General features: G+C 54.5%; 4 protein-coding genes across 14 annotated transcripts; 2 read left to right on the forward strand and 2 right to left on the reverse strand.

Annotated features, from left to right (window-relative positions):
- The first annotated feature begins 244 nt into the window (after positions 1 to 244).
- ANKS3 (ankyrin repeat and sterile alpha motif domain containing 3) lies at positions 245 to 40,272 on the forward strand. 3 transcript variants are annotated; one of them, XM_080829745.1, is made up of 17 exons: positions 245 to 402; positions 3,493 to 3,664; positions 6,017 to 6,215; positions 6,414 to 6,535; positions 7,711 to 7,792; positions 27,058 to 27,193; positions 31,763 to 31,918; positions 33,580 to 33,717; positions 34,066 to 34,175; positions 34,440 to 34,616; positions 36,846 to 36,970; positions 37,458 to 37,599; positions 38,049 to 38,221; positions 38,588 to 38,676; positions 39,149 to 39,232; positions 39,442 to 39,533; positions 39,607 to 39,969. In XM_080829745.1, the coding sequence occupies exons 2-16, from the start codon at positions 3,495 to 3,497 to the stop codon at positions 39,519 to 39,521; spliced, it is 1,983 nt and encodes a 660-aa protein (XP_080685871.1). In that variant the 5' UTR covers positions 245 to 402; positions 3,493 to 3,494; the 3' UTR covers positions 39,522 to 39,533; positions 39,607 to 39,969. The 3 variants fall into 3 exon arrangements, with proteins under 3 accessions (XP_080685871.1, XP_080685870.1, XP_080685869.1); XM_080829743.1 differs by having other exon boundaries at positions 270 to 402; positions 39,627 to 39,969; XM_080829744.1 differs by lacking the exon at positions 39,442 to 39,533 and having other exon boundaries at positions 259 to 402; positions 39,627 to 40,272.
- NUDT16L1 (nudix hydrolase 16 like 1) lies at positions 40,252 to 43,259 on the reverse strand. 3 transcript variants are annotated; one of them, XR_013968374.1, is made up of 4 exons: positions 42,679 to 42,972; positions 42,268 to 42,598; positions 41,412 to 41,634; positions 40,252 to 40,547 (listed from the first exon to the last, which is right to left on the reverse strand). XR_013968374.1 is itself a non-coding variant. In XM_080829752.1 (4 exons), the coding sequence occupies exons 1-3, from the start codon at positions 42,826 to 42,828 to the stop codon at positions 41,413 to 41,415; spliced, it is 633 nt and encodes a 210-aa protein (XP_080685878.1). In that variant the 5' UTR covers positions 42,829 to 43,259; the 3' UTR covers positions 40,252 to 40,547; position 41,412. The 3 variants fall into 3 exon arrangements, 2 of the variants coding, with proteins under 2 accessions (XP_080685878.1, XP_080685879.1); XM_080829752.1 differs by having other exon boundaries at positions 42,338 to 42,598; positions 42,679 to 43,259; XM_080829753.1 differs by having other exon boundaries at positions 42,338 to 42,592; positions 42,679 to 42,962.
- Positions 43,260 to 43,703: 444 nt separating this feature from the next.
- Positions 43,704 to 98,971, reverse strand: MGRN1 (mahogunin ring finger 1). 7 transcript variants are annotated; one of them, XR_013968373.1, is made up of 19 exons: positions 98,708 to 98,918; positions 77,452 to 77,570; positions 75,954 to 76,042; positions 75,217 to 75,363; positions 72,618 to 72,735; positions 66,099 to 66,165; positions 65,398 to 65,447; positions 63,190 to 63,237; positions 62,486 to 62,554; positions 60,528 to 60,687; positions 58,771 to 58,880; positions 56,504 to 56,569; positions 54,670 to 54,896; positions 53,080 to 53,197; positions 52,816 to 52,861; positions 51,388 to 51,486; positions 45,228 to 45,369; positions 44,028 to 44,142; positions 43,704 to 43,841 (listed from the first exon to the last, which is right to left on the reverse strand). XR_013968373.1 is itself a non-coding variant. In XM_080829746.1 (18 exons), the coding sequence occupies exons 1-17, from the start codon at positions 98,793 to 98,795 to the stop codon at positions 45,275 to 45,277; spliced, it is 1,716 nt and encodes a 571-aa protein (XP_080685872.1). In that variant the 5' UTR covers positions 98,796 to 98,918; the 3' UTR covers positions 44,014 to 44,142; positions 45,228 to 45,274. The 7 variants fall into 7 exon arrangements, 5 of the variants coding, with proteins under 5 accessions (XP_080685872.1, XP_080685874.1, XP_080685873.1 ...); XR_013968372.1 differs by lacking the exon at positions 56,504 to 56,569; XM_080829746.1 differs by lacking the exon at positions 43,704 to 43,841 and having other exon boundaries at positions 44,014 to 44,142.
- A 4,744-nt stretch (positions 98,972 to 103,715) lies between these two features.
- UBALD1 (UBA like domain containing 1) lies at positions 103,716 to 109,679 on the forward strand. The gene is made up of 3 exons (XM_080830690.1): positions 103,716 to 104,578; positions 108,176 to 108,235; positions 108,583 to 109,679. Exons 1-3 carry the CDS (start codon positions 104,309 to 104,311, stop codon positions 108,934 to 108,936), a joined length of 684 nt encoding a protein of 227 aa, XP_080686816.1. The 5' UTR covers positions 103,716 to 104,308; the 3' UTR covers positions 108,937 to 109,679.
- The last annotated feature ends 5,903 nt before the right edge of the window (positions 109,680 to 115,582 follow it).

Genomic DNA, 115,582 nt, shown 5'->3' on the forward strand with positions numbered 1-115,582 from the left:
ACCCCCTGTTCCTCTTTCGGGACTTGGCGCGTCCTGCCTCTCTTGAAGCAGGATTGGTTCTCCCGGCCAGGGAAGGGGCGGGGCAGGGCGAACTCCCCCTGTTCATTGGCTGCCATGGACGTCACCCAGCGAGCCGGGCGAGCTGACCGGAAGGTTCGGGTGCGGGAGGGACGAATTGCACGGCGGCCCCGGGAGCTGCCCCGGAGTCCCGCGAGCGTCCCGGCGTGCTCCGCGCTTCCCGCAACTACTTCCGGGGCGGGAGCGGGGCGGTGGGGTCCGGGCGGTGTGGCGGCGATCCGCGCGGAGGGTACCCGGGCGTGCCTGGTGACGAGCGGACCGGCCTGAGGGCGTGCGGCGGCAAAGACGGCGGCGGCGGCGGCTGCTGCCCGGGGCCCAGCGCAGGTAGGCTCCTTGGCGGCCCGGCCCCCGGTGTGGTGCCGGCACCTGCAAGCCCGCCTGCGGGGCCCGGCGCCGGGCGACCCGGCCCTGCTGCTTGCCCGCCGCGTGAGTTTCTGACTGCGTTACCCCTTATGCAGCCGCGCGGCGGGGACTGCAGAGCCACGTGCCGTGTAGGGTTACCGGGAGGAGGCGTCAAGGGACGTCAGTGCAGTCGGGGCTCGGGGTGCTCCCGCAGGACCCTCCCCAGGGCCTGAGAACCAGGGTGGGTACCCCGGTCCCCGCGAAGGGCACACGCGCCGGGACGAGACTTCTTCCCTGTAGGCGTGGAGGCCTACCACCAGCGTCCTTTTTTAGTTAAGGTTTTTGGCCACCGAGCAAGTACACGTATATTTGGATGAGCATAATCGTTTTATTCATAACAAATACCCCGTCATTGTAGAGTTTGTGGCATGTGGTGGGGTGATAGAGGCAGTAGCGGTAGCTTTGTGTTCCCTTGGCATCCGAGTTCCCCCTCTCTAGGCCCCTTGAGCGGGTCTGGGTGTGATTGCCACCCTGCAGGGTGTCAGCTGTGTGAGCCTCCCTCCAGTGATGGGAGAGACCACGTGGGCTCCACTCCAGAGAAGGCATTTGGAGTAGAAGAGACACACCTGTTGGAGGCTTGAGGGTTGTATTGAAAGGCCCTGAAGGGGCACTCCGCGTTTTTGTGTTCTTATCCGGTATCTTTCGGCCACGACTGTTCAGGGTGAGGTTTCTCACCTGCCAAGTGAGAAAACTGGTTGAGCTCCGGCTCTGCGGGTGTGAGGAGGTGGTGGTGGTACCAGACAGCAGGGCTTTGCTGTGAACTCCGATACCTACAGCCCCCCTCACATGTGCACATAGTCTGGCCAAATTGGTGGCTTGTTGCTTGTTTGGGTATCTCAGCTTGTTACCTGGAGCTTAGAAGCATTCCTCAGTAGAGACTGAGGTCCTAGAGGCACCTGTGAATTGCTGGGGCACCTCTAGGCCATCTGAATGGACCCAACCTTTGTTGTCTCCCTTTTCTATACTTGTTTCCTTGTTCTCTCCCACTCATTGTATAGTAGGAGACAGATGTTACTCTTGAACCTCAAGGTCCTAATAGGAAGTATTGATTTGGTTAGGATTCCCAGGATAAGGGACTGTCATAATCACAGACTTTTCATCCTGGTGGTGTTGCATCTCTGGGAAAGTTCCCTCACCCCACCAATTTACCAGTCTATGACCCCCCCCTCCCATCCCCGCCCACCATCTTTCCCACTTTCAAGGAATTAATAGTTGGATTCCTACTCAGTTAATGTTTGCTGAACACCAGTCACATCCTAGTTTCTGTGCTGGGACTTTCAAGATTTGTTTAAAAATTTTTTTTCTGACAGGTTTTATTTATTTGAGAGAGAGCATGTGAGAGAAAGGGATCACGAGTGGCAGGGGAGTGGGGAATGTAGAGGGAGACGCAGACTCCGCACCAAGCAGAGAGCCCGATGTGGGGCTCAATCCCAGGACCCTGGGATCATGACCTGAGCTGAATCGACTGAGCCACCCAGGCGCCATATTTGTTTTAAAAAAATTTTTTTAAAGATTATATTTATCTATTTGACAGAGAGAGAGACAGCGAGAAAAGGAACATAAGCCAGGAGGGAAGAAGAGGGAGAAGCAGGCTTCCTCCAAGCAGGGAGCCTGATGTGGGGCTCGATCCCAGAACCCTGGGATCATGACCAGAGCCGAAGGCAGACCCTTAACCACTGAGCCACCCAGGTGCCCTTGTTTAAAATTTTTATACAGTAAATTCACTCATTTGGTGTTTGGGTCTGTGAGTTTTGATTAATGTATAGAGTCAACATACCCACCAATCAAGATACAGAACAGATACATTACCCCCAAATTCCTTCTTGCTCTCCCTTCATGGTTCCCCTATTCCTAGTCCCTAGTACCACTGATCTCTCCTCCAGCCCTTCAGTTTTGTTTTTTCTAAAATGTCATATGAGTGGGATCATACAGTAGGTAGCCTTTGAGTCTGGCTTCTGTTGGCACAGTTGTTTGAGATCCATTCATATATTGTGCATATCAGCTGTTCCTTCTGCTTATTACTAGCATTCCATCATATGCTGTTCTACCATTTGTTTGTCCATTCTTCCATGTGTTTTCACAGCAGCCCTTTGAGCTATGTCCCCATTAGACAACAAGGAACTGGGGACTAGAGGTGTTAAGTAGCAGAGCTAAATTCTGATCTAACTCCAAGTCCAGGGCTCTTTGTCACCACACCCAAGATGTGATTTGGTCCAGTGACTCAATTAGCATTTCTTGACTGCCCATCCAAGAGGTTGTTGGGCTTTCTGAGTTGCTGGAGAATTCCCTTTGCAGAACTGGGGCCTGAGGGTTGATGAAGGGACGTATTCACCGCAGCATGTGACTCACCATATATGCTCTTCTTTTTCTGTCTCGTGACAAGCTCACCAGGATTAGCAGGATGGAGATGCCCAAGCCCATGAAGTCTTTAATGAAATTTTCCTTTTTTCCTTTTTTTTTAAGAATTTATTTACTTGGGGCGCCTGGGTGGCTCAGTGGGTTAAGCGTCTGCCTTCGGCTCCGGTCATGATCCCAGCATCCTGGGATCGAGCCCCACATCGGGCTCTCTGCTCAGCGGGGAGCCTGCTTCCTCCTCTCTCTCTGCCTGCCTCTCTGCCTACTTATGATCTGTCTGTCAAATAAGTAAATAAAAAATTTAAAAAAAAAATTAAAAAAAAAAAAAAAAGAATTTATTTACTTATTTGACCGAACACAAACAGGGGGAATGGCAGAGGAAGAGGGAGAAGCAGGCCCCCCACTGAGCAAGGAGCCCGAGCAGGGCTCCATCCCAGGACCCTGGGATCATGACCCGAACCAAAGGCTGACGCCCAACCGACTGAGCCACCCAGGCGCCCTAATGAAACTTTTCTAAGTCTGTCCCAGGAGTTGATTGCATTGAGTCTGCTAGAGTAGTGCCATAGCTGCTCACTGCAGGTAGGAGTGCGACCATCCTGTTTCAGTCGCTGGAACAACCAGGAAGGAAAGACCTGACCCCTGGATCTCCCTCTGTAGTGATGTCGGAGCTCAGCGACGAAGCCAGTGAGCCGGAGCTCCTGAACCGCAGCTTGTCCATGTGGCATGGGCTGGGTGCTCAGGTCGGCCGGGAGGAGCTGGCCGTCCCCTTGGATCTTCACACAGCTGCTTCCATCGGCCAGTACGAAGTGGTGAAGGAATGCGTGCAGCGGTAAGCGATCTTGGGAAATGTTTCTTCTACCCAGATTTTGAGTAGTGTCTCTGTGGCTTCAGATCCCAGGCGGAGCTGTCAGTAAGCTCATGGGGCCCCCACGGTCGTAGATGTTCCATGCACACAGATCAATCCCTGCGCCTCTCAGTAATGATTTATGCTGGACACTAATAACGAAGTCAGTTTGTATTCCTCGGAAGAAAGAGAGGGTTTAAACGGCATAGGCTTAGGAAACACTTCAGGTTTTCTTTGGAGTCATTTTATGTTTTTTATGAATTGCAGAAATGTTCAAGCAAAACAAAAATAAAGTTAGAAAATGATGCCCTGGGGCCTTGTTGCCCCAGAAGGTTCATTTTTACGTCTTTTGCCTTCCTGTCCCTTCAAGCTTTTGCCATAGAGGAGGACAAGGTAGGGGGTTTATCTTCCTCTCTGGGGATTGCCCCCTGCAGTCTTATACAAATGTTAGTGTGGTTTTTGGAGGAGGATTCATCTCCTCCCCTCCACCCCCTTACCTACCTACCTCCTTGTTGCAGTTTTTCATTGACAACTTGGAGAAACAACCTGTGTCCATACCCTTATGTGCCTTTTTCAGTTCCTGGGGAGCCAAAGCAAAGCCTCGTGTAAGCCCCAGGTTTGGTTCCCAAGTCATAGCCATCACTTGTAACCAATCGAGTACAAGTGCAGGCCTGTGGTAAGGGACAATCTGTTGTACTCCTGTACCAGGTGGCCTTATAAATGTGCATCTGGGTATACAGGCAGCGCATTCCTTCATAGGGTCGCTGAGATCCCAGTCACAACGGCTTCTTTGGCATTCTTGGGCTTTTAAGCCTTAGGGTGTGCTGTTTAAGTGCACAGTCCCAAATGGCTCCACAGGGGAGAGGGGAAGTGTTTGTGCTCTGATTGGGATTGTGGCCCTAGCTGACACCAAAGCTCGCCCACGGTAAGCATAGACCAGGAGCGTGAAGGCAGAGGAGGCCTCCGAGGGAGGATTGAGCCCAACTAGACATGTCAGAGCCTCAGAGATGCTCTGCCAAGGGCAAGTTCTTTTCCACGTGGAGCTGAGCACTCCCTCAGTGAATGGCGTGTGGCCAGGATGAACTGATCTCTGTGTGCTCTCCCAGCCAGTGGCCGCCACTGCATTCCTGGGACCAGGACCTTCTGGAACGGCTGCATGGTCATCCCCGAGACAGTAGAAAATGCTAGTGAATGGAAAATAATTGTCTGGTGTGGCTTCCTGTGTGCGTACCTCTGAGAGGCATAGACTGTGGATCGATTGTCCGTTCTCACTACTGGAGGCAGGGATTGTGTGAGAGGAGAGGCCATTGGGCGTGAACTCTTTTTTTTTTTTTTTTTTCTTTTTTGCCCATTTATTTGACAGACAGAGATCACAAGTAGGCAGCGAGGCAGGCAGAGGTGGGGGGAGCAGGCTCTCTGCTGAGCAGAGAGCCCGATGCGGGGCTCGATCCCAGGACCCTGGGATCACGACCTGAGCTGAAGGCAGAGGCTTTAACCCACTGAGCCACCCAGCTGCCCAGGGCGTGAACTCTTCAGGCTGTCCTGGAAGTGGATGTGATTTCCATCCCCCAGCCCCAGACTCTGGACTGGGAAGCCCATGGTTTTTTTTTTCTATGGCAAATGCTTTTCCAGAATTTTGATGGAAATCAATAAGAAAGATAGGATTCTCTGGTCAGTGATTTTTAAAGAATGTTTCTGTAGGATGGGGTGACAAGCGAGAAATTGTCCATTCTCTGAGTCCCTTCCCCTTTCCCTGTCCACCCAGCCCCACACTAACAGATTCTGGTCTGTTGGTAGAAGGCAGTCAAGGCTCCAGGTCACAGTTCCTTGATTCTGGCACTCCTGACAGTCCGGCCAGATTATTCTCCACTGGGGACCCATGCATGTAGGGTAACCAGTTAGCCACGTCCCTGGCCTCCATCCCATAGATGCCAGTAGCTTTTCCTTCCCCAGTTGTGACAGCCAGTAATGTCTTCAGACTTTGCCAAAAATCACCCCTAGTTGAGAACTTTGCCAAAAATCACCCCTAGTTGAGAACCATCTGTGTAGCTGGGGGTAGGACAGAAGAGTTGCTGGCCTTGGGGTGGGGCAGGGGGCAATGAGATCGTGCAGTCGGAGGAGGAAGATGGCTCTGAGGACTTTGCAGAGGCGGCTGTACAGCGAACCGAATGGTTTCCCCACCTGCCTCCCCTACCCCCGGACGTCCAGGGTGGCAGGTAACCTCTGCTTCCTGGCTGTAGTTCCCGCTCTTTGTCTTGGCCCGGCCTCGCTGCCAGCTTTGGTAAACCTCACATGTGAGATGGCTGGACGTGGCTGGCATCTCTTGCGTTTGTTTAGGAGAGAGTTAGATTTGAATAAGAAGAATGGTGGTGGCTGGACCCCGCTGATGTATGCCTCCTACATCGGACACGATACCATCGTGCACCTGCTGCTCGAGGCGGGGGTGAGCGTGAACGTGCCGACCCCAGAAGGGCAGACTCCGCTGATGCTGGCTTCCAGCTGTGGCAACGAGAGCATCGCCTACTTTCTCCTCCAGGTGAGCGACGAGGGGACTCAGGCCCAGAAACGCGAGGGGCTCCCGGCCGCTCTGGCAGAGACGTGAGCCGCTGCAGACCATGGCGTACGTGTGCTTGCTCTCGTAGCCACTTGGATTCTTGCACTGCGACGGCCTGGAGCACGCCCGCCCCACACAGAGGAGCTGAGGCTGTAACGAGCGTTCTGTGTTCTCTTGAAGCAAGGTGCCGAGCTGGAAATGAAGGACATTCAAGGCTGGACTGCCCTCTTCCACTGCACCAGCGCTGGGCACCAGCAGATGGTCAAGTTCCTTTTGGACAGTGGAGCGAATGCCAACGTGAGGTGATTACCAGGTCTTTAGCGGTCGCTCTGACTCTGAGGAGGGCAGCTGGGGAGGCAGCCACGGGCCAGAGTGCGGGGTAGCCCCTTCCTTGGGCAGAGGGGACAGGCCCGCCCAGGTGTGGGAAGCTTCCTGCATCGTCAGGGGACACTGGGTGCAGCACTTTCAGTGCCCTGAGCCTCATTTGCTTTATCTGAGAACTGGGGACAGCAATACCTATGTCACGGAGGAATTGTTCCAGGAATTACCAGTTTGTCATATACCAGGGGCCTGGCGTAGCGAACAGCACTTGATTGACACTAAATGCTAATTCCTTTTTCCTTCTTGTCTTTTGTCTATATCCGGTAAGGGGATGCTTGAAAGCAGTGTTCAGTTTTATAAGCTGGAAGCGATGTTGTCTAAAGCATGTCATGACAGTTATCCCCTTTCAACGCAGCACGTACCAACTCAGCTTCTAGCTGGCACGGTGCGTGCCCCTGGCTGCAGTCGCCCCCTGTAAGACGCACCAGAGTTTCACATGCCACTGAGAAAGAAATGCCACTGATTAAAATGCCACTTGCCTATTGATTTTAAGATAAATTCTGACCTCAGAGATGTTAAAATGTGAAAATGCTGTGTTTTGGAATGGGTTTTAGCTTGGTTCCTGTCTTCTAGACCAGCGTGAGAGAAGCCAGGGTCAGGAGGCATCTGTAGACAGCGCTGAGCGAATCGGAACCAAGCACAAAAATAAGCATCAGATCCTAGGCAAAGTAAGGACAAAGTAGATGACTAGTCCTGGAGCTTTCGGGAGGGTTCCTAGAGAATGCTGAGCTCAAAAGATCGGATCTGGTTAGGTGGACGGGTGACGCTGGCTTTCTGTGCACAGTGAAAGCTGCTTTTTGCTTGTAATTAAAATGGAGATTTAAGAGACGGCCAGTGGGAGCAGCTTGGAGGGAGTGAAGCACGGGAGACAGACGGTGTTGAGGAAGAAAGACGAGAGCTGGTGGTAGAAACAGATTTACGAGGCTCAGGTGTCGATAGGAACTTTTCTTTTGTCTCCCTGTTCGTTCTGGGGGGAGGGAGACCTCGATGCTTAGGGACGGGTGATGGGCCAGCTTGGGTTTGTCTGCGGCAGGAAAGCTTCTGCCTGGCTGAACTCCTCTCCGCTAATCATCTGGCCGTGGCCTCTGTCTTGCAGGGAGCCCGTGTATGGATTTACTCCTTTGATGGAAGCAGCTGCCGCTGGCCATGAGATTATTGTGCAGTATTTTCTCAATCATGTAAGTGACCCTTTTATTAACGTACAGTTGAGTTACAGCAGGTGAGGAGTCCTGTCCCTAAAGTATGAGCTGTAACAATTTTCTGCTGCACCGAAGTAGCGGTTCTTTGCTTATTCAGTACATTTTTATTGTATCTACTGATGCCAAGTGTTGAGCAGTGCTCGGGGGTACAGCGGTGAGTGAAAAAGATTATCTATTCCTTAATAATTTTGAAAATGCTATTATTTGAGAAGTATGGGAAATATATTTTATTTATTTATTTTTTTTAATTTTATTTATTTATTTATTTGTTAGAGAGAGAGAGTGAGCGAGCACAGGCAGAGTGGTAGGCAGAGGCAGAGGGAGAAGCAGGCTCCCCGCCGAGCAAGGAGCCCGATGTGGGACTTTTTTTTTTTTTTTTTTAAGATTTTTTTTTTTTATTTATTTATTTGACAGACAGAGATCACAAGTAGGCAGAAAGGCAGGCAGAGAGAGGAGGAAGCAGGCTCTCTGCCGAGCAGAGAGCCCGATGTGGGACTCGATCCCAGGACTCTGGGATCATGACCTGAGCTGAAAGCAGAGGCTTTAACCCACTGAGCCACCCAGGTTCCCCCGATGTGGGACTTGATCCCAGTACGCTGGGATCATGACCTGAGCCGAAGGCAGCCGCTCAACCAACTGAGCCACCCAGGCGTCCCGGGAAATATATTTTAAAAAACAGGTAACACTTATGATCCCATCACTTAAACATGGAGAGTAAGAATGCTAAGATCTTCCTCCCTTTTCAACCACCCATGGTTCCTCCCCAAGATGCCCATTTGGTTTGGTAAAGAGACGGCGGGGCACTTCTCTACTTAGGAAGGCCTGTGTCTAGACAGGTGTGCACACATTGCTTTTTGTTTTGAACAGAGTAGGATTCTACTGTGTGTTGATAGCTTTTAGGAAATTGCTTAATATGCCATAGACATTTTTTTCCTTGTATTCCATGTATAATCTGAGCCATCATTAATTTAGTTCCTTATTCGTCGAAATTTAAGTTTGTGACATTTTACAGTTACGAACAGTGCTCCAGGAGCTCTCTCCGTACAGGCAGCTTCAGCCTAGATGCAGGTCCACCGCGTTTCTGTAGGAGAGATTGCTGGTGTTCACATGAGACGTTTATTAGGTCCTAATAGACCATTTAAACGTGGGCAAGGGATATGAATAGACATTGCTCCACAAATGATTTATAGATGGCCGGTAAGCACGTGAACAAACGCTTGACATCATTAGTCATCTGGGAAGTGCAGATCAAAAGTGCAGGGGCGTCTGTAATATACGAAGACGGTAACAAGAGTCGAGGAAGATGTGGGGACATTGGAACCTCGCACATGGCTGGTGGGAAGGCGAAATGACGCAGCCTCTCTGGAAGACAGTCTGGCAGGGCCTCACAGTTTTAAACATAAAGCTACTGTCTAACCCCGCCGTTCTCCTAGGTATAAACCCAAGGGAACTGAAAATAGGTCCACACAAATGTCCATAGCAGTGTTATTCGTAGTAGCCCAAAGGTGGAGGTCCACGTGTCCGTCAGCTGGTAGATGGAGAAGGAAGAGGTCCCTCCGCACGCGGGAGTATCACGTGGCTGGAGAAAGGAGTGATGTTCTGACCCTCACAATATAGATGAGCCTTGAAAATGTTACCCTCGGTGGGAGGATGCGGACATCGGCGACCACGTAGTGTATGGTTCGTTGTTTTTGTTTTTGTTTTTTGAAGATTTTCTTTATTCATTTGACAGAGATCACAAGTAGGCAGAACAGCAGGCAGAAAGAGAGGAGGAAGCAGGCTCCCCGCTGAGCAGAGAGCGTGGTGCGGGGGTCGATCTCAGTATCCTGGGATCACGACCTGAGCCGAAGGCAGAGGCTTTAACCCACTGAGCCACCCAGGCGCCCCTTGTTTTGTTTTTTTAAAGATTTTGTTTGTCAGAGAGCACACAAGCAGAGGGAGGGGCAGAGGGAGAAGCAGGCTCCCCGCTGAGCAGGGAGCCTGATGCAGGGCTCGATCCCAGGACACTGGGATCATGACCTGAGCCAAAGGCAGAGTCTTCACCAACTGAGCCACCCAGGCATCCCATGTATGATTTTTTTTTTTTTTTTTTAAGATTTTATTTGTTTGACAGAGAAAGAGTAGGCGGAGAGGCAAGTGGAGAGAGAGGAGGAAGCAGGCTCCCTGCTGAGCAGAGAGCCTGACACGGGTCTTGATCCCAGGACCCTGGGATCATGACCTGAGCCTAAGGCAGAGGCTTTAACCCACTGAGCCACCCAGGCCCCCCATGTATGATTCTTTTTATACGAAGTATCCTGACTAAGCAAATTTGTAGAGATAGAAAGCAGAGTAATGCTGATCTAGTAATGCCGGCCGCAGAGGGTGAGTTGGGAGGGTGGGATGGGAAGGGATGGTGAGAGATGGAAGTACTGGGGAGAGGGTGGTGGTGAAGGGGTACAGGATTTCTTTTTAGAGTGAGGAGAATGTTCTGAAATTCATTGTGGTGATGGTTGCATGGCAGTGAATTATCTACTGTGAGTGGGTGAATTGCATGGTATGTGAATTTTATCTTAATAAAGTCATTAAGGGGCACCTGGGTGGCTCAGTGGGTTAAAGCCTCTGCCTTCGGCTCGGGTCATGATCTCAGGGTCCTGGGATCGAGCCCTGAATCTGGCTCTCTGCTCAGCAGGGAGCCTGCTTCCTCCTCTCTCTCTCTCTGCCTGCCTCTCTGCCTACTTGTGATCTCTGTCTGCCAAATAAATAAAATCTTAAAAAAAAATCTTAAAAAAAATAAAGTCATTAAAGAGTGCAGCAGGGTTGAAATACGAAGTCCTAGCAGGTTCCCACCGCGAAGGTTGTCTCTTTGGCCTCCCCCTCCAGTAATGTGTGAAGGTGCCCACTTTTTCGTGTCTTCACCAAGCCCTGGAAGTTGCTCATCTTACGTTTTTGCCAGTGTGGTGGGAGAAAAGTAACATCTGTTTTGTTTTATACTTATCAGTGAGGTTGAACATTTAAAAATGCATTTATTGGCCATTTATATTTATGATTTGTCTCTTTTTGGGGGTCCACTTTATTGGATAGTTTAGCATAATAAAATGTTAACATGCTATCTTTCTTTAAAAAAAGAATCCAAATGCCCCCCAAGGGTGCCCGAGTGGCTCAGTCAGTGAATTGTCTGACTTGTGGTTTTGCTCTGGTCACGATCTCCGGGTCGGGTCGAGCCCTGAGTCAGCTGGAGCATGGAGCTTGAGGTTCTCTCTCTCCCTCTCCCTCTCCCCTTGCCCCCATCCTGCGCTCACACAGACTTCAGAAAAAAGGAAAACGAAGGACTTGGGAACGGTACCCTCATGGGGTAAAACTAGACATGAGACTGAGGGGGTGCGGGAGCCTGCCCGCCCGCTTTGCCTGGCTCTCCTGGTCTCCCCGCCATGGCTGCCCCTCAGCGCGCTCGCTCTTCCTTGCTCTCTCCCTTTCTCTCTCTTTCTTTCCCCCTCTCCCTCCCTGGCTCCCTCCATTCATTCACTTATTTATTTATTTCCCTTCCTTCTCTCTCTCTTTCGGAGATCGTTCTGTGTTCGTGTATCGTAATCTCTCTTCTGTCTCTTTTCTTCATGACGGCGCAACACTTCCTTGGAGGGATGAATCAGAGGTTGTTTGACAGTGGTCCCTAGATGGAAGTAAGTCGTTGCCAGCCACTGGCTGTCACATTCAGTGTGGAGACTTCCTGCACACACATCTCTGCACACGCGTGTGACCACATCTGTCCAGTTCAGTACCCAAGGTAGAATTTTCCATGGAATGTAAGTACGGTCTTAACACAGGATTGTCCGCTTGTCATCTGAAGAGCAAATTGTACCAACTTACACTCCTTCCACAGCAGCAAGAATTATGAATTTTAAATTTGAAGTACTTTGAACTTACGGAAAAGTACAGATGATAATACTAATTCCACACACGTGACCCCAAAGTGAGCCCTAAACAGATGTTGCTCTGCAGCTTTCCTGCCCCTGGTTTTCTGCTTTCGCCACACACCGTGTCCTTAAGGAGGGCACAGGTTGTTCGGTGGTTCAATGTAAAGATTTATGTAGTAACGTGTCAGACCATGTGTGTCCTTCAGCATCGTGCTGGCATGGGGGGGCCTGGTTCACTCTTTTTTTTTTTTAAGATTTTATTTATTTATTTGACAGAGATCACAAGCAGGCAGAGAGGCAGGCAGAGAGAGAGAGGGAGATGCAGGCTCCCCGCGGAGCAGAGAGCCTGATGCGGGGCTCGATCCCAGGACCCTGGGATCATGACCTGAGCCAAAGGCAGAGGCTTTAACCCACTGAGCCACCCAGGTGCCCCCCAGTGCACTCATTTTGACAGCTCTGTGGGTATTGGACGGCTGAGTCTTTGACCTTCATCCATTCCTCTTTTAGTGGACATTTCAGTTGTGTCTACTTCGTTGTTCCTGACAGGGCTGCAGTTCCCATTTCGTACCTGTCTTTTCAAGCATGTGGGAAGGGATTTCAAAGAAATCAGGATGTATTCTTCAAATTAGAAGTTTCGGTGTGTAGGCTGAGTGAGTCTGCACTAGAGAGTAGTAACTGACTTTCCTCCACGGTCAGCCTGATTTATGTCCTGATACTGTTTCGGAGTTCTCGTCTCCTACACCCGCAGGAACGCTTGGTACCTGGTATCACATGAGGTGTCTCCTGTTGATTTTTGCCTTTCTCTGATGTCGGTGAGGTTCAGCATCTTTTTTTCTTCTTTTTTAAATTAACATATAATGTATTATTTGCCCCAGGGGTACAGGTCTATGAATCATCAGGCTCACACATTTCACAGCACTCACCATAGCACATACCCTCCCCAATGTCCGTCACCCAGCCATCCTCTCCCTGCCCCCCCACCCCCCAGCAGCCCTCAGTTTATTTTGTGAGATTAAGAATCTCTTGTGGTTTGTCTCCCTCCTGATACCATCTTGTCTCATTTTTTCCCTCCTGACACCCCATGACCTCCCACTGCCTCTCAATTTTCCTCATATCAGCGAGACCATTTGATAATTGTCTTTCTCTGATTGACTTATTTCACTTAACATAATACCCTCTAGTTCCGTCCATGTTGTTGCAAATCGCAAGATTTTGTAGTTTGGTTTTTTTTTGATGACTGCATAGTATTCTGTTTTGTATATATATACCACATCTTCTCTATCCATTCATCTGTTGATGGACATCTAGGTTCTCTCCATAGTTTGGCTATTGTGGACATTGCTGCTATAAACATTCGGGTGCATGTGCCCCTTCTAATCACTACATTTGTATCTTTAGGGTAAATACCCAGTAGTGCGATTGCTGGGACATAGGGTAGCTCTATTTTCAACTTTTTGAGGAACCTCCATGCTGTTTTCCACAGTGACTGCACTGGACTGGATTCCTACCAACAGTGTAGGAGGGTTCCCCTTTCTCTGCATCCTTGGCAACACCTGTCATTTCCTGACTGGTTAATTTTAGCCATTCTGACTGATGTGAGGTGGCATCTCACTGTGGTTTTGATTTGTATTTCCCTGATGCTGAGTGATGTGGAGCACTTTATCATGTGTCTCTTGGCCATCTGGATGTCTTCTTTGCCGAAATGTCTGTTCATTTTTTTGGCCATTTCTTTTCTTTCTTTCTTTCTTTCTTTCTTTTTTTTTTTAAGATTTTGTTTATTTGACAGAGATCATAAGTAGGCAGAGGCAGGCAGAGAGAGAGAGGGGGAAGCAGGCTCCCCGCTGAGCAGAGAGCCTGATGTGGGGATCGATCCCAGGACCCTGAGATCATGACCTGAGCCAAAGGCAGAGGCTTAACCCACTGAGCCACCCAGGTGCCCCTATTGGCCATTTCTTGATTGGATTAATTGTTCTTTAGTTGTTGAGTTTGATAAAGTTCTTTATAGATTTTGGATACTAGCCCTTTATCTGATATGTCATTTGTGAATGTCTTCTCCCATTCTGTCAGTTGTCTTTTGGTTTTGTTGACTGTTTCCTTTGCTGTGTGAAACCTTTTGATCTTGATGAAGTCCCAGTAGTTGATTTTTGCCCTTGCTTCTGTTGCCTTTGGTGATTTTTCTAGGAGGAAATTGCTGTGGCTGAGGTCAAAGAGGTTGCTACCTATGTTCTTGTCAAGGATTTGGGTGGATTCCTGTCTCACATCGAGATCTTTCATCCATTTTGAGTCTATTTTTGTGTGTGGTGTAAGGAAATGGTCCAGTTTCATTCTTCTGGATGTGGCTGTCCAATTTTCCCAACACCCTTTGCTGAAGAGACTTTTTTCCATTGGACATTCTTTCCTGCTTTGTTGAAGATTAGTGGACCATAGAGTTGAGGGTCCATTTCTGGGCTCTCAGTTCTGTTCCATTGATCTATGTGTCTGTTTTTGTGCCAGTACCATACTGTCTTGATGATTATGGCTTTGTAATAGAACTTGTAGTCTGGAATTGTGATGCCACCAACTTTGGTTTTCTTTTTCAATATTCCTCTGGCTATTCAGGGTCTTTTCTGGTTCCATATAAATTTCAGGGTTACTTGTTACATTTCTTTGAAAAAAATAGATGTGTGGGTTTTTTTTTAAGATTTTGTTTATTTATTTGACAGAGAGAGAGATCACAAGTAGGCAGAGAGGCAGGCAGAGAGAGAGGAAGGGAAGCAGGCTCCCTGCTGAGCAGAGAGCCTGATGCGGGGCTCGATCCCAGGACCCTGGGATCATGACCTGAGCTGAAAGCAGAGGCTTAACCCACTGAGCTACCCAGGTGCCCCCAAATTGATGGTATTTTGATAGGGATTGCATTAAATGTATATATTACTTTAGGTAGCATAGACATTTTCACAATATTCTTCCAATCCATGAGCATGGAATATTTTTCCATTTCTTTGCGTCTTCCTCGATTTTTTTCGTGAGTACTTTATAGTTTTCTAAGTAGAGAGTCTTTGCCTCTTTGGTTAGGTTTATTCCTAGGTATCTTATAATTTTGGGTGCAATTGTAAATGGGATCGACTCCTTAATTTCTCTTTCCTCTGTCTTGCTATTGGTATATAGAAATGCACCTGGTTTCTGTGCATGGATTTTATATCCGGACACTTTACTGAATTCCTGTATGAGTTTAGCAGTTTTGGGGTGGAGTCTTTTGGGTTTTCCACATAAAGTATCATATCATCTGCAAAGAGTGAGAGTTTGACTTCTTTGCCGATTAGGATGCCTTTAATTTCTTTTTGTTGTCTGATTGCTGAGGCTAGGACTTCTAGTACAGTGTTGAATAGCAGTGGTGATAGTGGACATCCCTGCCGTGTTCCTGATCTTTGGGGGAAAAGCTGTCAGTTTTTCCCCATTGAGAATGATGTTCGCTGTGTGTTTTGCAGAGATGGCTTTGATGATATTGAGGTATGTACCCTCTATGCCTACACTGTGAAGAGTTTTGATCAAGAAAGGATGCTGTACTTTGTCAAATGCTTTTTCAGCATCTATTGAGAGTATCATATAGTTCTTATTCTTTCTTTTATTAATGTATTGTATCACACTTTGATTGATTTGTGGATGTAGAATCTACCTTGCAGCCCAGGAATAAATCCCACTTGGTTGTGGTGAATAATCCTTTTAATGTACTGTTGGATCGTATTGGCTATTTTGGTGAGACTTTTTGCATCCATATTCATGAAGGATATCGGTCTGTAATTCTCCTTTTTGATGGATTCTTTGTCTTGTTTTGGGATCAAGGTACAGCTGGCCTCATAAAATGAGTTTGGAAGTTTTCCTTACATTTCTATATCTTGAAACAGTTTCAGGAGAACAGGTATTAGTTCTTCTTTAAATGTTTGGTAGAATTCCCCTGGGAAGCTGTCTGGCCCTGGGCTCTTGTTTGTTGGGAGATTTTTGATGACTGCGTCAATCTCCTTACTGGTTATGGGTGTGTTCAGGTTTTCTGTTTCTTCCTGGTTCAGTTTTGGTAGTTTATATGTCTCTAGGAATGCATCCATTTCTTCCAGATTGTCAAATTTGCTGGTGTATAGTTGCTCATAATATGTACTTATAATTGTTTGTATTTCTTTGGTGTTGGTTGTGATCTCTCTTTCATTCATGATTTTATTAATTTGGGTCCTTTCTCTTTTGTTTTGGATAAGTCTGGCCAGGGGTTTCTCAATCATATTCTTTCAAAGAACCTGCTCCTAGTTTTGTTGATTTGTTCTACTGTTCTTTTGGTTTCTATTTTTTTTTTTTATTTCTGCTCTGATCTTTATTATTACTCTTCTCCTGCTGGGGTTAGGCTTTCTTTGCTGTTCTTTCTCCAGCTCCTTTAGGTGTAGGGTTAGGTTGTGTACTTGACACCTTTCTTATTTCTTGAGAAAGGCTTGTGTTGCTGTTTACTTTCCTCTCAGGACCACCTTTGCTGTGTCCCAAAGATTTTGAGCAATTGTGTTTTCATTTTCATTTGTTTCCATGAATTTTTTCAATTCTTCTTTAATTTCCTGGTTGACCCATTCATTCTTTAGCCTACATGTATTCAAGTTCTTTCAAGTTCTTTCCAACTTTCCTCTTGTGATTGAGTTCTAGCTTCAGACCATTGTGGTCTGGAAATATGCAGGGAATGATCCCAGTCTTTTGGTACTGGTTGAGACCTGACTTGTGACCCAGGATGTGATCTGTTCTGGAGAATATTCCATGTGCACTAGAGAAGAATGTGTATTCTGTCGTTTTGGGATGGAGTGTTCTAAATATATCGGTGATGTCTGTCCGGTCCAGTGTATCATTTAAAGCCTTTATTTCCTTGTTGATCTTTTGCTTAGATGATGTGTCCATTTCAATAAGGGGGGTGTTAAAGTCACCTACTATTATTGTATTATTGTTGATGTGTTTCTTTGATTTTGTTATTAGTTGGTTTATATAGTTGGCTGCTTCCATGTTAGGGGCATAAATACTTAAAATCATTAGATCTTCTTGTTGGACAGACCCTTTAAGTATGATATAGTGTCCTTCTTCATTTCTTATTATAATCTTTAGCTTAAAATCTAATTTATCTGATATAAGGATTGCCACCCCAGCTTTCTTTTGATGTCCATTAGCATGGCAATTTGTTTTCCACCCCCTCACTTTAAATCTGGAGGTGTCTTTGGGTCTAAAATGAGTTTCTCATAGACAGCATATCGATGGGTCTTTTTTTTTTTTTTTTTTAAGATTTTACTTATTTATTTGACAGAGATCACAAGTAGACAGGCAGAGAGAGTGGGGGGAGTAGGCTCCCTGCTGAACAGAGAGCCCGATGCAGGGCTCGATCCCAGGACCCTGAGATCATGACCCGAGCCGAAGGCAGAGGCTTAACCCACTGAGCCACCCAGGTACCCCTGGGTCTGTTTTTTTAATCCATTCTGATACCCTGTATCTTTTGATTGGGGCATTTAGCCCATTTACATTCAGGGTAACTTGAAAGTTATGAATTCAGTGCCATTATGGCCTATAAGGTGACTGGTCCTGTATATTGTCTCTGTTCCTTTCTGGTCTGTTTCTTTTAGGCTTTCTCTTTGCTTAGAGGACCCCTTTCAATATTTCCAGGAGGGCTTGTTTGGTGTTTGCAAATTCTTTTAATTTTTATTTGTCCTGGAAGCTTTTTATCTTTCCTTCTATTTTCATTAACAGCCTAGCTGGATATAGTATCCCTGGCTGCATAATTTTCTCATTTAGTGCTCTGAATATATCATGCCAGTCTTTTCTGGCTTTCAGGTCTCTGTGGATAGGTCTGCTGCCAATCTAATATTTCTACTGTTGTATGTTACAGACCTCTTGTCCCGCGCTGCTTTCAGGATTTTCTCTTTGTCAATGAGACTTGTAAGTTTTACTGTTACATGATGGGGTGTAGACCTCTTTTTATTGGTTTTGAGGGGGGTCTCTGTGCCTCTTGGATTTTTTTCTGTACTTACTTAATGGTTATAATATTTATTTATTAACATCTTATTTTTATTTTTATTATTTTCAGTGTTCCAAGATTCATTGTTTTTGCACCATACCCAGTGCTCCATGCACTGTGTTTCCTCCTTAATGCCCACCATCAGGCTCACCCATCCCATCACCCTCCTCCCTTCCAAAACCCTCAGTTTGTTTCTCAGAGTCCACAGTCTCTCATGTTTCATCTCCCCCTCCTGATTTCCCCCAGTACACTTTTCCTTTCCTTCTCTTAATGTCCTCCATGTTATTCCTTATGCTCCACAAATAAGTGAAACCATATGATAGTTGACTTTCTGTGCTTGACTTATTTCACTCAGCATAATCTCCTCCAGTTCCATCCATGTTGAAAAAAAGTTGGGTATTCAGTGCCTCTTGGATTTTGGTGCTTGTTCCCTTTGCCAGATTAGGGAAATTCTCTGCTATAATTTTGCTCCAGTATACCTTCTACCCCGCCCCCCCACTTTTTCTTCTTCTGGGATCCCAATTACTCTGATACTGTTTTGTCTTGTGGTATTACTTATCTCTCAAATTCTCCCCTCGTGGTCCAGTAGTAGTTTGTCTCTCTGTTGCTCAGCTTCTTTATTCTCCATCATTTGGTCTTCCATATCGCCCATTCTCTCTTCTGCATCATTTATCCTAGCAGTAAGAGCCTCCATTCTTGATTGCACCCCATTAATAGCTTTTTTGATTTCAGCTTGGTTAGATTTTAGTTCTTTCATTTCTCCAGAATGGGATTCTCAGGACACCTAGGTGGCTCAGTCAGTTAAGTGTCTGCTTTCTGCTCAGGTCATGATCCCAGGGTTCTGGAATCAAGTCCTGCATCAGTCTCCTTGCTCAGCGGGGAGCCTGCTTCTCCCTCTGCTTGCCTCTCCCTCTGCCTGCTGCCCCCGTCCCCCCACTTGTGCTCTCTCTCTGACAAATAAGTAAATTAAAAAAAAAAAAAAAAGGAATGGGATTCTCTAATACCTTCCATGCTTTTTTCAAACCCAGCTAGCATCTTGATAATCGTCATTCTGAACTCTAGTTCTGACATATTATTAATGTCTTTTTTGATTAGGTCCCTCGCCATTGGTACTGCCTTTTATTCTTTTCTTTTCTTTTTTTTTTGTGGCAAGTTTTTCTGCCTTTGTCATTTTATCCAGATAATAGATGAATGAGGGGCACCTGGGTGGGTCAGTGGGCTAAAGCCTCTGCCTTCAGCTCAGGTCATGATCTCAGGGTCCTGATATCGAGCCCCGCATTAGGCTCTCTGCTCAGCAGGGAGCCTGCTTCCCCCCGCCCCCCGTGCCTCCTCTCTGCCTACTTGTCATCTCTGTCTGTCAAATGAATAAATAAAATCTTTTAAAAAAATAGATGAATGAGAGAACAAAATGCTAAAAGGGTAGAAATGACCCCAGAAAAATATACACTAATGAAATCAGAAGAGATCTGAAACCAGGGGGAGAAGAACATGGGGGGAATATATATATATATAAAACTGATGAATGGAAGACAGCCACACACTTGATTTTGGGTATATTTTGGTCTGTTAGAAGAAACTACCTCCCAAAATTTTAAAGAAAGAAAATCTTATATCTATATCTATCTATCTATATCTATATCTATCTATCTATATAGAAAACTAAGGGTAAACATGATGAAGGGATGGAATATGACAGTAAAGATGAAAATTTTAAAAGATTCTAAAAATGGAATTGATAAGAAGTTGGCTGAAAAAAGAAAAAAAAAAGGAAAGAATGTGATCAGGCTGGAGACTAGAGCAAAGCCATGTGCTAGATTTAGGGTACATTTTGTTGTATTGTGTCCCAAATTTTTAAGGAAGAAAAAACCCTATATGTATACAAAAAATAATGTTAAATACAATGAAGGGATAAAATATGACTTTAACAATGAAAATAAAAAAGATTTTTAAAAAGGTATTGATAAGATAAAATAGTTTTTAAAAAGTTAAAATAGGAAAGAGGAAATTTTTTTAAAAATAGATTAAGAAAAAATAAAATTTAAAAATAAAATTTAAAAAATTTAACCTTGAGGGACGCCTGGTTGGCTCAGTTGGTTGGGCCGCTGCCTTCGGCTCAGGTCATGATCCCAGGGTTCTGGGATCAAGTCCCACATCGTACTCCTTGCTCAGCAGGAAGCCTGCTTCTCTCGGTGCTTCTGCCTGCCTCTCTGCTTGCTTGTGTGTACTCTCTCTCTGACAAATAAATAAGTAAAATCTTAAAAAAAAAAAAATTTAACCTTGAGAGACTAAAGGATCATTGAAAGAAAGCCATGAAGTTTGTATGTTGCTATCCCCTATCTCTGGAGTTCCGTAGCTCTCACTGATCAGTGAACTTGGTCTTGGCTGGATGGTCTTGCTAATCTTCTGGAGGAGGAGCCCGTGGGAGTGATTCTCAGATGTCTTTGCCCGAGGCGGAATTGCACCGCCCTTGCCAGCTACCAGGCTAAGTCATCTGCTGGGTTCCCTCTCGGGAGCTTTTGTTCCCTGAACACTTTCCGTAGAGCTCCGGAGGCCGGGAATGAGGATGGCGGCCGCCCAGTCTCTGGCGGGGAGGAGCTGAGAGCTCAGGGTCCCGCTCCTCCGACTGGCCTCGGAGAAAACCCGTCAGTCCCTCCCGTCTCCCTGGTCTCTGGCCGCGCTCCGAGCTCACCCGGCCTGTGACGGAGCGTTTCTCTCTCGCGCGCGCGGCCCCCTTTGGAGTCTCCAAACCCACCAGAGTCGTGCAGCGCGCTCCTGCGCCGCTTCTCCCAGAGGAGGAAGGAGGGGGTCTCTCCGGAGCTGCCACTAGTGGGGTCCCTGCTCGAAGAGCAGTGGCCCGACTGTGCCACGGATCATGGTTTGCGGTAACCCCGAGCCTAGAGCCCACCCCTCCGTCTCTTCAGCCGGCTTCCCCGCTGCATACCTGGGAGCGCTGCCGCACTCAGGCACCCCTGGTGTTTTTTGTGTCCCCGTGGGTCCCGAGACCACACTCTCCCCTCAAGGGCCCCACCCCCCGCCTAGCCTCTGGAGCGACGTCCCTCCGTGGAGCCAACTTCTGAAAGCTCCAGTTTTGTGCTCCGCTGCTCTCTCCCTTGCCGGGAGCCGGCCCCTGCCCCTGCGGTTTATCTTCCGGTAGCTCCGGGTTCCCTTCTCCGCACGTGCTGCCTTCTGGAAAGGGGTCGATTTTGCGTTCCTGGGATTGCCGCTCTTCTCTTCTATTCCTGTTGAGTTTGTAGATGTTCAGAATGGTTTCACAGCTGTCTCCGTGAACTCCTCGGACCTGATATTTCAGTCTCCTCCTCCCCGGCCATCTTGCTCCTCTGAGCATCTTTTCATATATTTACCAGCCATTTGCGCTTCTTTGCTGCAGATAATTATTCTTTGAAGTAATTCCACGTACACGGACTAGACACCCTTACGTCCTAGCATAGGGTCAAGAATAGGTGGACAAGAGCCCAAACCTGTAAAATACATAACCTCTGCTTCTGAGGTTAGAATTTTATGTTTATTTATTTTAAAATTTTTTATTTAAATTCAGTTAGGCAACATATAGTACATCATTAGTGTCATATGTAACGTTCAGTGATTTATCAGTTGTATTTAACACCCAGTGCTCCTCACATCTCCTGTGACCTAGTATGTACGTAATTTTTATTTTTTTATTTTTATTTTTTTCGTAATTTTTATGTTAAGATTTATTTATTTTAAGAGAGAGACCATGGGTGGGAGGGGTAGAGGGAGAAAATCTCAAGTAGATTTCACTGAGCATAGAGCCCTGAGATTATGACCTGAGCCTATATCAAGAGTCATATGCTTAACCAATTGAGCCTCCCCAGGTGCCCCTAGGATTTGATTTTAATGTAGAACTAGAAGTCACGAGAGACATTTACATAATTTTTAAAGTGGAGAACATACTGGAAAATTAGATTTTATTTTTTCTTAGGTTGTTTTTTTTTTAAGATTTTATTTATTTATTTGACAGAGATTATAAGTAGGCAGAGAGGCAGGCAGAGAGAGAGGAGGAAGCAGGCTCCCTGCTGAGCAGAGAGCCCGATGCGGGGCTCGATCCCAGGACCCTGGGATCATGCCCTGAGCTGAAGGCAGAGGCTTTAACCCACTGAGCCACCCAGGCGCCCCGGAAAATCAGATTTTAGATAATTTATCTACCATGCAGATTGTGCCCTCATTTGGTACCTTTACTCTCCAGCTGGGAATGATTGTGTGTTGTGGGGAGCATGTACTTAGGGGAAATAAATTATATTTGATTTCTTTCAGAAATTTTTAAAATTTTAAAATTCTGAAATGATTTCAGACTTAAATGTCAAAATAATACAAAGAATTTGCATACTTTCACCTGATTGCCCAAATAATATTTCATGTCATTTTCTCTATTAGTCTCTTTATATACATAGTTTTTTGGGGACCATTGGATAATATGTTGGTGGCATAATGTAATGCCCTTTTCCTCCTAAATACTTTATTTAGTACTTATTTCCTAAATACGGTTTTGTCTTCATGATCACATACAGTGATCAAATTCAGGAAATTAACTGTGAGATCTCCCCTATTACTAATCAGGAGAAGAAGGTGTTGGGCAGTTTGCCATGATTGCTTTGGGGGGTGGGGCGGGTGGCGTGGGGCTGGCAGGCCACATTCTCCCAGTGCTGGGGAGGCCGTGTGGCTACCCCTGCACAGATTCTCCTCTGCTCCTCTTCTCCTGCAGATTTCCTCCTCTCAGTCAGGGTTAGACTTGAGGGAGCCCGAGGCCCGGGCCCACCAGTCTCCCGAGCTGGGCCTCCAGAGCCAGGCCCCATCCCTGGAGACCGACAGTTGCCAGCGGCTGGGCTCCCCGTGCTCGGCACGGGCGGGAGAGGGCTGGGAGCTGCCTCCCTTGCAGCCCGTTCCCTTCCTCCTGGCGGGGCCAGGCCCTGGCAGCTCATGGAAACTGGATGATCTGGGCGTGATTAGGCCTCTTAGTGGGGAGCTGAGCTGATGGCCCGGCCTCCATGTGACACGTGTGCCTGCCATCCTCTTGGGCCACCATTTCCAAAGCTTTGATTATGCTCTCCTTCAGAATGCGTTTTGATCATGTATGTCTCTAGGAATATGTATGTACATCATAAAATAGGAAGGAAACCCCCCAAAATGTAAAGGATAAACAGAAATTCTAGGATTTTCTTCCTTCACTTCGGAGACCTTATTCTTGGTTCTATTTTCTTCCTCATTTACTCCCTAAGGAACATTATTACTGCTTTTTTCCCCCTTTAACGGTAATCTGAGGTTGAAGACTTCTGGGCTTAAAACATAATAGTTAAAACCCTACAGTAAAGATGGTGTTGTTTGTTCTGCTTGAAACCTTTGGGTACTATCAACTGAAGCTAGAAATCTGCCCCCCCGCTGCCCCCTGCCCGGTGTTACCGAGCTCTAACTGCGGACATCCCTGTTGGAGGGTACGTGGCGCACTGCAGCGGGTTGTGAAGTGTTGACCATATTACTTTGGTGAGTGTCTGTCGTCTCATGTAGACACAGACGGAGGTCGTTTCCCTGTGATGAGAACTCGGGATTTACTCTCCAAACAACTTCCATAATTATCGTGTGGCCACGCTCGCTGCAGTCATCGTGTTGTATCTTACAGCTGGAAGTTTGTGCCTTTTGACTGCTTTCAGTTTCCCCTTCCAGACCCCTCTAAAAGTGACCTTTGAAGGCTGAAGGTTTCAGAGCTGATTTCTAACCAGAGCTCTTCAAAATGGGGAATTATAGAAAGTAGAACTCAGTTAAGGTCTTGCAAAGATGCAGTTTTTTTCCTACTAGAGCACACGTGATAATCACCTTCTATCCTAGCCTCCGCCAAGACTGTCAGTTGATCATAGGTTTCCAAATAGGGGAAAAGTGTGCCTAGGTAAATGTTTATTATACAGTGATCTGTATCTGCTATAAAAGAATCAGAAAGTACAGTGAAGCCACAAGAAAGCCAGAACTACTCCTAATCCCATCACCTAGAGACAGCACAGTTAACACCTTGTCGGGTATCCGCCTGGGTTTTTTTTTTTAAAGATTTTTATTTATTTATTTGACAGACAGAGATCACAAGTAGGCAGAGAGGCAGGCAGAGAGAGAGGAGAAAGCAGGCCCTCCACGGAGCAGAGAGCCCGATGCGGGGCTCGATCCCAGGACCCTGGGTTCATGACCCGAGCCGAAGGCAGAGGCTTTAACCCACTGAGCCACCCAGGCGCCCCTCTGCCTGGGTTTTTAACGGATATTTTAAGTCTGAGTGGAGTCCCGTTATACAGAATGTTTTGTGTGATGCTTTCTTTCCTCTTAATGATGTCCTGTGCACCCCGTTCACATTAGTAAACGCCCTTGGCTGGACCTGTCCCAGAGGAGGGGGTCGCGTTCCACTCTACAGATGTGGTCCGTCCTATTTCGCCAATTCCTGATTTTATGCTCTTCCTGATTCTCACCGTACTAAACGCTGCTGGGAAAATCCTAAACATTAGTGTATGTAGTGTTTACACTAGGTTAACTCTCTAGGAGCGGAACGGCTGGGTCAGTGGGTACGTGCACGTTTACGGTTTTCCGGTTTGCCCTCCAGAGCAGTGGGCTTCGGTGGTCCTGCCCTCAGACCCCACACTGCCTGGTTGAAGCTTCTAAAATGTTTATTGTCTTTTCCACTTTCAAAGTAAGTGTGCTCATTGTGAATTTAGAGAATACAGAAGATTAGGAAGATGGGGAAAATCCCCCATCCTACTGCTTAGAAATAATAGTTTGGGCACGCTTTCTTCTAGTGTTAGACACACTTTGTCTTGTTTTGCTGCTCTTGTAAGATCTGCACTGTTTTGTATCATGGTCTTTTTTTCGTATCTTTTATTTTTAAAATACTTTTTCCAGTTTTCCTGAGATACAGTCCGCATTTAACATTGTATAATTTTAAGGTGCACAACATGATTTGAATTTAGTATACATTATGAAATGAATACCGCAGTAAGTTTACTGAACATCTGTCACCTCTCATAGTTAGAAATTTTTTCCTTTTTAAACAGTGATTTAATAACTTCCTTGTGCCTTACCATGAACCTATAAAAGTGTATCAACTAGTAAGCTCTGAAGAATATTTAAAATATAAAACCTCTCTTAAATCCTCAGTAATAACAGTATTATGGGGAAATCCTCCTATAACTTACGAATGTGTACAGGCACACTTCATCTTCTCGTGCTTCACTTTATCACATTCACAGATACTGCATTTTTTTACAGATGGAAGGTTTGTGGAGACCTTGTGTTGAATAGGTCTGTGGGTGCCGTTTTCCCAACACCTTTCACTCACTTTGCGTCTCTGTGTCACATTTTGGTAATTCTTGCAATAGTTCAAACTTTTCCATTATTATCAATTTTTTAAAAAGATTTTATTTATTTGAGAAGGAGCAGAGAGAGTACCTGAGTTGGGGGGAGGGGCAGAGGAAGAGGAAGATACAGAAGCAGGCTCCCTGCTGAGCAGAGAGCCCAACCCAGCTCAATTGCTGGGATCCCGGGATCATGACCCGAGCTAAGGCAGGCCCTTAACCCACTGAGCCACCCAGGACCCCTGTTGTCATACTTGTTATGGTGATCTGTGATCAGTGATTATGACTTACTGAGAAGTCAGATGATAGCATTTTTTAGCAGTAAAGTTTATCTTCAAGTACGCGCTACGTTGAAATGGGGCTTGAACTCGTGACCCTGAGTTCATGCTCTGCTGAATGAGCCATCCAGGTGCCCCCATAGAGTATTTTATTTCTTTAAGATATACTCATTGTTTTTTCAGTTGTAATGCTGTGGCACACTTAATAAACCACGGTATAGTGTAATATAACTATATGCACTGGGAGACCAAAGAACTTCATTTTTCATTTGCCTGTGTTACTGTTGCAGGGGGTCTGGAGCTCAACCTGCAGTATCCCAGGCCTGTCCAGGGCATGTTGTTTTCATGATTTAAAAACACATGTGAAGGGGCACCTGGGTGGCTCAGTGGGTTAAGCCTCTGCCTTCAGCTCGGGTCATGATCTCAGGGTTCTGGGATCGAGCCCCACATCGGGCTCTCTGTTCAGCGGGGAGCCTGCTTCCCCCTCTCTCTGCCTGTCTCTCTGTCTACTTGTGATCTCTGTCTAATAAATAAATAAAATCTTTAAAATATGAATAAAATAAAATCTTTGAGATGCAGCAAAAGTGGTCCTAAGAGGGAAGTTTATGTGAGTAAAACAGCACAGACTTATTTCCACGGCGGTCGGAGAAGCCTGCCTCAGTCTCTCTGACCCGGTGCTTGATCGTATCGGTCCGCCTTAAGTAACCATTCATGCATTAGTAGGTGCGGTAGTTTCCTGTGGCTGCTTTTAACAATTTACCGTAAAGTTGGTGGGCTTAAAACACTCAAATTTATTTTCCCACAGTTCTGGATGCGAGAAGACCAGAACCAAGGCACCAGCAGGGCCACACTCCCTCGAGAGGCTTTGGGAGGAATATGTGCATTTGGCTTCTGCTATTTCTTGGCTTGTAGACGCATCACTCCAGCCTCTGCTTCTGTCTTTTCATTCTGTTCCCCCCATATGTCCACGTCATCTGCTGTCCCTCAAAAGACACTTTATACCTCATGTGTCATAAAGACATACGGTCCTTTCAAAAACTTGGTTATACCAGTTACTTGTAAGCACCAGCATTTATGGCAATGACGTGGCGGCCTCGCCCCCAGTTACGGTCTCCGGGTTCTCTACCGAACACCTGTGTCACTGAAGCAGTCTCTGTTCTTTGGGGTTATTTCCTCAGGAGAGAATCAGAAGTGGAATTACTGTGCGGAAGATGCTAAGTACAGTTTCGGGCTTTGGATAAAAATGACCGGACTCTTCTTAGAAGGGTGCTGCTCTCGCTGTGGTCAGGATGTTGAAAGGCTGCTTCTCTCGTGTGGAGACGTGAGGCGGGCGGGCCTCCCCAGGTGCGAAGGGTGAAGGCTGGGCTGTGGCCCTAGCGGGCTGCAGCGCGCCCTTCCCCGCCTGGAGCCCGGACCACCTCTCCCTCGAGGATCTGCCTGCGGGGCAGGGGGGGCGGAGAGCTGTGCAGCCACCAGATGGCTGGATTGCCACCACCAGGGCCCCCTCCGGCGCCCCCACCTCGTCCTAAAGGACAGTGAAGGCCCTCATAGGCCTTCCTCTGGCGCAGACGGGGGGCCGCCAAGGGCCCGGGTGCCGACCTTTCCTGCGGTGAGCAGCCCGCGCACGTCTTAGGTGGGGTCCAGAGCCCGCACGTAGGGAAGGAGAGTGCTTTGCAGGGGAGGGTCCTAGGTCCTGAACTTCTGTGAACTTTCACAGGGCGTGAGAGTGGACACAAGAGACCACAGTGGGGCCACAGCCCGGATGCTGGCCAAGCAGTACGGACACATGAAGATCGTGGGGCTGATAGACGCTCACTCGCCTGCTCTGCCCAAGAACGTCTATCGGAGCCCAGGTACGTGCTGCGGCGCCGCCGGGTCCCCTGCTGAGTTCTGCTGGGAGAGGACACCCCTGCCAGCGCCCACCCGCCCCTGAGATTTGGCTCCCGCAGCCTTGCCGAGACACCCTGCCTCCCCCGTGACTCCACTGTGCCGTGGAGGCGGAGGCGTGCCGGTCTGATAGGAGAGGCCCGGTAGCGCGGAGTGGCGCCAGGCCGCGGGTGCCCAGCGTGCGGGCGGCGCTCCGGGAGGCGCCGACACCCGCTGTTCCTTGACTTGGCTTGTGCTGCTCATCACCACACGAGGTATTTTAACTTTGTACAGTCAGATTCATCAGTCTTTTATTGCTTTTCGATTTGGGCCAGTCACAGAAGATCTTTCCATTTCCTGGTTGTCCAAGAATTCGCTCGTTTTTTTCCGGTTCTTACCTGGTTTCGTTTTTGACGTTTAGCTCTCGGACCCTGTGTGCTTTCTTGTCATGCGTGGCGCGAGTGTGGTGTTCTGATGGCTTCCCCGTTGTCCTGGCTTCATTCAACTGTGTAACAGTCCCGTCTCTGACCTCGTGATCCGAGAGGCTTTGTCATGGACTGAGTTTCCGTCTGTGCCCAGGTCTGCTTCTGGGCTTGCTTTGCTGTTCTCCGGGTCTGTCCACACACCAGACCCACACGGCTGACCCCTCGCAGCTTTTTGTAGAACATTGGACTGTCTCTGGCCGGCCAGTCCCCCTACAGCTTTCCCTTTCCAGTGTTCCCTAGTACCGCTCGTGTATTTTTCTGTGTCAACTTGAACATCAACTTGTCTAGCTGCTTAGGAACGGCGTGTTGTTGAGACTGGGGCAGATTTGCAAATCAACGACCCGTTTATGATTCTGAGCCGTCCTCTGTAACAGCAAGGGATGTCTTTAGTTCAAGTGTACTTTTTTGTCTATAGGAGGGTTAAAAATTTTCCTCCTAGACATTGTGCGTGTAACTTTTCTTCTTCCTAAGTGTCTTTCTTTGTTGCTGTTTTAAATGGGGTTTCACTGCCTTCTCATCCTCCGCCTGCCTGTTGTCTGTGAGTACGAAGGCTGTTGGCGTCTGCGTGCCAGTTGCATATTCTGTTCTGCTGAATTCTGTCATGGCTTGAATTTATTGATTTTCCAGGCTTTTCCAGGTATGCTGCCATACAGTCTGCCCACAGAGATAGATTCACTGCTTCTTTCTGATTTGTGTACCTCTGATTTCTTTCATTTAGTTGCATGGGCCAGGATTCTCTTAAGTGGTTGAATGTGTGGGAACAGTGGGAATTCACCTGGTCCTGACCTTAGCGGAAATGCCACCGTAGGTGAGATGCTGGCTTGGAGGGTAAGGTGTGCGTGTATTCTCTCGTGTTAAGAAAGTATCTGACGTTTTCTGTATTCCTGTTTTTTACAGGAATAAGTGTAGAATTTTGTCAAAGGCTGTTTCAGCATCTATGAAGAAGATTGTTAATTTTCTCTTTAGATCTACTAGTAGAGTATATCAGTGAATTTCCTAATAATGAACCAAGCTTACATTGTTCGTTTAAATCCCACGTGGTATATTATTTTCTTAATGTGATGTTGGATTATTTGCCAGTATTTTACTTCGTGTTTCTGTATGGCTATTCAGTTATAAATGATACTGGTTTGTGATTCTGTTTTATCGGGTGTAGGCATCAGTATACCTCATACAGAGAATTTGAGTTTTCCTTCCTTTTTTGTGCTCCGGAACGATTTATGCAGCATAGGTGCCCTGTGGTTTTTGAAGGTTTGGCAGGAATCTCTGTGAAACCATCTGGATCTGGTCTTTCTTTGTGGTAAGTTTTTCTGTTTCTTATGTAGAAATTGGTCTGCTTAAGCCTTCTCACTTCCCAGGGACCAGGTTTGGTAAACTGCATTTTCCTAGGAAATCCCTTCTTCTGGGATTTCAAACTTCAGCTCGTATAGAGGTCTGCAAAACCATTCTCGTCTCCTAAAAAGTTCCAGTGGTTATTTTCCTGTGTCATTTCTGTTTTACCTGCCTCCTGACTCAATCCTTTCTCTCCTCTTTCTTGTTCAGTCTTTGGTGGTTTTCTTACTTTCCTGCAGTACTGCTTTTCCACTCAAATAAAATATTTTTTAAAGAGAGATTTATTTATTTGACAGAGAGACAGCAAGGAGGTAACACAAGCAGGAGGAATGGGAGAGCAGGCTCCCACTGAGCAGGGAGCCCAATGTGGGGTTGATCCCAGAACCCTGGGATCATGACCTGAGCCAAAGGCTTAACGAATGAGCCACCCAGGCACCCCTCCACTCAAATTTCTTCTGCTTTGGGCACCTCGTGACTAAGATTTTATTTTTTTTAATAGATTTTATTCATTTATTTGACAGATCACAAGTAGGCAGAGAGGCAAGTAGAGAGCTGGGGCGGGGGGCACAGGAAGCAGGCTCCCTGCTGAGCAGAGCGCCTGATGCGGGGCTCGATCTCAGGACTCTGAGATCATGACCTGAGCTGAAGGCAGAGGCTTAACCCACTGAGCCACCCAGGCACCCCGAGTCTTCATTTTAAAAATCTGACCTTTCTTTTGCCTTTTTTTTTTTTTTTTTTAAAGATTCTGTTTTTAAGTCCTCTCTGAGCCCAACACAGGGCTCGAACTCACAACCCTGAGGTCAGGAGTCGCCCACTCCACTGACTGAGCCAGCCAGGTGCCCAGTTGGCCTTCGTTTTCTACCTCTTTCCTGAGTTCCAGCTCCCTTTCTCACCGTCGTGAGTGCGTGTCTGTCTCTTTTTGTTCTCCGCTGTGGATTTCTGAATCAGGACGCTTTTTCCACTCTTCCGTGCTTGTTTAAGATGTGCCCACGCGGGGTATCACGCTCGCTTTCTTCTCCCTCCTCGGTGGTGGTGGTTCGCAGGGAGGCGGGTCCTCACTCCCTGCGGTGTTTGGTCCCCGGTTCCTGTGTCCTCCCTGGAGATGGCTGGAGGGGGACACGGTGAGGCCAAGCCTGATGTGTCTGTCCTTGATATGGTTTTGTCTCGCCTGATCCTGGAGGTCCCCCGCTTGCTTTTCCGGTTCGCTGCTCGGTTTCCACGAGGGTCTGCCGGGAGTGGGGCTGTTCCGCCCCGTGTCCCACGCGCATCTTCAGGTTGCTGCTCTGGGGTTGTGCTTCCCTCTGCCGGGACGCTTTTTCTGCCACAGAATGGACTTTTTCCGGGGGCAACACTGGCACGTCTTTTCCCTCGTCTCGCTTCGAGTGTGGCTTTACTCTAGACCTGCCTGCTCTTCTCGGAGACAGGACGTGTGTGAGCAGGAGTCTCTCTTCGCGTCTCCACGGGAGCGCCGGTGGTGCGCTCTGTCGCCCCACTTCTGGGGCAGCGGTGGGATTCGTGCGGCTGTGTCTGTTGTCCTCACTCACTCGTCAGGTGCGAGAGGGTGCGCTGGGAGGTTCGGATTCGCGGAGCCGCCTTTGCCTTAGTTACCCCTTTTACTCTTGACGAGTCCGCCGTCTTCTGCCCGGGCGGGAGCACAGTTTCCTCCCGGCGGCGTAGATCCTGGAGCGCGTGGGAGCGAGCTGGGTGGGGAGGGGAGGGTCACCGGCCTGGCGTCACTGGCCACGTTTGGAACCTGCCTCAGTAACGCCCTCACTCGCCAGGTGGTCACTGACCTGGGCTGTCACGCCAGTGCGCCGCTCCCCCGCCGCGGCCTGGCTCCCTTCCTGCCTCGGGATCGCCGGTGGTGGGCGCCCGCTCACGGGGGGGCAGTGGATGAAGGGCTCCTTCGGCGTCTGAGCCCCAGTGTACCAGCCCGAGAGTGAGGGCTCACCAGATGCGAGCTTTACACAAATCTGGTCGTGAGTGCTCCCTTCCAGGTGTGATGAAATAAAGAAAACTGTGAAAAGCTCTAAGTGGTAGGCCAAGCCCTTCCGCTGTGATGGGCGGCATGTGGGGTGCTTCCCCGGCCCCGGCACGTGCCCCCGGTTTCCCAGGACGTGCAGGGGGAGAACGTGCAGTTGTTAGGAAGTCATGACTGATATCCTCTAGGTCTATGACCAGACAGATCTTTTTTTTTTTTTTTTTTTTTTTAAAGATTTTTATTTATTTATTTGACAGACAGAAATCACAAGTAGGCAGAGAAAGGAGGAAGCAGGCTCCCCGCTGAGCAGAGAGCCCGACACGGGGCTCGATCCCAGGACCCTGAGATCATGACCCGAGCCAAAGGCAGAGGCTTTAACCCACTGAGCCACCCAGGCGCCCCTATGACCAGACAGATCTTATTTACCATCTCAACTTGGAACGAAATTTAGTTCTGGTTTTTAAAAGTGCATACTTGTTATACAAAATTCTGGAATCCAGAGAGCAGAGTCAGAATTAAGACTCCCCCATCGTGACAGACTTTCTCAGTTGAGACTCCTGCTTAGCGAGCTTGCTTCCTCCCCAATTGCCCCGAGGCCCTCTGAACGGTGGACGGGCCCACTGTGGCACTGCTTTCTAGTGATGTCCTGGGAAACAGTTTTTTCTGCATTATGACGATTTTATTCCCACGTACTATGAGGATTACTAAATTCGTCCACCACTGAACAAAACGTCCTAATTCTGGTGTTTGACCTGCAGACAAATTTGAAGACCTAAGCTCTTCGGATGAATCCTGCCCCGTTCCCCAGAGACGGCCCTGTCGGAAGAAGGGCCTCAGCATCCATGAGGGGCCTCGAGCCTTGGCCAGGATCACAGCCATTGGACTTGGGGGCAAGATGCAGCAGCCTCGCCGTGGTGAGTGCTCCCACCTCCTGCTGGCTCCTCTGCGGTGCATCCTGAGAGGCCAGCTTGACGCGACCGAGCAGTTCTCGGCCCTCGGAATGTAGGCCCTGGGGGCTGCAGCTCACAGATCAGAACCGATTACAGGGATAGGAAGACACTGGTCACTGGCTAGCTTCTGGGTTCATCCTTTGATTTTCCTTTCCAGGGGTTACATTACAAATAGAACTTTCTCTCCAGCAGGGAAATACAGCGAAGCTGGGGTTTCCTTTATCATGCGGTAGGTCAGCTAGTGCAGAGAAAACGCTGAAGTCTGGACTCGCTGCCCTTCACCAGGGGAGCTGGCTGTGTTTCTGGGCAGGCTGTTTCTCCTCGCACTAGACTGGAGCGGTTTGGGGCGGTACACTTAGTGGGCTAGTAATGAGTTTTCTCTCCTTTGTCGGCAGCGCCTCATGGGGAGCGCAGCGCTCTTGGGGGCACAGGGGCGTTGACACTCGCTGCGGCCTGACCAAGTGATCAGTCTTAGGTGTGAGTTACATCTTCTTCGATGTCTGTCACCCAGCAGTAGCCAGGCCAGTCCTGCTGGTCTGACAAACTGGGTGGATGGGCCCATTTTGTGAGCAGGTGCCCCCAGGCTTAGAAACCGACTTTCCCAGTCACAGGAGACCTTGCTTCGGTCAAGAATATACAAGACTCCGTTGCCTCCCATGACCTTTAGCGCTGGGTTGAGAGCTCTAGGCCCACCTTTTCCCATCAGCCACAGAGGGGTGTGCTGACTGGGCCACTGGAGAAGCTGCCCCCAGCCGTGGTCAGGCCGCTGCAGGGTGGCCGCCTGCCTCCTCCCCCATGGCGCACGCTTGTGAGCACATAGCTCCGGTGTATTTGGCTGGGTGCTTCTGTAGTGCGGAGCCCATGCTGCCTGGCCCACCCGAGGTATGGCCGAAGCCCATTTATACACACCTTTTTATGCACCCAGAGGCAGAAAAACATTTATCTAAGAAAGATGCTCATTGTTCCTTAGTTGTGCTATTTCCTTACACCTTGTGATATTTAAATTCTCTGAATGTGCGTGTATTCTCTTTGCCAGTGATCAGAAAACATTCTCGTGCAGGCAGATGCGTCCAGAGGTCACGTAAACTTGGTGTTACTGCTGTCTGTCTTCAGCGGGGGGCCTCCGCCTCCCTGCTCGGCCGATCTCTTTGGCTGGGGCTGACTCACCCGACGAGCAGCGCCCCTAGATGTCTGTGTTGAAAAGTCGCAGGGAGCGTGAAGGCTGGTGTGTGTGAGATTTCGTTCCCAGCTGTGAGGAATACTTAGTGTCTGGTTTGCCTTCGGCTCAGGAACCTGTAAGCACAGCTCACTGTTTCCTGCTCTGTCCACTTGGAAAGGCAGCACAGGGGGTGATGGAGGGGGCGCCAGGTCGGATTGGGCCCGACCACGTGTCCTTGCCCTTGCCCGGACAGACTGGTCCCCAGGCCCCTGAGAGTCTCTCCTCACCTGCAGAGCGCGCCGCGGGGTGCCGACGGGGGAACGGCCATTCAAACGGAACTGTCTTTCTGCTTGCCTGAATCCCGGGCCTCCCTCCTGCTGAAGTTCCTCTGCGGAGGCTGAATTTGTTAGGAGGAGGTCGTCTCTTTTGTGCTCATGTGGGTTTACATGCCCCCTTCTGTCCACAGAGCAGGTGCCTCTGCCGGGCTACGTCACCTTCAACAGCAGCGACGAGAACCCGCTGGCGGCGGGAGGCCTCTGCTACAGGGACGTCACCTCCCCGATCAATGACCGGGACGTGGAGAGTAGCAGCAGCAGCAGTCGGGGTGAGTGCGCCCGGCCCCACCCGGCTGGGGGCTCTGCTGGAGCGGCAGCTCCCGGGCACGGCCCGCCACCCCCCAACGGGGACACGGGCTGTGGCGGCCCAGCCAGTAGAGAGCAGGGGGCGAAGGATCCCGCAGGGCTGGGCCGGGCCGCCCAAGATGGGTGCTTGCATTGATCAGCGAACGGAACGGGCCGAACTCCTGTGCACGTGTTAGGGCGGGAGGGCTCGAGCCGGGCCTCGGAGAACAGGGAGCTGTGTGAGGAGCTGATGGAGGCAGGGGGTGCAGGGCCCTGGGGAGTCCTCTCGGGGGAGCCCTGTGGTCAGCTGCCCTCGTCTTCCCTGTTGTCAGAAGAGCGCGCCCTCTGTGCCAGCCTGGGGGCCGGGCGGCGCAGCAGCAGCAGCGAGGGCCTGACCAGAGCCCCCGGAGTCAGCAGCGAGGCGTCGCTGGAGAGCAACGAGGTGAAGCTTTTCTTCATCTCCCACCTCCCTCCTCTTTCTTGGTGTCCTGGGGGCTGCCCCCTTGGAGAGGGCAAGTCTGGTGACAAGGACCTCGTGCGAGGCAGACACACAGCGTCCTGGGCCGCCCTCTGTGTAAGGCGCCCCGCAGGTCACCAGGGAAGCCTCTCTGTGGCTGGTGGGTGTGGGCGGCCGAGGGCAGAGTGGTTGCAGCTGCGTTAGCTGTGAGCCCCGTAGTGTTCACTTTAAGCACGCTTCTCGCCACAGGATTCGGATCATGCCTGTCAGAGTTCGGTTCGCAAGCAAACTAAAAGCTACATGAAGACCAAGAATCGTCACAGCAACAGTGCCGGCCAGTGGCCTCCCGGCACCAGCACTCCCGGGGCTGCCTCTTCCCCAGGATCCGTGCCCCAGACGGAGAGGTGCCCCCATTCAGGACCTCAGGTAAGGGCCGCGGGGACACCGGCAGTTAGACGTCGGGTGCTTCGTGGGCTCCGTGAGGCCCGCACTGAACACGTACGACAGGCAGGCGCTGGTGAGAGCGGAGCGTGCCCACGGTCCCCCCGGATCGTCTGGAGCTCGTCAGGCGGAGACGGCTCCTGAGGGCTCCAGGTGCCGGCTGCAGGGTTTCTGTCCCGTCCCTTTCCGTAGGAAGACTCTCCCCTTGCTTTCCATACGTGACTTAGCCTCCCTGAGCCTGGGCAGGAGAAAAACAGGACCAGTTGTACAGAGGTGTGTGCAGAAGTCAGGGACAGGGTGCGTACGAAGCAGACATAAAGTGGCGCTGAAGGAAAACGGCCACCTCTGCCTTCCTCGTCGTGGGTCCCTCTGGCCACCCGGCTTCTTAGGGCTCTGGGTACGCCACAGCAGCTCACCTCCCTGTTTGCCACGTTCTCCTGCCCTCTGTGGGCATAAGTGGTACAAAGGTGAGAGACAGAAGTACATATTCGCCATTTATTAGAGTCACAGCTCTGCTGTCCACTGGAAACCGCCGTTTCGCCGGCTTCTCTGTGCGGCTCCTCCGGGGAGCTCTCTCGAGGGCCGTGTTTCCAGGCTCAGTGAACAGCTACATCTTTCAATTCCTTAAATACATGTTGATGGGAGGGGGGGGTGGTGGTGAGATCTTAAGGCTGTTTGAGAAAGTAGGTTAGGGAAAATGGCAGAGTAACGACCTTTGAAAGTTGGCTCCTCCATCAAAGGCAATAAACTGGCAGAAGTAGTCAGAATAACTTCTCAAAACTCTGTGAATCACCCAGAAGCTTGGAGCAACTTGGAAATGTTGATTCAAGAGAAGCGGCTGACCTGCCTGCACCCCACACTGCCACCGCAGGGCTGGGGTCACTGTGACGGCCACGCCAGGGGCTCCCCAGGGTTTCTTTCTCAAAGAGTGAGCATTATCGGATGCGTGGGACGACTCCCTAGCTTACAGAACTGTATCTGACTTCACTGACACCTCGTCTACCCAGTGTAGCAGAAGCCCTCTCCTCGCAGAAAGTGTGCTGAAAATAATTACAGGCACGTGTTTTAACTTTGCAGCTGCCTGAGGTGCTGGATAATAGTTGGGGCAAAGAAGATTAATCACAAAGCTGAAAAGGAAAGGTAGGGAATGAGATGTCCACAGGAGCTCTGTAGAGCTCTGACAGAGTCCTAGGGATCTGGGAGGCCACAGACGTGCTCAGGGATGTGCTCCATGTATGGCCAGGAAAGACGTGAGAACGCATCTGATGGCCGGAAGGGAAGACGAGGGGAGGACTGTCATCTGCCCGGCTGGGTGTCGAAGCTGTGTTCCAAGCCTACAGAGCTACGCAGCAAAGGGGTAGACTGATTCGTCTCTGGTGTTTAAGAAAATCTGTCCAGTCCTTAGCTGGCTGACCTTAGCTGACCACTACACTAGCCAAGGAGAGACTTCTGTGGCCACATGAGAGAAGGAGCACAGACTTTACAGAAAAGGCACTAAACAATGTCTGCACCAAGCAGCAGCAACGGACTGTGGAGAGGGAGGAGAATTTTGTCTCCAGAGCCTCCACAGGAAGACAGCCAGTGCAGGGAGGGGGGCTGTGTGAGCCTTAAGTGGGTTGAACTCCGATCCACAGCTAGACCTTAAGTAATGAAACTGTCCAGAAACAAAAGGAGAATTTTGAAGGGAACAAGAGAGAAGTGAGTCTCTTACACAAAAGGAATTCTCCTAAGATTACCCACTAATTTCCCATCAGAAACCAGGGGACCTAGAAGACATCTGCTGACCTAGTCAAAGTAATAAGAAAAAAACAAAACCAAAACCAAAAAACTCAAGCAGAAATGCTATATCCAAGCAAAAACTATCCTTCACAAGCGAAGGAGAAATTAAGACAGTCGCACAGTCACAGGGAAACAGACTAAGAGTTTGTTGCTACTGGACCCCCCTCCAAGCAACACTAAGGCTGTCCAGGCCAAGGCGGTCTGGACAGCCTACTCTGCCTGATGGCACTGGGGGGGGTGGGGGGTGGGGGGCTGGAGCTCTCGGCGAGGCAGCACCATCCCACTGGGGAACTTGGGGGGACTGACGGACTTACACCCATGTCAGGAAGGCACGCCTGCCAGGAAGGGCTCTGCACTGCAGCAGTGCCTTAGTCGGTCCCCAAGTCTCGGGGCCCCCACCGTCCTCTGACCCGCCCTGGCTCCTTTGCCCTCCAGGACCTCGCCACGCTGCTGGAGCAGATCGGGTGTCGGAAGTACCTGCAGGTGTTCGAGGAGCAGGACGTGGACCTCCGCATCTTCCTGACCCTCACGGAGAGCGACCTGAAGGAAATCGGCATCACGTGAGTGCAGAGGGGCCCTTCGTGGCCAGGGACCCCTCGTTTCCCCCAGCCCGAAGGGGCTAGCTTAGCTCCCAGCGTCCCAGCGTTGGGGTGGAACGAGCCGCCCTGTCTGGGAGTCTGCTCGCTCCTGCAGCCGGCCAGCCTCTCCGGCCCCCAGGCTGGCCCGCTGACGCTGCTGTGGTAAGGGCATCCGGACTTCTGCTGTCCACTTCTGAGAGCTTCCCAAGTTGGTGGGAGACCATGCACGGCCTGGCCCCAGCTGGCCTGAGCTCCCCGTTGAGTGAAAGCAGCCGGGCAGGGGAGGCCAGCCCCAACTGGGGTCACTTCGGAGAACCCTTTGTTTCTGTCATCTGTCCCAGGATCCTGGGGGCCACTCTCCCCCTTCAAAGCTGGGACCTTTCCTAGGGGACCGTCTTGGTGGAAGGACGGTCCATGGCACCCCTGTGCGCACCGCAGATCTGTACACCTCTCTCCTTCACCCCTGCAGCTTGTTTGGGCCGAAGAGGAAGATGACCTCTGCCATCGCCCGCTGGCACAGCAGCGCCCGCCCCCCCAGCGATGCCCTGGAGCTGGCCTATGCCGACCGGCTCGAGGCGGAGATGCAGGAGCTCGCCATCCAGCTGCACAAAGTAGGTGGTGAGCAGGGGAGGGGCCGGGCAGACGCACCTGCAGAGAAGGACGCAGAGTGGAGAGCCGGCAGTGGGGCCGCTTGCCCAGGGTCAGCGGGGAGCAGCAGCCGGGACAGGCAGTGGGACAGTAAGGGCAGAAAGCATTACTGCTCCTGTGCCAAAGAGGAGACCCAGGGGCCGGAGCTCAGAGGGACACAGAAGATAAAGGGGGAGGGCAGAGGCTGAGCAGCTGGCGCGGACACCACAGCCCTTGAGGGAAGGGACCCAAAGCAGAGGCTCCATCTGGACACGGGCATCCCCTTCCTCCAGCCCAGGAGAGCGGCAGTTGAGCACCAATGGAGACGGCAGAAAGAAAACCGGGGTTGGGGGGGGGACCCAGCCCAAGTGGCCCCGGCCTCGAATCCCCCTGGCTCGCTCAGCCACCCCGCGTCCCGCCTCTCCCGCCGCAGCGCTGCGAGGAGGTGGAGGCCATGCGGGGCCAGGTGTCGCAGGAGCAGGAGCTGCGCGCCGTGGTGGAGAGCTGCCTCCTGGAGCAGGACGGTGCCCGGGAGGACGTGCGCGCCCAGCTGCGGGAGACCTGGGCCCTCGCCCGGGACGCCACGCTCGTCCTGGAGCAGCTGCGGTGAGTGGGTATCTGAGCGGTCCCCAGGCCCAGGCTGGCCCCTGAGTCACCGATGGCTGCAGATTCTTCAACCAAGGGCTTGATTTTAGGGTCTCTTGGGATCACGCAATGCCCTCCTTCGTGTTGTTCTGGCTTTGCCTTTCTGCAGGGCAGACCCAGGCAGCACATAGGGCCCCGAGAGCCTGCACTCAGTGTGCAACTCATCCTCCGCCTGTGTCTCAGGCCTTGGGAGCCTGCCACGAAGGCAGAGCCCCACCTGACAGGGAGATGGGCCGGGGGGGGGGGGGTATCTGTCACTCCCTGGGGCCAGGCGAGGCACTACCGCCAGGCCTCTCCCTCACCAGCACCTGGTCTTGTGTCTGACAGAGCCTGTCAAGCGGAGCTGTCAGCCAGAGTGAAGCAGGAGGTGTCCACCCGAGGGTCCCCCACGGGCAGAGCCCTCCTCCCCACAGCTGGTAAGAAGAGTGTCCGGCCCCGGATCACACAGATGGTGCCCTAGGCCCAGTGTTAACCACCTGTTCCAGCAGTGATCACACTCACCGCTGCCCTCCTCCGTACATCCCAGGCTCCAGAGTGAGGGCCCCGTTTCTCCCCGATTTCCTCCCCCTGGTGGGAGGCAAAGCCCTTGGGCTCTGGCTGGCTGTGTTATCCAGGATCTCAGGTGACTTCTGCAGCCTACAGCTGGGGCTACCCCAGGACAAAACCTCACTGTAGGCCAGGGACCCTCATGCTTTCATTCCTGGGGCAGGGCCCGGACTGAGCATTAGTGCTTTGAAGAAACAGTGGGAGAATACATTTTGGTGTAACAAGGCGGTCATGGAGAAAACCGACAGCTGAGTGGGTCCCCTGGTCGCAGCAGCTCAGGACAGAGGCAAGACCTGCGGTGACCACACCGACCCTAGGCCTACCTGGCTCTCTGTTCTACAGATTCCAGTGGCTGGCAGGCCTCGCTGCAGACTCTGAGCCTCCCTGAGCTGTCAGGAGCCCTGGAGGATCGAGTCCAGGAAATGGGTGAGTCTCTGGGAAGGCAGCCAGTGGCCTCACCCACACCAGGAGCCAAAAGTGGGTGAATAGGGAGAGCCCTGTCTGGTCAGCTCCAACCCCTGGGTCAGCCCTGCCCTAGCCTACTATCCCTCACGGTCACGCAGTCCTAGGCAACCCCCCACCACGCCCCTTCTTCTCACACTTGCAAAGCAGTAACTAACTGCTCCCATCCTCAGGGCGAGTGCTATGCTCAGTGACCCAGAGCTTGGAGAAGCTGCAAGTGCTGAACGGGAAGGAGAACTGGCGGGAGCCTTAGCTGGGAGGGACGGTGAGTGTCCGTCCTGCCAGGCCCCGGGCTGCGAGAGCAGGGCACACCGGGCAGCGGTGAGCTCCCCCTTCAGTCTTCCCTTTCCCTTCTCAGAATCTGACGTTGGGTGACTGATCCACCCTGAAGCTGTGTGCCTGGAAGACAGGAGTGCGGACAGCGAGCGGCTGTGGCGGGCCGGGCCCCAGCGGGCCGGAGGATCCGGCCTCCCGAGCAGCCAGCAGAAGCAGCACAGGGCTGGGGCCGGTGCGAGGAGTGAGGCCCCCACAGAAGCAGGACGAGGGCCTGTAGGCCAGAACGTGGGGGTGAGGCCCAGAGCAGGCAGGGCCACGGTGGGAGAGAGCGGATCCCCGTACACCACAGGTGCCCCATGGAGAGGACCAGGCACCTGGACAGCGTATGTCATTTGCTGGAAAATAAAATGTAAGCTCTGATGGTGAGTGAGGGGCTCCGTCCTGGTCACGCCACACACACTGCTGGCTGACAGACTTGAGGCCAGGGGCAAGCCAGGCTCAGACCCCGACTTCAGTAACCCCCTGGGACCCAAGCCCCCTCTGTCAGGACAGAGACCACCATGTGCAGAGCAGGGCGGACCAGCTGACCCCCTCCTGCTCTGTCGGTGCCCTGTAGCTAGGGCTGCCCTTGCTCCCAGCCCCATCGAGTCCACAAAAGCGATCTGCAGAGGGACGCGCACTCCCAAGCCCCAAGGAAGTAAGAGAGGAACGAGGTACATGTATTTTATTTACAGAATGAAGTGCCTTTGCTCCCACGTGCTGGCCACTTCATCGAGGCCCTAAGGCGGAACAGGCGCCCAGGCTGGGCCGGAGCACAGCTTTCCTTACCAGGCCAAGCAGGTGCTGTGGAAACTTTGTTAGCTTCACGGAGGAGTCCTTCCGGACATAGGGCCATAGGAGACTGCCAGTGGTGACCTTCGTGTCTGTGGTGGCTCTGCGGTTGTCATTCTGCACACCTGGCCAGTGCTTCCATACCATGTCCTGGAGCTGCCTGCAGCCTGTGCTGGGAATGGAGAAAGGGAGGCTTGCAAAGCAGAGAGCAGTGAGCCGAGCTCAGATGCAGCCAGAAGCCCTGGACCAGGCGCCGGGCCTGTAGAGGCCTGAAGGCGGCAGGCAGTCTACAGCAGCCACACAGGAAGTGGACGGCACCTCCACCTGAGACTGGAGGTCCGTGTCAGCTCCGCGCTGAATGGAGCCCGGCACTCTTGTGCCCGGCTCCCAGCCTTAAGTCCCCGGGTAGTGGAAGAAGGGACCCTCCCGTGCACCCAGCCTCGGGCCTGTGGCCAGGACCACAGAACACACACAGCAGCCTAGAACAGCCTTTCCTGTCCCTTCTCTCTCAACAGGTCCAGCTCCAGCTGGGCCTCATGGCCCCAGCTAACCTTGGGGACCAAGCCCCAGTGGGGTAAAGGGCTTTCAAGCCTCACTCCCAGTTCATATGCCATAGAAAAAATGAACCAAGTAAAGCTAACCATCACCAAAATGAACAGTCCCACATTCTGAGCTGAGCCAGCTCTTCCCTCAGCCCTGGGGCTGGCTGGTGACCGGACTCAAAGCATGCTCCACAAGAATAAACCGGCTTCTCGATGGTCTCTGTGCCTCTACGTACCCATCTGGATAAATGGGTGATACCTCCACCAACCTCTCACGTGGAGAGTCTAAGCCTTGGGTGGGGTAGGAGAAAACGTCCTAAGCCTGGAAAGCCAGGCCACCTATAGACCAGGGTGGGCTCCCAGGAACCTGGCTGCCACCCAGTAGCTGCTCCAGGGAGTGGAGAGGAGTTGGGAACACACAGGAGGAGGCCTTCTCCTAGGAGTTCAGGGCACACAAGGAGGGGAGGGCAAGAGACGCGCGGCATAAACTCAACCTCAGGAGGAAGATGGGAGGAGCTTCTCCAGGGCTTTCTTCTGCTTCTCAGTGGCAGCTGCCAAAGCCTCAGCCAGCTTCTCTTCCGGCATCATGTTGAGCACCTTGAGCGCAAAGAGCAGCTGGTACTTGGCGGTGCTGGTAAAGGCATTGCTCAGGAAGTTGGGAAAGCCACCGACTCGGTCCTTTTGGGTGTAAAGTGGGACTCGCACAAGCCCCAGCACCTGCAGAGAGGAGATCAGAGTGAGACCAGGCCCCCACACCAATGGTGCGGCCCTAGCAGGAGGAGTCTGTGAGCGGCTAGGCCAGGGGAAGGCAGCCAGGTTGCGAAGGCTGTAATGGGGGACCCAAGCAGGGTCTGGTGAGGCGGAAGCCAGCGGTATCTTTGGAGCAGTGCAGCCCCTCAACTCCCCAGGCAACTTTCAAAGCTGACCCCATGCACCCCTGACCACTCTGCACTCTCAAGTCCCAGCTCCCATCTGCTGGCAGGAAGCCCCCCAGTTCATACCCCATGCTCCCTCTTCCCAAACATCCCAAGTATAACTCCCACCTCCTCCAGACGAGAAAACCCATAGCCCGTAGGAGCCTTCATCACCCAAACCATGAGATCCCAGTCCATGAACCAGCCCTAGTTTCCCCCCTCCCCAGAAGGCACCACCCATCCCGTCCCCCCACCGATCCCACTTCCCACTCCCAGGATTGGCAATGGCAGGCAGCAAGGCAGATGGAACACAGCCCCGAGGGAACGCCATTCCCAGAGCCCCCACCCCTCCCCCCACACCCTCTCCCCTCCCCAATGCTGGAAACAGCGACACCCCACCCAGCCCAGCCAGGGGACCCTCAGGGGGACGTGTTACCCATCGGTGCCTTCCATGGGGCCAGAGCCAAACCCCGGGGCGGGGGGCGGGGCCCGGGCGGCGGCCCCACCTCCAGGCCGTGATCGCGCGAATGCACCGCGCTGATTTCCACGGCGTGCAGCTGCTCCAGCGTCAGCTGCCGTGCGTACAGGTGCGCCACGACGCGGTGCGGGCCCTCGGTCAGGTGCGAGCTCAGGTAGTCGGCCTCCGTGAGGCGCAGGCAGCCCAGGCCCAGGCCCAGCACCCGGTTCAGACCGTCCTCCAGAGACCAAAAGCGCCGGTCCACGAAGCCCCCGGGAAAACCCAGCAGCCCGTCGAAGCGCATCTGCATCTGCAAGGGAGTGCCGGGTCACGGGCGCGGGGTGCGAGCGGCGCGCCGTCGCCCGCCCGCCCGCCCACCCGCGTCCTCACCAGCACGGAGAAGCGCATAGGGATGCGGCCGAAGAGCTGCCCGGGGTTGGCGGCGTACAGCATGGCGTGGCACGAGTGGCTCCAGCCCGGCCCCAGGCGCATAGCCTCCACCCGGCTGATCTGCTTCAGCTCCGGGACCGCCGCCGACATCTTGACACTGCCCCGCCTCGGCCGCGGCGCTGCTCCTTAAGTGCATGCGCGGGCCCACCCCCGCCGGGCCCGACCAATCCGCAGGCAGTCCCGCCCCCGGGCCCGCCCCTCCGCCAATTGCCGACGCCCATCGGGGCCGAGCCCTTCCCGGCGCTCCGACGCGTCGTTGAGGCGCGGAAGGGGCGTGTGCAAAGAGAGGGGCTGCGCGCGCCCCTGCCCACGGCCCTCGAGACCCAAGACGCCCAGGAGGCACCGCGCCCGCCGAGCTCTCCCGAGATGGGGCCTCGGGGGCCCTCGGGCTGGCGCTGCTTGCGGTCTGGGGCTCCCACTGCCTGCCATGAGTCCCATGTCCCATGCCTTTCCCCAGCGCCTCCCTGGCAGCGCCGCCCCGAAGGCTTCACACTAGCAGCCCCCCCCACCCCGCCTCCCCCCGATTGGAAGGCACGACCCTTCCCTGCTCCCTGCTCGGGTGCCTGCCAAGCACTCCCCTCCAAGGTCACTGCCGATCTGCCAGACCCCAAAGAGCAAAGAAAACACGGCGCGACTGAGCTCCAGCTACCCCCACAGTCCGCGTCCACGCACAGTGAGACCCAGCCTGCTGGGGGAGGAAGTACCTTAAATCTGCGCCTAGCATCCCCTATCCTCCCGGTCAGACACCATATGCCAGGCTCGGCTGGAGCAAATGGGGTGTCCCCCATTTTCCAGGGAGAAACTTGAGAGAGGAACAGGACTTGCCTTAAGAGCACTCAGCAGTTGGTGCTGGAGCCAGGATCCCGCCCTAGATTTCCACCTTGTCTCCTCCCCAGTGTCCACAACAGAAAACCTCCCAACTTTCACAGAGGAGGAGAGCCAGAAGTACGTAATTACCAGGGTCTGCTGGAGAAGTAAGTCGCCGGGGCTCGAGAATACCAGAAGCAGCGTCCAAGAGAGCACACTGGGGCTCCTCCGAATCCTGCAGCGGGGCCACTCACTCCACTCCCAAACTCCATTCTGCCACGGCCGGCATGGATTTGCTGAGTGAAGGAACCACCACCTGCACTCACGGGACGGGCGCCCCAGCGAGAGCCTCAGAGAATCGCGTCCAACAAGCCAGGGCAAGTGCTGGGGCGAAGGCTGCCCTAAGCAGGGCTGGGGGGGCAGGAGAAGAGAGCAGGGCAGAGGGGTGGGCAAGGGGTTGGAATGACCCACGAGACACTCACTGACACAGTGAGTCCGTGCTGGTACTCTGTCAGAAATGGGAAACAAGGATCCAAAGAGGCAGGCCCTCTCCCTAGCCGCGTCCCGGGGTCAGGATTCAGAAGGGGCAACCAGAGCCTGCAGGGAGAAGCCAGATTCCAAGGCAAGTAACCATGTCTGAAGAGATGTCAGCAAGGGCGAGCGCCCATCCCAACACAACCACGTTTCCAGGTCACAGGCGGCCGCTTCATGCCCCAAACCGCGGGCTGGGGGACAGGGGCACAGAGGAAAGGTACCCCACACCCCAAAGCCCTGCCTGACACAAGATGTTAACACAATTCCTGGTCCATTGGCGGAAGTATGGATCCAGCGCTGCCCATGCAGGAAACCGGTTTATCCGACATGGAGCACCATTCTCCCCACCCTGGGACCACGCCAGGCCCAAACACGACGGAGCCACTGCAGGGCTGAGGACAGCAGGCCTGCCTCCGGGCATGGGTGAGCCAGCTGAGAACGCTGGTCTCCCCATTAAGCCCCTGAGTCACAGGGGACCTGAAGAGGCAGCATGGGGGCAGTGCTGCCTGGGAGCTCTGGGCACTCGAGCCTTTCCCTGCTGGGAGGCCGCTGGCTGGGCAGGGAGGCCGGCCACCAAACCTCGCCCTCTAATCCACTGCACGCCAACAGCTGGAGAGAGTGGCTTCCCTGTGTCAAAACCTCTGACTGTTCTCAGAATAGAACTGTCCTTCCGAGGTCCTGCGGCATCTGCACCCCGACACTCCTTGATCCTGACGCTCCAGCAACCAGAGCCACTGGGTCTTGTTCCCGCTCAGTGGTTGTACTACGCTCACTGTGGCCTTGGGGCCTTTCTGGGCACCCGAGGGGCTCGGCGGAAACACCTCTCAGAGAAGCCCTCCTCCACCACAGGTTAACTCAAGTACCCCGTGGAGCTCCAGCTTGTCGCCCGCCGACTCCTCCCACAGCCATCACACCTGGGAAGATTTGGATCCCTTGCACAGTGTCTCTGGACCTAGAACACAAACTCCCGGGGGCCTGACCCATGCCGGTTTGGGGCATGGTAGGAGCTCAGGAAATATCTGTGAAGACGGGGATGGCTCTGCTGCCCGAAGACGAGCCCCAACCCCAGAGTCCGCGTCACTCCAACCCAGAATCAGCACAGGGCCGACCTCAGCTGTAATAAACAGCAGGTCACGCGTTTCACATACCAGCTCATGCCCCGTCGTCCTCTTGGAAGTCACGTGTCACTGACATCTCACACACGGCGTGCTCGTGCTGCAGTGCGGGCGCCTAGAGCCGCCAGGAGCCGCTCAGCCGTCCTGCCTCCAGACCAGGAAACAGCCGAGGTCCCTCAGGGCAATGTGCAGAGGAAGGAGCGGACAAGATATTGCTGCATGATTTTATTACTATAAATATACAGTAAAAACGAACAAAAACTAGCCAATCAGAGTACATCAAATGATAGCACATTAAGTCCAAGACAGGCCAGTCTGCATCCTGGCCTTCAAACAGAGTACTGGCACCAATACCAACGGTTAGAGGCCAGGGCTGGCGGGTCAGGAGCAGGAAGGGGCGGGCGGGAGGGAGGGAGGCAGCCAGGCTGCGTGTGCACGTCTGCACCTCTCGGGGTGCGCGCGGCCATGAGCACACGGCGGGCAGCAGGGGAGGGCGGGGAGCCAGGGAGTCTGGAGGCGGGGGGAAGCCGGCCTGAGCATGTCTGAGAGCTGTGTCTAGGGCAGCACTCTGCTCACAGGCTCAAATGGAGAGATGAGTCCCCTACGGCTAGTTTCTCTCCTGAGCACCCTGCCGACCGAGCCACAGGGAGAGTGCTGGGGTGGGGGCCAGGGCTTTGCACACACAGGCCGGCTGGGCCACAGGGCTCCGTGGACCACTGCCGGCTGCCCCAGAACCATCCTTCCTTCCCAGGGCAGCTCCTCAGGAAGCGGGCCGCTCTGCACCCCTCACCCCAGACCAGGAAAGTCTTCCCACCTCAGGGACCTGCACAGACCCAACCACCTGGAAGGTCCCTGCTGGGGCAGCTGTCACCTGGGACACCAGGGCTGGATGCCCCCTTTGCCTTTGTTGCCCAGAAAGTTTTACTTTAAAAAAAAAAAAAAAAAAGGCAAGGTCACCTCAGACAGGATCTGCCACGTGCATCCCCCAGGCCGGTCCACTACAGGGACCCCAGATAGAACAAGTCAAAGAAAAACTAAGGGACTCTTCGGTGGTCAAGAGGGAGCAGGAAAGCCACTCAGATCCCTCCCTGGGGCAAGTGGACAGCAGCCCCACGAACCCAGCAGAAAGGCCCTCACCTGCAGGTACCTGCCACACGAGCAAAGCCACTTCAGAAAAGGCGCACGGGGCCAAGAGGGGCCACCAGTCAGACCCAGCCCCCAGGCCCCAAGGGCTGAGTGGGCCCGAGTGGGTGGGGGTAGCTATGGGAGGCAGCCTTGCCCCCCAGGACTGGAGCAGGAAGGGGAAGAAGGGGAAGAAGCAGCAGAGGGCACGGAACAGCAACAGCCAGGCTGCCAAGGACACAGGCGCAGGGGGGCAGGGGACAGGCACTGTTTCCTTCATTGACCATGACTCAGATCCCACTTCCTTTCCGCCTCGGCCAACAAGACCCTTAGGACATCTCCTGTGAAGACACCGCCTCACCCACCAATACACTTTTCTTCAGAGAATTTGTGCTGAGTTCTTGGGATGTCAAGTCCCCAGTAGTTAGGATGATGGGAGAAGCTGGTCCAGGCTGCATGTGGGTGGTCAGGCCCCAGTCCCAGCCACTCAGCCAATGGGGCGTTTGGGGGAAACCTCAGAGCCCAGAACAGAAAGCTGCTGTCCTTCATCTTGTACCATTGACAAATACATCGACTGTAGAAAAAGGAATTTGTCAGAGGAGACAGTCCACTGTGCTCTTCAATCAAGGGTTGTGTGGCCCCTCAGAGCCAGCGGCCACGCAGAGCGTGCAAGACGGGAGAGGCCAGGGGTCACGCGGAATCTGGTGGCCCCCCGGCAAAGTCTGGGGAGCTAAGGGCTCCATGCTGCCAGCCTGGCCAGGCTCTCAAAGTGGGGTCAGCTCAGTGGCCCCAGGGTCAGGCCGGGGTGGGCCAGCGGTACGGAGGCTGTGGGGCGTCTCCATGGAGGTGGACCATCCTGCGGGCAGGAGCAGAGGGAGAAGTGGTCATGGGTGGCCCAGTCACCCACTCAGCCATCGGGCTCAGCTTCCACCAACCACGAGCCCCCCCAGAGGGCAGGGCCACCCAGCACCCCTACGCTGTGTGTCTGTGGCAGGACCACAGAGAGACCTAGAACTCCAGCCTCAGGAGAGTAAGGGGGGGCCTGTCTCTCCTGGAGCAGAACCCAGGCAACACCATCTGATGCCCCAAACGGAATGCAACGGGTGCCATGGGCTCCTGCCCCCGGGGCCTCCTCCCGCACCTGGCCCCTGCTTCCTGGGATCTGACCAGCCGCCATCCTTCACTACTGAATTAGACCGGGACTCGGTCAAGCCCAGGCAGAGGAGAGTGCACTTGGACCTGGAGACACCTCTGTGCTCAGAGCAGCCCCCCGAGCCCCACCCTGCCTTCTTCAGAGGCCTCCTGATGCCGTGAGGGACTCTGTCCCTGGACGGAGGGTGCCCCCCGGTGACACAAGCCCATAGCGGCAAGTGACCGGCACAACTACCAGAGCTACAGAGGGACAGCTGCCGGCCGCCCGCCCACTGAATACGGGCTCCACGGGGACAGCCCTCAAATCACAGACCAAGGAGTGCGTCTGCCCCATCACCTATGACACAGACCCTGAGGTGGAGAACTGATTTCTTAGGAACTGTGGCTTCGTGTGGGGCGTCAGCTCTGCCATGCAGCCTGCAGGCAAAATACAGTTCTCTGGAGCTCAGCCTGACCTCTGTGCATTTTCTACTTCTGGAAGTTTCACCTAGATCACAGCACTCAACATCCACTGACACGGAGACCAGGGCCGACTTTATAAAAGTGCTGGGCCTGACTTCGATAGAGACGAAGATTTGTCAGAAGAAACATTCAAGCAGAACAAGAAAGGTTCGTGCGAGGACATAAATGCAGGTGTCAGAATGAGCGGACAGACATGGAAGCTCGGGACAGCTGGCCGGGAGGAAGGCCGTGCACTAGCCCGGGCCGCATCTCCCCGCAGAGGCTGCTGGGCCCTCACTGCCAGGATGGGCCGGGGGCCCTGCTGGAGCGCTCCACCCCACACACGTCTGGGAAAGCTCAGGCCACTGAAGGCACCGGCTTCTCCACCACCAGACTTCCCAGAACCACCACTGTCACGCGAAGGAGGGGAAGAAGGCCCTAAACGCAGGCGCCTGCTCGGCCGGCGCTCCGCGTGACCTTCCGTGAAGCAGTCGTTTGGCAAGGTCACCAGGTAGAGGGCATTTCCCAATCAGGGCAGAGGTCAACCTCCCATGGCTTCCTACTACACGGATTTCAGCCATGTGCTGGTATTCCAGAAAGTTCCACAGGTAGGCTGGGGGACAGGTTAGTCAGCAGCAACGGGGGTGTCTCAGGAAGGTCTAATTCACCATTCCTGGGACCCTAAAGGCTAACAAAGCCTGCCTGGGCCACCTAGTCCAAACAGAAAGAGCTCTGGCTCCAAAAGTCAGCCAATGTCATACCCCTAGGAGCAAAGATATAGCACGTTTGGGGAGTTCCGGATTCAGAATTTAAGACCCCAGGGAAGACACGGACGTGGAAGAGGCCCAGAAAAGGGCAAGGCACCCACAGGGAGGGAGCAGGAGAGGGAGAGGTAGCTGGGGAGGTCCTCAGTCCAGCACCATCTAGGATGCCCCTCAGAGCCACCCCGCAACACGGATGCAGGCGATCACGTACCAGCTTACTCCTCTATACCAACAGAGCAGGAGTCGGGCCCCAGGGCTGTGCAGAGGAGGAGAGAGATGGAAGCTCAGTTAGCAAAGCACGGACAGACCCACACATGCCGCAGCGGACGCACTGCTTTAAGACAAGACTGCCTGGGGGGGACGCATGGGACTAAAGGCCCCCAGACTCACGCGCTGAAACAAAGGAGAACAGAGTACGGGCCACAGCCCAATGCAGAGGGACTCAGGCCAGGGAAGTGCGCACAGGGCAGAGGTGGGGGCAGGTGGGTTTCACCTTGAGGAAGGGAGACCCCGGGGGGCCCCCCCGTCCCACAGGACCGCCCACGTCTAGCTTTCCCACACGGCTCTGCCCAGCCTCCTCATCATCCCCCATCAACACTGAGAACACGAAGGTTCGCTACACTGTGCCTGTCCCTCCAGGGGACAGCTGTGCAGCTGCCATAAAGAACAAAGACACCCGTGTACACGTCCCCGTTCTCGAACACACCCCGATGTGGAAGACGTTTAGCATTCTTTGCTAAGCTAGACGCCGTAGCAGAATAGAACGTGCTGGCTCAGGAATCAAGGAAGACAGGTACACGTATGCTTACGACGGTATGCACGTCTGCGAGGCCCCCTGCCCAGCGCCCAGGTACCATCAGCAATGCCCGTGGGGAGCAGCCCCTTGACGCACACGGCGGTGCCCAGGGCACAGCACGCAGTGTGCACAAGCCGGGGGGTAGGGGGTGTGGGCCCCAGAGTCGCAGCATCACCCTCCCCGTGGGCTCCAGTGGGCCCACAGCTCTGTGGCTGGATTCCGGCTTCTGCTGCCCCAAACACAGATTTCAGCCTCTCCGTTAGCCCCTCCACAGCTGGCCTGCCCGCCCCCACCCCACCCGTGGAGCTGAAGGAGGCACATCACTGGCCTGGGGTTGGGGGGTGAGAGAGGCAGAGAGCCTGGTGTCCCCTGTTCTGACCTCCAGACACCGCGGGGCAGGGGCTGGCACTGCTGGGTGCGCTCAAGGTATCCCTTCAACCACAGAATCACAATTCTTGCTTGTGCTTCTAGGAAGTCCCTCTCTGGGCTCTCCCCATTCCCCCCAAGCTTATAATTATATGGAAATCACTGAAGTTCCTTGAAAGAACTTACTGGAATTTTCTGTTGCTCTGTGGGACGCTGGTCCTAAACATGGCCTTCACCCATGGGTTTCTCTTGGGGGAGGCCCGTAAGTACTGATGGCACTTACTGCCCTCGCTACCCCTGATGACCGTGCCACCCCCTGGGCTAACCGGACCCCCTGTCTGCATGGCCCACTGCTTATTGGATGCTGCGGCAGGCGGCACAAGACACCTTCAAATCAAAGCACATCACAGCCAGGCCCGCTGCACGGATCACCGAGAACTAGGGCAGGCGGGGGGGGGGGGGGGGGCAGGCAAAGGTGCTTCCTAGACACGTGGCACCAGCCAGACTTCGAGGGCATGATGGCTATTTATCTTGATTTTAGACCCTCAGATGGTGTCTTAACAGGCAGCAGGCACAAGTCTCTGAGGGCCCCGACTCCTGTCCCCCATCTTTAGAGCCCGAGACTTAAAGCTGAGGCTCTTGACCCACAGGAACAAAGAAGAGAGGAGTTGGGGGCAGCCAGCAGGGGGGCAGAAGCCTTTGAAAAAGGGGGACAGAGGGGCTCCTGGGTGGCTCAGTGGGTTAAAGCCTCTGTCTTCGGCTCAGGTCATGGTCTCAGGGTCCTGGGATCGAGTCTCACATCGGGCTCTCTGCTCAGCAGGGAGCCTGCTTCCCCCTCTCTCTCTCTGCCTGCCTCTCTGCCTACTTGTGACCTGTCTGTCAAGTAAATAAATAAATAAATCTTTAAAAAGCGGGGGGGGGGGGGCAGAGAAGCAAGGCCCTTCCCCCACTGCCCTTGGGCCTTGAAGGTGCCCCGCACCCCACCTGGCCTCCCAGCCCCGGCTTGCAATGTGCGGCTTCACCTGGGCCCCGTCAACCCCTCAGGCAGGAGGCAGAGGACTGGTGGCCTGTGTCAGGCCTGGCGCATGCAGGTGGCTTTGTGTGTGTAGCTCCCTGGGGCCGAGGCCCTGCTGTCGGGGTACCCGGACAGGGCCTGCTGGGCCCACGGGTGAAGTAAGAGTGGAAGATAGCAGCGGGGCTAGATCTGCCTTCCAGGCCCCAAGCAAGAGGCGGATGGAAAGAAGGACAAGCAGTCCTTCCGGCCTCCCTGACGCTGAAGTGGCTCTGGGTGCGAAGGGGCCTCACGCACAGGCCATGCCCCAGACAGCAAGTGGCTGGGGGTGACTGTGTGGCCAGGGCCTGGCTGTGCTTTGGGGTCAAAGGGAGGAGTGTGGGTAGAGCCACGGAGAGAGACCTGGACTCCTGACAAGCCAGCCCCTCCATGACTAGTCCAGCCAGACCCCCAGCTCCACGAGGACAGTCACTGCACACTCCATGTGGACGGACGATGACAGTATACCCACCCCCCAGCCCAACTGCCCAGTGCGGTTACCTGGCAGGTAGACATCGGCGGGCAGGCGGGACTGGCTATGGCTGCAGGCCTCAGGGCTGCCGTCCTGTAGGACGTTCTCGAAGGATGGCACTCGGCTCCCTGCAGAGGACAGGGCAGGTCAGAGGACCATAGGCAGAAGGTGGTCATTGACCCTCTGGTCAGGATCCCCAATAGCCTGTCTTCCCTCCCTGAGGACTCTGCAGCAGCTACGGGCCAGACCCTACCCCGACTCCCTCCTCTGCACTCAGGGCCTGAGAGGCCACGGTTTGCTCTTCGTTACTACTCTTCTCTCCCTACCCTGCTTCATAACGGAAACACTACATACTCCTGTTTACAAAAACAAGAAGGTAATAGATTGAACGTCTCCTGCTTCTCCTTCCACCTGGGCCAAGCGCCCTGCAGTGGGGAGCTAGTGTGGCCCGCATGCAGACAGGAGCAGCAGGTCCCCTCCGGCAGAAGGGGGGGGCCCGGGCCCTGGGACGGGCACACGCTCTGCCCAGGAAGGAAGGAATGGCAGGAGAGGGTCGGGCCCATTCTGAGGTAGGGAGCCTGCTCCTGGGAGGGACACGGGTCACTGCAGCACGATGCTGGCTGGGGAGCCTGCTGGTAAGGAGGGGGCCACAGCAACAGGGTGGCTGCAGGTTACTCCAGGGTCTCTACCATGCCAGCCAGCCAGCCACGGCTACTTTCTGCCTGTCACCTCCCAATTAAATGGCTGGGAGGGGGGGTGCCAGGGTGGCTAAGCCATAAAGCGTTTGCCTTCGGCTCAGGTCATGATCCGGGGGTCCTGGGACGGAGCCCCACATCGGGCTCCCTGCTCTGTGGGGAGCCTGCTTCTCCCTCTGCCCCTCCCTCTGCTTGCGCTCTCTCTGTCAAATAAATAAATGAATAAAATCTTTTTAAAAAAATGGCTGTGAGCCTCCTGCCACGCCCCCCAAGCCAGCAGAGGGAGGCCGGGGAGGCACCCCATTATATACCACAACCACCAGGAGGTCAGGGCCTGTTAGTGGCAGGTAGGACTCGAGCCCCAGCAGGCGCTCTGTGCTAACCCCCCGCCCCGACTCCAGACAGGTGCAAGGCAGACCCAGGGACACGCAGAGAAGGGGCCTGGCTAAGCTGTGCACCTGCACCCGGCGGTCCAGGCCACAGCCCAGGAGGGACCCTGAGTCTCTCCAGGTGCCAGAGGGGCAGCCCGTACGGGACACACACGAGCAGCTGGCTGCCTGCAGAATGACGGCCACAGCAAAGCGCTGGCTGGGCGTGAAGGAAAACCAGGCCGGCCGGGGCTTGTGCGCAGGGAGAGCTTGCAGTAAGGAGCGCGGGACGCCCAGGAGGGAGCCGGCCTGCGCTCCCCAGAACCGCAGCAAGAGCCGCCCGGGAGGCCTCCCTATAGCGAGGCCGCACACGCTCCTCGGGCAGAGGGCTTACCCTGCTTCAGGGCCGCTGCCTCGTCCACCTCCTCCGTGACAAAGCTCTAGGAGACAAGGACAAAGAGCATCTGCAGCTCTGGGGCCGCCAGCCCGGGACTCCCCACGCAGCCCCCCGCCCCGAAACGAGGTGCACCCCCCAGATGAGGAAACCAGCTGAGGCTGGCCCATGAGCAAGCGGTGGAGGGGAACTGGAGCACACTTCCCCCCAGGTCTGGAGTCCACCCCCACAGGCATTGGAGACAGGGTGACAGAAGGGGCTCACCTCGGGGGAGCTGCTGAGCGCCAGCCCCGCCCCACTCAGCGGGGGAGGGGCGTCCGAGTCCTGGGACAGCTTCTCCTCATCCTCTTCGTGGATGGGGGACGACGGGGACCGCAGGGTGCTGGGGACACAGAAGACGGGAGTGGAGGACGTGCGGAGGATAAACACCAGCCCACCACGGCCAACAGCACCCGTGGGTGAGACTGCACACCCAGAGGGCCCGGGGGAGGCGTGTGTGCCAGTAGAGACGGCGGCCGGACAGTCTCGGAGGCACAGGCCTGACCCCGGCTCTGTGGTTCCAGGGGCAGGAGAGCATCACAGCGGTAAAGCCCTGGAGCAGGGGGCAGGGGACGGGGACAAGAGAAACCCCTCGCTTCTTTCTGGATCTGGAGGGGCCCGGCCACGTGTGCAAGCCGCTGCGGCGTGGGGGTTTTACAGAACTTCCCCCTTTTCTTAAGAAAACAGCACCCGTGAAGAAACCAAGGGTATCATGCAGAGCAAGTAAGTCCAGCAGAGAAAAACAATTATTACTCGATCTCACTTCTATGTGGAATTTAAGAAACAAAACAGAGGATCATAGGGGAAGGGAGAAAAAAATAAGATAAAATCAGGGAAACAAACCATGTGACTCTTAATCATGGAACAAAGCGGAGGCTGCTGGAGGGGAGGTGGGTCGGGGTGGGGCAACTGGGGGCCGGGCAGGAAGGCGGGCATGTGACGGAATGAGCGCTGGGTGCTGTATGCAACTGATGAGCCACTGAACCCTTCCTCTGAAACTAACTTGAATTTGTTAAAAAATAAACACACGTGTGAGAAGAGGGAGCACGTGTCTCGCATCTGTCCAGCAGAAGCGTGACCAGGCAACGTGTCTCGCATCTGTCCAGCAGAAGCGTGACCAGACTCTCTGCTTGGTGGGCATAACAAGGGTGACAACATGCTCCTGGTTTCGTGGTGGCCCAGGTTTGGTGCCATAGCTGTTCACCCAGCAGGACGTGCCCATGCGACAGCCCCCAGGACGTCCTGGGACCCTGAGACTCAGGGGGTCTCATTGTGTCCCCTGTGGCCTGGGACAGGGAAGGAAGCTGGCCACTCGTGGCCTCTCCCAGGGCATCTTTCCAGCTGCTGTGCTCTGTGTCCTTTGCTATAACCGACCTTAGCTGTAACCTAACCTGCTACTGGTTCCGGGAGTCATTCCGGTGAATCACCCAACAAAACATTCTAAAACTAATGCCGCAAATACACCGGCTTTGTACTTCTTTGTTTTTTTAGTATTATATTTATTTAGAGTGAGGGAGCGTGCATGTGAGCAGGGGAAGAGCGACAGAGAATCTCAAGCAGACTCCCCACGGAGCGTGGAGCCCGATCCCGGGATCCCGGCATCCCAGGATCCCGGCATCCCAGGGTCCCGGCATTCTGGGATCCCAGGATCGTGACCTGAGCTGAAATCAGATCATGAACAAACCCAGCCACCCAGGTGGCCCCCTGCTTTGCACTTCTTACATGATACCACATGCTTCCCCGACCCTCGCCCCAGAGCAGACGTGTGGGTTCCCACGTACCATCCCCTAGAGGGAATCCCGGCACCAGCCTCACCTGTCAGGGGATTTGCTCCTTGGCTTGCCTTTCTGGTGGCTGCTTTCCAGGATCCGATCCATCCCCGCAAGTGGACAACTGGCCTGGGACAGGCCATCTGAGACGCCTGAGTAGGTGATCTCTTCATAAAGGGGGGCTGAAGGGATGGCCGGGGAGATGGCCCGTAGGCCGTTGAGCGCCTCAAGTAGGGAGATGGGCTCATAGCCAGGTGGGATGCTGTCAGAGCTCTGTGGGGACAAGAGTGGGTGAGGGACGGGCTGGCCACGCTCCCTGTCCGCTGCCCTGGGCCACAAAGCCCTAGACGCTGGCCTTGTGCCCCAGGGACACGCTACTCCCCCGAACCTGCCTTCGGACCATCTCCTGTCCACTCCACCTTCCAGGGACCTAAATCCCCCTCCCTCAGAGGGGCGCCCAGAACTCCAGAGCACCTCCCCAGGGCTCCCTCAGCCGTCAGCTGTAGCACGCAGCCTGGGATGCCCGAATGGCCCAATCTGCCGCAGATGGAGGAAGAGAGGCCACCTAGAAGAGCCCCCCCACCCCTGGTCTCGGCCAGCCCCCACCTGGCTTTCTGTTCCTGCCTGGCATGGGTGGAGAATGAGGGGTCAGAGAGAGAAAGGAGGCTCAGGAGCAGGTGGAGAGCAAAGCCATGCCAAAGGTGGGAGAGGCCAGTAGAGCCGCGTGTATTCTAGACCAGGGAGGGCCTGGCCCCGCAGGGAGCTTTGCCCAACACAGGCATCTGGCCCAACTCGAGATCCTCTGTGTGCCTGGAATAAGCATCCACTGAGAGGGACACGTGTTCCAGATGGTTCTAATGGGCACCCCTGGTTCAGAACCAGTCTTCCCCCCTTGCTGGGAGTGGAGCAAATCAATAGCCTGAGTCTTGCTTTCGGGTTAGTGTGGGGAGACGCCCAGCTGCCGGGAGATGTTAGGCCCCCAGGCCGTTGTGCAGGTTGGACAGCCACCTGCCTCGCTCTCACTACACAAGGCAAAGGGCAAATGCCCAGCAGTGCTCCCAGGGTGAAGCCCCCGCCTGCATGACCGCTCTGCTGGGAGGACGGGAGGGCAGCCTTCCAGGGTGGCGATGGGACCAGGGAAGGCAGAGGAGCCAGGGTAAGGGTTCCCTGCCCTCAGCGAGCACCTCCTGGGTCCCCTGGTCACCTGGGCCCATGGAGCCTTGCATCTGCTCCCAACGCGCCTTCCACTTAAAGGCCAGTAATACTATGAACCTCCTCATCCTCCAAACTGGAAAAACCTCCATCTCGGGGCTGGGCTTCCAGGGACTTCCACCGAAGTTCTGCCAAGGGACCACGAGGGTCAGCAGAGGCCCAGGTAGAGGCCCCCGCCTGCTCCCTGAGATGCAGGGAAAATGCCAGAAAACCACGTCCTTGGCCCAAAGAGCTAACATCCAAGGGGGAAAGAGCAGGGGATGCGGGACGACAAGCAAGCGCGAGGAAGACGGTTTGCAAAAACTAGCAGCAAGGGAGTTCCACCTCCAACATCATTCCACTGCCAGCAAGAAAAAAAAGGGAAACGAGGCCACTGGGGACCACGGGCAGAAGCAGAGCTGGCGAGAAGGGGCGGCCCGAGGCCGGCGCTGTTGCCGCCTGGCAGCGGGGATCAGAGACACTGGCTTTTTGCCGACAGACCTGGAGCTTTGCTTGTTCCACAAAACTCCCTTCCAGGGCAGGGACGCCGGGACTGGGGAGAGTGGATTTGACAGATTAAATTAACCAAACACGTTAGCCTGGGGTGAAAATGACTTCCCACAGTTGTCATTGGTTGAAATCATTAGGGCACGGGGCAAAGATGTGGCCATAGGGCCAAACACACTTACTGTTTCCCTTTTAGGTTTCTTGCTGGCCAGTGAGGCGGGGTGCGCCTTTGATTTTTTAAAGGGACACTGTCAAGATAAAAATCATACGTTTTACGACTGCCACCCCCCAAACGGCGCTGGAGCTGGCGGGCTGGGGGCCTCCCAGGTTTACTGGCCTCTAGGGGTGCCGTGAGCCTGTGCTTGGCAAGTGTAACCTGCACGTGAAGTCCGGGGACCTGGCCAAGTGCAAATTCTGCAGGGCCTGGGCCCAGACATCAATGTAACTCCCCAATTCTGCCGCCGGTTGAGCCCGTCCCTATCTCATTGCCCACTCATGGCCTGGGTCACCCCAAGAAGAAGGTCCTGGCCAACATACGCATGAGGCTGGCCAGGCGTTCCCCACGGTGGGCCCAGCTGAGCAGGGGAAAGGGACACCGCCCCCATCCCTCTAGGAGGCTCAGCACTGCCTCGTGAACTTATCACCAATGCCAACTAGAAGCGGCCGGGAAGAAAAACCAGCCCCAAATCACCCCCACTCCTCAAGGATCTATCTTAATGGTGTCACTGAAGAAAATCTGGGTTCTCTGTGGAACCACGTGGAAACCGCTCATACCGGGAATGTGGCAGAGCACAGGAGCCCATTCATTCAGCTACCTTAACCCTCTGCAGGGGAAGGCACAGGCCCTCTAGGACATGTGAAGCATACAACCCAAACCCGTCTGCCCAGCAGTGTGAGCAGCATCTCAGCTGTCTCAGGATAAGAGGGGTAAATGTGGGAAGGTCAGGCCGGATGCTCAGACTCCAGGGCAGGGCCTGGGAGCGAGGAGCACACACAAGCAGTAAGAAAACCCACCACCCATCCCTGAGCTCCCATCCCGCAGAACAATGACTCCAATCCCACGAACAAATCACATCTTAGGGCCACTCCTCTCTCCACTAAAACCACGTTGCTGGAAAAAATATTCAGTGTTTGTAAATCCAGCCAAACACCAAATCCACCGGAGGGCTGTTTCGGAAGGAGGAAGCCCTGATACCAACAGGGACCCAGCAGGCAAAACACACAGTCTGGCTGGCCAGGAAGAGTGGGGGTGACGGGGACCCCACCTCCGAGGCGGCCTTGCGTCTGCTCCAGGTGCGCGACCACAGCTTCAAATTTCAAAAGAGAAGCCAAAAATCTGAGTCCTAAGGAAACGTCCAGACTTGTAAACACTGGCTCAATATTCGGAATCACCACAGAGGCCAAACACATCACCCCCTGGCCCAGCGCAGAAGGCCACCTCGTGGATGCAAGAACCCAGGGTGTGGGTCCTTCTCCTCTAAGAATCACTGAGTCCAACAATGGACCCACTGGCTGCAAACAGTTGGGGCCGGCTGGGGCCCAGGAGCTCCAGACCTGGGGCTGCCCCTGCCTGTCCCACCCGCCCACTCCAGCCTCCCCATCCTGCCCCATCTCAGTCTCGTCGTGTCTCTCTGCCAATGTCTCAGTACTTACTTTTCTACTCTCATCCATGTCTGGGTCTCTCTCCATGTCTCTGTGACTCTGTGTCTCTGCCCATCTCTCTCCATGTCTGTCTCTGTCTCTGCTATGGTTCTGGGTCTCTTCATCTCTCTCTGTCTGCCCGTCTCTTGAGCCAGAAAGCCATCTCTCTCCCCAAAGCCCGAGTCCGTCTTCCCTCACGTGCCTACAAGCTCTACCTCACAGTTTCCCAGGAAGCAAGTGAAGTGGGTGGCTGTCAAGGTGCTCCCTGCCCCCGTGTCCAGGCTGGGCACCACCTCTCAGTGGGCAGAGTGGGGGGGGGGGGACATGTGACAGGCATCCGCTGGGCGGGACCTCACCTCCTGGAACCCACACAGTGGCCCTGGCTATCTGGCAGGTTGAACGATGGTGATGGATATTCAAATTCGAGGCAGGGATGCATGCCATCAGATGGCTCTTGTTCTCAGTGAAACTACAACACTCTCGAGACCTGGGGCTCACTGGGCCCAGCCTGGGTCACCCCTTCAACCTCACCACCACCTCTGGGGACCAAGGCTGGCCCATCAGGCAGATGAGGATGGAGAGAGCCAGCAGGCAGGGAGAGGCAGACAGTCTGGCCCTGCCTTTCCTTTCAGCCCCCGACCAGGGCCTCACAACATGGCCCCACTGGGAACCCGAAGCCGCCGTAACACGAAGGTAAGCCCTGAGGGCATCCAGACACCTGATGGGCTCTGCAAGTGGGCAGGGGCTTCCTCCAGACACCCTCCTCTCTGCCCCACAGCCCCCCAACACAGAGGAAAAAGGCACTTACTGAATGCTCATCGTGGTCCATGCTCTGGGCCAGAACAGGGCTGAAGGAAACGGGGGACAGGGCTCCTGGCTTCTTCCTCACCGCCCGGATCTGCAAAAGGGCCCGGAAGGCTGTGGCAGAGGAAAGGGCTCACATCAGGCAAAGGGCAGCCGGTTCCAGCACCACTGAGCCCCTCCAGGCTCCAGGGACATTGGCCACCTCCCCCTCCCCATCGGAGGTCCTAGAATAAGTTACTCCAAATCAGAGGCAAACAGAGTCACACAAGAACGCCCAGAAGGGAGACAGGTGAGGTTCAGGCGGAGCTTCTGGGGCAGTGGGCAGGGTGTCACCAGCCTCCCACAGGCCAAACCCCGGACCACACACACGATGGTGCGTCTGTGTCACACCTGGCGACCAGCTAAAAGCACCAGTGCACCCTGGACACTGGCCAGTCTCTTCCTGGAAATCATACCAAGGGCAGGCAGACGGACGTATGTGAATGCCCCTGACAGAACGATCTCTACAGAGGAAAACCAGCAGCAGCGACTGGGAAAGTTAGGGTGCAGGCTGCTGGCCGTCCTGGACCCTCAGCTGCCCTAACAAGAGGGTAGCGCTGATGAAAGTGCAGGTCGCGCACACCGCCAACAGCCGCACACCGTACCAGCACCCGCTGGGGCACCCACGTCCCCAGCTCTGATGTCAGCTGCCTCAGGCTGCAGGCTCAGAGACAAGGGCCCCGGCCCAGCTCGCCCAGCCCATGTGGGCCCCTAGGCCTCCACGCCCGGGAGACAGGGTCCGTGGGGAAGGCTGGCGTTCAGCTCCTGCTCCCCGGCTCCTCGCCTGTTCCTCACAGAGGAGAGGCTACTGGCCCTGCTGCCTGACCCTCCAGGGCTGGCACACCAGCCCCCTGCAGGTTCCCCCACCAACCCCTGAGGTCTCATCAGGGCTGGGCTCTGGACCCCCATGACCCCACAGCCTCATCTTTCACTGCCACATGCCCGGCCTGCCCTGTGGCCCCTGCACGCAGGTGTCTCTCCCAGGACAACCCGTTTAGACCCACACACCCCTTACTAGCTGTGAGCCCCGAGACAGCAAGAAGACAGGTGTGGCACTTGGGGCCGCATAGCCGCGCAGTGACTCAGGGGTGCGGGGTGAGGCACGAGGACCCCCAGGCGGCCCCAGGGACGCTGACTGGCGCACCAAGGGGTAAAAGGGCAGGAAGGCTTTCTCCAAAAAGCTATCCTTTCCCCACCAAATGGAAACCCGCAGCGCCCGGGGTGGGCTCACTTCTCTCCCGAAGCCTGGGCTCCCTCGCTGCCAGGATCCACCCACCAGCCTGACGCTCATTTTGACCCAGTGGGATTTGTTTTGCCCTGAGAATGTTTAGATTCCCTCCACCGGAAGACAAACACTTGAATCGGAATTAACTTGGAGAAAATGTCTACAGGGTTCCCAGGAACCTATCCCTCAGTCAGCTTTCCACCTCACCGGAACTATTTTTTTTAATCAAAAAACATTTTCCACATAACACTTCAAGACTGGATTTGCCGGCCAGTGTCTGTCCAGTTCCAATTTCACCACAAGCACCCACTCGGCCACATCCTTCCCAGCCGTTAACTCCAAAAGTCTAAACTCTGGAGGATGTCAGCCACGCACGTGCCAGCATGGTCGCCGTGGGTCCCCACCACCCGCACCCAGTATGGCATCAAGCTTGCTGTGCCCAGGGCAGGTGCCTGACAGCCCCCCGGCCCCCCGACAGCCCCCCCGGCCCCACTCACGCAGCCGGCAGATGGGGCAGTTGCTGGCCTGGTAGCGCAGCGTGTCCGCGCACGAGTTACACAGGCACAGGTGCCGGCACGGCAGGATGAGCGTGTCCCGCAGGTCCGACAGGCACACCACACACTCGTTGCTGTTGTCGCTGTTCTCCTCGTCCGAGGGCTGCAGGGGGACACCGAGGGTCCGAGTGTCGGCGGGTTCCCAAGGACCACAGGCGAGAGCTGGGACAGGGGTGGGGCCGGGAGGTGTTCCCATCCCTGGCCGCCCCGCCGGCTGTCCCCTGCTTCCCCAGAGGGAAGCCAGGTGAGTGGAGGAAGGTCCCGGCGGAGCAGCAGTCCTCAGGAGACGCAGCCCAGAGCCGAGCCAGCCGGTGCCCGCCCCAGGACAGAGACAAGGATCTGTGCCCCACCAAGAACTCTCAGGTCTCGTTCTACTCCTCAGAACCACAGAGAAAACACAGCAAAGACCCAACAGTACGGAGCACGGCCTTCACAGGGCACCCACTTACTGGGCTAAAACTGGAAAAATCTGGTAAGTCTAACTTATCTAATGAGCATCTGGATCAAGAGTCCACAAACAACAGCCCCACCACCTATTTCCGTACCCCAGGTTGGCCGGAAGCCAGCTCTGCCCCCTCATTTCTGAGTGGCTATGCTGCGAGTGCGTGATCTGGGCAATCGGGCACGGAGCGGATCCGACAGACGGCAAGTCAAGGTGGAAACACGTGTGCGCGGGCCGCTTAGGGACAGTCGGCCACCTGCGGCATGAACGCATAAAGCACACCAAGAGGACTCCTCGGAGTACAGGGGCCTGACCGAACTGCCCTGACTTCCAGCTTTCAGCCGGTCCCAGCTGTCCCAGAAGCTCGCGTGTAAGACTTCCAGAAACGTTTAAAAAGAGATGACAGTTTCCCTGTGCCTTTCAAATGATGACAAGGGTACAGGCTGATGCTCTGCCACCCTACCCTGGCCGCGCCAGACCACAGCTCTGTCAGCCACACGCTCCAGCTACACGCGGCTCGGGGGCGGGTCGGCTGGCAGGGGCAGCAGTGGCTCGCCCTGACGGGGTGGGAAGGGGCCCAAATGCCAGGCTGTCCCTGCCCACCTGACGGCTGGCGACCCAATGATGTTAAGAAGTCAAAGAATTTGCTGAAAAAAGAACTAAATGCCTACCGACTCTGATAACTCGTCTATTTATTCACTCATTACTGTTAATATTTTTAAGTCATCTCTACTCCCAATGGGGGCTTGAACCTGTAACCCCAAGATCAAGAACCGCATACCCACCGACCCCAAGAGCCAGGTGCCCCTCTCTACTAACACCTTTGAAAAATTAAGAAAAAATGGGCACGTGGGTGACTTAGTCTGTTGTTGTTTTTTTAAAGATTTTTACTTATTCGATAGACAGAGATCACAAGTAGGCAGAAAGGCAGGCAGAGAGAGGAGGAAGCAGGCTCCCCGCTGAGCAGAGAGCCCGATATGGGGCTCCATCCCAGGACCCTGAGACCATGCTGAAGGCAGAGACTTTAACCCACTGAGCCACCCAGGCGCCCCGTGGCTTAGTCTGTTAGACATCTGCCTTCAGCTTGGGTCATGATCCCGGTGTCCGAGGATCAAGTCCCGCACTGGGCTCCCTGCTCAGTGGGGAGTCTGCTTCTCTCTCTACCATTCTCCCCTGCTTGTGATCACTACCTCTTTCTCTCTCTCTCAAATAAGCAAAATCTTGAAAAAATAAATAAATAAAAATAGAATAAAAAATTATGGTAAAATGGGAGTCTGGGGTCCCAGGGCCTCCTGGGGAAGGCACACAGGGGGACCAGCTCATCTACCACCAGCTGACAGGGCCCTGGCCAGGGCTGGGGGCGGGGCGCAGGCCCCTCTGGGAGGCTTCCACGCAGGTGGAAAGGAAGCTGGGAGTGAGGTCCTCCTGCAGTCCCCGCAATGTCAGCACAAGCGCATACCTTTGTCTCCTGGTTGTTCTTGTTCTCGATGCCGTAGATCTCCTGCAGCAGGTAGCTGACCCGGTCCACCTGCAGAACAGAGAGGAATCTGGGCACCTGCCGGCTCCTACTCAAGGGCTCCGCTGCACCCACCTGGCCCAACACCACTTTCCAGGGGCCGGGCTCGGGTCCAGAGCAGGTGTGGTTTAAAGTTCTGTCCACCTGCTCCTCAGACAGTGGGCCCAGTGCTAGAACAGCAGAGAACCTGCTTCCTGCCCAACCCACCCAGTAGCCAGGGCCATGTGGTGGGGCCGGGGGGGCAGGGGAGAGTCCGGTGGTTCTGCTCACCAGGGGGCATGGAGCCAACCTGTATACAGGTCAGGCAACCGTACCCTGTGCCCACTTTACCATCCCCCTCCCCAGACAAAAACACTTTGGACCCACCCATCACCAGCTACACAAGAGTGACCAGAGTCAGACCTCACACTATGTTCAGAAGTGGTATGTTCAGAAGTAGCTCTATGGACGCAAACAGACCTTACCAGGCCGGACACGACTTGGGGCTACAAGTCAGTACTGCGACTTGGTGGGCACACACACGCAGCCAATGCAGGAGACCCGGACTTCCCAGAGCCCAGAGGATCCCTCCGGAGAGTGAGACTCTATGAGTGTTTACGTGTCTTTTAAATCAAAAGGGGTCACGATATTTCTTCTACCAGACTTACAATTTGCTTCTGCTTTAAAGGTTTCACAGAGAAGCTGCCGTCGACATGCTACAGGGAAGACAGACAGGTTAACTCAGTCACGCTGCACCACCGAGTGCTCCCGGCGGCAGGCTGAAGGCCCTTCCTCGGCCGTTCCACCTCCACCGCGGAAGGACGGAGCCCGGCCAGCTCTCTCCAAATGGGGGCCTCCGACTGGGCCTCGAAACTACCTGGAGGACTGCCTCCTGGGTCTTCCCAGCTCCCCGGGCAGGGGTCAAGCACACTCATGTTTACGACCATCAGGCAAGTTCTGACAACGGCCCAGAGCCCCCCAGCAGCAAGCAGCAGCACCTGGACGGCAAGAACTCGCACAGCCCACTTCTAACCCAGAAGGGCTTGGCTTCGTTGAGAAGACAAACGTGCACACACATACGTGTACAGAAAAGCCCCAAACCCTAAATACTCTTAAGAACTAAAGAGGGCGTTTGGTAGCATCTGGGGAAACACACCACCCAGAGGTCGAGGTCAGTGAAGACCTGAGATCTTGTGACAAGGCCAATTACCCCTCGCAATCCAGAGAGACACGGCATCTGCAGTGCAACGGAGTCCAGAAGGAAAGCAGTCTCTCCCTGTGCTCTACACTAGAGGTCCAGATGGAGCCGGCCATCGACAGCCCACCCAGCCCACCAGAGACACAATCAACAGCCACCATCTCTTCCGACAAGGCCAGGCTTGGGGAGCGCAGCTGGTGGGGGAGAGGCCCACCCTCTGGCCTGGGCGCCCCGTGCCACCACAGCCCCAGGGGCCCAGGGGAGCACGGGACAAATGGGCCACAGGGGCCTTGGGCCCAGCTGTCCTAACTCCCTGGGGAGTCTGGAAAGACCAGATTGCAGGAAGGAGCTGGGCGCTGCCCTCAACCTCTCAAGGCCGCAGACACACACTGGGCTGAGGAAGCTGGGGGTCTGCAGGATGCCCGCATGGGGTGTAAAGTCCAGAAACAGCAACCTGAGTCTGGTTTCCTCATGGGGGTCCCCGGTTCTTGTTCACCCAGGCCACAGGCTGGTGCCAGAAACACTTTACCACTGCAGGGTGCAGGCCAATGTCAAAGAGCCCTGGGGGTGGGGGACATCTGTCATGACATTCTCCAATAGGGAACGCGCCCACTACCTCCAGCAAGGGTCTCGGTGAGCAGGGATCTCCTCCCAACACAGCCAGGCACTTGCTTGCTACATGAACACATACGCACAACTGCTTGGCCCCCACGAACAGCAGTGATGGGGAACCAGAACCATCCCTAGACCCCATGGCAGCCTCACGCAGAGACGACGGTGAGACTGACCATTCTCTCCCCACTGTGGCCACAAAACACGAACAGCTGGGGAGACTGGGGACTCGGGTCTGCGTGGAAGAAAGGGGCAAACCTCGAAGTTCAAATACACATCAGGCAGAATGTAATACTAAGTGAATGCTTACATGTAAATGGTCTCTTTATACATGAGGCACCCGCAGTGCAGGGACTCCAGGAGGGCCTGGACGTCTTCTCTCTGCCACCAGAGAGGGTCTAGGGCCACGCCAGACAAGTGGCAGACCCCCAGCAACTTCCCCAGCGGGTTGATTCACTAAGCATCTACTGCACACCAAGGACACAACAAACAAGGGGCCCAGTTCCATCCTCACAACACAGGAGGACTAAGTGCCACAAGTGTCTGCCCCTGAAGTCTGAAAGGCCCCAGTGGGGAGTGAGGTCAATGTAGGCCTGTGGCACTGGGTGACACAGCTACCTGGAGGCGGGACAGAACACACCTGTGAGGACCAGGCCAGGCTGGGAGGTTCCAGTGGGCCTGTTTGGAAAGGCAGGGGTCCTGGGAGGTGGTAACCTGGATGATCCCCGCATATCCCAGAGAAAAGCTGGTCTGTGATGACAGCCCTCCACATGGGTGTCCAGGTCCATGCGGGCAGGTCAGAGGGCGTTCCTGAGGGGCTGGCCCCCTAAAACCCGCCCCCTCACCATACACTGGATGCCCTTCAAAAACCCAAAGGGAATGCTGCCTCGAGGCCCGGCCTCCTGGAGCCCGGAGGAGCCGGAAGGCTTCCCATCTGCTCCAAGCCTCTGGCATGAAGCCCACGTGGTCAAGCCCGGACCCCAAGTTCAGACTTCTAGTCTCAGACACCGCCCTTCTACCCATGCTCCCTGGTCACGGGCACAGCAAGGGGCAGGGAGGCACTTACCTTTTCAAAGGCGGCCAAGAGCACATGGGCATGGCCGGTCACTTCCACAACTGCCCGGGAGAGAGAGGAGGGAGCGGTCAGAGCCGGCCTCAGCCCCTCCTCTGTCCCCCACCCTGAACTTGTGCTTCTTAGCGGGAGCTTCCCTATGCTCTTCCTAGCGGGTGTTTTGGAGCCCCAAACCCGCAGGAGGATTGTCTTCATCTCGCCTTCCTCTGCCCGGGGGCCTGCTGCTCCTGCCAGCCATTCCTCCTCCCACATCACCTCAAAGTGCCTCCCGCTGGCTCTGCGCCGAGGAACATTCTGACAGGCCCGGACCCGGCGCTCCCAGGCTCCCGTGTCAGCCTGCCGCGCCGACAGCCCGCAGCACGGGACCCGCCCTGCTCCCCGCCCTGCTCACGCCCTCTCCGCTGTTCTCTGTCATCCCCGTGAGCGTGGGCGCCAGAACCCGAGGCCTGGCCAGCTGCTGTCACCGCCGCGGGAGCCAGGCAGCGGCAATTCCTGAGTCAGGAGAAGGAGCTGGAGAGAGGGCCCTGCAGCCCAGCCCCGAGACAGACAGTTTGGGGCTTAAACCCCACGGCCCTAAATGTGCTAAGTGGGCTGAGCGAACGTCTTTCATCACTTCTGGAATAAACTCCTCCTGCAGACTGAGGTGAGAAGGGTCCACAGCCCGGAAGGAAGAGGGACGGAGAAGGGCCGCTCACCGTCTCCTTCATCCACCACGGCCTGGATGACCACTGGAAACACGCCCCGGTCCAGATCGAAGTTCAACTGAGGAGAAAAGGAGGCGAGCACAGTCAGACTGAGCTGGAGGGTGGAGGCGCCGTGAGCAGGATAGCGACGCGGCAAGACAAAGACAAAATGGCCACGGAAGACAGCTGCGCACCTCTTTTCCCTTTTGGCAAAACATAAAAAATGACTGAGATGGCAAAGTCATGTAACTCAGTGGCACTAAGCGCATCTGTAAGGCCACGTCTATCAGGACCACCATCCTCTTCCAGAGCATTCTCACCATCCCAACGGAACCCTGTCCCCGCGACCACGCACCCTCCCCACTGGGTAAGCCCCACTCGACTGTGCATCCACGGATTTGCCCGGTCTGCACCTTTCACAGAAGTGGGACATCACAGCACGGATCTCTCCCACCTGGCTCGTTCACTGAGCACCACGCTTATGAGGCTCACCCACGCTGCACGGGCGTCAGTGCTTCCTCCCTGGACTGAGTACTCCTCCACTGTGCGGACAGCCCCTGCTCACCCATTCGCCTGCTACGGGACACGAGGGCTGTCCCCCTTCTGGATGCCCACGCACACCGGCAACGGTGTCTGAGTCCCAGGCAAACGGTGTTCAGCCTTGTAAAGAAAGTGCCTGGCTTGTCCCTACCAAGGGCAGAAGGGGCCACAGTGTGGCATGTAACTGAGCTCAAGGAGACACCATTCCCCTCACTTTTCCTTCTCCCTGGCTCTCTGGCCAAAGGCCACTCTTCTCCCCACACACGCAGTCTCCATATCTGCTCACCAGCAGAGGCCACAGGCCAGGACCCACAGGACAGAGGCGACCGGCGGAGGACACCCCAGGCAGGGGTGTAAGGGGAGGCCCACAAGGTGCCTGTGGGTCCCAGACTGCCAGGAGGAGCCAGGACTCGGAGGGACCAGGTACTGAAATCGAGTCTGACTCTACCACCTGAGCCTCAGTTTCCCCATCTGTAACACAGGGTGAAAAGCTGTGTCTGGTGCACGGGGCGGCTGAGAAAACACACAGCGAACACCAGCCATGCAAAGCCTCGCATGTTCAGGCAGCAAGAGCTGAAGAGGAACGTGGCCCCGGAGGACCTCACGGAGCGACACAGGGCACAGACTCCCAGGCACACAGGCCCCTGGGAGCCCACATGCACACCAGCTGTAGACAAGGAGGTGGAGGACGCGTTCAGGCCCCCCCAGTACTCAGGCCGGCTTCACGCTCGCTGCAGCCTCAGGGGAGAGGGCTCTACCACAGATATGCAGACTTTAAAGGAGGAGGACCTCTCTGCAAGGCCTCCCTTGCTCTGGGGTGACCCATGGGGGTGGCGGAGGTGATCACGTGAGACAGGAGATACAGGTCATCCACAGCTATCCATGGGACAGGGGCCCCTCTGCAAGCCTGTACCTGCCCTCCCCACCCTGAGTCACGGCACAGGGCTGCAACCATCCTGCAGTTATCCTGGTGACGCAGACGCTGGGTGACGTTCAGGCGCTGCCCTTATGAGGGCTCTAAGTACGCCCAGGAAGGGGAGCGTTCAGGTAAGAGCCCGATGGGGAGCAGAGGCCTGAACGTGCAGCCCGCTCGCTCCCGCACATTGCGTCAGTTTCTGGAACAAAAGCCCTGTGCTCCCGAAGGCCAGGCGCTCAACAAGCAGCTCCGTGCTCTGCAAAGCCGGGATGACCAGTGCTATCCTCCCTCGCACACCGAGTGCGGCCCGAGCACCCACAGCCGGTCGTGTTCTGCTGGTCTGAGGAGGCCTGCATGGTGACCCCACCAGCAGCCAGTGACCCCTGCCCTCCTCTCTGGTCTCATGGCACCATGGGGCGCACAACGGACACACCCCCGTCTTCCTCTCTGCGGTCGGACTGAGCTGTGTTTCTGCCGCTCAACCAAAACAGTCCCGCTGCAGATACCGTCCGAAGGCTCCGAGGCAGCAGGTCCGCCGGCGGCCCCCATGAGCACTCAGCTCGGCGACCACGTCCACGGAGCCCAGCGCGGCGACCGACGCTCGGCACTCCTTCCACGCACTCAGTGAGGCCTGAGAGAAGACCCGCCCTGGCCAGCCGGGGCTGGGGCCAGGGGACCACGACAGGAATGAAGGGACACGGGGCCCCAGCTCTCCCCGGCACCTGGGCCCGGGCCCCGCGCCCCTCGAATGCCCGGCCACGACAACCCTCCACACGAGGAGCGGCCACCCCCTACCCACCAGCCAGATACCTGGCCTTGCTGCCATCGCCAGAGCTGCGGCCACGTCACACCAGAGGGACCGGGCAGTGTGGGGACTCGGGGGCGAGAACCATCTCCCCTAAAACGCTGTTCCCCAGAGCTCTGCACCCGACTCACTCCCTGGAGCTGAGTACGCGGTGGGGGGCGGGGGAGGGGGCAGAAACTCCCACCCACCCGCGTCTGAGGGAGACATTAATTTTTAATGCAGGAAGAGAGACTTCTCTTAGGAAAGAGCGGCCATCCCGGTCAGGTGAAGAGCCGGGCACCTGACGCCGGGAGGGGCCACACCAGGTTCTCGAGCTCGGGCCTCCTCTTCCCCGACACCAGCACGGGTGGGAGCCTTGCCCCACGGCACCTCGGGCTCGACCACTGCACAGGAGCTTCCAGATAAGGGTCTTTGCCAGCCCCGGGCCAGATGGACACCGGGAAATAGAAGCAAGGCAAAGGACGGAAGAGCAGGGATGTGGCTCTCACTGAAATGAACGGAAGCCGGAGGGAAATGGAAGGGAAACCCAGCAAAGAAGCCACTCCAGCCACCAGGCCATCTCTAAGACGTCCACGACATGATTCAGTAAATAAAGTTATGCATGAGTAGGGATGGCGGAATATGGGAAATCTCCATGCCTTCCTCTTAATTGCGCTGTGAACCTGTCTTAAAAAGTCTTTAAAAAAAAAAATTAAAGGGGAGCTGAGTAACTCATGATTTTGGCTCAGGTCGTGATTTCAGGGTCCTGACATCCAGCCCAGTGCTAGGCCCTGGGCTCAGCAGGGAGTCTGTTTCTCTCCCACTTTCTCCCCCTTTGTTGCCCCTCTCTAAATAAATAAGTTGTTTTAAAAAATAAATTATTTGGGGGCCCCTGGGTGGCTCAGAGGGTTAAGCCTCTGCCTTCAGCTCAGGTCATGATCTCAGGGTCCTGGGATCGAGCCCAGCATCGGGCTCTCTGCTCAGCAGGGAGCCTGCTTCCCTCTCTCTCTGCCTGCTGCTCTGCCTATTTGTTGATCTCTCTCTTTGTGTCAAATAAATAAATTAAAATCTTTAGAAAATAATAATAAATTATTTTAAAAATACTTTGAGAGTGAACAAGCATGAGCAGGGGATGGGGACAGAGTGGAGAGGGAGAAGCAGACTACCCGCTGAGCAGGGAGCACAATGTGGGGCTCGATCCCAGGACCCTAGGAAGATAACCTGAGCAAAAGGCAGATGCTTAATTGACTGAGCCACCCAGGCGCCCCAATAAAGTAATTAATTAAATTAAATTAAATTAAAAAGCAAGCCATAGCCAAGAAAAATGAAAACATACATCCACACACAAATTTGTATAGCATTGTCCGTTTGTCTCCCAAAGCTGGAGACAACCTAAACGCCCAACCACAGATGAACAGATAAACAAAACATGATCCAGCCACACTGGGGGTATTACGGGCCACAGGAAGGAACAAAGTACTGAAAGCTGCTACCACGTGGGTGAAGACATGGTGCTCGGGGACAGAAGCCAGGCACAAAAGGTCACACACTGTACGAGTCTGCTTATATGAAACGTCCCGAACAGGCCAATGCAGAATGACGAGCGGCTGTCGGAGGCTGAGGGGAGGCACGGGGAGGGACTGCTGGTGGGCACAGTGATTCTTGGGGGGGTGACAAAATCGTCCCGCAGTCGGACAGCGCCAATGGCTACACCACTCTGAATACGGACCCTCTTAAGCTTACAACAGGGTTTCGGCTTGAGGAGCCCCTGGCAAGCTGAAGATACCAGAGGCTGGAACCGCGCTCACTTCCGTCAGCCTCCCACAGAGCCTGCTGCACTGGGAAGCGCTGAGTAGCTCGTGTAATACACTGAGTTCTGCGCCGAGGGAGAGAAACAGAAAGGCGGTCAGTCCGCGGGCCGTCTCTGGTCGTTTCCCCCCGTGACAGCGTGGCTGACCGGGAGCTGCGGCTCCTGCCGCTCACACCACCAGAGAGGACCGAGCTACAGACTGCTAACCCGGCGGGAGCCAGTACTCCAAAATTCGAAGTATGATTTCGACCAAGTGTGTATCACTTTCGTGCCAGCGTGAAGCTGAAAAATCAAAGATAAACCATCTTAAGTCGAGGGCCATCTATCTGGTAAATATCACTGAACTGTACACTTTAAAAGGGCTAACTGTGGGGCATCCGGGTGGCTCAGGCGGTTAGGCGACTGCCTTCGGCTCAGCTCATGATCCTGGAGTACCAGGATCGAGTCCACATCAGGCTCCCTCTGACCCTCCCCTTCTCATGCTTTCTCTCTCTCTCTCTCTCTCTCTCTCTTGCAAATAAATAAATTGAAAAAATAAAATAAAATTTTAAAAAGGGCTAACTGTGGGGCACCTGGGTGGCTCAGATGGTTAAGTGTGGGCCTTTGGCTTAGGTCATGATCTCCAGGTCTTCGGATCGAGCCCTATGTCAGGCTCCCTGCTCCGTGAGGAGCCTGCTTCTCCCTCTGCCTCTCCCTGCCGCTCCCCCTGCTTGTCTGCTTGTGCTCTCTTTTGTCAAATACATACATACATACATACATACATACATACATCTTTCCAAAAAAAAAAAGAAGAAGTGAGCTGATCTGAGAACACGTTAGCTGAGGAGATCATCCGAGAAGGTGAAGACGAGGAAGGGGTCCTGGGATAAGTCCACATGAGACAGGCCCACGTGGCTGCCCACCACACCCTCTGCACCTGCCACCACCCCCGCCACATCCACCGTGCTGCACACCGACAAGTTGCAATGTGGGCCCCTGCTGCTCCAAGGAAGGAAAGGGGGTCCCCCCATGTAGCACTTCAAACTGGTTTATGAGCCAAGTGTGCCCCCAAGACAAATGACCTCACCAGGAGTCGGGAACCCAAACTGTCCATCTGACTCAGCACATCTGCAAACACGCAAGGATGTGTTTTGCAGCCGAAATGCCAGCCAAGGAGTTGCCCTATGAGCAGAGGTCACCAAAGTGAGGTGCAGCCTGGGCCCAACCCTCCCCACAGGCAACCACAGGGTGGGGGTACCCACTTGTCTGCCCAACCCCCTCTGCCCACCCAGCCCCCTCCCTTCTTTGGGGAGAGGCTTTCCCCCTTTCACAGGAGGGTGGGCAGGACCACAGGTACCTGCTGGGTACCCCAACCAGGAGTGTGGACGTGCAGGAGTGGACCTGACGGAATGGGACTGGGGGCGAGGCTCCAGTAGCCCCATCCTGCTTTCAGAGGACTTTCTCACCTGAGTGACACAATGGCAGTTTCTGCTGCTTGCCATCAAAGCACCCTGACAAGCAAGCACACACGCAGCCAAGAGCAAACACCGTGGTGCGGCCTTCCCCTTCTGACACCATCCACCAGCCCCAACCTTCCTGCCCAATTCCTACGCCACCCATGCCCCACTGCCCCCGTTTCTTCCCCCCGATTTATTTTAGTGATATACAACTGCCGTCTTCAAAAAAAACTACAGAATTCAGCTAAACGAGAGCAGCCTGATACAAAAGGCCACATATTGTATGACTCCATTTATATAAAACATCCAGAAAAGCCAAATCCGTCCAGAAAGTAGAGTAATGTAGGGGCTGAGGCTAGGAACAGGGATGAACTATGCATGGGCATGAGGGATCCTACTGGAAGGATGGAAATGTTCGAGAACTGGATTGTGGTGACCATGGCCATGTAAATTACATCTTAACAGGCCTGCTCAAACAATTCAGACATGAATCCAGTGCTGGCACACACACCATTCACGTACTGCCTGTATATGTGTGCGCACGCATGTGTTCTAGAACTCTGTCCTATCCCAAGATAGGACATCTGTTACAGAGGTGAACCGCGGTGCCCACATCATGCAGACCGATGGCTCCCATGACCTCAGTGAACAAGCAATCACGGACACACAGACTGTTTCCACTTTTCTGCTACTACAGACAAAGCTTCCATCACCATCCCTCACATGACATAAATTACCGACCCCAGCTACGGAACCACAGGGTGGAAGGGTTCAGTCGTGCTGCAGTCCTATGGCCCCGACAAGGCACCAAAGCCGGGTACCGCAGCCTGTAGCTGCCCCGACACGTGACTTGAACGCCACTCTTGGGTCTGGCACACGCCCGACGGGGCACACGGACCCAGGGCAGCAGCCACTCCGGATGCGTAGCACTCACATGAGGAATCTGAGCACACAGGCCCCGAGGGGCTCGTCCCCTGCCACAAGGGGCAGGGAATTCTGGAAAGGGGCCGGGGCCAGGGCCAGAGGGGCCTGCCCAGAAGCTTACCTCATCATCCTTCCACTCGGAGAAGTCGATCTTGAAGGAGGGCAGGGAGAACTGCTGGCTCACCCCCCTCTTGTAGTGGGCGGTCTCGGACTGCAGGGCGGGGCTCTTGGGGCTGTACCTGAAGGGGCAGAAAGGCCGCTGACCCTCGGCCGAGAGCACACGGTCTGCTGTGCCCGGTCCTCAGGCCGCAACCCCCCACCCCGGAGCACAGGGGCCTCTGATGTGGGGGCTGGCAGGAACCAGGCTTTCGGGAGCCAGCGAAAATAGGACGTGCAGGACCCACACTTTCCTTCTCCTCCTGCAAGTGCCAACCGTCCTCTGGCGGGCCAGGGCCCTCAGCCTGCCACCAGCTTCGGCGGCCTCGTTCTGCTCACCGCCAGCTCTGCCTGGAGCCTGCCTGGTGACAAGTCCTCTAGAGCCCACAGCTGCCCGGTAAATAAGTGCCTTTCCAGACCCAGCTACACCTTTCCATTTGGCTTCTCTGACGTGTCTCCTCTGCCGCACAAACACGGTACAGACACGAACACCGCGGGCGGCGTGCCCCACAGCCCACCCTCACGCGCACTCCCCGCCGCCTGCATCTCTGCGCCACCCACAACCCACGCCGGAAGGCACGGGTGTCTGCTCTCCCACGATCAAGGGCCTCTCGGCCCACGCGTGCTCCCTCACTACGGTCAGTCCCGGCGCTGTCCTCTGACCGTCACATGCAGAGGCCCGTGCTCTGCAAACACCGAGAGGCCTTCAGTGCGGGGTGAACGCCAGACGGTCCCCAACACCCTGCTGTTGCACACAAGGCCTCCAGGACCCTCTTCTACATCCACCCCAGCCGCACACACATGCACCTTCCCAGAGAAGGAACAACGGGGTCAAAGGGCGCTCACACTTTCCATTCTGACCAACTCTGGCTTCTCCCCATTCCTGATCCCGACACACAACCCTGACAAAGCTTCCTCCACCGGCCCCACACCCGCCATTCCTGAGGCCATTTCTCAGTCTCTTAGACAAAAGACACTCTGGAGAGCCTGAGACGCTGGTGGCTGGTGGGGGAGCTGTTCTCGTATGCCGAGAGAGAGAGAGAGAGAGAGCGAGCGAGCTCCTCTGCCCGCCAGAGGCCCTTCTTTCCCTGTGAGAAGCCAGGCCTCAGCCCGTGGTAAAGACACAGGCTAGGACTCTACTGCCATGCAAACCTGGGCTTTTCTCTGGGACCTCAGATCTGCCCCCTTTCTGGCCTGTCAGAAAGCAGGGAGGCGATCAGGGAATGCAAAGAGAATTCCCAGGCTAAGGTAAAGGTCCCTGGGGACAGGCTTCTGGGTCCTGGAATATTCCTACTTCTCTTTGTTTCGGTGACTTCTGAGCTCACACCACTGAACACCAGCAAACTCGGAAGGGAAGCGGACCCCCAGCCACTCCTGCCAGCTCTCAGGAAGGGGAGAGAGCAGCATTTCTCTCCCCCAGGGAGAGGAGTCCCCCAGGAGTCCAAGACACAGGCTCCAGGGGCAGCTATGCCCTTTGCTCATGTGTCTACTGTCCTTCTGGGAGCAGCAGACCCTCTTCTCAAGCATATGGCACCTCTTACTGTGCCCAAGTGTGACACAGACAAAAGCTGGAGTGTGGGGTGGGTGGGCTGCTCGCCAGGTCCCTTGCCCCTCTCTGTGGCAGGCAAATGAGCAGAAAAGAGAGAACACGGAAGCCTCATCCAACCGTTGGGGCACTGTGGCCCTCCCACGTGTCCTCTCACCTCCTAGTCAGGGGCCAGAGCAGGTGACCGTGGCTGAGGACAAAGATCAGGCAGGCAGAGTCACAAGGCAAGAGCCCACGGGACACCAGGAGAGCCACAGAGGGACCCGAATGGCGACATCAGCGACAGCACCCGCAGGGCATTGTGCTCGCCTCTGGGGGGAAGGCCCCCAGATACTCCTGGATCTTCTCATTCTTGGCTTATGGTAAGAACACATTTTTAATGGCTTGTATCACTGAAAAAACTAAATTAATCCAATGTTTGGGTCAGTGTGGAGCCTCAAAAAAGGAAGTATAGGAAAAGGAACCTTGCCTTCTGGTTGCTGCCAGGGAGGGTACGAGTGGGGGGTGGGTGAGAAAATGGGGGGTGGTAAGGGCAGCCCCTCAGGGGCCCAGACCCCAAGCCCCGTGAGCCCCATGGAGGACACAGCATTCACTCCCTGCAGGGGCTGCTCCCCACCAACCCCCACCTCTGCGTTTTCTCTAGTAGCAGCAGCAAGGTCCTTACACCACGTAGAAGAGGGCCGCTCCAGCCACTCTCACCCCCAACTGAGGAAACTGAGGCACAGGCGGTCCCATGCCGGGAGCTGCTTGGCGGGTGCAGGGCAGGGCCAGCACCTGAAGCCTGAGCCCCAGTCCCCGGGCCAATCAGGCCCTCCGGTGGCTTTCCCCAACAGGACCCAAGCAGGCACGTTTTCGCTGGTCTGTCCCAGTCTATGGTGCTGCTGTAGTTGCAGATTTCAAACCTGTGAGGCCAGCAGGACCCTTCTTGCAAATAAACCCTCCAAAAGCTCAGGCACACAACTCGGACACAGAAGCACAGCTGCCGGGCCACCGCACTGCCCCGGGTGCGGACACTCACACTGCCATCCCATTCAGGAACTCCTCCACCGCCTGGCAATAGATGGTGATGGCCACCCGGGCGTCGGCGTCAAAGGTGAACTCCAAGCTGTAGAGGACTCGGGGCTTCTCACCGTCCTCTGAAGGGCTGTCGGCACCATCTTTGTACCTGCCCGGGAGGCAGAGGGACAGGCGGCAGGTCAGGGGCTGTGCCCAAGTGCCCCCACCCTGCGCGGCACAGGTGTCCCCACCCCCAGGGCGCTCAGTGGTGGCCACCTGGAAATGTGGAGGCCCGCTCCCTGGGGGGCAATGAGGGTCCACACCAGCACGCTGTCCTTCCCACAGGAAGGGAGGAGTCGTCCCAGCTGGAGACAGCCCCAGATGCCTCAAGCCTTCCAGGTCTAAAGCAGCATCTCAGCCCACTGATCCTGGACACTGGCTCAGCCCTGGCTGCAGGGCTGCCCCGTGCACCGCAGGGTGCTGAGCGGCATCTCTGGCCTCCGCCCCCCACGGGCCCAGAGCACTGACTCCCGAGCTGTGATACCAGACACGGGCCAAGGTCCCTAGGGGCACAGCTGCCAGCTGAGAAGCCCTGGTTCAAAGACGAAAGCTTCGCCCTGCTGGCCTCTCCCGCTGCATCCACACCCCAGGAGCAACTCTGGGGCTCGACAACCCAAGGTTAGCGGAGCCCAAGGTCGCTCGCCACTGCCCCCATCCCGGGCACCAGCGGCCACAGAGCAGGGCGGGGCGGGGCCTTACCTCACAAGCCGCAGGGAGTCCTTCCGGATGTTCACCAGGCTCCTGAGTGTCTTCACTGGCTCGTGGGGGGCGGGGGTGACGTACGGAAACTAGGAGGGAAAAACCCAAAGCAATGCCCAGTAACTCCCTTGGGTGTGTCAGGGACAGAAAACAGGGATAATCGAAGCAACAGTCACATCCGGACTCCCCGGCCCTTGTGCTGGTTCACGAAGGAAACCATGGGCAGCGCAGCCAGTGAGCGAGGGAGCAGGGCCCAGGCCGCCCTGGAGAACTGTGGCCCCACGGATCTCACCACGGTCCTCCAGTTCCGGGAGGACCCTCAGCAAGTGTAAGGCGGCCCAAGGGACCCTGGGGGCGGTGAGGGCTGTGGGGAAGGATGGTGGTCAGTAAAGATTCTGGAGGGGACTTGCACACACACACACACACACTGGAGTCATCTGGAAAGTTAGGGCCTATGATAGCGCACCAAAACTTCATCAGATGTTGGCACTGGGGAAACGAAGCGGAGGGCATACAGGATCTCTCTGCATCACTTCTCACCACGGTAGGTGAGGCTATGATGGTTCCAGAGCTTAAAAAATAATGGATTTATGGAGGTCTGTAAGTGCCAGACCTTGCGTGTGAGCTGAGGCTTCAAAGATGGAAGTGAGGTTGCTTTCTTGCTCTCGTGGACTCGGGAGGCTGGGGGGAGACTCGGCACCACCCGAAAGCTGCACTTACACAGCACTCACACGGCACACCAGGCCCTGGCTCCTTGCTTCCCGTCCACTGAAGGACCAAGATTTCATATCAACCAGATGCTCTGCTGTAGAACAGCCTAAAGACTCCTGGTCCAGAGGACATCCCACCTGGGTTGGGGACAGGACCAGGGACATCCCAGGATTCAGCAGCCTTAGGGAACAGAGTCCAATGTCTCCTGAAAGAGAGGGCCTCCGGCCTGGCCCCTCACCCACACTGGTGACAGTTATTTCAAAGTACAAAATACCCAATCTCTGCTTGGCAGCCCCCTCCCCGCCAGCCCTCACTCATCCTTCTCTCTCTTCAGTCTCCATTTGTGAAATGTTCTCTTCTTCATTGTCCACACCCCCTACATGGAATGGGGTGGGATCTGTCCTCCACCCCCCAGCCCCCCCAGCCCCTGGAAGAGTCCTAGGCACACAGCAGGTGCCAAATGTGTTTTGAGTAAATGGACAGCAGTGTATAAGCGTGCACTTCTCCGGTGACTAGTGAAAGCGAACCTGAGGGAGCCCCACAGCCTGGATGCACTGGGCTCGGCAGCAGCAGCCCTGTCCCCCGTGACCAACCTGCAGCCATCCAGCCTCTAAGGGGCAGTGCCAGGACAAGTCCCCCGCACACGCACGCATGTCCCGCCAGCTGCTCTGCCCATCTGGGGCTACTCCATGCCTGCTTGTCCTTGAAGCTGGCTATGGACAGCGGAGGAGGCACCTTACCGTTGCCACCCACGTGCCTAGCCCCAGTGAGACCCACCTGGACCCACCTGGACTGGGCGATTGCCCAGGAAATTCAGATCCATGTTTTCTCCAAAGAGGTAACCTTCAGGGTGGGGGGTGTCAAATTTCTCGCCTCCCATGAAAAAGTGCGAGGCAAAGTAGTTTCCTGGTTAAAAAGGGAAACAAAAGTTGTAAATTATAAGGCTCGACACAGCCCAGGGGAAGCACGTGATGGCTAGAGGCTCAGCCCCGAGAACAACCAACTCCATTTGGAAAGAAGCCTCACAGGCAGGCCCTCCCACTCACAGCTATAGCCGGGGCCTCGGCCCTTCAACCCTGTCAACCTCTGCACCCCAGTACCCTCCTGCTCCCAGACCACCCCTCCCCGCTCAGAGGCACACCCTGTCCTCTGCTCCGCTATCCTTTCCCTCTGTGGCAGCCTGAGTTGTGTCCTCCCCAAGGATACATCTCAGGTCCTCCCCTACACCCTTGTGTGTGAACTTAGCTGGGAACAACTGAAGTACAAAAGTGGTAAAAACTCACAGTAAAACTCAGTAAAGTATCAGTACTCGGTATCGGTAAAACTCAGTCAAGTGACTCACAAAATAAAAAGATGTAAAGTACGACACCATGTATCTAAAATGTGGGGAGGAAAAGAGCAAGGACTGGGTTCAAACTTAAGTGACCCTCAACTTAATACAGACTGCTCTATGCAGCGGATGTTGCATACGAACCAAATGGTAACCACAAATCACAAACCAGTAAAAGATATACAAAAAACAGAGAGAGAAACCCAAGTATATCATTAAAGAAAGCCCACTAACAGGGTGCCTGGGTGGCTCAGAGGGTTGAGCCTCTGCCTTCAGCTCAGGTCATGATCACAGGCTCCTGGGATCGAGCCCCACATCGGGCTCTCTGCTTGGCGGGGAGCCTACTTCCCCCTCTCACTCTCTGCCTGCCTCTCTGCCTACTTGTGACCTCTCTCTGTCAAATAAATAAATAAAATCTTTTAAAACAATTTTTTTAAAAATTAAACAAAAAGTAAAGAAAGCCCACAAATCATGAGAGAAGAGAGCAGAAGAGAGGAATGGAGAAAAATCATACAAACAACCATAAAACAAGTAATAAAATGGCCACACATACATACACGTCAATAATTACTCTGAATGTAAATGGGCTGAATACATCAATCAGAAGACAAAGTCGGTGATGGAATGGGTAAGAAAGCAAGAGCGATGTATATGCGGCCTCCAAGAGACTCCCTGCAGGCCTAAAGACACATGCAGACTGAAAGTGAAGGGGTAGAGAAGCATTCATCATGCAAATGGTGTGAAAAGTAAAGAAAGCTGGGGCAGCAACATTTAAATGGCACAAAACAGACTTTCAAACAAAGACTGTAAAAAAGAGATAAAGGACATCCAACACGGGCACACCCAAATACACAAGTTAATAACCACCGTGAGGGAAGTAACTGATAGTAATTAACACACTTACATCAACGGACAGATCGTCCAAACAGAAAATCAACAAGGAAACAGTGGCTTTGAATGACACAGTGGATCAGATGGATCTGCCAGATCTATTCGGGACACTCCATCCTAAAACAGCAGAATACACATTCTTTTCAAGTGCACAGGCAACATTCTCTAGAACAGAGCCCATATTAGGCCACAGCACAAGTCTTGAAAAAGTCAAAGATCAAAGTCATTCCATGCATCTTTTCTGATGACAACACTATGAAGCTAGAAATCAACAAGAAAAAAAACCTGGGGAGACCACAAATACATGTTACTGAAAAATGAATGGATCAATCAAGAAATCAAAGAGGAAATTTAAAAAATATATATGGAAACAAATGAAAATGAAAACACAACGGTCTAAAATCTTTGAGGGGCACCTGAGTGGCTCAGTGGGTTAAGCCTCTGCCTTCGGCTCAGGTCATGATCCCAGGGTCCTGGGATCAAGCCCAGCATCGGGGCTCTCTGCTCAGTGGGGAGCCTGCTTCCCCCTCTCTATCTGCCTGCCTCTCTGCCTACTTGTGATCTCTGTCAAATAAATAAATAAAATCTTAAAAATAAAATAAAATAGGGGCACCTGGGTGGCTCAGTGGGTTAAAGTCTCTGCCTTTGGCTCAGGTTATGATCCCGGGGTCCTGGGATCGAGCCCCGCATCGGGCTCTCTGCTCAGCAGGGAGCCTGCTTCCTCCTCTCTCTCTCCGCCTGCCTCTCTGCCTATCTCTGTCCGTGAAATAAATACATAAAATCTTTAAAAAAAAATAAAATAAAATAATAAATAAATAAATACAAGAGGAAGAAAAGCTTCCAAATTCATTCTACGAGGCCAGCATTACCCTGATACCAAAATCAGATAAAGACAGTACCAAAAAAAGAGAACTATAGGCCAATATCTCTGACGAACATAGATGCAAAAATCCTCAGCAAACAAATCCAACAACATTAAAATCAAGAGGAATTTATTCCTGGGACGCGAAGGTGGTTCAATATTTGCAAATCAATTAATGGGATATATCACATCCAGAAGAGAAAGGATAAAAACCATATGATCACCTTAATAAAGGCAAAAAAAAGCATGTGACTAAGTATAACATACATTCATGATAGAAACCCTCAACAAAGTAGGTTTATAAAGAGGTAACATACCTCAACCTAATAAAGGTCACAGATGAAAAACCACAGCTAACATCATCCTCCAAGGGGAAAAACTGAGAGCGTTCACCTACGATCAGGATCAAGACAAAGATTTCCACTATCACCACTATTATTCAACAGAGCACAGGAAGTCATAGCCACAGCAATGAGACAAGAGAAAGGAATAAAAGGCAGCCAAACCGGTAAGGAAGTAAAACTTTCACAATCTGCAGATGACATGACACTATATATAAAAACCCTGAAGACGCCACCAAAAAGCTACTAGAACTGATAAATGAATCCAGTAAGCCTGCAGGATATAAAATCAATGTACAGTAATCCACTGCATTTCAGGGCGCCTGGGTGGCTCAGTCGTTAGGCATCTGCCTTCAGCTCAGATCACGATACCAGCATCCTGGGATCAAGCCCCGCATCCAGGCTCCCTGCCCCGAAGGAGGCCTGCTTCTCCCTCTCCCGCTTCCCCTGCTTGTATTCCCTCTCTCACTGTCTCTCTCTCTGTCAAATAAATATATAAAATCTTAAGGAAAAAAAAAAAAAAGAGGGGGTGGGGGGTTGGGGGAGCCTGGTGGTGGGTATTATGGAGACCACGTACTGCATGGAACACTGGGTGTGGTGCATAAACAATGAATTCTGGAACACTGAGAAGAAATAAAATAAAATAAAATAAATTAAATAATAAAACAAGAAAAAGAAATCCACTGCATTTCTATACATTAAGAATGAAGCAACAGAAAGAAAAATTTTTTTAAAAATCCAATTTACAATTGCACCAAAAATAATAAAATACCTAGGGATAAACTTAACCAAGGAGATGAAAGGCCTGCACTCCGAAAATTATAAAACACTGATGAAAGAAACTGAAGACGTCACAAACAAATGGAAAGCTAGCCCATGCTCGTGGAGTGGGAGAACAAATGTTAAAATGTCCATACTGCCCAAAGCAATCTGCAGATTTAATGCAATTCCCATCAAAATACCAACAGCATTTTTCAAGGAACCAGAAAATTGGGATGGAACCATAAGAGACCCCAAACAGCCAGGACAATCTTGAAAAAGAAAAACAAAGTGGAAGGTATCACACTTCCAGATTTGAAGATCTACTATCGAGCTGTTGTCACCAAAACGGTCTAGTACTGGCACAAAAACAGACGCGAAGATCAATGGGACAGCACACAAAGCCCAGAAACAAACCCACAACTATATGGTCCGTTAATCTTTGGCCAAAGAGGCAAGAATATGCCAGAGGAAAGGGACAGTCTCCTCAACAAACGGTGTTGGGAAAACTGGCCAGCCACACGCAAAAGAATGAAACTGGACCACTTTCTTACGCCATACACAAAAATAAACTCAAAACAGCTTAAGGATCTAAATGTGAGACCCAAAACCAAAAAATCCTAGAAGAGAACACAGGCGGTAATTTCTTTGACATCAGCTATAGCAACATTTTTCTAGATATGTCTCCTGAGACAAGAGACCAAAAGCAAAAATAAACTATTGGGACTACACCAAAATAAAAAGCTTCTGCGCGGCAAAAGAAATAATCAACTAAATTAAATGACAACCCAACGAATGAGAGAAGATATTTGTAAATGACATATCTGGTCAGGGGTTAATATCCAGAATATTTAAAGAACTCATGTAACTGAACACCAAACAAAACCAAATAATCCAATTTAAAAATGGGCAGAAGACATGAGCAGATGCTTCTCCAAAGAAGACACCCAGATGCTCAAGGTCACTCATCATCAGGGAAATGCCAATCAAAACTACAATGAACTATCACCTCACACCGGTCAGAACGGCTAAAATCAACACCATGAGAAGCAACAGGGGCTGACAAGGGTGTGGAGAAAAAGGAGCCCCCGCGCACCGCCGGTGGCGATGCAAGCCGGGGTGGAAGACAGTAGGGAGGTCCTCAAAAAGTTACAAACGAAACTACCCTGTGATTCAGTAATTACAGTATTTACCCAAAGAATAAGAGAACACTGACTCAGACAAACACGTGCTCCCCGATGTTTACAGCAGCATTATGACGACAGCCAAATTATGGAAGCAGCCCAAGTGTCTACCGACTGATGAACAGACGAAGATGTGGTAACATCTTATATCTGTGTGTGTGTACGTGTCCACACACACACACACACACACACACACGAATATTACTCAGCCATAAAAAATGAAACCTTGCCGTTTGCAACTACACAGATGGATCTAGAGTACAATGCTAAACACAGTAAGTCCGTCAAAGAAAGACAAATACGGCAGTTCATTCATTCATGTGTGGAGTTTAAGAAACAAAACAAACGAACAAAGGAAACAGAACAGACAAATCAAGAAACAGTCTTTTTTTTTTTTTTAAATAAACATATAATGTATTTTTATCCCCAGGGGTACAGGTCTGTGAATCGTCAGGTTTACACATTTCACAGCACTCATCATAGCCCATACCCTCCCCAATGTCCATTTCCCCACCACCCTCTCCCGTCCCGAAACAGTCTTAACTGTAAAGAACAAACATGGTTGGGGGGGGCGGGGAGGATGGGGACTAAGGAGCACACCTGTCACAGTGAGCACAGGGTCACGTATGGAAGCGCTCGATCACTATATTGCACATGGGAAACTAACACAACACTGTATGTTAACTAACTGGAATAAAAATTTAAAGAAAAAGGGACGCCTGGGTGGCTCAGTAGGTTAAAGCCTCTGCCTTCGGCTCAGGTTATGATCCCAGGGTCCTGGGACTGAGCCCCGCATCAGGCTCTCTGCTCCGCGGAGAGCCTGCTTCCTCCTCTCTCTCTCTCTGCCTGCCTCTCTGCCTGCTTGTGATCTCTGTCAAATAAATAAATAAAATCTTTTAAAAAAAATTTAAAGAAAAAAAAAAAGAAGAGTCAAACCAGACTGGGGACACCATATCCAGTGACCGATGTCTTCATACGACAGAGGGAGATTTGGACGCAGAGGCACACACAGAGGGAAGAAGGCAGGGCGACTAGACTACAAGGTAAGGGGCAGCAGCCACGAGGCAGGAAGGACGACCCCTAGAACCCCCAAAGGGAACCAACCTCTGTTGACACCCTGACTTGGAACTCCCAGCCTCCAGAGCTGTGAGAATAAAGTCTGCTGTTACAAGCCATTTGCCCTGTGGCGCTCTACACTGCAGCCACAGGACACTAACACGGTTTCCCACGCCTCTAGACTAAGTCGGTTCCCCCATCCCACACCTGAGCCCTGAGCACACTTTCACCTCCACACGGACCACAGATGAAAACTGTGTGGACCTGAGTATCTGACACCCCCCACCATGAGAAATGAGGTTCTAAGCTGTTCCCCATTATGTCCCTGGCACACTTAGGCACCAAATTCAGTTTTCATAAAAATCAATGGATAAAAAGGTCAGCTTCAAATAAGAGAGCTCACAGCTTTGCTGGGGAAACATGAGAGTATCTCTCGCCTCTCCCAAGATTCCTGATGTGGTGCTCACCCCCTGTCCCCCATTTCTCTCTGGCACAGACAACCCAGAGAAAAGCCCAGGGGACACCCAGGCCGTGCATCCCGCAGGCATGGCAGGCACATCTGGGCACCTGAGCCTATGTGGGTCCTTCCTGGAGCCCCCAGAGGGAATTCTGAGCCCTTCAAACTCCAGGGCACACCCGGCCTGGAGGCGTGTGTCCTTGCCGAGAGCCTCAGCCCCGGCTACATGCGCACAGCCCAGGCTGCCCAAGCAAAGAGGCCCAGAACCAGGAGTCCAGCTTGGGGGCTCGTGCCTACAGGGAACACTGGCAAGGGCATAACCCCAGCCGTTACACACAGGGCCAGGAACCAGACAGAGCCAACCCCAGTGACAGTCAGGTGGGGACTAAATAAACAGAACACTCCTGATTTTATGCAACACCAAGCAGCTGCTAATGAGAATCAAACACACTTGGATACACACATGGAAAGACTATCACGGAGTATTTATGAAAAACACAAGCTGAAGGTGTTCCAGGATCCCATTTGAAAGGTTATCTGCACACAAGTTGTGAGCACACACAGAATGTTCGGGAAGGATGCACACGAAAAGCTGCTGAGAAGTCAGTCGGGACTGGAGGCAGCAGGGACAAAAATGCAGACGTTCTCACACCTCCCATCTCACCAGATAACGACACGGACAAGCAGACGGGGGCAGTCACTAGATGGGAACACATGTCAGGTAAAAGGAATGCGCCAGGCCCCACGAGTCAGCACGGAGCAGACGCACAACAAGCACGACTCCCAGGGCAGTGGGAGACCGTCGCACAGGGAAAGCAGCCTGCGGCTCTGATGTGGAGCAGAGGCAACACAGGGGCCACGATGGCGCTGCCCTAAAGGGAGATGCGACAGGAAAATGGGAAACGTGGACTGTGAAAGGAGAGTGTTCGCTCTCATCTCTGTGCTTTCCTAGGTTTCTCAAAAGCTCACATTTTTTAAAAGGGAACTTTTTTTTTTTAAGATTTTATTTATTTATTTGACAGAGAGAGAGCACGAGCAGGAGGAGCAGCAGAGGGAGAGGGGGAAGCAGGCTCCCCGCTGAGCAGGGAGCCCGATGCGGGACTCGATCCCAGGACCCTGGGATCATGACCTGGGCCGAAAGCAGAGGCTTCACCATCTAAGCCACCCAGGCGCCCCTAAAAGGGAACTTTTAAAGGAAAGGAAGAATGTGTGCAACTGAGGACCAAGGAGGGGTGTGTGCTTGTGCGTACACGTGTGCAGCACGTGGTGTACACACCCACAGGTGTGCACGTGTCCCTGGGTGTATGCTTGTGTGTAGACGTGGGTATCTGTGTGTGTACACGTAGTTTAGGACCCAGACAAGCAGGCAGAGCTCTGAAGGGGAGGGAGACAGAAGCACGGAAACACCGTGAAGGGCAGAAACAAGGTGGACAGACTGGAAAACGGACGGAGAGAGAACCCACCATCCCTGCCGGACTCTTCCTCCCTGACCAGAGATCAAGAACCCATCGAGGGGGCACGGATCCCATCCCTATTCTCCATGCGGGGCAATGAGCCCGGAGGTCACCTGAAGGCTGCCAAGTCCCAGCCCCCTGTGTCTTAACCCCCTGCCGGGCCTCCCCTACCGACACACACAGGGACAGCAGCCAGTGGTGTCACCTCGTGGCCGACTACAAAGGGCGGCCGTCCGCACACAATGAATGAGCCACGAGGGAAGGCGTCCGGATGAGACCAGCTGAAAACACTTCCAAGGCCACACTCGGAAGCCGGCCAGAAGCCACCATTTTGGCCCTGAAGCCCTGGCTAGGCGACAATGACAGGCTTGGGGACCGCACCACCTCAGAGGAATTCAGCCGGTTCAGCTCCTCTGTAGGGAGGGATTCAGACTCCGCCCTACTTACAAGCATCCAGGTGACCTGAAGAAGCAACAGGTGGCCGGCCACCAAAATAAAGACCAAGGGACGAGACCTCCCCTGGAGGCCTCCCCGAGTTCCCACACACAGCTCGGTTTTCCTTCACACACGTACGTCCGATGTGGATGGACATGTGTGTTCCTCATCTTTTACAGAGGAGGAAAGTCAAAACCATGAGGCTCCCTTCGGGAGGCTGCTCCAGTGATGGCCGGCTCTGGGGCTGTTCTGTCCATTCCCCTTTCATTTTTTTTTTTTAAAAAGATTTCATTCATTTATTTGACAGACAGAGATCACAAGTAGGCAGAGCGGCAGGCAGAGAGAGAGGAGGAAACGGGCTCCCTGCTGAGCAGTGAGCCCGATGCGGGGCTCGATCCCAGGACCCTGAGATCATGACCTGAGCCGAAGGCAGAGGCCTTAACCCACTGAGCCACCCAGGCGTCCCCTCATTTCTTTTTTTTTAAGATTTTTATTTATTTGACAGACACGGATCACAAGTAGGCACCCAGGTGCCCCCGTTCCCCTTTCAGATGTCTGCTCGTACACATGGTGGACCACGTTCATCACTTCCAGCCCCCACGTGGAAACACACTCAATTACGTAAGGGGACTAACGCTGCTAAGGGGCGAGGCACCAGGACAAGCTCTCCAAAGCACACAACGATCCACCCCCAAGTTCCTAGAATCCCCCAGGAGGCGGGCGAGGAGGGGAAGAGTAAAAGGGGGACCTGGAAGCTCTCCCAGAAGACACTGCTCAACTCACTCCCCCCTTAGCTACACATTCAGATCGCAAGTTTCATCGAGACCAAAGTTTAGGACCCTGCTACAGACCAAATGTTCGTGTCTCCTCCAGATTCACATGCTGAAACCTCACCCCTAACACCATGGTACCGAGAGCTGGGGCCTTCGGGGGTGACCAGGTCATGAGGACGTGCTCTGAGGAGTAGACTCAGTGCCCTTATAACAGAGGCCCCTGGAGTCTCCAAACTCAGCCACGTGAGGCCGTGAGAAGACAGCTGTCCACAAACCAGGAGGAGGCCCTGCTCAGACACCAAACACCTTCATCTTGGACTTCCCTGGTTCTGGAACTGTGACACAAACGTTTGTCTATTGTTCATAAGTCACCCAGACTGCGGCGTTGCTAGAGCAGTGCAGCTGGACTGGGTCTGAGGTCCAGAAGCATGTGAACCAAACCCACCAAGCTATGGGACACACACAGAGAAAGAAGCTGAGTGGCCTTCAGCCACCATCACGGCCAGGGCTGTGGGGCAGCCTGTGGCTTCATTACCAGGTGACGCAGCCTGCTGTTCTGGGTGGTCCCCAAGGGGCCTCCTCACAGTTCTGGAGGGATCAGACTAAAACACAAACTGGGATATCTATACTCAATCCCTGACCCCTTTGGAACCCCTGCCTGCACCCTAGCTCCTTGTGAAGACTCGGGCCTGACATTCTCACCTCCTGCAATTCTCAGCAGCGGCTCACCTTCCTCCCAGCCTCGAGTCTCTGTGTGGCTGCAGGTAATGCAAGACATGAACAATCAGTTCTAGGGAGTGCAGGCTCCCTCCGTGCACTGCAGATGCTCCAGACCCGCGACACTGATGCCATCCCCAGCCACACACATCCCCATGCCTCGACCTCAGGGCCAACCCACTCACCACCCCGCAAACTAGTGACTCTGCTCTGTAATGCCCACCTCACCCAGCACCACCTTCTGGGCCTGTCTCCCAGGATTCTGGAGCTTTCTCTACTCCCTGTGACCAAAGGGATGCTCCCACCCTGCCACTCAGTAGAAGGCTTCCTACAACCCCCCTGTGAGCCATCTGTCTACTCGAGAGCAAACCCTCTGGCCCCCACTGTCTTCACAGTGGGGTCACTGTTTTTCTTCCCTTGCTGGTTGGTTCACACTCCAGCCAGGGGGTCACAAGTTTGTCCACCATCCTGTACCCCAGTGGCCCCCACCCTGGCCTGCACACAGGAGCTTCATAAAAATCGGCTGAATGAACAGAGGTGGAGGGTGGATGACACACTTACTACTAGTTGGCAGTCAAGGAAATGGGAGGCACAGAGAGGTCACATGACCTGCTCAAGCCCCAGCACCAGGCAGAGGTGGTGTCCTCACCGGCCCCAGAGCCGCACGCTCGATTACACCAGCCCGTGTGTCCCTCCCACACCACCCAGCAATTCTGCAATTCCCACGAACACTGACCGGGTGACCTAAAAATTCAGCTCAATCCTGACACTACCCACCCAGGGACAGCACCAGAGCCCACAGATTAAGAGCTCAGCCCAACGCCAGCGCCCTCTCCTTGCAGATGCCAATCCCCACTCCAGCTGGTCACCTGTCAACTGGCTATAAACCGGACATTCCCACGACCCCCAGTTTGCTAGAGCAGCTCACAAAACTAGGGTAACGGTTCACTTACTAGGCCTCCAGTTCACTATAAAAGGATAGGACTCAGGAGGAGCCAGATGGAGGAGAGGCCACAGACAAGGCAGGAGGAAGGGCACAGGTGCTTCCCAGCCCTCCCTGGGGGCTCCACCTCTTGGCGTCTCACCGCCCGGAAGCCCTTCGAGCCCAGCCGTTTCGGGTTTGCATGGAGCCTCCGTTACACGGCCACGGCTGACTGAAGCACTAGCTGCTGGTGACCCTCTCAATCTCCAGTCTCGGATCACAAGGCTGAGTCCAAAGGCAGCCAGGACCCATCTTTAGGTGCTTTCCAAAATCTCCTCATTAACATAAGTTCAGGTGTGGTGGAAAGGCTCGTTCTGAGTATCAAGACTCTGATTTCACTTCTACCACTCACCGCTTAGGAAATCCCAAGGGTTTTAGGCGTTCTGCAACAGGAACAGGTGAAAAACAAATATTGATTTCTTACTGTAAATCACAATGTCCCTGTCAGGTAAGCCATGACATGACTAAAGACTGCACAACCCCCCACACCCCGCTAAAATACACAACTGGTCCTGGGACGCTGGGCACGCGTCCTGCTCAGCAGCCCCAGTAGGGGGGAGGCGGAGAGCCGAGCAGGCATGTGCAATGGCTGGGGACAGTTCACGGACTCCACCAGCCCAAAATTCTTCTCATCTGGGACAGATGTTCCCAGTTACCAGCTTCCCGAATCCAATGCTGCTAAGCCCCGGGTGAGCCTGACCAACCAATGAAAACATCACAGTCCCCACAGAGTGATCTCAGGAAAGAAAAGCATCTTCAGGCTCCTGAGGCTCCTGGCCAGGTGGGAGGCCCCAGAGCCTGGGAGCAGGTTCCCAGTGAGAAAGAAAAGACTGACCCTAAGGGGGTCCCCCCCACCTCTAATCACCCTGCTCCCTGATTCCTGGGCCAAGGCCCTGCACCTACGCACCACAGCGCTTCTCTGTGCAGCCCAGGTGACCTAGGGCAGCCTAACCTCCGTGGGCCTCGGTGTCCCCATCTGCAACATGGAGGCCTCAGTGAGTAACACCAACGAGGACATCTCAGGCTGTCCTAAGGATAAAAGTAGCCAATAACGCAAAGAAGCCTTGCACGGGTGAAAAGACACCTGATAAACATTTCCTTCCCAGCCCCACTCCAGCATGAAGGCCTGACCACAGTGGGACCCTGTTCAACAAAACCTCTTGATCCCCAGTATCACAGAGGGAAGAACAATGACCTGAAAACAACTTTAAGCAAAGACTCCGGTTCACGGAGTTCCAGAGTAAGTGGCTGCAGCCACCTTTTCTTGGGAGAAGGGGTCCTTCCCTTTTCCGGAAACAGCCTCCACCACCCACTGGGTGGGCCCCAGCTGCCACCAGATCGTGCAGCTCCCAGCCCCTAGACACCGCTGGCTGGTCAAGGTGGACAGCTGACCGTGCAAGACCAGCACGTGGATTCTCTCTCCCGTGGAAGTGAACCAGAGACCAAAGGACTTGGTCCCTGAGGGCCCCAGATGGGGAGCAGTCAGCTTTGGGAAAGTCACAGCAGAAGGATGCTGAGCCCAGAGGGGATGAGAGGCTTTTGTGTTCAGACGGCTTCCACTTCTTGGCTTCCCACCCTTGGGTTACAGAGACCCACCCCCCACCAGCCTTCCAGTACTTTCCACCTCCTGCCTAAGCTAGTCTGCATAAATGCCATAGCAACAGCCAATTTCCAGAGAATTAAAAATGTAATAAAAAGCACTTAGGAAAGAACTCCCACAAATCAGTGAGAAAGGGGACAATCCAGTGTGAAGAATGCACAAGTGATTTCAACAGACACCTCACAAAAAAGGGAAGAGAAATGAACGGTGATTTGCATATGAAAAGGTGCCGGGACCTCACTGGCCATCAGGGAAAAGTAAATTAAAACTCAATGAGATTTCCACAGCTAAAGTTAGAAGACAACAAACCACACGCAGCTGACACTCCCCAGCGCGGGTGAGAACGCACAGCAGACTGGGCCCTGCTCAGCAGATGGGAATGTGAATGGGCTCAACGCTCCGAAAAGCTGCCTGCAAAACCCACTGCAGCCGAACACGCACGCCTCAGGGCCCCACACCCACTGCGGGGCGCCAACGTGACCCAGACACGGGTCGGGGTGGGGGGGGGTCCAAAAGTCTCGAACACCGAGAGCGGCAGCTGCCAGGGGCTGGGTGCGGGGCAAGTGGGAGTCAGGGCACAGGGTTCCAGTTGTCCAAGAGGCAACGAGTCGTAGAGAAATGCTGGCAGGCGGCTGCACAACAGGGTGGAAGCGCCTGATGTCACCGAACCGCACACTTCCAGGGTTAGGACGGTCGCTGCTGCGTGTATTTGCCCACGATTTGGAGAAACACGGACCCCAGGCAATCTGAACTCACGGGCACCGGGGCACTCACAGGAGGGGCCGGGGCAGTATTCTCCCTAAGAGCCCGAACTGGAAATGTGCCCACCGCCCCTCCACATGAACGGATGAAGACTTGGCAGAGACCAAACCGACTACGGGCCCCCACGAGCAGCATCAGGGCCTCTCATCACTGAGTGTGGAGCAAAGAGCAGCCAGTTACTTAGATCAGACCAGAAACAGGCGACAGCACCTGCGCTGGAATCGGAAGGGGTTTCCAGGGAGAAGGGAGACAGAGATTGGGAAGGGGCACCGGGGCCTGGGGGGTGGCTACTATTCTGTTTGACACGTTCACCGTGATCATCCATCAAGCTTACACTCTGCACACTTTCTAAATGCCCGTGACACTTCAATGTTAAATATATACACGTGGTCCCTGCCTTACAATGGTTCAACACACAAGCTTTAGACTTCAGGATGGTGCAAAAGCGACAGGCATTCATTAAAACCCATCCTTCAAACTGTGAATGTGGATTTTTCCAGGCTAATGATCTGTGCGTGGGATCGATGGGATCCTCTCTCCGGACATGGGGCAGTGGCAGGAGCCCCAGCTCCCAGTCGGCAACGCACCCACCAGGGTCTACAACTCACACTCACCACCCTGCCGCACCCGGAACACCACTCTGTGCTTCGCTTTCAGTACGTGTTCAATCAATTACATGGCTATCGAACACTTATAAAACAGGCTTTGTGTTAGATGATTTTGACTACCTGTAGGCTAACGTAAGTGTTCTGAGCCCATTTAAGGTAGGCGAAGCTAAGTTACAACATTCACTGGGGGGGTGCCTGGGGGGCCCAGTCGGTTAAGCGTCTGTGTTCGGCTCAGGGCACGATTCTGGATCCTAGGGTCCTGGGATCAAGCCCCGCACCCAGCTCCCTCCTCGGCCGGGATCCTGCTTCTCCCTCTCCCTCTGCTCCTCCCTCGGCTTGTGCTTGCTCATTCTCTGTCAAATAAATAAAATTAAAAACAAACAAAAAAACAATATTCAGTAGGTTAGGTGTATTCAATGTATTTTCGATTTCTGGTCTCACCAGCTTACGACAGATTTATGGCCACACAGACCCATCGTGAGTCGAGGAAGATCTGTGATGGGTGTATACACACACACACATTTCTTAAGCCATGAACCAAACACAATTCCTTCTTTTGATTCCCCCCGGAGGCCCCCAGGGAGTCTGGTCACTCGGGGATGTCATCTGGGGCAGGAGGTCTGGATGACAGACAGCTGCAGCTATCGGAACAGGGGATGCCAGGGCCACCCGGAGGGGACCAATACAGCAGTGCGCCTGCCCTGCGGATGCCAAGCACCCAGGGCCAAGCGGGAGGGCCCGAATCAGTACCAGGCAGGAGCAAAGCACAGCAGAAATCCTTGAGACGCAGAGGTGGAGGCACGTCCCAGCAGTCACTCCTCAAGCCTTGCGCCGCCTCCTGTTTCTCTGACTAAGCAAGCGACGGACTCCGTGCCGGACGCGCCCTCTCCCACACTGATCCGTACCTCGCGCCTCACTCCTCCTCCCTCTCACTCCCATCCTGGTGGGACGCTCACCCCCTCAGACACACACTGGGGCGGAGCCGGGCAGAAGCAGGGGCAGCTGGCAGAAGTGAACAATTGCTTGGTTATTTACTGAGGCCAAATCAGGCGCTGCACGGGGCAGGGGGTGCCTGTGACACCATCCGCCCTTTTATGGGACACCATTCCATGCAATAACACAGAATCGTGAGGCTGGGTGACAACACAACCACGCAGAAATGCACACAGGAAATGCCAAATGGAGCACGGTCCCACACAAATGTCTGGTCCCAGCAGCACTGGGTTTGGGATGAGGGGCAGACGGCAGTGGTCACTGCCTGCCGGGGTCATCCAGGAAGTACAGGACATCCTCCAGGAAACTTCTGGGGCTACTGGAAAACAAAAGTTGGGCAGGGTGTGGTATCACCCTGCCAGCTCACGTGGACCCAGAGTCCCAACAGCAAAGAGGCCTGGGAAACCGGAGGTTAACCCCAGTGAGTCAGGGAAATGGGGCCAGAGAGCAAGCTCTTGGCTCAAGGCCACAGACCAGAGCCAGACTCTGGCCTCGGGACTCAGAATCTAGTGCTCCTCCCACGGCACCTCTACCGGCTGGAGGTGGGGGGCAGAGGACCACTCCCAGGTTCAGTCTCGTGCTAAACTAATCCTCACTTGTCCATGTTTGTGGATGGGTGTGTTGTAAACACACTCAAGGTCACCCCACCTGTGAAGAAGAAGACACACACGTGCGCACCCACACCCCCCATCCGGGCAGCAGGGCCCTCAGCGCCACGGCTGACTAGGGAATGGCAGCAGCCACCTCCCCGAGCGGGGTGAAAGGCCCGCCGGCTCTGCCACCAGACAGCACAAGCGCAGGCCGTGCGGGCTGCGGAGTCGCCCCCGGACGGGAAAGTCCAACAAACCCAGGCCAGGGAGGCTGCCAGGAGCTGGCCGACAGCCAGGTTATGTTCAAGTCAACAGAGGGTGATGGCTTCTCTACGATCCCCGGAGAAACTCTGAAAGGGCCCCAGAGTCGCTGAGCCCCAACACACGCCCAGAACTGAGTAAAGGATGCGAGACCTCAGAAACAAGCACGTCGAGCCCCCGGCCTCTCAGAACCCCGAGCGCAGGCAACACTCCAAAAGGGACCCGCGGAACCTCAGCTGCCCGCGGCCCCAGGGCCCGGGCGCCAAAGCAGGCTTCTGAACCCCAGCAACCCCGGGCTGCGGCTTCAGGGAACGGTGCTCAGATGCCCACCCAGCGCAGCCCACTTACTGCGCTTCTTGTTGCCTTTGCTTTTACCCGAAGTGTAACAACTGGAGCTCTGAAAACAGTTTATTTTTGCAGAGAGTCCAACGATAAAACCCAAACCACGCTGACGAGAGCAGAAACACAGAACTAGGTCTCATCGGTGAACGGCACAGGACGGAGACAGGACAGGAGTCCAGCTGAGCTGCCCCACACTGGAGGGGACCGTGCAGGTCCCTGAGCAGGAAGGTGAGCCGCCTGTGAGCAGGAGGAGCCCCCTCCTCCCCACCCCCAACCCATGGGGCTCAGCACGAGCGCACTCCCTTGGAACAGGGATGGCCGGGAGACCCAGAATGCCCCCAATGAGAGAGAATGTCCTCTCTCATCTGGAACGCCGGCCTCGGCTCTTTCCTTTAGATACCAAAGAAACGACACAGAAAGGGTATACCCAACACAAGTGCTCACGAGACGTTCCTAGACAGCCAGCAACACAAAAACACACACCGGAAGTCTCGCTCTCACCTTGGGCCCCTCCATCACATGGCAGGAGACCCAGGAGTCCTCGGACCCCCGCCCGCCACCCCAAGGGATCAGAGGCAGCCCAGTCTGAGCAGCCCATACATGAGGGAGATGGGGTTGGTCTCCTTTGGGGCCTGTTGCACAAGCACTTGTTACTCGCCTACTGTACACCCCAGGCTCAGATGCCACATGACAAAAGGCTCAGTCTGATTTCTAGTTCCTCCACCACAGGACGAAAGTTTGGTGTCACAAGGATAAGGCAAGGCTCTAGTAAGAAGAAGGAGGTGAGAACACTACGAAAGTACACACACACACACACACACACACACACACACATAGCGTTTAGGTCTGGGGCATATCTCCCCTTCCCTCCCTCCACTGCCTGGGCTGGTAGGCCACATGTCTGACTGCCTCCCCTTCCTACACTTCTCCTGGATGACCTGGTCCCGGCACGACCTCCCTCCAACACAAGGGCAGGGCAGGCGGCATCGCTCGGAGACACACAATTAACAGGAACACCACCAGCAGGAGGTGAGGCTGTGGCTGCAGCTGCCCCCAGCCAGGCCCTCCGTGGGGGCACGTGCTATACTCTGGACCCCTCCTGCAGGTCTGCACCTTCTCTTTACGGCTTAGCCACGGTGTCCTCACTTCTGCTCTGACCCTCGGCTGGCGACGGGCCAGCTGTGTGATCAGGGCCACGCGGTACAGAATTAAACCCTCATATTTATGGTGAACTCATATTTTACAAAAGTGCAGAGGCAGCTGGATGGGACAAGAATCGTCTTTTCAACAGATGATAATGGAATAACTGCACATCCATATGCAAAGTAAGATCGCATAGTTTTACCTGAAACTACACGTGAAAACCTTACCTCAAGACGGACCCCAGTGCTTGCTTTGGCGGTACCTACAAATACTGGGACAAAACGGATCACAGACCCAAACGCATGAGCTGAAACTGTAAAACTTCCGAGGAAAAAACACAGAAATCTTTGTGACCTTGGCCTAAGCAAAGATCTCCTAGATATAACTCCAAAGACATCAACCACTAAAATGACTAACAAACTGAACTTAACCAAAACTTAAAACCTGTGATCCTCAGAAGACACCATTAAGAAAAATGAAGAAAGCCACAGACTAGGAAAAATGTTAGCAAGTCACAGAGCTGATAAAGGAATTGTATCATTGAACCCAGAATAAAGAACTGTTATAACTGAGTAGGAAGACAAACAATCCAATCTTTAAAAAAATGAACAACAGACAAAAACAGGGGCGCCTGGGTGGTTCAGTGGGTTAAAGCCTCTGCCTTCGGCTCAGGTCATGATCCCAGGGTTCTGGGATCAAGCCCCGCATCAGGCTCTCTGCTCATCGGGGAGCCTGCTTCCTCCTCTCTCTCTGCCTGCCTCTCTGCCTACTTGTGATCTCTCTGTCAAATAAATAAATAAAATCTAAAAAAAAAAAAAAAAAGACAAAAACAAACATCTGGCACCTGTGCCCATACCACACACGCTCTGGCTCGCTCGCGCGCTCTCTCTCTCTCTCTCTCTCACACACACATACAGAATACAAATGGCTGATAAGCACGTGAAAAGATGTTCCACATCATCAGTCATCAGGGAAATGCAAATCAAAACCACAATGGGATACCACTTCACACCCACAAGGATGATTATAGTGAAAAAGGTAGACAACAGGGGTGCCTGACCCACTGGGTAGGTAGAGCACAGGGCTCCTTATCTCAGGACCTTGAGTTCAAGCCCCAAGTTGGGCGTAGAGCCTATTAAAAAAAAAAAAAAGAAAAGAAAGAAAGTAGACAATAATAAGTGTTGGCAAGGATGTGGAGCACTGGAATCCTCACACATTGCTGATGGGATTGTAAGATGAAACAGCTGGGCAAACAGTCTGGCAGTTCATCAAAAGGTCAAACATAGAGTCACCCTAACACCCAGCAATGCCTCTCCTAGGTGTATACTAAAGAGAACTGAAAAGGGCCACACAAATGTTCAATGTTCATAGCAGCATTATTCATTATAGTCAAAAAGTGGAAACAACCCAACTGTTAACTGGCAAATAAAATGTATGATATCTGTATGATATCTGTAAAATGTATGATATCTGTATAAGGTACAAGACACCTATTACAACAGAGATGAACTTCAAAGACATCATTCCACATGCAAGAAGCCAGATGCAAGAGAGACTACATGTTGTATGATTCCTTTTATATGAAGTGTCCAGAGAGGACACAATTTAAAGACAGAAAGCAGATCAGAGTAATGGGATGGGGGCCGGGTGGGGGCACAGACTGACCGCAAAGAGGCACCAGGAAACTTTGGACGGTGCTGGAAATGTCTAAAACCTGACTGTGGTGACCGCTGGACAATTCTGTATGTTTACTGAAAGTCAAAAAATCATGTTTACAATGAACGCATTGTATGGCACATAATTTATATCTCAATAAAGCCACTTAAAAAGTAAAATGAAAAAATAGGGGCGCCTGGGTGGCTCAGTGGGTTAAGCCTCTGCCTTCGGCTCAGGTCATGATCTCAGGGTCCTGGGATGGAGCCCCGCATCGGGCTCTCTGCTCAGCAGGGAGCCTGCTTCCCCCTCTCTCTCTGCCTGCCTCTGCCTACTTGTGATCTCTCTGTCAAATAAATAAATAAAATCTTTAAAAAAAAAAAGAAAAGAAAAAATAAATAGAATGAATACAATACAAATATAATGAAAACAAAGCAAATGTTATCAATAGATACCTTTGCAGTACATGCTGAAAGTTCCACAAGCAAAAGAAAACTGGACAGGAGATATTAAAAGTTCTAACCACCAAAAAAAAAAAAAAGGTGAAGAGATGAGGGTATTAACTCACCCTATATTGTGGTGATCATCTCCCCATGTGCACACATATCAAATCATCAGTGTGTACACCTTAAATTTGCACAACGTTATGTCAATTTTATATCAAAAAAGCTGGAAGGGACTGGACAAAATTATAGATGTGTTTAAAAAAATTAGCATCCAATCATTTTTCTCCGTTTGATATTATCAACAAAACTAATAGAGACCTGAAAAGATAACTTTCTCATCAGGTGCCTGAAGGCTCCATGGGGCCATCCCCTAAAAATCATCTGAACCCCCGCTGGGCTCCCCAGTCCACCCTTGGGGAAACATATGAAAGTACTGCTAAGGTCATTTCTCGGACCGAACCTCCCTGAGCAAGGTGGCCTGAGGCACAAGGAAGCCGAAAGGACAGCTTCTGGACTGGACAGGTCCAGGAGAGCACAGCTGTGGTGCTCTAAGGTAGCCTATGACACTCACCGTGGGTGCTAGACCCAATCAATTAGTTGTGGCTGATGGGGCTGTTTGTTAATGGATTCTGAAACCAAGTCCAGACTTCATGTCAAAGAGTGTCCCGAATGATTAGCACGGTCTACGACACAGAATCTGAAAGTGGAACTATAAAGGCCTTGTATTTGTGATTTGTCCAAACAAATGTGTCCTAGTCCCAGGTTCTATAGGAAATGCCACATTAAACTTTGATGATACCTCTGCCATGCCACAGCTAGGTGCTATTACGGCCTGCACTGGCCACCTAATATTCTTTTTAGGCCATTATAGCAATTAGTATTTTATGAGGACTTAAGGTGCACTATTCTGACCAGTGTACAAGCATCAACCCACTGTACAGATAAGGAAACAGATAAGGACCCAGAGCGCAGAGCAGCTTGACGAATGTCACTCAGCCTGAGGCTGGAAGAACATCAGAGATGGAAGAGGAAGAATTCAAGCAACCGCTTCAGTCAGACGTGGGGATGTCAGCCCACCGGCCTCCAGGGGATCCCCATACCCGGCTGAGCTGCCCCGCACTTCTGCCTGGGACACAAGCAGGCAATATGGCCTTCTACCCACTTCTGAGTGTTCCAAAAACTGTGCTATCTCCACCCCTCTATTTTCCCAGACACACCCCCTGTTGGGCTTCCAAAATCAGGGCAGAGCGGTTCTCAAATTTCAGTGGACATCAGACTCACTTGAGAAAGGGTTTCAATGCCAGTTCCTAGGCCCCAGCAGGTCCGAGGCAGGGCCTGCGAAATGCATGTTGAACAAGCTTCCCCACTAGTGGCAGTGGGTGGTCCTGGACTACACTTGAAGGAAACCTGGCCTGGTGGGTGTCCCAAGGTCAACTGTGAGGTCTAGGAGACCCCCAGATCAGAACAGATTCTCAAAATCTCCCTCATGTCCAAATTCTTTGTCCTTTTCCTTCTTTTCTTTCCATGGTAAATGACCCCCATGAGAAGATGGAAAGGGAGGAACCCAAGCTAAAGTTCTGGGTCAGGCCACACTCTTTACAGGCAGCAAAGCAGAGTGGGAACAAGTCGACTGGTTGTCCAATTTGTGGTTCTGCTCCCAGAGACGCTTGCAACCAGCTCTCTGAGACCTTGGGCAAGTAACTTCCTCGCTGGTGTCTCAGGTCTCCCTGCCACCAAAAAAAAAAAAAAAAAAAAGGCCAGAGAACCAGGCAGGTCCTCTCCAACCAGTCTCCTGTTCTCCAACAAGGACTCACAGCCTCTCCCCCATTGATCATAATCTCCTTGGGCAAGCGCCACTCCCCCTACCCACCCACCATATTCACAGGCACCAGGTGGTCACAAGAGAGCGAAGCTTCTGTCCAGATGGCGTGGCGAGTGTTCAGAACCACTGGCCGGGTCGTCACACTAAGCCACCAAAAAACACCAAAACTGGCGATGGCGTGATGTCAATCCCTTTGACAATGACCACTTTGTAAGCACAAGCGAAGCGCCGGGCACCGTGCTAACCCCTCGCCAGCGTCGCACCACGAACCTCACCCCCGCCCTAGGGGTTTCCCACTCAGTCTCCCCTGTGTGCAGACCACGAAGCTGAGGCGCACAGGGGCGAAGCGACTGACCCAAGGTCACCCCGCCGGAGGGGCCGGGACGCGGCAACCCGGGGCCCCACCCACGGTCTGAGTGGAGGTCGCGCAGAGCCCCGGGCGGTGAGGCGCAAGGACGGCCGCGGGCCCAGTAGAACCCACCGCACGTCTGCGGGGCGCACCGCGCGGGCGAGCCCTGCCCACTCCGCGTTCCGCCCCAGGCCTCGCCCTGCCGCGCGCCCGGGGCCGCGCCGGCCGCTCACCAGACTTCGGCGGGTAGCGATAGGCCGAGTTCGCCTGGATGTCGATGTCCTCCACGCCCGCGATGCGGCGGCTCAGAATGGAGCCCATGGTGCGCGGCGAGCCGGGCCGGGCCGGGGCCTGGACGCGGGCGTCAGCGGCGTCCTCACGCGGACATAGCCCGGACCAGGCCACACGGACACTCGCCCACCGCCGCGGGTACCTCGGCCTCCAAGCCCCAACCCCCAGCTCGGCCGGGGCCGCGACGCCACGGCGGCCCTCCGCCCCCCCCCGGGCACGAGGCACCTCGGGAAATGGAGTCCCCTCGCTACCGAGGGCGACGGGCTGCACCGCAGGAAGCCCGCCAAAGAACTACATGTCCCAGGATGCCCTTCGCTGCGGCCCCGTGAAGATGCTGACCGGGACTCCGGGACAAACCAAATGGACCTGAATCCAGAGGGGAGGAACCATCACCCACACCGCAAACTGACTTTCCCTCTGCATTCCAAGCACGGCATTAACATCCTTACTCTTTAGTCTCCTAATAATCTGTTCACATATAGATTCTTATAGGAACCCAGAGCCTTCCATTTACTCCCTCTCTGAAATATCTCCCTGAGCCACCGTGGTTCTCCCCACTTCCCGGGGTTGATCTCCTGCCCCATCCAGAAGAGGGCACACCTTTACCTGCCACCTGGCAATAGCTGGGAGGGAATCCAAGCCGGTCAAGAGTTGGGGTTCACAGGAGAAGCTAAGCGCTTCTTTTGGCCTTTTCCAGAACTCAGGGCTTCTCTGTAGCTCTACATCCAGAACAATTACTTTGAAGACATAATTATACAGCCCCACAGACCTCTCCCCATTTTACGTATAGAGAAACTGAGGCACAAAGAAGGGACGGCTGCATATGAGGTGCTGAAGGCAAGTTTAAAAAATTGGTTAGGATTAGGGACGCCTGGGTGGCTCAGTTGGTTAAGCGGCTGCCTTCGGCTCAGGTCATGATCCCAGCGTCCTGGGATCGAGTCCCACATCGGGCTCCTTGCTCGGCGGGGAGCCTGCTTCTCCCTCTGCCTCTGCCTGCCACTCTGCCTGTGCTCGCTCGCTCTCTCTCTCTAACAAATAAATAAATTAAAAAAAAAAAATTTTAAAAAAAATTGGTTAGGATTAAAGGCCTGCAGGTTGCAATGTACTTGCCTGGATTTTGATTCACATAAAATTCTGTAAGCAGACCCAGTGGAGATTATTTTCACCTGCTCTTCAGTTGAGAAAGAAATGGTTTACCAAGGCAAACCTGCTGTAGCAGGAAAGCAGCTGGGGAAGGCAGCAGGTGGCGAAGGGTCTCAAATGATAAATGCACCACATTCCACATTAAAATGAGTCCACCTCTCTGGAGACCAGAGTCCAGTATACAACCTTCTATTTTCAGGGAACCTGGGAAGCCAAAATTACTAAAAGAGGTGAAAGATTTATGTGTTTATGAGTAGAGTCCAGGTCTTGGAAGAGCCTGATTAAATCTCTACTTCATAATCAAGATCCCCATTTACTGAGCACCTACTATGTGCCAGACACCATGTTGAGACAATCCAATTTTCTGATGTAGCTTTTATTTTCATTCCAAATTCACCAAAAAAAAAAAAAAAAAAAAAAAAAGGAAAGTGAAGCTGGAAGAGGTCTAGTACCCCACCTAGGCTGCGCAAGAGATAAACGGTAATAAAGCTGAAACTTGTACCAACCCATACTCCTGCCATACTCCCCTGCCACCCCAAAGCAGAAACATTCCCATGTGCTAGCTTTCATGTCTCTTGCCACTAGGTGGGCCTGAAGACACCCCCCTCCCTGTGTGATCTTTCTTCCCTTATCTTTATTAAATCACATAACAGTTATGTGTATACACATGTACACATACCAACACTGAATTCAAGTTACTGGCCTCCCTGCTTGGGGAGAGGCAAGGAAAGTAGGATAGACCCTGGTGTTATTGAAAAACAACCCTAGAGCGTGCCTTCCTGGGCCAGGGCAGTCGTTTCCATGGGCTGGATGTTTGATTAAACATTCCTCTTAGTAGAGCTTTGGACTTGCTCTTCTGTGCTTATCCATGCCCCGCTGGGAGACAGGCCCTTTCTGATTTGTTATTAGTTCTACCGTCAACATCTGTGCTGATTCATTTATTTACTCAACAAATATTTATCATGCAGCTACTATGTAACAGGCAATGAGCCAGGCTACGAGCCAGGCAACTGGTTTCAAATGGAAGAACCCTAGATGTGGAGCACACAGGTTAGTGAGGAGAGACACTTAAAAGGTTAACAGGTGCATAAATACAAAATGTGATGGGTGCTACAGGAGGATAGAGGTGCCATGAAATAATAGGGGAGATTTATTATTGATAGTGGTGTCAGGGAAGGCTTCTCTGAAGAGGTGACATTTAAGCCAGGATTTGACATACAAATAAGAGCAAATGGGGTGGAGGGGGGCAAACTCTAGGTAAGCCAGTCCCAAGTTCCAAGCAGGGGAAACACTATGTGCAAAGGCCCTGAGACTTCAAGGGGCTGAGTATGATCCAGGGGCTCAAAGGCCAGTGTGGTTAAATTCAAATGGGGGAGTATAGGAACAAAAGAGTGAGGCAGCGGCAAGACCTCAAGTCCTCTGTCAGCCAGCACTGGGTCTTTTGAAACAGACACTAGGCACAGTTAATGGGATCCTGGGCAGAGTCCCTTGAGTTCAGGCTTCTTCCTGAGCCTCGTGAGCAGGCAGGATCCTTGCCTATTCATTTTTGGGCTCCCAGAATCAGGCACCCAATGATCTGTGGAGTATTTGAAGGAATGGAGGTGGAGGGGCACCCGGCTGCCTCCGTGGAGCATTAAGACTCTGATCACAGAATTGTGGGGCTGAGCCCCACACTGGGTGTGGAGAGATAACTTAATAAAATCTTTTTAAAAAGATTTTTAAATCTTTTTATGGAGATTGAGTCTTTTTATGGAGGTGGAAAGGAGGAGGCCAGAGCATGTGGGGAGACTTTGGCAGGGCCCCAAACTTCCTAGAACTTTAGGTGAGATGTGGGCACTACTAGAAGTAACTTTTTGTCCCCCCGTCCGTATCTACTGGTCCCAGCTGTCGGGCCCCATCTGAGCTTGCTAAGAAATCCAAAGTCCACTCTCTAGTCACGCTGATCCTGGATAAAAACAAGATTGTTTTTTCCTTTCCTGCTGCCTCTGAGAAAACAAGCAGGCTAGGGGTACCATGGGGGCTAGAGGAGGAACCTTTGCTCCTACCAGCCTCACCTGCCCCACCCCAGTCAGCCTACTGGCTTGGAAGTGCTCCTCCTGAGCTGAACAAGCCCCGGCAGGTAACTAAGTGTTGCTGGATAAGGTTAGGGGGAAGGGAGAAGGTACTTCCTGTTTCCTTGAGCCAGAAAAAATCCCCTAGTAGGCCCTGCCAGGGCAGTACCCCCTCTCACTGGCCAGAAATACACCCTCATAGTCTACTGGGTACCTGGTCTCCAATGACTCTGAATACTGGCAAGAGCATTAAGGGGGTGTGGATTCCAGCCTGTTTCTTCATCAGTCAAATGGGGCTTGGGCTCCCTAGAGTGGTCTGGATGCAAGCAAAGAGGTGCGTACTAAAAATGGTAGGTACACTGAGTGCCAGGCCCCAGCTAAGCACTGCACGGGAATTAATCCCCTCGGCAGTCCTGGGATTGCTCCACACTCCTAGCTCAGGTTCTACAAATGAAACGAAGCTCAGGGCTGCAGTAGCTTATCCAACATCAGTCAGTAAGCAGCAGAGTTGACTCATACCCAGGTCTGGCTCCAGAACCCGCTTCCCTTCCAGCATGCCCTGATGCTGTCCCTGTGTCAGGGACAGCAATAACCACCTTCAGAGACACCTTCCTCGTGCTGGGCGCTTTACCCACATTAATTCAAGTTCATGATGCTTTGTTAAGGAGCGGGCCCATGCTTAACAAGACCAGAAATCTCCCGGCATTATCTGGGTTTGCAAAAAATGGTGGAGCCCGAGTAATCCTGTGTGGCAGAAGAGACATGCCCCAGGCCCCACAATCCTGGGATCCTTCAGGCCCTGTCAGCCAGTCTCCCATTATCCTCCTCCCACTCACCAAAGCCAGAACCTCTGGAAGGGTTAAAGGACCCAAATGGGGCTTCTCCCCGCCCCTCCAGTGTGGCATAGTTCCCTCCATCCAGTGCATTTCCTCTAGTGAGGGGCGCTGAGGGAGGGCGGGGGGGGGGGCACTCCACTAGAAACAGACATATCCAAAACATCTCCTGATCTGGACTGGGCCCCTCCGCCACCATTAGGACCTCACAGTAAGCCTAAAGCCAACAACAGATTAAATATAGGAAATATATTTCCATGCCCAATGACCTTTAGCCCAAGCCCCTAGGGCCTGTGTCACTTTCTAGAGAGCACTTTCCATACTTCTACATCTCCCCAAGTCTACATCTGTTCTAGGGATTTTTGACACACGATCCCAAACCGCCCCCCCCCCTTCCCGCCTCAGACAACGCTTCTCGGGTGTGCTCTCCGCAGTAACCCGGGCCGGGTCAGGGCAGGGCAAGAGAAAGGGCCCAAAGAACGGTTGCCCAACGGATCAAACTGGAGCCCAGGGAGCGCGAGGAACCCGGCCAAGGTCACTCAGAGCGGGGGTGACCGAGCCAGACCTCTCCCTGCCTCCCCGGCCGGGATCCCGTTCCGAGCCCGCCCTGGCCCCGCACGCCCAAACCGCGACGTCACCCGGAAGCGGCGCGTGCGGAGCTGTAAACACAACCCGCAACTACCCCCTTCCCGTGCTCCCCAGTCCCGCCCCCGCCCGCCACGTGACGCGCCCCCGCCGTCCCGGACCTAGTGCCCGCCCCCGCTGCAGCCCCATTGGGCGGCCAGCTTTGTTTACCTTATATGGCCAGGTCCTAACACTCTGCGGCCGCCCATTGGCCATGGCGTGGCCTCACTCACTTGACGTCATTCGGGACAGAACGATGCAAATAAACCGGGGCATTCTGGGAATAGGAGTTCGGGGCTGCCCCGGAACTGGCTCCGCCAGGTCCTGGCGCCCGCATCTAGAAGCCGAGATTTCCGGCAGAACGCACGAGATTTTGCGTGGGAAAGTGGGAGCCCCGCGGGGAGGGCTCCCCGAGGCACCAGAGCCTGCCCGCCTTGCCGGCTTGTTCGGGCGCAATCCCATCCCAAACGTTCCTCGGGTCTCCTGTGTGCCTGGCCGAGCGCCAGGCTGGGAAGGGACCCGCATCACAAGTGGGCGATGTGAGCTTGTGCTCGGGGCGCTGGGGAGACCGGAAGGCTTCCTGGAGGCGGTGGCTTTCTGCAGAGCCCTAGAAGGCACATTCATTCATTCAGTGAAGGAGTATTTATTGGCGCCTACTGTGTACCAGGCCTTCGGGGCTGTGCGTCCTAGTGCCTACGATTTGTGCCAAAATGTCTAGGGGTCCCCTTTCCAAGTGTGCGCCCATTCAACAGAGGGACGCCAGGCACACCGGGCCGAGAAGCCAGAGGGCCCGCGGACGCGCCCGCCCGCTTCCGCACCCAGCAGGGGCAGCGTCCGGACACACCTCCCTGCGCCCCCCGGCCGGCCGCGGCGCGGGACTACATCTCCCAGCATGCCCCCGCGGCCCCGAGCCAGGCGAGGCTCGGTGAGTCAGAGCCGCACAGTAAATATTTGTATTAGCCGGAGCCGGCTCGCTAATGGTGGACGCGTGAGGCGGAGGAGCGCGGCGGCGGGAGGCAGCGGGCAGCGCGACGGCGGCGCCATGTCCGTGAACATGGACGAGCTCAAGCACCAGGTCATGATCAACCAGTTCGTGCTGACGGCGGGCTGCGCGGCCGATCAGGCGAAGCAGCTGCTGCAGGCGGCCCACTGGCAGTTCGAGGTGCGCGGCCGGGGCCGGGGCCGGGGTCTGGGTCCGGGTCCGTCCCGCCAGCCGCGCGTGTGCGGGCCGGTGTGGACACGTGCCGATGCGCGCTCCGCCTGGGCCGGGCCGGGGCCGCGCACTCGGCCCGGTGTCCCGGTGGCCGCGCGCCCCGGCGGCCGGGCCCTAGCGCGCACACGCGGCTTGCGGGTCCAGCCGAACGGCGCGGCCGCGTCTACGCGGCCCCCGGAAACGCCGCCCGCGCGGGGTGGGCGGGAGGGGCGGCCCGCCCCCGCCGGCGCCCCGAATTCCAGCCCCCCCCCGCGTCCCCAGGCGGTCGGGATGCGGGGACCCCCCTCTTTTGTTCGGGTAACGGCCAGGGCGGGGCGGCGCCGCGGCCCGGACGGACAGTCGGTAGGAGGCCGGAAGGAGGACGCCCCGGGCGGGGATCGCGCGCCGCCCCCACCTCGGGAGCCGCGGGGTGGGACGGGCAGTCCCGGGGCCAGCCGGCAGAGCCGCCCCGCGCGAGTGGGTCTGAGGGTCTGCGTGCCCGGTGGGCACTTCGGTGGCGCCTGTGTTCACGTACATGTGCATTTGTATTTACGCACGCGCCACGCTACGTGCGGGCATGTTGGCGTGTGTGTAAACACGCAGTCCACCCGGCGCGCCGGTGCGGGCTCTGTGTGTTCCGTGTACACACACGTCGCCGTCTTTGCAGATGGTGCCCACGCGTGTACGCACACGGGTGTACCGGTACTGTGTTGGAGCCCCACACTACAGCTACGGGTGTGCATCCGTGCACCCCGCCCCAGAGGCGTGCCCGGGTGGCCGCCTCCATGCTGGCAAGGGACTACCTGCACAGTGCACGGCGTGGTTTACATGGCTCAGTAGCTTTCAGTCAGCTGGGCAGGAGGTGGGGCTGCCCCAGTCGGGACCCCACCCACCAGGCCTCCCTGACCCATAGGGCGCTAGTGCCCGCAGCTTGTGCTGCCAGGAGGCCACCTGGCTTTGCCTAACTCGACTGCCACAGAAATAACCCAGAGTGGTATCTAGGAAAGAGGCCAGAGTCCTGGAGCTCCACCCCTCACAGGTGTAAGGTCACAGCGCAGCCGGTGTCTGTGCCCAGCCAGGGCCTGGGAGCCTCATTTCCTGGTGGGGAGCCATCCCAGGAAAGGTGTTTGGGCCTGCTGAGGGGACAGTGAGCCAGGGGATTCCAGGGCTGAGTTTCCTGAGAGTGGGATGGGGATCACAATTGCAGCCCAAAGGTTTGGACAGCCTGGGGAAGCAGTGTCCTGTCCAGCCCTGGGGGCACTTTGCTCACCCACATCCACCAGAGCTTTCAGGAGGGACCATTGCCCCTTTGTGGTCCTCACAGCACAAGACGGGAGGCTGCTTGCTCTGGGCAAGTCCCTTTCCTCCTCTGGCCTCAGTTTTCTCTACACCTCCAGTGTGGGAGTTGACCTCTAAGAAGTGGATGGCCACTCCCTCCACCACCACCCCCTAGGGCCTGCAGCCCCACCCTGCAGGAAGCTCCCTAATCAGCCTGTTTGTCTCAAGAGCTAGATGTGGCAAAACTTGTAAAACCACATTCAGGGCAGTTTGCTTGAGTCCCACATCTGCATATACTCCCTCCCTGCCTGGGGCTGGGCAGGCAGGTGTCTGGTGGGAAGTCTGTTGTAGGTCTGGACTCTGAGCCCAGCACAGAGCCTAGCACCTACTGGGCTGTCTCTCAGCACGGGTTGGTGTCCATCGCGGCAATTAAAAACGGAGCTTTGAGGATTGAAATGTCTGGGGGAAACTCTGTCCCTAAGAGGGGCAGGAGCTGCCCGCAGACTTGTAGCTCTGGTGGCTCCGTGAATCTCGGTTTCACATCTGTAAAATGGAGGATAGGGATACTGGGGAGGTTCATGTAAGGTGAAAATGAGGTGTGAACCCCCAAATCTTACGTCCTTGCATGAAAGTGAGGGCTACCCCTCCCCCTTAATAACCTCCCCCTAACAGGCTCACAGGCTGAGGGTTGACCCAGGCTAAGGCTGTCTTTTTGGGTCTTAGCTCTGTGATTCAGGTGTTAATGAGGACAGGTGGCTGCAGGGGGAGGGGACCTGGGTGTTTTAAGTGGTGGTGCTTCGACCTGGGTGTTTTAAGTGGTGGTGCTTCGAGGCAGCAGCAGGTTCTCCCTGGAATCCCCGCTCTGGGGGCCTTTGGGTCTGCTGCTGGGAATGAATGGTTTGGGTGTGTCCTGGGGCTCCCAGGTAGGAGGGAGTCCGGACAAGGTACTTAACCCTAGCCGGTTCCCACACCCTGTTTGGAGAAAATGGGGTAGGGCATCTCCAGCAGGAAATTCCCAGAAAAATTCATCTGATTGTAAAAAAAAAAAACAAAACCCCAGGGCAAGCCCTGGAAGTCAGCTTGGTCTGCCTGTGCTGGGGGCGGGGGGGGGGGGGTGCGCGTGGTGGGCAAGGGATTGGTCCGGGCTGTGTTTAGGGGGCAGGGAGCCTAGAGGGGTGACGATGGAGAGCAGCTGGGACTGGGGCTGGGACTTGGCAGGGCCACGCAGACCCTTCACACACTCCCTCACCCAGCACTTACGCAAGAGCAGCTGGCTCCCTCATTTTCCTCAGCCGGCTCCTGGAGCCCCCTCTTGCCAGTCCCCCAGGGCTTCCAGATGAGCTTGTCTGGCACAGGCCTGCACACTGTCTCCTTCCCTGCTCCCCTTCTCACCAGCCTGGGTGCAGACCTCCTCCTATCACCCTCCTGCTCTGCACCTTAACATTCCAAGGGAGGCTTGGGTGAGTGGGGCAATGAGTGCAAAACCCAGACCATCCTCCGTAATTCTGGCTCTCCCAGCTGGAACGTTGATCTTGGGTTATTGCAGCAAGGGGCAGCGGGGGGGCAATCTGGAAACCACCTCGTCCAGTTTCCTTGTGCAGATGGAGAAACTGAGGCCCAGATCGTGGCAATCTCCCATGGCCAGCCAAGGGGAGTCAGATCATGGACTTAACATCCAGGAGTCTGTGCCGTCCCCTGGCTCAGTGAGGAGGAAATTGAGGGGCTCCTTGGTGGCTCAGTTGTTAAGCATCTGCCTTCAGCTCAGGTCATGATCCCAGGGTCCTGGGATGGAGCCTGGCATCGGGCTCCCTGCTCCACCAGAGGCTTGCTTCTCCCTCTCCCACTCCCCCTGCTTGTGTTCCCTCTCTCGCTGTGCCTCCATCAAATAAATAAAATCTTTAAAACAAACAATTAAAGATGAAGAAATTAAGGCCCAGATTAGGGTGTTGCCACCCATGGAGTTGGTGACAGTCAGGCTAGAATTTCAGTCAAAGGCCTTTCTCCGTGAGACCTGGAAAGGGTGCTGCCTGCTCCCCTCCCAAGGTCACAGTGACCACATTAGGTGTGTGCCCGCTAGAGGCAGCCTTGTGTCTTTACCCCCTCCAGACCTGCCCAGGAGTCTATGGTGACTCCTTGGGGGGGGTGGGTGGCAGGTGTTGAGTGGTGACAGGCACGCTCCTTCCACTCCCTTCTCTCCCGCTCAGTAGCCAGGCCCAGGGGCACACCAAGCCCCAGAGATTCCGGGAGCAAGGGCCTGAGGGTAATGAAATCTGGGCCTTCTTTCCACAGACGGCCCTCAGCGCCTTTTTCCAGGAGACCAACATCCCCTATAGCCACCACCACCAGATGGTAAGTGTCCCTGCAGCCCCAGGGGTGGCGATAGGGGGTGCTCCTGGGCCGGGGCAGGGAGGCCTCGCCCCCCTGAGGAAGCCACAGTGGCTCTCTGCTGCGGGGGGGGGGGGGGGTTCTCCCTGGGGACTGCTGGGGGGTGTGCTGGGCCAGCCCATCTCAGCCGCGCCTTCTCTCCCTGAGCCCCGAGCTAGTGGTCCGTGTCGGGAGCCAGAAGGCAGCCTGGGAAGAGGCTCAGAAGCTCACAGCCGTGGTGGAGTGTGGGTCTCCTCCTAGGAGGCAGCAAGAGGCCAGGCAGCCTCCCAGGAAGGGGTTCTCACCCCAGCCTCTCTGTTTTCCCCCCACAGATGTGCACTCCTGCCAACACCCCCGCCACGCCCCCCAACTTCCCTGATGCCCTCACCATGTTCTCCCGTCTCAAGGCTTCCGAGAGCTTTCATGGGGGCGGCAGTGGCAGCCCGATGGCCGCCACGGCCACGTCCCCCCCGCCGCACTGCCCCCACGCCGCCACGGGCAGCTTCGCGGCACCGAGCTGGCCGACTGCGGCCTCGCCCCCAGGGGGGCCACAGCACCACCAGCTGCAGCAGCCACCCCTGTGGACTCCGGCACCCCCCTCCCCGGCGTCAGACTGGCCACCCCTGGCCCCCCAACAGGCCGCCTCAGAACCGAGGGCGCACCCTGCCATGGAGGCGGAGAGATAAGGGAGGCCCCTCCCCCCTCCCGGAGGCCAGGACCCTGTGGGGCGGGGGAGAGGATGTCTCCGTGGGCCCCCTTCACCCTGCTCTGTCTGCACCCCCGTTCCCCGGAGCCCTGGAGGGGAGAGACTGGACCCTGGTGCCAGCACACGGGCCGCCTGCGCGCAAACCTGGGAGTGCAGGCACGGGGCCCCCACCTTGCATGGATGTGGTTCAGAGTCGTCTTGGTGCTGGTGGACAGAACTTCAGAGAACAAGCAGCCTTCCCCAGAGGACTCGCTCGCCCTGCCCCACCCCAGGGGACTGCGGAGAACCGCCACAGCCGCGGAGACTTGGCTGGCTCCTGCCTGGGAGCTCCTCGGGGGCCAGCAGGCCCAGATCCCCACCCTCGGGAATGCAGAGGCTTCTCCGCATGTGTGTGTGTAGCTGTGTCTGTATTTATATGTATGTCGCTCTACAAGAAGCAACCTAGTTTATGGGGCAGCTGGACTTTGCATGTTAGAGTGAGCCCCCAAGCCCCTCGTCTGCCCCCTGTCTCCCCAGGGCCCTGTCCCTCTCCCCCACCCCCTGCTCAGCCAGCCTTGCTGTTCCCTGCAGAAAAAAGAATTGTGGGAAACTCCAGGACTCTTCCCACCCATTCCCCAGCGCCTGCCTGCTGGGGCTGCCTGCATGCCTCCCCCAGAGCCCGGGGGTACCTCACACCCTTTCCCTTCCTCCTTTTAACGAAAGAGAAGAAAGAGTTCAAACCACCACCAGGCTCTGTGGTCTTGCCTCGCATCCTGAGCTTCGCTGCCGGCTGGCTCCGTGCGGAGAGGCAGGGCACGGACAGCCCAGAGCAGAGGGCACCCCCGGCCCCGCCTGGCTCCACACGGCACCCGTCTGCTGCTTTCAATCACAACATGGCACTGGAACCTTCTTGCCCATCCAAGGCTCTTGCCGTGAAGTTATTTCTGGCCTGTGTTCCCAGAAACCCTGCCGCCTGCCCGTCCTTCCCTCTTGTCCGACTGGACTGGTCCTGAACCCCAGGGCTAACAACTGCCTTCCGGTCTGCTTGGGTTTCACGTAGGGCCTTGCCTTGTGTGTTAAGGTCCCGGGGCTGGCTGCAGGCTGGACTCTGCAAGCCCAGCCTCCAACAAACATGCAGGATAGAGCAGGGCCCTCCCCCTGGGAAGGTGTGCATAGCCGGCTTCTGTGCAGAGCCAGTGGCGGCTTGGGCCCGGAGAGGACGAGCCCAGGGCAGAGTCCAGCCTGCAGCTCAAACCTTTGGTCGCTAAGGAGACTGGCAGCCTAGGAACGATAGACGGGATCCTGGGCTGCTCCCAAGCTGGGCTGGGGCAGACACCTGCTCTCACCCCAAGGGAGAAGCCGCGGTGCTTCCCACCCCCCACCTCTGGCTGCCCTTGCTAGGGAAGGGGCTTCCTGGGGCAGCCTCAGCCTTGCACACCTTGTGAGGGGCTGGGTGTTACAGAAGGAGAGAGGCCAAGGTCTGACCAGCCTTCGGTACAGGCACACCTCACTCTAACTTAGGGTAGCCCGCCTGGGCACTGGGTCTTCTGCGGCTGATAATGTGGGTTGGCGAGTTTCTTCTGTTTCAGAAGGTCTGCTGGACTGCCGTCTGCGCTCCCCACGGGCCGTCCTGCCTCCTGAGGATGGTGCTCCTGTGTCAGGTGTTCCCAGAGCCACCGCCTGGCCTCCCCAGCCTGTCTCTGCCCTGCTGGACCCTGGGCAGGCTCAGGGGTCGACTCTGTTCTCTGGCTGTTACTGAAGAAGACTGCTGGGCCCCCGCTCCAGCTGCTGCTTCGGTCCTGGAATCGTGTCCTTACCCAGAAAACCCTTCCAGCAGCCTCCCAGGCCTTCCCGGCAGAGGTCTAGAGGGGAGCACAGCTCTGTGAGGGGGGTTCTTGTGCAGAGAGGAGGGACGGAGGGGCAGGACACAGGGAGGGGGAAGGGTGTCTTGGGCCTCCTGAATCTTCACCACAGCCTTCTGATGGGAGAAGTGCTCAGATAACTGCCAAACGGCGCCCCCGGAGTGTCAGGAGATCGCAGAGGCAAGTATGTTTCCGTGGGCACTCTGCTCTGTAGGGGTGCGTCTGCCCGGGTCGTCCCAGCGAGCGGGCGGCTGGGGTGCTGTGTGTGTCAGACGCGGGAGACTGCGCACCCTCAAGAATTTGCACTCCTGGAGGTGAGGCTCAACCCTGGGCAGGCCAGTGGGGGGCCTGTAAATGACCCATAGTCTGGCTACTCAGAGCTGTGGTAGTCCTGGGTTTCCAGCCTGGGCACTGTGGACATTTGGAGCTGGGTTAGTCTGCCATGGGACGTCCTGTGCTCTGTGGATATTGGCCAGCATCCTGGCCCCCACCACTAGATGCCCATAGCGTCCCCCAGTTGTGACAGAAGTATCTGCAGACACGGCAAAATGTCCCCTAAACCCGGGGTTCCCATAGTTGGCTACAGAGCAGAGCCACCAGGGAGGTCTGTAAAAAGACCACAGACTCCCAGGTCCCACGGTGGCATCAGAGTCCCAGGGGAGAAGCCCTCACAGTATTATTTTCAACGTTCGCAGGATATTGGTTGATCAACTTCAGAATAAAAACCACTTAATCATACATCTTGAAAGGGTGAACTTTAGAGAACGTCAACTGTATGTCAAAGCTGTACTCACACAGCTCCCAGGTGATTGTGAGGCAGGAGCGGGATACGCATGCCTCCCAACGACCAGGAGCCACCAGACTCATGACCCCAAACTTGGAGGGCATTAAGGTCCCCTGGGTGCTTGAGGCAACTGCTCTGGAAGAGGGCCCAGGAATCTGATTTTTCGTCATTGCCCCAACCAAGGTGGGAACCCAAGCCACAGCTGGGGCTGGGGCCTCTCCGAACTTACCAGCAAATGCAGAGGCCCTGCCAGGTGTGCTGGGAGCCCCTGGTCTGAGCATCTCATGGTCAAGGGGAAGGCTGCAAAAGCAGGCCAGACAAACTCGAGGGGGAGCCAGAGCTGGGAGCCTTCCTCAACTTGCCTAAGGGTGAAAGCTCAGAAGCGAAGCTGAAGGGGTTAATAGCGGCCTCTTACACGTTCAAGTGTAAACTGACTGGAAGGCAGAGGGGCTGGTGCAGGAACAGAAGGGAACAGACACCGCCATCCTCAGCTGGTCTTCGTCTCCGCGCCTCCTGGGAGCTGTCCCAGCGGCACACGCGGGAAACTGGCCTTGTTACCTCGAAGCCCAGCCTCTTCTGGGCGTGGTCACCCCTTACCTGCCTGCCAGACTTGAGCGCAAAAGACCATTTCCAAAGTTCTGCTCTAAACGCCATTTGCATCTACGACCTTGCTAGGATGCTAGGAGCTCTGTCTCATTTCTGAAGGGCAGACGTTGCAGCATGTGGGGTGAAGGTCCGGCTTCCCCAGGTGACAGGCAGTGGGTGTGTCTTTCTGGTCCGAGGTTAAAACACCTGGGAATGCTAACTCGGGGGTTTGCAAACTCCTAGTGCCCCGATGTGCTTCTTGGCTGGCGTGATGTGCTGCTTGGCTCGAATGATGCGCCATGTGTTCCTGAATGGCCTGCCAACATTTTAAAATCAGGAGAGTTTGTGGGAGAAGACTTCCTTCTGGCTCACCTCGGACGTTTGCAACAGCTGGCTCGGGTTCCTGCAAGATCGCCGCTGGCTGAAGCAGAGCCTCCCAGCGGGACACAGCCAGCCTGGCCCTCATCAGCCAGTCCACACCACTGGCCGCAGACGTGTGTGTCCGATTCCTGTATCCAAATCGGTTGCAGTCTGGAGCGGATCTTGTTTTTCACCAGGAAGAGCTTCCCAAGTAAAAGGCCGGCTCTGTGGGGCAGGGGGGGGCACCTGGGGGATGAATGGAGACGAAAACGCTTGCTGTGGGCAGGCGGGGCTCCTCCTCCAGACCGCTCTCAAAGAGAAGGGCTTGTCTCCAAGATTCTCTCGGATGGAGGGGACACTCCCAGGGCCACTAAGGGTCCCCAGGGTCTTTCCAGGGCTCTCTGAGAACACCCTGTGGCTGATGGCGGAAAACCACGCTGTCCCCAAGGCCAGCCCCCAAACCCGGCAGTGGGCAGGGCCACCAAGGCTCTGGAAGTCTCTGAGGGGCTTTCATAGCAGGACTCATCTGAGGACAGTCTGGTTACTTCCCAGGGTCAGTGTTGGGGAGGCTGCCTGGGCTGGACAAAAGGAGAGCCTCTGAGGCAAGGCTATTTCCAATTCCTGCGTTTGGAAGTCTCTCCAGCTGCTTAGCCACGGCTTCTGTTTGGGCAATTGATGTGTTTCAGGCGCGCCTTAGAATGACTCCACTCTTTCGGGGCGGGGGGCGCCGGGTCCTCTCACACCCCGTTCCAGAATGGCCGAGGCCGTGTCACTGGTGCAGCCCAAGATGCCTGGAGCCTGCTTGCAGAGTTCTCTGCTTTCTGAGGCCCCTTCTCCTCTCCTGGGAAACAGCAGCTGCACATACTGGTCGGGTGGCTTCCTGGGGATCCTGGTGTTGCCATGAGCCAGGCAGACTGGGATGGTTGGTCACCTTACCCCCTGTCCAGCCCAGCACTGCCGCTGCCTCGCAGGCCAGGAGCCATGTCCCCCTGGCAGAGGAGGAGGCTGGACCCAGGGCCTTCTGAAATTCCCGCTCTGCTGACCCTATCCTGGTTCTGTGGCTCCCCAAACACCTTTCCCTGCTGGGATCGGGTGGGCTGAGGCACCTGCCTGGGGGTCGGGGCAGCCCCTCTCTCCAAGCTTCCTGTAGGCCCCACCCTCTGGGGGTGGACTCTGGAGGAGGAAGGATTCTGCCTGCAGCTCCCATCTGGGGCCAGGCCAAACCTGGCTTGATCCCCGGCAGCTTTAAGGGGCAAGTGGGGATGCATAGGAGGGTCTGAGAATAGAGCCTGGGTGTGTGGGGGTGCCCGGGGTGGGGGGACTGCAAGGACAAACCTGGCGTGGGATGCTTTTCCTGAACCGGGCCACACCTCCCCTTCCTGCTGTGGGAGACGATGGGAGTTGGGACCCTCATATCCATGTACGGCACCCAAGGAGGATAGCTCCTGGCGGGGGGCTGGAGAGCCGAGGCCTCTCTGAGCAAACTGGACAGATCACACCACCACCCCTGCCCTCAGACCCCCTATCTTCCCAGAACACAGGGCTAAGTCACCTCGGCACACTTTGCCATGGTGGAAAATTTAGCGGAGGCAAGAAGGTTTGCTGTTGATTCTCTCCTGGGACTCCTGGGACCTCACAGTGGTTCTGGCTGGTGGCTCTGGGAGGCTGACCCTGGGGTGGGGGCCTGAGTAGGGACCAGCATGTCCACACACCCATGTGGGGCAGACAAGGCCACCCTCTAAAGAGAGCATCAGGCCGGTCACCCTCATCCACAGTGAAAAAAGTGAAAGATTTTATTCTGGGAGAAGTTGCCAAAAATACTCATCTGTGATATGGGGGTGGGTCGGGGTCCAGAGCTGCACCAGCCAGTGCCTGCTAAGGCATCTTGAACCGGTAAGTCGCCTGGGTCAGGAAAAGCTTGGCCTCATTTAGACACAGTCCTTGGAGAAAGAAAAGAGAAGTCAGGATCTGGGAGTGGTCACAGATGAGGAGCTGGGGAAAGGGCCAGGAGACCATTAGGAAGGGGGTAGGCATGCAGTGTTCCCAGACTCTGATGGCCACCAGGCCAGGGGATCCTCCCCCATGCCAGCCCCCTGGGCAGCTCACACCATCCCCCAACTCCCTTACCCATCTGGCGGTCCCAGGGGCCTCTAGTGGATATTGGGGCTGCGGGGAGCCATGTCCCAAAACCATGCAGAGCGAAATTTTTTAGACTTTGTGTAATGTGGTAGATATGTCAGAAGTACAAGAAGCACGGAGGGCACAACTAGACAGAGCCGGGAATGTAAAGGAAGAGGGAGGAAAGCTGACGGGGAGGAGGAGGGAGGAACCAGCCGCCTAAGGGGAAGAAATCAAGGCTGGCGTGGACAGTGGCAGCTGCCCGCTCAATGTCCAGATCAGGACATTACGACCTCCTGGTCTGCTCTTTGTTCCACCAAGTGCCCAGGCAGTTAACACAGGAACCAGGAGGACATCAAACAGGGGTGCAGGATTCCAGCCCTCGGTGGGAGAGAGCAGTCCCGAAATGTTCCAGGGCCGTTGCTCGTGGGTTGGCCAAAGAAGTAAATATAAACAACCAGGTTTTAAAAATATCCAATTCATAACCATAATTACTGGTGGGAATAATCAACATGAAGTAAAAAAAAAAAATGCACACAGTAAAATTTGTTTCCCGTGAGAAAACTGGTCTTGTTAGAAGTAATGTCCCCCAAAGAAAATGTCCGTGGGCAGTGTCTGGGTGGCCTCTGGGTGGCTCAGTGGGTTAAGCCTTTGCCTTTGGCTCAGGTCATGATCTCAGGGTCCTGGGTTTGAGCCCTGCATGGGGCTTTCTGCTGGGCAGGGAGCCTGCTTCCCCCTCTCACTCTGCCTGCCTCTCTGCCTACTTGTGATCTCTCTCTCTCTCTGTCTAATAAATAAATAAAATTAAAAAAAAAGAAAAGAAAAGAAAGGAAATCTTAAAAAAAGAAAAAAGAAAAAAGTTGTAAAGAAAGAAAACGCCCATGGGCAGTAGTAATTGGAACTGATTATGATAGAGTCATTTCAGCAAAATAAAAAGG

Source organism: Martes martes (genome assembly GCF_963455335.1).
Source record: "Martes martes genome assembly, chromosome: 18".
In the NCBI taxonomy this organism is placed as follows: Eukaryota; Metazoa; Chordata; class Mammalia; order Carnivora; family Mustelidae; genus Martes; species Martes martes.

Coding starts and splice junctions, on each gene's coding strand:
- MGRN1 (XM_080829746.1), bottom strand. CDS start 98,795: ATGGGCTCCATTCTGAGCCGCCGCATCGCGGGCGTGGAGGACATCGAC. Junction 65,448..66,098: donor CGTGGTGGATGAAGGAGACG/GTGAGCGGCCCT, acceptor TCTCCCGGGCAG/TTGTGGAAGTGACCGGCCAT. Junction 56,570..58,770: donor TGGACCACGATGAGCATTCA/GTAAGTGCCTTT, acceptor TTATCTTGACAG/TGTCCCTTTAAAAAATCAAA.
- UBALD1 (XM_080830690.1), top strand. CDS start 104,309: ATGCCCCCGCGGCCCCGAGCCAGGCGAGGCTCGGTGAGTCAGAGCCGC. Junction 104,579..108,175: donor CGGCCCACTGGCAGTTCGAG/GTGCGCGGCCGG, acceptor TTCTTTCCACAG/ACGGCCCTCAGCGCCTTTTT. Junction 108,236..108,582: donor ATAGCCACCACCACCAGATG/GTAAGTGTCCCT, acceptor TTCCCCCCACAG/ATGTGCACTCCTGCCAACAC.
- ANKS3 (XM_080829745.1), top strand. CDS start 3,495: ATGTCGGAGCTCAGCGACGAAGCCAGTGAGCCGGAGCTCCTGAACCGC. Junction 27,194..31,762: donor GAACGTCTATCGGAGCCCAG/GTACGTGCTGCG, acceptor TTTGACCTGCAG/ACAAATTTGAAGACCTAAGC. Junction 37,600..38,048: donor TCGCCATCCAGCTGCACAAA/GTAGGTGGTGAG, acceptor CTCCCGCCGCAG/CGCTGCGAGGAGGTGGAGGC.
- NUDT16L1 (XM_080829752.1), bottom strand. CDS start 42,828: ATGTCGGCGGCGGTCCCGGAGCTGAAGCAGATCAGCCGGGTGGAGGCT. Junction 42,599..42,678: donor CTATGCGCTTCTCCGTGCTG/GTGAGGACGCGG, acceptor ACTCCCTTGCAG/ATGCAGATGCGCTTCGACGG. Junction 41,635..42,337: donor CGCGCGATCACGGCCTGGAG/GTGGGGCCGCCG, acceptor TCCTCTCTGCAG/GTGCTGGGGCTTGTGCGAGT.